Source organism: Plutella xylostella, chromosome 3 (genome assembly GCF_932276165.1).
Source record: "Plutella xylostella chromosome 3, ilPluXylo3.1, whole genome shotgun sequence".
In the NCBI taxonomy this organism is placed as follows: domain Eukaryota; kingdom Metazoa; phylum Arthropoda; class Insecta; order Lepidoptera; family Plutellidae; genus Plutella; species Plutella xylostella.
Window position 1 is genome coordinate 5,144,429 of NC_063983.1, and position 143,364 is coordinate 5,287,792.

Consider the following 143,364-nt stretch of genomic DNA (forward strand, 5'->3'; position numbering starts at 1 on the left):
TTCGCAAGTATACTGATCCTCCCGCCTTTTTAGTTCTTGCTGCATGCACGCATTGCGGCTCCCGTGTGCAATTTTATCTCGCTGTCCTTTCGCACAGGAAACTCCGTCGGATCGTTATGGACCAATGTATGTTGCGTGGACTGTAGGTTTGGCTGGCTGGTCTTCTTCATTAAAACCAAAGTTTCACAGTGAGACAGTATTTATTTTTATCACAACACAAGAGCACCGTACAGCAGTTTTATTGTAACAGTAATAGGATACGGAAGTAACCATAAACAATAAATTAAAAATATACCTGTGTTGCCATCAACAAAATCTTCACTGGATAAGAGGAGTTCACATTAATTCATTGGTGGAAGTGAACTCTGATGATAAGATAAATTAGACAAAACAATAAATTACACCTGATAACAAAGGTTGGAATGATAAACTATCACTTACAGATTAAAAAATATTTATAAAAGCTTAACTCTGAATACATGGAATGCAAAGTATTGAGTGATGATTATTGGTTTTACTAATAGAGAGGCCATTTATACAAGTTCTTATTTCAAGACATCAATCACAACCAATTTCTTAACATGAGTACTACATTGTGAAACCCTAAAACCCTTACAGTTAATGTATTATCGCCATTTGAACAGACTTACAGCAAACCCAACCTATTTTATCTACCCCAAACATACTTATAATTACAGAAGCGAATTTAATTTTTAGTAATGTTGTATTGCAAAGTAACATACTTATTTGGCTTTCTTCTTTCCTGATTTAACTGACTTCTCAATTTGACGGGACCAGAGAATTTTGTTGAGATTCTCACCAAGAGAATAGAATACACACACAAGCACTAAGTTGAAGATGTAGAATACAATTCTAAGTGGCCAATTAAGAACTGAAAGAATTGGGTAAACCCAGCTACCGGTGTTGAAGTAGATGACATGCACCCACACCACATAGCTCAACATGAAAACACTAAGAATTGACAAACCCACTTTCTTCTTTGGGTACATTCGGAATGATGTAAGCAGTTCAGTGAGAATAAAGGCAACAATGTTAGTATGCATGACATGATTCAGCCATGTTGGGAAGAACTCATCCATAGTGCGGGGTAGGATCAGCTCTCTGTCTACAGCATAGATGCCCCAGAATGTGGTTCCCACAAACATAGCCACAGGGAAGGCTAGAGAACAAAACAATGTGTCCTTGATGCGCCGAATCCATGGCTTATGACTAGGATTTGGTTCATTGGAGCCAATCAGATCATTCAGTAAGGCTAGTATGAAGTACACTGTCAGTATCATCTGAAATAAAAAGATCGAATTAATTTTCAACCTAACATAAGGTCATTGCCCTCATAATTACGAATAGAGTAGTTCATGTATCTTACCGCATCGAGATAGGTCAAGTATTTGAACTTTCCCCCAAAAGGGGTTGGCGATGTTTTAGTGACTGGAAACTTAACGTACACGAAGTCATAATAGCACCCGTAAAAGAAATGCACTGCAGCAACCAAGTGAAAAATTAATTTTAAACTCATTTTGATATAGTTTGGGTCTCTTGACTTGGGATTATTTTCCTGTACTGTTTAATATTGTTTCACTATATGAACAAATTAAATAAGAAGTCAATATTTTTCTTTAAATCATTAACAATATCCAATAGTAATACTTGTACGATTTAATTAAAATTAAAATTTTATACTCTTGACAAAATCTCGGCAAAATCGGAAAATGAAATGAATTCACAGATTACTCAGCAGTCACATAGTTGTCATTTGTCTCTGATCACAGATTAACACAGTAGTTATTATTCTGAGTTTGATAGGGACTGACTAGTAACGAATAAAGTCGTTATTATAAAAAATGATGTCCCAACGTAGCGTTGCATGTTGCGTATTCTGAGATTCAGTTTATAGGTTTGTAATCTGTGAATATGGCAACTGTCATCTTTCGTTTGTCATCCTGACATAATATCAAACAACAAAAAGAGCACTCTTTTTCAAAACAAATTAGGTTTTCACATTTAATTCCTATTAAGTTCTTTATTATTAACGTTTACAGGTAGTTATAAAATGGAACCGGATGATGTGCTAATTCTTAAGGATTACAAAACAGTTCCCGACATCGTACATGAATACGGGCCAACATTAAAGTATGGACATATTCCTTTGGTTATTGATAATGGTGAGTGGTTATCCTAATACAATACCTATACCGATTCTGGAATACATTCGGGGATATAAATAAGTATTTAATTGCAGGCTCATATCAATGTAGAGTTGGTTGGTCAATATCAGAAGACCCACACTTAATTTTCAAGAACCTGATTGCAAGGCCACGGAAGGATAGAAGCAAGAAAGACGCCGAACCACCGGTCACCCCCCCTATACAAATAGGAAACGATATCGTTAACATCGAAGCAGTAAGGTAAGCACGACATTTCCCTTTACTATACCTAAGTTTTTTTTATTATTATTATATTTTGTTACTGGAAGTTGAAAGTAAATTACATACTTCTTTTGATATGCAAAGTATGAGTACTTAATGGATAAAGTAAACACAAACGGCTACACATATCATATTTGTATGGAGAGTGACAACCTTGAGTACCTTACATTATACTTGCTGCTCTACTTCAATGCTATACAAACTCACATTTATTTCTCAATGCATGGCAGTCATAGAAGCAGCATGGAAGCAGAAACAACATGGTCAAACAACTACCAGTTACCCAAAAACTGGATAAGTACACAAATTATATGATGTATAATTAATTTATTTGTAGGCCTGTACCCTACAGTGGGTGGGGAAACTCTATGATTAAAGATTATAAAATGTGCTCTATGGTTTTCTGTAGATTTCAACTCAAGACACAGTTCGACAAGAATGTTGTGACACACTTTGAAGTTCAGGAGCAAGTGTGTGACTACATCTTCAGCCACCTCGGCATCGACAGTGAGGGCCGTGTGCCGCACCCCATTGTGATGACGGAGGCCTTTGTCACACCCAACTACAGCAGGCAATGTAAGGATACTTTAGGACACATTATGTACTTTAAAAATAATACCAGTAATACTGAGACTCCTTTTGCCATCCTATGGGAACATCCCAAAAATACCCAAGAACTAAAAATTACAGTATGTCTGCCCTACTAGGGTTTGGGCTGGGTTCTTATTGGTACAAAAATTAGAGCTTCTTTTGTAGGTATCTATTTTATTTATTTATAGACACTTTATTGTATACACAAAACAAAGACAAAAACATGAAGACAGAAAAAGTAATAAGTACACAAAGGCGGGCTTATTGCCAAGAAGCAATTTCTTCCAGCCAACCCTTGGTTGGTGGAAAACTAAAGAGATAATTCACACGAAACTCTTTTATACAATAATAAAAATAAAATAAAAAACAATTTAAACTAGACATAGAACTATACTAACGACTAACATGTCCAAAATATAACCATAAATTAGAATGACTAAATGCCTATTTATTTAACCTACTTAAATAATAATAATACATACAGATACACATATTTAAAAAAAAAACTAAAAGACAAAAAATACCTACTTAATATATACCGACTAACTATGTTAATACATACATATATAATATATTATATACATAAATAAATATAATTTACCAACCTAAGGTTTGATGATAATGATCCTTTACGCTCTTTTTAAAAGTAGCAAGCGAGGGTGATAGTCGCACGTTCACGGGCAAGGTGTTCCACAGGCACGCCGCCTTCACAGCGAACGAGTCGCTATATGAAGCAGCGTTGCGGTCAGGCACACTCAACATCTTGTTCTCTGTAGATCTCAACGCTCGGCCGTGGGAGCAGAGAAATGAAAACTTAGATTTAAGATATTGTGGGGAAGAAGGGTTATTCAAAACATTGAATAACATGTTAAGAATGTGAGTATTCCGGCGAAGGCGAATTGGGAGCCACTTCAATTGAGCACGATACTCTGAAATGTGATCATACTTACGTAATCCAAAAATGAATCGGATACATAAGTTCTGGAGACGTTCGAGTTTATTAAGTAGCTCTTCAGTGAGGTCAAGATAGCTTACGTCAGCGTAATCGAGAATTGGGAGCAGTAGAGACTGTGCCAACGTAATTTTAGTGTTAAACGGTAGGAAATACTGCAAGCGTTTAAGAGAGTGGAAAGATGCAAAAAGCTTCCTGCTCACAGCATCAACTTGGGGAACCCAAGAGAGAGTGCTGTCCATGATCACGCCGAGATTTTTGACTGAAGCCACATATTGTATGTCCGATTGGTCATACCTGACTCTCATCGCTGTTGCAAAGTCAATCTTGCGTAGCATTCTGGAGCTGCCAAAAACGATCGCTTGAGACTTTGTGGGGTTTAGCAGCAGACCAAAAGATTTCACCCACTTGGAGATAATCTCTAAGTTGGTGTTGATGAGACTAACAGCAGAGTTGAGATTTTCGGGAGGTGCACTAGTGTAGAGCTGGAGATCATCCGCGTATAGATGGTAGAGAGAAGTGAGTTTATTGGCTAAGATGTTAATGAACAAGGAAAAGAGCAAAGGAGAAAGAACGCCGCCTTGAGGGACGCCCGCAAGTACTGGACACCAAGTGGAACTCTCACTGTCGGTACGTACACACTGCTTGCGTCCCTTGAGGTAAGACTCGAACCAACTAGTGACTGCCGGAGATACGTTAAGAGTGTGTAAAATACCGAGGAGTAGATCAAAGTCGACCGTATTAAATGCGTTACTAAAGTCCAGCAACGCGAGGACAGTAACGTGTTGCTTGTCTATGTTACTACGAATATCATCGGTCACTTTGATTAGGGCGCTAACTGTACTGTGGCCTGGACGAAAGCCGGATTGGAGAGGGTTAAGGAGATCGTTGTTGGAAAGGAAACTGGAAAACTGTTCAAAGACGAGACGTTCGAGGACTTTGGAGAGGAAAGGTAAAATAGAAATTGGTCGAAATTGTGACAAAGACGTAGGATTTGGGACTTTTGGCAGTGGAAGAATAAATGCATTCTTCCATAAGCTAGGAAAGGATTTGGACAGGAGTGAAAGGTTCATCAGATTGGTTATGTGGGGCAAAATAACGTCCAATATTGGAATTACCATGGAGGCACTGATGTCATCAATGCCTACTGCTTTGCTGGTTATCGCCGAAATACATCTCTTAACGTCACGGCCAGAAACAAGTTTGAAGTTGAACGAAGGGCAGTCAGGGAAAGGCATAGCAGAAAGATGATTTAGAGTTGTGGCTTTAATGTGATCATTTAGAACCAGAGGGGGAGTTGAAAAATGCTTGTTGAGAGCAGAAAGGTCAGTATTGATGTTTGAAGTTGCCTTGGTTTTCCCTATGCCCAAAGATTTGAGGAAGTTCCATAACTGTGAATTATCACAGTTTTCTATAGTATTGTGGATATGTCGGCGTTTCGCATCCCTACACACTCTATTGCATCGATTTCTCAGCTCCTTGTACATCCGCTCGTGCTCCTCAGTGGGTTGCTTCTTGTAGCGAAATCTGGCGTGATCACGTTTGGACATGAGCCTCTTTATGTCATCTGTGAGCCAAGGGGCAGGCAGCTGTTTAACATGGACTGGACGGAGGGGTGCATGTTTATCGAAAAGATCGGTGAGGAGAGAGTTAAACAAAGCAACCCTCTCGTCAATGTCGTCTATGTCGTTCAGCTGTGCCCAGTCAATAGCCTTAGCATCTTCGCACAATTGCTGCTCGTCCACCTTTTTAAAGTTACGCTGGAGAATGGTACGCTTCTTGGGTTTCGGAGTACGAATCTTATATGAAAGATAAAGAAGATCGTGATAAGAAAAACAGTCAGCTGCTAACTGACCATGCTTAATGACGAGGTCTAATGAGGACACGATGATCAAATCCAACAAAGTCGGTTCTGAATTAGGCGGATGGTGAGTTGCAGCTAAGGGTAAGATGTGCAGATTTTTTGACGTAACGATAGAGTGCAGAGACTTGGATCGAGAATCGTTCTTTAAAAGACAAGTATTGAAATCGCCCATGACTATGGTATTGTCAAATAAAGGAGAGTAATCATCGAGAAGTTTTTCAAAAGAATCAAAGTAATTGACAGTCAATGAGGGGCTGTAGTAAACTCCGAGGAGAATCCTGCTATAGCCGAGACGTACTTCTATAAGAAGGTGTTCTGCCTTCCCAGAATACTCACTCGGAGATTTACTAATGATGGAATATGGTATGTGGCTACGAAGGTATATTGCAACTCCACCACCGCCTTTATTGACGCGATCATTCCGGATGAGCTGGAAGCCAGGTAGTGGATACAAAGAGGAGTCGAGTGAGGGTTTCAACCATGATTCTGAAACAAGAACGGCATGAATGTTGTTGTTATCGAAGGACGTAAGCATATCGGAATGGTGTGCGGGAATACTCTGAGCGTTGATGTGAACTACATTCAGAGATTTCCGACAGTTCGAAAATTCTGTATTGAGACCAGATGAGAGCTGAACGTACGACAAATCACAATTACTAATGGATCCAATAGAAGAGCAAGAAAGATAAGTATCATCATCACTATCGGCAGAATCATATATACTCATATTACAATATAATTAAAATAAATATATATATACCTACAATTAAGTATAAAAAAATAATATACCTACTAACTATGTATTTTACCTACAATATAAAAATAATATTATAAACCTACGAATTAATAATACAATACAATTAATGTTGATTGCACTAACTATACACCCCTAAGTGCAGCACAGTGATATTTTAGATAGCAATAATAAAATTGCCATCACTTTTAAAAATAAAATACAGAATCATGGCTTAAAAAGTTGTAGAAGTTTTCCTTTATCTCTTGTTAATGAATATTGTATTGTATTTCAGTGATGTCTGAGCTTCTATTTGAAGGCTATGGAGTGCCAGCAGTGAGTTACGGAGTAGACTCATTATTCAGCATGTACAAGAACAATATCGGGGAGAACACACTCATAGTTAACTGTGGCTACCACACCATTCACATAATACCTGTGCTTAGAGGAAAAGTTATCTTTGAACATGCCAGAAGAATAAATTTGGGTAACTTTTTCTAAATTACTTCTTACTTGTAAATTAAGCTATGATTTAGTTTCAGGCTCAGACCATCTGGGCCAAAAATACCTAGGTCTATGAATGATGTGTCTCTTGGCTGATTTAATCTCCCAATTTCAAATGTATGTATTATACTACTTTGTTATGGAACTGGTTCATTTTGCTATATGGCCAAATATTACGATACTAAACTACAATCAAAAAAGACAAAACAGAACCTTTTTCTACTTCAACCAAAGAATCTAATCCCACCTTTACAACAAACCACCAGGTGGTTCCGAAATGGTCTCCTATTTACACAAGCTGCTGCAACTGAAGTATCCGGTTCATGTGAACGCCATCACCATGTCGCGAGCTGAAGAGATCCTGACGCAGCACAGTGGTATAATATAATAATTCATTTATTTCATATAGTAAAAACAATAAAATGTGTTAGTTACAATGTGTCCTTACCCCCGAATTCATAGAGCCTTTTGATACCTTATAATAGGTTTAAAATTAACGTTGCGGTATCGCATTTCATATATATGAATTTCAACTTTTTGACTGACGTAAAGAGTCGAAACTCCTTTATGCAATTCAATGTCAATTTTAACCTTATTGTATATTTACAATGCGGTCTATGCATTTGAGGGTAAATCTATCCTAGTAAATTATATATTCACAATCATGCAGGCTATGACAAAAATAAATAAATAATTGAATTCAGGTATAGCCCTGGACTACCAAGAGGAGACCCGGCGCTGGGCCAGCGGCGAGTACTACGAGGCGCACGTGAAGAGGGTGCAGCTGCCGTTTGTGCAGCCCGCTACTGCTACACCACTGTCTGGTAAGGTTTTGGTAGAAATTTATGAAGATTGGAGATACTGCACACAAACACACATCAGTTATGTGTTCATCATCATTGCAGGGCAGATGTGCATGGCTACAGCCACTTTTCGACGCTTCTTCTTCTTCTTTCGTGTCAGTGAAATGCGATTTTTTATATTTGTCCAGACCAAAAAGAAGCAACTTTGATAGCATTCTGGTTGGCCTGGAGTAAGTCTTCCCGTGTGCAGGTGGAAGGGCACAGGGGACAGGAGAGTAAATGCTCCATAGTCTGGGGGGCGGTACCACAGTCGCATAGGTTGGTACCAACGGTATAGCCCCACTTACAGAGATTGTCCTTGCAGCAGCCTACCTCTGCTCGCAACCGATTTAGAGTCTTCCAGATTTGCCAGGGAAGACTGTTACCGGGAGCAAGTTTTTCCTCAAGAGGTAGGAAAGGATCCTGGGGCTGCTTTTCGACGCTGATGTATTTATAAATACGCGATTAACTAGAGCTCACTATTGTCCTTCTTTGGGCACAATCAAAACCAAAAAAGATATTTATGTGCATTTTAACTAACTCCCAACCACTGTGCCATGCAGTCGACAGTTGGAAGTAGGTATCGATATATTTTTTATGTCATTACACAGAAGCCATTTTTATAATTCTTGGAGAAACGAAAATTTAGGAGAAAAGCTTTTAGTAATTACCTAAATAAAATCGCCTTATTTAATAATTTTAAAGACTCAGCTACTTATCGTTGTTTGCATTTTCCCGTTTCAGTTGAAGCACAAAAGGAAAGAAAGAAAGAGATGGCGCGACGACTACTAGAGATAAATGCGAGGAAAAGAGAGGAAAGACTGGCTGAAGATGAGGAGCAATTAAATCAGCTACTTTCTATTAATGTATGTACACTAATATTTAACATTGTTCTTCTGTATCAATCAATCCAGTCGGGAATCTAGCCTGGGACTTACAGAACATTAGTCAGCAGTACTAACAGTCATCTATTCGGTCACCTTCTACATTAGTTTTCTAACATAAGTATTATCTTTATTTTCAGGACATGGTAGAAGATGGTGATGCTGACGAATTCAACGAAGCATTGAAAGGATTTGATATAAAAAGCTATGAAGATTTACAGGTGAGTCGATCATTATCTCATTTAGAAACTAATGATCAATAATGTTCGTATTTATTTACCGATGCACAACTATATAACACAAACTTCATAGCTATTTTTACCTACTTACAACAGTTCCTAGTTCAAAACTATACCTACTTACTTTATCTTAGTCTTAGAGCTGTTCTCTTCGCTTATGCAACAAGCTATAATACCCATTTTTTATCTTCTTGTAATACAAATTATCTTCCACAGCGTCAAATAGCCACGCTCCAAGCGCGCATAGAAAAGACCCGGCAGCGCGCGGCGGCGGCGGCGGCGGGGGCGGGGGCGGGGGCTACGGGGGAGGAGGCGGAAGCGCGGGGGGGCGAGGCGCGGGGGGGGCGCCTGCAGCCGCCGGCTGATCCCGCCGCCTTCCAGCAGTGGCTGCAGGATTTGAGAGATCAGGTTAGTGATAGGACAGTCGCCGTACTTATTGCTTTTTCCCTCGTATACCATACCTTGCTGGTACACAAGCAAAGAAGTTCGTCCAACCTACTAAAAAGTTACTCGAGCCATAAGTAGATAGATGCACTTCGTTAGGTTCGTCTATCAATATCAACATCCGCTTCCCATGGTGTGAAGAGTTTGTTCCGTCAAGATCCGTAGAATCGCAAATCCCGAAAATGGCTGACATATATATATAGCTCTTCAAATCTGGAAACTGAAGCAGCAGTGGTCCGGCCATATATGCTGAGGAACTGAAGACGATTTTTAAGTCCAAACAAAGCTCCCATAGCTACCACCGCTAGTAACAGAGAGTACCTAAACTACATTATAGTTTATTGATAGTAGTAGATAAAGAAATTGAATTAATGGATGGAATAGAAATTGTAATGCGGCATAATAATATAAAGGTGAGTATAGACTACAACATTTACTTGTAACAGAACAACGAGCCGCTCTTTGATATGTTCTAGTGTATCATCTTTTTACTAACTTTTTATCATGGTTTTGCCTGGATTGTACCATACGTAAGAATGTTACATTACACAGAAATGTTCGACAAAATGTTGTATACAAAATATACGCACCTTAAGGGTTACCCTATAAATATCATTAATCAACATTCTCCCCCCCAGTACAACGCGCTAGTCTCAGCGCGCGAGGCGCGGCGGGCGCGTCGCGCGGACATGGCGCGGCGGCGCACGGCGGCGGCGGCGGAGCGCATGCGCGTCATCTCGCACCTCGCCGCCGCCGGCGACGACTTCGGCACGAGGGACGAGGACTGGGACGCTTACAAGAGGTACTGATTAATCTATTCTATTCAGTGGGGTTGTAAGTACCGCGTGGCTCTCTTCCATGGGTACACTGGTTTCATGCAGCTATCCACATAACAAAAGGTAAATTTAACGCATGCTTAAATAGCGACCTAAAGGCATGAGCACCGCCGGCGACGAGTTCGGGACTAAGGACTCGGACTGGGACGCTTATAAGAGGTAATTATACTTATATTCTAGCCCCCTTATTCATAGAGAAGTTACAGAACGTTTTAACTAATAAACTGTTTTGTCCCTCTCTGACAAAGTACAATTTGTTCTTTGACAGAGAGGGACAAAACAGTTTATTAGTTAAAACGTATTGTAACTTTTCTATGAATAAGGGGGTAGGGATGTAAGTACTGACAAAATTTTCGAGACGATTGTAACCTTTAGGTATACCTATGTACATGTCCCCTGGGTCCACTGCGTGCTCACACAACTATACTCTATTTCATGTTACAAAAGGTAAAATTAAGGCATGCTTAAGCGACCTAAAGGTATGTGCACGGCGGCGGCGGAGCCCATGCGCGTCATCTCGCACCTCGCCGCGGCGGCGGGCGACGACTTCGGCACCAGGGACGAGGACTGGGACGCTTACAAGAGGTACACTACACTTCTCTTCACTGGGGATAAGTGTAAGGCAGAGAAGCATTGTTACTATGGGTGGGTGTATGAGAGGAAGGTCAGGTTTCTCTGCGCATGACCGTACCGTATGTATCTCTCGAATCGAATGTATATTGTGCAATAAAAGAATAAATAAATAAATAAGTAAATAAATGTAACCTTTATACCTACATATCCTCTAAGTCCACTGCGTACTGCGTATTCACACGCCTATACTCTATTTCATATAAGGTACATAAGGTAAAATGAAGGAATGCATCAGTAGCGACCTAAAGGCATGCGCACGGCGGAGGTAACGCATGTGACGACTTCGGCACTAAGGACTTGGACTGATACTTCTTCTTGGGATACCAAGACGAAGTACTTACCACCAATGGGGCAGAGGGCAGAAATAACATAACGTATTCACTTTTATAAAATATTATCTAGTTACTTGTTTCCTATAATTCTTCATCATCATGATCCGTATCGAATGGTTTATCTAAAATAAATAAAAAAATAAAATAAAATTTATTTGAGCAGTAAAATAGTAACATTACAATTAAATAGTGTCACTGTTACCCGTACTAGGTCATCCCTGTATTACAGGCAACAGTGCCCTCCGTAAGATAGCACAGTTTGTGAGTTTTACTTGTACAATTTGGTAGACTTAATATAAATTTAACATGCTTAAAATTAACATGCAGACATAACTAATAAATTGAAACGTGTATTACAAAAACTTTATCACAAATAAGGTAAAACAAATGTTGTAAAATTATCTCTAAAATATAGAACTAGTATGTATTTAATAACTAAATACCTACTACAATAGATTAAATAATTAATGAAAATCCAGTATTGACAATATCCATGAGTAATTAATTAATTAAAATTATTTATTTTATATAAAATTAATTGCTATTAAATTTATTTTATTTAAAATTTTCATATTTATAATTAGATAATGATATCGATTCTGAAGGCTGAAATTTTAAATTTAGCGATGTCAAAACCTTAATTTTTTTGTTTAAAATTCGACTCTATGATTGTTTCCGTAAATGTCATTTTATGCTAGCAAATTTTTTAGTTTGACAGCGTTAAAATTAGAATTTCTGCCTTCAGAATCAACATCATTAGGGGCCGTCCATTAATCACGTGAGGCTCAAAGGGGGGGGAGGGGGTACGAAAAACCTCACGAAACATCACGAGGGGGGAGGGGGGGTCTCGTTAGACATCACGTGTATTAATTTTTTGTTAAAAAGCGCTAGGTATTTCGGAATCGAAATTTTGAACAGCGCAAAATTTTGAACGATTTATAGTATAAATTTTATTGCAAATACACATAAATGTTGTTCAATTCAAAACGCAATTTTCGTTATATTTTTTCTACTCAAAAATAGCCTTTACATAGACTACGAAAAAAATACACGTGATCCAGGTGGGGGGAGGGGGGGTTGGTCCAAAACCTCACCAAATATCACCAGGGGGCAGGGGGGGTCAAAAAAATTAGAAAAACGACCTCACGTGATTAATGGACGGCCCCTTATTACAATAAAAATAAAAATAAGAATACGCATATTTGATTTTTAGATTATTATTAGGCAATTGTTATTAGTAAATTTTCTGTTTCTGCATATGTTAACGACATTAGAAAAGTGGTAGTCCATTTTTTTAATTCAAATTTTTTTAGAGTATACAATGTGTTGAGTTGACTTAATTTATTATATAAAAATTTACCAATGGCCGGTTTGAAACCTCTTGCAAACCCAGTTCTGCAAGTGTCTAAATCGAAGACTATGTCCTTACGCCTTTTATATCTAAAGTTAGTTTTACCATGTTGTAGTGTAATAGAGTGTGCGTCAAGAACACAGTTCAAGATGAATGATTTCCTGATAGACAATATGCATGAGGAGTTGTAGACAATAGTTGTTGGGGTTCTAATAGGCAGGAATAAACAGACTTTTAGAGCAGCTCGCTGACCACGCTCTAGTGGCAGCATGTGAGTCTTTGCTGTCCCACCCCAAACGCCAATACAATAAGTAACAATGCTGTGACACAGTGCAAGATAGATGGTCTTCATTGTGTGTGGGCCTGCTACGTGACGAATATTTTTAAAAACTGATAGAAGTTTTCGTACACGAACAGTGACTGATTTAATGTGTTCTTGAAAAGTTAAGCATTGGTCAAGAATGACTCCGAGGTATTTGATTGATTCAACTTTTTGAAGTTTATCACAAGGACATTTTGTTGGGAGAGAGTCATAACATGTCTCACTATGAACTTTAATGCCAAAAGAATCAGGGTTTGGTTGAGTAGAAGAGACAATTGTAAATGTCATGTATTTTGTTTTTTCAGCATTTAAACTGAGAAGATTATCTGCAAGCCATTTGCAAACCGTATCAAAACCAGCCTGCGCTCTATTGAATACAACCTCCCAACTTGCTCCCTTAAACAGTAACACTGTATCATCTGCAAAGGTTGTAATTTGTCCAAACGGTATTTTGATATTATCTACATCCATAAAGACGCCGTGCAACCCTGTCACACTCACACCTCCTCAACTAACCCCACTATCCTTTCAATTTCCAGTATAAGTCGCGAGGCGGACTCCGACTCGGAGTCTGAAGCGGAGCGCGTGTCGCTACTGCAGGACGCACTGAGAGAACACGAGCCCGCTCCCGAGGCGAGAACTAGGCACCAACTGCATCTCGCTATAGAGGCTATAAGGTAGTATGAGCAATAATATAGTTATTGTAAAGTATGAATAGATGGACTGTTGTTAGGTAGGTACTCTTTCACGGGAAATATGTAACTTATCTGTTTTGTGATCCTTAAATAAAAAAAAAAAAAAATAAAAAAATAACGACCGCTAATTTAGTAAGCTGTCATCCAGGATTAACACATAGGCTTTTTATCCCGCAATTCCCACGGGAAAATCTTTTAAGGCGAAGCGAGGCTGGCGGGAAAAGCTAGGTAGCTAATTTTAAAATTTCTAACTTTCACCTAGCTCATATCGATATCACTCTGTGTAAACCTACATTTGAAATGCCAATAATTATACTTCACCTTGTCCACTCCCCAGAGCGCCGGAGCTGATGTTCCAGCCGTCGATGCTGGGCAGCCACGAGGCGGGGCTGGCGGAGACCATGGAGTACGTGTTCAAACACTTCAGTGCCGAGGACCAGCTGTTGTTGGCCAACAACGTGTTCCTGACGGGAGGGTGCTCGCAGTTTCCAGGTACGAATGCTGGTGAATTAGGGTGAGGCCGCATTGGGGAGTTGCGTCGTGTAGTCCCAAGGGATGGTGTTAAAATTGGGTCCTCGCCCTTAGTTGTCACTGGTTAGTTAATACTGGTTTTATAGTGAAGCTGATCCAAGACTGAGTTTTGTTTAATGAATCGTCAGCGCCTAGCTATTGTGACTCGGGAACTATGGCTTTAGTTACATATATTTTGATCTGTCAGAGTCGCATTAGCGTTATTGTGCCACCTGCCAGCCTGAACTTCAACGACCGTTTTTCCAACGTTTCAAATCCCATTCCAGGTCTCAAAGAGCGTTTAGAAAGAGAGCTGCTAGAGATGCGTCCGTTCCAATCCACGCACCGCGTCGTAACGGCCAGTAACCCCAGCCTCGACGCGTGGTACGGCGCCCGGGACTTTGCCGGGAGCAACGAGTTCGAACACTGGTGCATCAGCAAGGAAGACTACTACGAAATGGGCGGAGAGTACCTGAGAGAACATCACGCTAGTAATAAGTACTATAAGAGTCCGGCGCCGCTAGATAACACGCTCGCTCCGGCTGGCGATGCGAATGTTGCTAAGGAGGAAATTGTAGTCGATTGCTAGTAATAAAGGTAATGTTTAAGATGTTTTTGTGTTTCGTATTATAAACTCCTTATGTGTAGGTCCTGAAAGAAGTGCGCAATGGTCGTTTTTACCACGAAATACTTGAAATCATTGAGAGAGGGCTTTCGCACAGTAATAAGGTGTAAGGTTTGTAAATAAAACGAAGTGTGTTTTAGTAGCCACAAATATCATGGCACGTTTATTTTTCTCCACTACATGGCTTCTAAACGAATCTGACTGATTTGTATTTCACATAATTATTTTTTCTGAATAGAGCTCAGCGATATGAGCAATAAAAGATAATTTTACAATGTATATTAAGTTCAGATTTATACATTTCTTTCATAAAATAAAATAAACTCTGTAATTTGATCTTTTCAATATAAATCGCTATGCACTGAAAAGAAATAATAATATTCGCTTTGTTAGTTTCGCTAATTAGATATTGATGATGAGACTATAATAAAGAGTACATTTAAAAAATCACATTAAAGCATATACATAATGCTGACTACATAAACACTCTTACAGCCTCGTTGTGCACACCAATGAAAGGACTACCTTCAAACAAACGATCAACAACAAACAATATAAATGAATGATTAAGTTGTTCAAACCCACATACACCGACCTAGACAATAACCGCACCCTACAAACAATATCACAATGACGTCAGACTAAAATAACCAACAATGCCAAGGAGGCCGTAAGAGCTGATTCCACGTGCAGTTAAATACACCACAGTTAACAAATCTAAACTTATGTAAAATATAAACTAGCCTAAAAATTTTAACAATAAAAAAGGTTTAAACTGATATATTGGTCATCAAAACTCTGAAGAGCTATAACTAAATGACGAACATACCAAAACCCAGCACATGCCATGATGTTTGCTTAGAGAAATTTTAGTAAAAAAAATCCAATTTAAGGATGTAAAATACGTCGAAACCTTTTTGGTTAAGGGAGTGGCTTAGAGCCATTAGTAAAAATTTTCTTAATAAGGTATAATATATTACTATAAATTGTAAAAAATCAGTGACTTAGAAATAGCTCTCAGTATAAAAAAAAGTTAAAATCCTTAGGCTGTACTCTCGTAAATGATTACAATGTAAGCAACGTAATAAGTTGGCGAAGCGGTAGTTGTAACTACAGATACAATAAAACTAAATAAGTATGTACCTTAGACATTAAGATTACACAAGGCTCACTGTTATTTGCTCATAAATCTACCACAATCAAGTCTACCGTCGCGCGGCGCTAGTGCTGCCTCGATACAAGGGAAGTATACATTACATTCACGGGATAGGATATGTACGTTTCCTCAACTGAAAGTTCAAACAGGATCTATGAAAAGCTGTTGGTCCTTCTCCACAACCGCTCGGATGGTAACGTCTGGCGATCTACTACTTGAGTATTCTAACGTTGTGGACTCTTTAACGAAAATCAGTCTTTTCTACGGTTCAAATTAAATAGAGATACGAGAAATATTAAATAATAGTTATACATTTTTATAATTACGTAAATTCAAAATGGATCATTCATGTTTTTTTTTTCTTAAAATATATAACTACCATCGTATGTAAAATAGACTGACAGCGAAGGCCCGCGTCACGGATCCACGGTGTACACCTATGTATTTTAAATAAATTGCTCTGATGGATTCCGTCCGCTGTTGGCCTGCACTGCCTCGGGCTCTATTCCTTTACGAGGAAATTGCCTGAGATTCCTCGACGACGGCCGCTGAGGTCTGTGGCAGCGAATACCTCGCAACGTGAATAGAACCTCATGTCCACGACTAGTACTAACTTGCGCAGAGTGACACCAGTCTCATAAACAAGAAACAAACGTTCAACGTAAATAAATGAAGTGAATAACAAATAAACTTCTAATTTCTATTAGACGAGAATCACCCTTGACAAATTATTAATAGAAGTTGATCACGATATACATAATGTTAACATATGTATGTATATGAAACTTTATATACCTAATTCACTAAGTTGGTGTTTCTATATCCATTAATATTAAGGTATCTATGGGTAATAAAACATTGAGAAGCACTTTCTAAAGCAGTGCTAACCAATGACATTAAGGTCTATTGTTATACTATGGTTTATATGTAAATTGAAAATGGTGGTTCCATCTACTCTCAGTAATGGTAGAAGAGCGGTTACATATTGTGTACTACTACTTGATTAACTCATACAAGTTCTAGTTTCCCTAAATAATACTGTTGTCAATGGCTTGGTAAGAAACTAACACTGATCTTTTAAAACTCGGTAAAACTTTTCAGATAATATAGTATTAATATATTCGAAATATAGGTATACTATCTACCTATTAGTAGCTCATTAAGGTCTCAACTAAATGCGATATATATATCTATATTATTATTATAGTTGTGTATTTCAATTGTTAATCTGAGAAATGATAATGAGATATTGGCCTATCCTCGTACATTCATTTAATTATGATTCAAATACAGAACTATCAAAATATAAAAAAATATTGAGGACTATCAAACGACTTTTTTATATTATGTATAATATTATGTACATCTACATGAATTTAGATTTTATCATACCCCAGTTAATAGTTTTGTTATAATATTTCTTAGTAGGTATAGTTCCAATTTTATTCAGTTCAACAATCAAATTAAATTTTCATTTCCATTTTTGATTAATTAATTCCTACCAATATTTACATTTTCATTTTCCGACCCAGCACATGGACACACACAACATGGAAATAAAATAATGTATGCAGTGTAGAAAACGTAACAGGAAATATAATACTTAAATAAAATAAGAAAAAAATTGTAACATTTAAAAATAACTAAGTAAATAAAGTATGCAGCCGTATTTTTGTACAAACATAGACATAAGCTTTCACAAACGAAATGAACCTTACAATATTTTATTTCCAACGCTACCCTGACCAGCAGACTTACCTAACTTACGCTACCACATCAGTTACATAGAAATGGCACCAATCTATCTTTGATATCATAATGGCAAACCATAAGGACCCCGCGGCGCACCGCAGCTGCTCGACGTAGCAGAGAGTTCATCTGTTAGTATTGGAAGACTACTGCACTATACTCTATATATAATTACTTGTACAAGAAAATACACATTCTCGATGACAATACAAAGATCATAAAGCAGTATTTCCATTCTACAACACTGTTTCATAAATATGTCGCCTTTAATATTACATACACTATTATATATTATTTATCGGAGATGAGAGGTAAATGAGGCGCTATTAATGGTGTTATTGGTAGATCCAACTTCATCAGCTATAATGATGAGTTGTGTGTCACTGTCGCTCATGAAGTTGGATATGAATTTGTATGTTAAAACCTATGATTGATATTGCCTAATGTCGCTATCCGCTAGAAGGCACACAAAGTTTAGTAAGAAGCTTCACCGCGCCGCCCGCGCCCCTCGCTCGCCCCGCGCGGGCCTGGGTCTACTCTGATCACATACATTGAACACCGAACAACATTTTATTCACTGAACGTAACACCATAAAAATATTGCCAAATTATGTTGCAACAGGCACTTCTCTGGATTACTCCAATATAGATCATATTAAAAGTTATTAATTTTGTGAAGCTATCAATATTGCCTCCATAGGACTCTGCAAGTTTAGCGTTTATTTTGTACTTATTGTTATTACTCATTATGACTTGTTTACCAACTCCTCGTAGCTATCTCAGTGATGAGGATGATCAGAGATATCCTAGGATCGGACTTTCAGAGTCCCCAACTTCCTTCATCAATATACCTTACTGGTAACAATACTATAAAATTATTGAATTCCATATACACTGACGATTTCTATAAAGTTAAAGCATTGCAATAAGATATTGTTACATTCTACACCTAATGAAGATGTGGTACATGATAATGGTGAACATTACAATTTAGAATTTCAAGTTGAAGATTTACCATTCCCGGTCCAAACTTTTACCACTATGCAAATTAGAATATGAGATCAAAATTTAGGCCTACAATCTATGATGAGACTAACGATTTATGAATGCCACCACTAAGCATATCATATGTGATGGTATCGATAAATCACAGCTTGGATATATAAATCACATGCGTGCCACCGCCTACAGCTACCGACTACGATGTCTCTGCGTCGCGCCGCTCGCCGAGGGATTCCTGAAGCGTAACGTAATAAATGCTCTCCACCTCCACACTCTTCCCATACAATATTACCGTTTACGTCATGGCGGAAGAACTTAACAGTGGGTAAATAAATAACTAGAAATAAAATATAAAAAAAACTTCTGTGCTTAGTCCATGCCAGCGAGCCCAGCGCCGAAGAGCTGTCCACCGCATTTGATTATATCAATTTTACTGCTTTGTTGATGGCTGCCATTGGGTTTTCATATTGCACATGTGGCCGCTTAGTCAACCAGCAGCTGTAAGAGAAACGTTAGTTGTTTACATCTGCTGTTGTTTAGATTGTATTGATGGATTTAGACGCGCATGCCAAGATTTGACGTTTTCCGTCGCTCTCGCTATCGAAGCCTCGCGACGTTAAACTTTTGTCTCGTCTTGGCGTGCGCGTCCTACACCCTGTGTTAGGCCTTCTACAGGGTGTTGCAAAAAGGGTATCCATAGTTACTAAGCCGAAACCTACGTGTGGAGCATGTTATACTTATCTAAACCCGAAAAATCAGAGTAATATTCTGAAATCAGAATAATATTAATTTTCCATAGAAACTTTGTTGGCCATGTGACTTTTTACTATGTAGAGAATGTTTTTTTTTGCGAATTTTGACATACTGATTCCGTTTTCGGGCATAGGTATAACATGCTGTACAAGTCGGTTTCGGCTTATAGAGAGAGAGATACCCTTTTTGCAACACTCTGTATAGTTAAGAGGGTACGTACCTCTGGCGATCAGTCGGCGAGGTGCATGGAGCCCGACATCTGCGGCTGCGGCGTGGGCGTGTGCGGCGGAGGGGGCGACGCTGGAACAAACGAATGGTTTACATTTCTATCAAGTTGAGATTAATATTTAAAATTGCATTTAATACACACGTCAAATAGAAAATGATTTGACATGGAAACTTTGTATTGTGACTTTTAACCATGAGGAGCTTTTTTATATATTATCCAAAAGTCGTGGAGCATAATTTCTTCAGAATGGCCTACTGAGGCCACTCCTTTCGTTTTACTATACCACTTTTGCACAATCATGTTAAGGTCGGCGCACTAAACTCTGCCAAATTCTCTTACCACCTATCCTGTTTGCCACCGACACGCTAAGCTTCTATAAGAAGAAGAGTAACAATAACACTCACAGATGGAGGCGATGGACTGCGGCGACATGGCGGACATCTTGCTGGAGTCCTGCATGGACACCTGCGTGCCCTGCGACGTCATGTAGCGGTTCACCATCGGGACGAAACTGGAAACAACAGTATTTATATACTAAAAAAAATCGCAAAGCCAAATTAAATTTGCTATGCTATGATTTTTGCTGCATCACTTGATCAAGTATATATAATTGAAATTTATGCATTATTACACCTAGGTAAATAGAGTACAAATTATTGCTATAGTGGCTTGGACATTCAAGTAGCCTATGGTTTTGATTTACTTACTATAACACATATTATGCGATAAGTCTACTTGTGTAGCTTTTCAGGAATGGCAAATATGAGATATATATTAATAGCTTCATGTGAAATGGATGGATGTATCCTGAGCTAGCTCTATACGACAGATGAAGCCCTAAATGAGTATCCAAGGAGAAAAGGCAACCTACTACTACTACTACCCCTTTTACCTTAAGTCACAAACGGCCGCGGAGTCGTAGTTCCCTCCTGCGTTGTTGGCGGCGACGCTGCCGAGGCCGCCGATGCTGTTGGCCGACACGTTGCTGTGCGTCTCGCCGCGGTGCACGCGGTTGTGGTGGCTGCGGGGGAATGGGGAGTTTATTGATACCGGGGTATGGTTGCGGTTGGGGTATGTTGTGTCATAAGAAAGAAGTAGCCCTTGCTGAACATATTAGGGGTTCTATTGTATTCTCTGTGGGGGTGTAAGTACCTGGCTCTCTCGAGTGGAACCTATCTGCATAATTATCCCGATGGTACTGCCTTCCAAAGTTTGGACCATTTTCCACCACGCTGGTCCACTGCGGATTGTTGGTGGGTTCACATTATCGAGGTTTCCTTACGATGTTTTCCTTCACCGTAAGAGTGATGGTATACATTGTATTAAATTCGAAGCACTCATTGGTACGTGTCAGCGCCGGGATGCGAACCCGCGTCTCTGGCTATTATTATTATTATTATACCACGTAAGGTAAATATAGTCCACTCACCGTATGAGATAGCTGTCCCTCACGAAGGTGCGTCCGCACACGCTGCACTCGTAGCACGAGCCGGCCGTGTGCGTGCGGATGTGAAGCGCGAACTGCGACTTGGACGTGAACGTCATCGAGCAGCGGTCGCAGTTGAGAGGCTTGTCGGCTACGTGCGACCATCTGACAACGGTATAAAGGTTATATTGTAATTCTATTCTGATTTATTTATTATAGATACACCAACAGCATATATATTATTACAGTTTTAAAAGATACGTTGAAAGTAGGTCTTAAATCTATTTCGGGATGTAGTATGGTCAGCCGCATAAATAGCTATACTTTGGTACCTTGTCAAACTCACAGACCTTCAATGTTCGAATGAATGAATATTTGAATATGCAGTTTGTGAATTACAAATAAATTGGTACTAATGAAGCTACTACCTGCATAGTAATAAAAAAATGTATTTCGGTGTAATTTAACATACCTGTGTGCTGTCACATAACTCTTCACTGCAAATCTTTTCTGGCATATATCACACGCGTATGGACGTTCACCTGAAAAAATAGGTACAGCGTATGAGTATGCATGCAAGTAAAGTATAAATAAGTATGATAGAACTACGAAACACTACCACTACTGAAAGGTATACATATTATTACATTAAATGAATGCGAGCTATGAATTATTAAGATAATGAATCTAAACTAATGAAATAAAGCAACTTATGTTAGAAAGACGGCAAGATGCAATTAGACAGGTAGTCTGAAATCATATAACAATTTTAATTTATTATATTTATAAAATGACAGTGAATGATGATGTAGCGAATGAGATATGGTGAGAACAAAATTGTCGGTGCCACATCATAGGTTTAGAATATCAAGAAATTCCAAAAAATGTTACCGAATGTTATACCTGCTAACGCAGATTGCCGTCTTCCAAAATCATCTTATATGCTTAGTTTAGCGTAGAACTGGAGCTTGATTAAGTACTTATTTACATTTACAATTATAAATCAAATTTCATCAAACATGCCTCTTAAAAACCAGCGTGCATTTAAAGTTTGTCTTGAAAGATTATATTTATATATTTTCCAATGTAGTATTCAGAGAGATGCCACTTTATAAATCCCGTGAAATCACAGAGACATGGAAAAGTTGCAACGTCATGCTCAAGAGAACAAAACCAAGCCCAGCCCCCGCCCGTACCGGTGTGTATGCGCTTGTGTATGTTGAGCGTGGACTTCTGCGTGAACCGCTTGTAACAGACGTCGCACTCGAAGGGGCGCTCGCCGGTGTGCGTTCGCATGTGGATCTCGAGGTACGGCTTGCAGGTGAACGCCGCCGGGCACTCCATGCACTGGTAGGGACGCCCTTGCACTGCCGTGCGCAGTTATGCATCAGTCACGAGTTGTGGGAGTTTTTTTTTGGTAAATGTAAAAGGGGGATGCTACTTTGGTATTATGTTGTAAGGACTTAAAACTAACGTGTGGCACCGACAACTTTAGCTGGGATGATTCGATCAGAAATAGTTATTGATGATATAGGCAATAACAGCAGAATAACACTATAGATACGTAATTTGATCATACTTATAAATTGAAATAAAACGCAAGCATTGCGACTGACCTGTGTGCGTTCGTTTGTGAATGTTGAGTGTAGACTTTTGCGCGAATCTCTTGAGACAGACGTCGCACTGGTAGGGGCGCTCGCCGGTGTGCGTGCGGTTGTGGATCTCCAGGTACTGCTTGCAGGTGAAGGCCGCGGGGCACTGCAGACACTGGAACGGCCGGCCCTGGACTGTGACGGAAGAGCGGTTAGTGCTTGCCGTGCCCTACCTCCCTCATCCACGCATCACTCAGTAGTAGCCCACATATCATCCGTCCCTGTCGCTCGCCACGTACCTGAGTGCGTCCGCTTGTGGATGTTGAGGCTGGACTTCTGCGTGAAGCGCTTGAGGCAGATGTCGCACTGGTAGGGGCGCTCGCCGGTGTGCGTGCGCGTGTGTATCTCCAGGTACTGCTTGCAGGTGAAGGCCGCGGGGCACGACAGGCACTGGAACGGTCTGCCCTGGACTGCCGCCCAACACACACATTATAGAGGCGGCGGACGCGCGGCGCTACTCGCCGGCTAGCGGCGGAGCGGGCGCCGACCCCCGCCCGCCGCTACACTAGTACAGGGCGACGGGGCGGGTCGCGAGGGGCGGGCGGGGGCGACGACCGCTCCGCGAGGAGACGACACCCACCTGTGTGCGTCCTCTTATGTATATTGAGGCTGGACTTCTGCGTGAAGCGCTTGAGGCACGCGTCGCATTGGTACGGCCGCTCGCCTGCGTGCGAGGGAGAGGGCGGTATGGGCGCTGCCACTGCGCCCAGTGCACACACAAAAGCGAGTAACGCACGTCGCCGACGCCCGCGTGCCAATCTCGCGACCCGCCCGAACGAACCCCAATTTAGACGCTCGAGGCCGGGCTGTCCCGGCCACGAGCCGCTAGGAAGCGTCATCATTACGGCGATTGCATTACCGCTTTTGTGAACACATTAATATTCACAAAGAAAATGATGAAGTATAAAATGACACAGATATAAAATGTTATGTAAACTTGGCAAAGATGAAAGATGGTCGCAACTATTCTCTTTTTAGTATCTAATGTTTAGTGCAGAAACTGATATAATATGTTAAAGCGCGAATGTTGAGTTAACGAAATGAGATGTTAGTCGGAAGCTACGAGTGGTGAAGCTTGAATCGAACCGAAGAATCGCAAAATGAACGGGTTAGGCGAGCAACGGAAAATGGGAGTGAAGCATGACGCTAAAAGAAAGAATGGCTAAGTGGCGTGAGGCGACGAGTCAGTAAAGATTGCACTAGACGAAGTCAAGGGGTACTCGGTAATAATATATGTGGGCTACTAACCCGTATGTATTTTTTCGTGCAAATTGAGCGCGCACTTCTGCGTGAAGGACTTGAGGCAGACGGTGCACTGGAAGGGCCGCTCGCCTGCCGGGACGGGGACAGAGAAACAAAACAAAACCACGATGGACAAATAATTCATTACACGCTAACACGCTAGCTAGCCACTACTCAACATCTCGCTAAATTCTTTATTTGTCCATCTAGAACGTTCCCTAAGTTACACTTAACGCAATCTCACAACGTACACATGCTTTAACGGTTTGTGAATAGTTTTTGAGCGCGTGCCACCTAGTAATGTTAGACTGGATCATTCTACAAGTTATTTTCTATTCGGTCTATAAAATCATAAGTAAACACCTCCCAATCGCTAACCGTATGTTACTGTCACACAAAGTGTTTGGGAGCCCTTAAAACTATTCACAAAACACAGGTATCAGAGTCACAAGTGAGTGTTATAGTTGAGGCTATAAGACTTGAGTTGTGGCTGAGAGACCGTAATGAGAGTAAGAAGCTATGTAAATGAGAGAGACCCACCAGTATGTATACGCTTATGAGTGCCAAGGCTGGACTTCTGCGTGAACCGCTTGTCACATATGTCGCACTGATAGGGGCGCACTTTGTTGATCAGCGATTGGATGTGCTCCTCTAGAAATACCAACAAAATTCAGCTACAACATAAGTTCTGATACAATCGTCCATAGTGCCTAGTATCGTGTGGACTAAAAAATAAAATAAATTAAAATCATAAATTGTCTACTTAAAGGAGTTTAGGGCAAAATGCCTACCAGTGTGTATTTTCCCATGTCGGCCCAGGCTGGACTTCTGAGTGAAGCGCATATAACAGATGTGGCACTGGTACGGCCGCACTTTCTCTAACAGGGCCCGTCTGTGCTCCTCTACAACGTATACAGTCAGATATAGCTCGCTGCGAGAGCGCACAACACTTAAACGATAAATCCTAGCCTCACTCTGCACTCACACACACATTCAGGGGGAGGTAGTAAGTACGTCCGGCTACACCGACACTTCTCATACGAGCTAGAAGGCAACTAGGGACCCACCGGTATGTATCTTGCCGTGTCGGCCCAAACTTGACTTCTGGGTGAATCGCACATAGCACACGTGGCACTGGTAGGGCCGTTCCTTAGCCAGCAACGCGCGCCTGTGCTCCTCTGAACGAAACCATCGGCATAGTCAGATTAGGGCTTTACAATACAGCTAATAGTGAATGGTGCCGGTCGGATAAGTAGAGTGAGTAAGAGTATTGGTGAAGAGGATGGGAGGTAGATGCGGCTTGGTGCTAGGAGTAGGACCCACCCGTGTGTGTTTTCTTGTGTCGGTTGAGGCTGGAGCTCTGCGTGAAGCGCATGAGGCAGAGCTCGCACTGGTAGGGGCGGTCCTTCACCATCAAGGCGCGCATGTGCTCATCTAGAAGCGACGTCGGTCCGGTTACTGCGGCTGAGGGCGCGCAGCGGACGCCGCCGCCTCCGCTGCGCGCCCCCCCCTCCCCCTGTTTCTACATCAACAACATTCCTCACGCCCTGACCGCTGCCTGACTGGCGCTTAGACACAACTCAAAAACTATTCACAATTTGGGTTAGGCATATGCATTGGTAACTCTATATTTGATTGAACGGAGCAGTGTCATGTACAAAATTCAAGTATGCACTACGGTGCACAGGTATTATGCACTCATAAAATAACATCTTTACTTGTTATAATCAATATATTTCTCATAATCCTACACTGTTTAAAAAAGGGGAGTGGGTTGCTTTTCTAAGTACCAGTAAATAATGAATAGAACAGTCGAAATTAAAATAACAGTAGGTACTTGTAATTTACACATTATACAATTCAGGAAAAAATAAAGGTTATATTTTGAACAAAAATGGTCAAAGGTTCAGGGCGTTAAAACAAGGCATATCTTTGGATGTAAGGCCTATGTTGATGTTTTTTTGCAAAGTAAAATGTGTAAATATGAAATTAAATTCTTCATTATTATTGTTTTTATAGAAAACAGGAGGAGGTTTTTGGTCGAGTTCAAATATAATCAAATGTATATAAGAAATCCCTAAAAATTCATTGCTTGATATCTCAATTAAAATGTAAGAATGTAACTTCCATATAAAACTAAACATAACTTTTTGAATGACTAAGAAACCTCCATCCTTGTAAAAGTAAAAAATAAAACAAAAAGGTTTGAATGATAATTTTTTAGTAGATATTTAGATTCTCTTAATGCTAGCCTAAAAAGCGGGGTCATATGGAAATTACATTAAAACAAAATCGTAGGATTGGCTCAATAGTACAAAATGTAAAATTAGAGATAAGAATAACACAGCACAGTATACTCTAATAAAAATCGGTTGGTATGAAATGGTTATTGAGAACAAGATAAAAATAAAACTGGGAATCGACGGAGCCTGTCTGATAACTGTGATAACATACTATTATTTTTTTAAATTAGTTAAAAGGTATAAAATATTTAAATAAATCAAACATAAAAATGCATACATAATGTATAACGCATTATATCAGAAAAATATACTTTGATTATACCTGAAGAGTATAAATATGTATAACATTAATTAAGAAAAAGTAGAACATTAATTAAGTGTAAGTAAAAAAATATATAAGGCTTGCAAACTCAACATTCATCTACAGGCCCGGTCTATTCCCGTCACACCACTCCACTTCATCCCAGCTGTGACTTACCAGTGTGTACGCGTTTGTGCGTGTTGAGGCTGGACTTCTGCGTGAAGCGCTTGAGGCAGAGGTCGCACTGGAACGGGCGCTCGCCGGTGTGCGTGCGCATGTGCACTTCGAGGTACGGCTTGCGACAGAACGCCGCGTCGCACACCTGAAGGTGAAAGGGTTGTGAGTAGGGACCAAAGATGAATGAACCGTGCAGTTGTGCGATTGGAGCAAACAGGAACGAATGGTGAGGTCGATGGTAAAATATGTAATTTAAAATTCGCATGGTTGGGTTGTGTTTGCGTAGTAGAAATTGAGTAGCATTACAAGATAAAATTTTGGAGTAAGTTTGAGTAGCCAAGTTGCAAGTCCTGAATTTGGGCAGTTCACTGATATAATGTAACCCTGAATGTATGTAGCAAGTAGGTAAAGTAGTCCATATTCGAAAATCGAGTTAGAATAAGAATTCTATAAGGATGAAGGCTAAGTTATAATTTATTAACAGTATTTATTACTTACAGTGCACTGAAATGGTTTGTTTCCAGAGTGTAGCTTCATATGGACGTAGTATGAAGAGGCTGATGAGAGGACTTTACCGCAAACCTGTGGGTGTAAAATTATACATTTTATTCTTTGTACTTAGATGTGTAATCTCAGTCAACTGTAAAGAAGAATTGCTAAGTCATCATCCATTGTCGGACTGAGGTTTCACCCAAGGAGTGCAAAATCCTCAGTCTTCCTCATCCATCCACTACCAGCTGCCTTTCTAAGCCCTTGTGGTATTGTCATTCATTTTGCACATCCAGTACCCGAGAATCAATTGCATAACCGTCAGAGTTACACCAGTTATTAAAATATCTTACCTTACAGGCTTGCGGCTTGGATCGCGGCGTGGATTGAGACCCGTTCGTGACCTCCATCTTTGTTTGTACTGAGCCCATGTCCACGCCCATGCCCTGATACAAAAAATAATATGTTATAAGTGCAATAAGTATACATCTAATTGGAAAAACTATTCTTATAAATTGTATAAGATGATAGATTATTTGAATGTTTTATCTTTGGGAAATATAGGCTACTTTATATCCCTGGAATAAATTGAAAAAACAAAAAAAAACTTTTGAGTTGAAATGGTAAAAGGACATACCTATTGATCTACTTTGCCATAAATATTTATTTATTTACCTGAGAGCATTGCCTGCCATCCATGTCCATATCAACCCCTTCGTCGTCCATTCCTTTGAAGCTCAGCTGCATAAAGAGAAATAAAAGTATATTAACAATACAAAAGAGTTGGTTATAATACTTGAGTCTATTAAATCTTTGTTGTCTAATTATAAGCAATAATAAAAATTGTTTCAGAAGAATAATGTCACTGAAAAACTTTAATGGCTATGATCTACTGAGGTATCAACACCCAGGTTAGAAAGAAACTCAGAAAACTTCACACTCAGTGCAGTGCTTCTACAAAGCAGTGAGAAAGTCCCAAATGATTTCCCGCACCTGTCAGGCATAAATGTAACCATTGCATACATCCCCTAAATCCCCTTACAGTCTAAACTCCTCACCTCATCATCATGCTGCATATCCTGTTGCTGGTGCAGCATGTCCTGGTGCGGGTGCGCGAGGCTGTCCTTGGAGTCCTCGGGGTGCTGGCCGAGCCCCAGCAGGTGCGACTCCGAGCGCACCAGCGAGCCGCCCCCGTGGACACCCCCATGGCTGTAGAAGCTGTGGAGTTGGAGGTGTAGGGTTATGTGGGGAGATTGGAGTGTACTTTTATTGGATAGGTAGTCAGGTGAAGTTGTAAATTACACAAATACATGGATGGATTGAGGATTATTGAATAAATAGATATAAAACTTTACTTATTTTTAGATTTCGCTAACATCTACCAACCATTGTTCAAAATATATAGGAAAAAGCTAGCTAGCAAGCTCATGGGTGTAGGGAATAACTTATAAATTTAAACGATAACGCATAGATGCACATTGAACATTATGGCTGAGTGTTAGTATTTGAGACACTTAGCACACATTTAACATTTTGTAGTTAGCATATTTTACACATCATATGTCTAGCCTTGAATTACTAATGAACTGTGATCTCTATGCTTAAAATTATTCTCTGTAAGAAAATGAAATTATTCAATGTGATGCATTACATCAGGAAGGCAGCTATGACAATTTAAATGACCTATTACTTTTGCAATGAATATGTAAATATATATTTTAATCAGTTTTTTTAGTTAGCAGATTTTACACTCGATAATTACAACTCATCAGCTGATCTATTAGACCTATTTCTAGTTGAATGATCAAATCAGCTACTGAATAACGCTAATCTTTGACTTAAATTTACTACACCTAAAAATAAATATCTTTGAGCTCCAAAGACAAGGTCTGACTGAGAGCGTATTCACATCACATCATAAAGATGGTGCAATGACCTACCTAAAGTAATGGGCACTTGTACATGAATGACATGTCCAATGTAAGGGTGCAATTTTATTGTACAGTATACTACATAAAGTATATCGTGAAATCTAAAAAAAATGCTGTATTCACTGCACAATTCACATCAATCTTATCTCCTGCAAATTTTAATGATTCCTCACCTTTTTCTCTTCTTAATTGTATCAGCAACAAACACTAGAGCTGAACTAGGGTCTATTATCATCATGGTAAAAGGATTACCCAGTCAGAATAGTTCTCAGTTACTGCCTGCCAACGGTTCTCGGAATACATCACTACGGCTGTCTCCCTATATGGTCCTCACCTCATGGGCTCGGCCTTGATCTGCTGCTCGAACATGGAGATGGTGGCGAGCAGGTCGCCGGGGGGCGGCACCGGGACTCCTACGCCCCGCGCCACACCCCCGACGCCCCAGTGCGCCGGGAAACTAATCGCGCCGCTCCAACGCACCCATTCTCAAGCCCCACCTGGGAAATACATTGTCTATGGTTTAAAGCTCGCAGAAGAGATCTCTTATAAATACAATACTATTTGGCTGCTAAGATTGTTTGTTATGTTAATACTATGTATGAGAAGGATAAGACTTGACTGATAGACAATACATTAAGATTTGATCAGGCAAGCCATGAGCATTGTCAGCTCACCTCATAGTACATAACTCTGCAGCTTAAAACCTTAACGGCTTATAAAGGTAATTATTTTATCAAGAAAATAGGGAAAACTAGATATGTGCATGATCGCTATTGCAGGTTACAAAAAACAAAAATATAACTTTTAAACACTATTATCAGGATGACCCATTCATACACCAGACATTATCGATTATTAGATGTGTCTGATTTGCCAGAATGTGTCAGGTTAATGTTGTCTTTATTCTTAATTAACAACAAAAGTTTGAGTGACCAAATATATAAATGCAATATTGATGTATACAATAATGAGTTAGGTTTTATTTATGAAACTTATAAGATTCCTTTTACCCATTTTCTTACTAGATTCAATGGATTATCAAAAGTAAGTATGTAAATATCTTATTCCCAATTTATGTGAAAACTACAACAAAAAATGGGATCTCAGCTGTTCCAACTGCTGATAATTACATGAAATTAATAGTTAAACATTAGTACAGAAATTTCAAATGCATAAATAGAAAGTTACATATAATACACTTGAATAAACAAAGAAAGCATTATTAATAGTGATGGAAGCAAAATTTTACATAATGCACATAAATCAATACTGATGTGCCATCTCCATAATCTCGTTACATATGCACTGTAAATGCATATGATTTCATTTTATGCATACAGGCCATTGACTGCTCACCCTGATTGAAGTCATAGCTTGCACATAATATATAACAATGTAGGTGCATACAGCCAGACTATACATTACACCTATGTACAGAACTACAAGCTTATCATATCAGTCTGCTTGATATATTATGTATTTGGTTATATCTAAATAAGAACTGTATATCTATGGATTTGTACATATTACTACAGTCAACATACAAAAGGCAAGGACAAACATAAACAAATGACGAAAAGTGAAATGCATTTTAGGAAATAATGGCGGAAGCTCACCCGAGTCTCCACCCAGCCTCCCCCTCGGCCGAGCCCATCAATAAAATGGCCAATTCGTTATTGAATTTTGTCCCCAAGTCTCGAGCAGAGGCTGCGCGGAGCCGGTCGCTCGTCAAATATCAATTAGGTGACCGCTAATATGATAATGTAAACAAAACACACACTAAAATACACTTTACCGCTTATTCTACAGAGTTATGTCACACACAATATCCTAAATACAGACGATAGATAGTTCGCGGTTTGATAGGTAATTTATGTCCGTAAACAAAAACAAAATTCTACTGACAATAGTATGCGGATTTAAGTAGCGATTCCGCAGAACTTATCAGAATTATTACTCTTTATTTCGCTTAGGAATTACTTAGAGATTTTATTAAGGTAATGTTTGATTCCAATTCGATAAAAATAATCAAGTTAGACCATCAAAAAAACACAATATTTACTCACATTAGTCAAGAAACACTTATTACACAACGCGTTTAGGGAATCACATAAATTAAAACACTAATTACACAATTTTGTTAAGATTGGCCATTCGAATTATGTTTTTCTTTAGACACCGACATAAAATGGCTGCTACCTCATTGTTCTGCGCGTTCGTTCGTGCGCATAGAAGCCGCGAACGCTTGGGACCGACTTCTCCACCAATTAAAATTATGGCGCGAAATTTAAGGCTGATTTGCCATAAAATTAATTACTTGTTAATAATTAACAAATTATTGGTCTCGTTTCTTTAAGTACTTTAGACCTCAAATAGACTGCTAAGGCCTTTAGTTTTTATTAAATTTTACTATGATAGGTAGGTAAATACATAAATAATAAATTAGATTCTAAAATAAAACGGTATTGACTATATTATTACTAAGTTACTTACTAATTTCATAATAAGCACTAATACTATGAGGACATTCAGTTTTTCATTAAATTATACTCTTTTCTCTGGGGTGGAAGTGCCTAGATCTGGCTAACTCGAATAGAGTCTTTGTTCATATCCAGTTAAGGTCTAAACTAGACCGTCTTTCAACCAATCCCATTTAAATGTACGGGTTCGAGTTTCCTCACGATGTTTTCCTTCACAGAGGAGCAATAGTAGACCTATGCACAAAGACTTTGTACACGCATTCCATACACTCCATAATATATCACAACCGGGATTTAAATATGCCGTGAGAAGCGGACGCTTGACCGAACTAGGATCACGGACCACGGCTCCGTAGGCTATGTTATTACTTATTCAGATTAATTTCTTTTAAATTTTGTATAGCTAACATAATAAACATAACAGCTACTTACCTACAGGTGAAAAAAAATATGTAAAGTTACCTCTTTTTCTTTTTAAATACATACATCATACATACCGGTCAAAATCATAACCCTCCCTTTTGCTTCGCCGTAGTCAGGTAAAAAAAGGAATATTTCCTGTTATGTAGTTAATGACTAGAAGATTTATAGGTAAGTACTTCCACTCCAGGGGCCATAATTAATAATGCCTGTATAGAAAATAAAGTTGTGCTACAAGCAAGAATAAACATAAGAAAAAATCTGGTACCTACTCTACTGATAGCAAAATACCGATAGGCGTTAGTCTACCTATAAGATGCACGGTAACGGATTGAGGTGGCGTTACTAGAACATCACTATTCTGCCACAGATTACAAAACACGAAATCGTTGACGTTGTCAAATTGACTTTTTAGTTTGAGATTTGTCTGTTGTCTATGGTTTCTTTTGAAAAGTTGTAGCCATGGCGGTGGGTGTTTTGTGATTTTGTGTAAAATAATCCAATGAAATCTGCTAAATAATCTATATTTGTGTTAAAAGAAACATTGCTAATGAACACGGGATACTTAAGTTATTCGATAATTGCCAAATTTATTTTCTCTGACCAAGATATCTCGTCTCAAAATAATATAACCTGACTTGCCGAATCTATTCATTCTTGAAATTTTAGTGAAACAGTGAACATGTGAAAGGAACTTCAGTAAAATAATGGAAACTCTTATTTTCAGCGTGTACCACCACCAGCGGTGAAGAAAGATAAGAAGAAGGAGAAGAAAGAAAAGAAGGCACCTAAAGACAACTCCAAAAATGTTATGCGAAACCTGCATATCAGGAAATTGTGCCTGAACATCTGTGTGGGAGAGTCTGGTGACAGGCTTACACGAGCGGCGAAGGTAAACTTAACTTTCAAAAGTGTAGCTTGTGTTGTTAATGTTGTTTTGTATGATGTGTTTATTGAGGTTATGTTAAGACAGCACAAATTGTTCGAGTTTCACATAACATTGTGTGTTTCTTTGTAAATTTGTGCAATAATAACATTTTGATTAGCAACTTCTAAGCACTTATTTTGTAGTACTCAGAATTTTATTCAAAATAACATATTAATTTCCCATACAAACAAACCTGACTTAAGACTCACAAGTACACACTTTCTTTAGTTTTATTTATTTGTTTTATTAAGACAAACAGTTACAATTACTTGTATCTATTATTTATGCTCATGTAAATTTCCTCAGGTGTTGGAACAGCTGACTGGCCAACAGCCCGTCTTCTCAAAGGCCCGCTACACTGTCAGGTCTTTCGGTATCCGTCGTAATGAGAAGATTGCTGTCCATTGCACAGTCCGTGGAGCCAAGGCTGAGGAAATCCTCGAGAGGGGTCTTAAAGTAAGCAAATCCTTTTTTTACTTATAAACTATGTGCATGTAAATGGCATGAATTCTTTTTAAGTTTCACATTATGTGTGTGATTACTTTCTGAATTTATGCTAGAGCAATATTTCTCAATTGCAACATTTAAACACTAATTATTTACTGTTTAGATTACTCGATGAAATTACATTTATTTCTATATTATTCACAAATGTTATCCTATTATTATCTTTTAACTTAAAAGTGGTCTACTAAAAAGTTCTTCCTAAACATCACAAACTCCTTCTATGTATAAGTTTGTTTCAAATTAGTGTGAACACACAAGCAAAAGCTTTCAATCCTTATTGAATTTAAACCTCTTATGAATGCAATTTATGCATAATTTTAGTGAACTTTTTTTGATTATTATTGTGATGGTTTCAGGTACGAGAATACGAGTTGAGGCGTGACAACTTCTCAGCCACCGGTAACTTTGGCTTTGGTATCCAGGAACACATTGACTTGGGTATCAAATACGACCCCGCCATCGGTATCTACGGTCTTGACTTCTACGTCGTACTTGGCAGGCCAGGTGAGATTTATGGCTTTCTCAAAATATTATTATAATCCCTGATCAAAACCAAATATCCATAGGATAAGGTATTATTTTAGTGGATTTTTTTTACAGTAAGTACAGATTAAATTATAGATTTTGTTATCAGTATCAATCTCATGAATATCCAAGTTACACAAAAACTTGTTAAGTATTTTAAATACCTGTATGTCAGAATACCACAATGTTGGATTCATAATGCCTGAATAATGTTTCTGCACATTTGTTCAAGGGTGTAGATTTTCAATAACCACACTCTGTAAATTATGTGCAACATTAAACTAATTCTAGAGAGAATTTACTTTATCATTGGCATATTCTCATACAGATTTAGGTACAAGTTATTAAATTACATCTCATTTAATGACAAAATAGACTATTGTGTTTCCATACATAATCACGATACGACTTCGTACCACTCTATCACTCTCCCCCATTGGAACACCTGCAACTCCTGCAAGTTAGAAAGAGACGTTTTTACGATGCCACGTCGAATCATGTTTATATGTGAGAGCCCTAAAGCATTGCGCGTCAATGTTATCATTTTTGCTTTGTATAAATTAATAATGGGTGTTAATATAAATTCCAGGTTTCAACGTAGCCCACAGAAGACGCAAGACTGGCAAGGTTGGGTTCCCCCACCGCCTGACCAAGGAGGATGCTATGAAGTGGTTCCAACAGAAATACGATGGTATCATCCTTAACAGCAAAGCCAAGTAAACATAAGTAAATATAAAACATCTTAACACATTGCAGAATTTTATTTATCGATCCTTTCTCTTTAGAATCCTCTAAGCATAATATAGTAGGGTAGTCTAGGCGACACTCTAGTCAAAGAAAGATAATGTGATTTGTGGCATATTGGTAACTCTGAATTTTCCACAACCACTGGATTTGATTTCCGGGTGGGGCAATAAAAGCTGTCCCCCTATTACATTAGGGTGTAAAAATAGAAATACACAATATAAGAGTTCATTTACCCCTGCTACACCGCAAGGGAGCATTGCAAACAAAAATACATTATTCTTACAAAGTTTATTATAATAATTGCATTGGAAATAAATTGATACTATGATGTCATTATTCTAACAATGGGTACAGTTCCCCAAAATTGATAATGCACATAGAAATCTTCGTCATTGTTCGGCAACGGTCGTATTCCCGAGCGTTAGAAAACTATTATGTATTTAGAGTGGTTAAGTGCATTTTCTTCATGAAATTTTAGTAGAATTATGTAATTGGTGCTAAAAGAGATAATTGATTTATCAGTAACGAAATTTGATTCGATAATTCATAATATTCCATAATATTAAAATTTACTTCGAAAATGTTACAGTAGGTACTTTTCAAGTGTCTTACTGAAGCTGATGTAAAGATGGATGAAAGAAGGTTTGAATAACACAAGGTTTATATTATAAGGAGAAATGGATTTCAAACACAGGTTTATATAAAAAAATTGAAATCTCAGTTCAAAAGTATTTACAGCACTGATTATTTCACATTAATAAAAATGTTTACATTAAAATCTCAGTTCAAAAGTATTTACAGCGCTGATCATTCACAATAATATTACAATTACAAACTTGGTCTTTTGGGTGTGGCTTTATTGGCAAAGTGAAGTCTATCAATGTGACGCATATTTTATTCTTAAATGTGCATCGTCAAAAATAATTATTAAAGTTGAAATTAAATTCACATTTGAAAAAAATAACAAGAACGATGTGTAATTGCAGCTCTTTATAATTCCACAAAAGTAATATTGATCTTGACCTTGAGACCCTTGACTGATCGGTGACAGCCACCGACTGCCCAAATTGTTTTCGATTATGTGTCACATGATATTGACTACTATTTCTTTCGAACAAGGATCAAAATGCAAGTGCTTTGTTTAAGGCACTGATTCGGGTGTTTCCGGGAATACGACAGTTTGCGAAGATTTGCATGCGCATTATTATAGTGCCACAATCTTATCTGTTCCGGTGGCGACATCGCTGTGATCGAATCCAGTGTTGCTTTCGATTAAATTTTGCCTATTTCTGGTTTAAACGACAATGCATTTCTGCTATTACCTATTGTAATAATTAGGTACATTCATAAGTATAGTACTGTAGATAAATCAAAATATAGGGTCGATAGTAAATGAAAGTGGATATATATCAAACGACATTTGTTTCAGTGTAGTTCTGATTATGTTCTGCTCCTGATATAGGAGATTAAATCTAGATTACAATGGTATAGGTAATATATGTGGGTCGTGGGAATAACGAGATAGATAGACTTAAAAAAAACAATTAATTAAGTATTATTATTATTATTATTATTGAACACTTTATTTTACATTTTCTAAAGTAACAAGAAACAATAGCATACAATTAAAATAAATTCAGACAGTGTGCAAAGGCTAATACATCATCATCATCATCTTGACCCATCACGTCCCCACTGCTGGGGCACGGGTCTCCTTCCAAAGGCTAATTGCCAAAAAGCAATTTCTTTCAGCCAACTCTTGATTGGTTGGGAAAACAATGACATGTCATAAATCATCATTATTTCGTCTAAAACGCTGCAGGTGCGCGAAATTCTTCTTGGTATACTGCCTAAGATTTAAAGTATCATGTCATGTCATCACACCTGTAATCAAAGAAAAATAAATATTATATACTTTTCATCACGAGTATCATCACGACTCATCCCGTCCCCACTGCTGGGGCACGGGCCTCTCTGGAAAATATTACATAAAATTACATGGAGTATATGGGTAAAATTATTCGTCATATTTGGCAACACTAACCTGTAGCCGCTGCAACTCGTTCTTCCAATTTTTCAAACGGAATTAAAGGCGCCTGAATACGTTATACTTCCTACATAAAAGCCAATATATAAAGTACTACTTTTCTTGCATTACATTCAGCGCTTTTGGTAGTATTTCACCCAGAAAATCACAAAACAAATTAAATAACAACAATTGAAATTGACAACTCAAATAACGCACACAGAGTATGAAATGACCTTTGACAATGACGTTTCGTTAGTTGCACATTTTGACCACCGGAACAGATAAGATTGTGGCACTATAATATGGGAGAACTGTACCTTCGTGTGAAGCACGTGCTATGATTATTTTGATAAACAATACGAACTGTTTATCAAAAGGAGAAGCATGCAGTATTCAAGCCAGGTGTTACTATTCTGAGGAATCCGGCTTTAGGTAGCCATGGCAATCGCTATACAGCAATAACAATACTTGGTTACCAAAATGATTAACGATTGACTGACAGCTTCATTAGATTAGCAAACAAAGTGCTTGGTTTCTACACAACTTACAAGAGTATATTTTTTATAAAATGAGTAATAGATTGTTGGTAGAAGAGGAGGAAGATGTGTTGGCACCGAAGGAACCTCAGGTTCTGTCGGAGGATCCTGCCGAAAGGAAGGAGGCCCGCGCTCTCAGGATCAAGAGGAGACAAGAGGCTATTAAAAGGCAAGTTTTACTATATTGTCAGTATTTAGATACTTCCTAATGTACTTGGACCTAACTAATGATACATTCGACTTGTATGTAGTGCAGGCAGGGGTAGTTAGTCATCTTGTAGCAGTATTGAATCTACAGGCATGTTTTTATACTTACAGAAGGTTATAGGAAATCTTTGTAAATACAAGCCTTTTTTTCAGTTAGGTAGATACTATAGTATGATTGATACTAAGTAAGTACATTATAAAACTCAATGTTGAAGTTTTGTGACCACAAATTAGTTATGGCCTAACATAATACCTATCTATCTTTCATAATACCTACTACACATTCGGCCTTACTCATTGCCTTACAACTCCAGAGCTGACCAGCCCCCAGAGGACGCGGCTGCGGATGAAGAGCCGAGCCTCATAGAGCAGGCGACGGCGGCGGCGGCCGAGGAGTTGCAGCGGCTGACGCTAGGGGGCGCTGGCAACGTCACCAACATCAAGGTCACCACGGACGAGCGCGAGGTCTTCCGACGGGCGATATTCAACAATCGCATGAGGAGTATGTTGGATTTTGATGATATTTTCGCTTCAACCGTTGAGCCTGAAAGAGTGCTATAGGCAGAAATAGGGTAGAGATACAGCGATGCGGTACTTAGGTAGGTACTCACATGCCTCTGCCTGCCCTAAAGTTTCTTTATATCCATCATAATTTCATAATATCCTTGCTACGTTTAGGTACTGGTAGTCTCTAGTTATTCCTCGGCGCCGCCGCCGCCGTCACTGTAGATACCTATAGTAGGTATACCTACTTACCATCTCTGATTTTAGAGGTAGGTATAATGAAACATGAATAAAATAGGTAGATATACACTTTTGTACCTTGTCAAACTCAATAATAACTACTTATGAAACTGACCGTACAGCAGACCTTTCCTTAGGCGGCTAAGAGCTGACTTCTGTACTGTTCTAAAGGTGCACTAGAGAGGATTGAGAACGAAGCGACGGAAGCGCAGGAACATTACGAAGCAGTGACCAGCCATTGGGGCGAGATGTCCGAGCTGAAAGACCCTCTAGACATCGACGCCGCCATGAAGGAACAGAAAGCCAAGTGCGATGACCTTCTGGAGAGGAAGAACCAAGTTATTAGTGATATAAAGGAGTTTCTGAAGGACATGGATGTGGGATATTATGAGGATTTGGATAAGCAGGTGATTTTCTATTGCTTAATATGTACTTGCATAGGCTACCTATACATAATGACAGCATTAGAGCAGTAGATAGGTACTTATAGTTAATCCTATTTATGTTGTTTACATAACATCTAGTGCCTACCTACAGCCGGTGCGTGATTGATATGTCCCGACTAGACGATAAATTGGTTTTGGAAAACCTCATCGTTTCGTATCTTCTGAGTTTAGACAGAATCCACTGACGTCATTTACTGTCGGTTCATACACACCTCTACTATTCTACCATGTACCTACACCTACCTATTTTATCTACAATAAGACCTCCGTAACGTTACAGGACCAAGACATAAAAGAGCTCTCGGAACGCATAGAGAAGCAGCTCTCTATGATGCAGAAGGCCTACGAACAGCAACTCGGCCTGATAGAGCAAGCTATAAGCATCGAGCGGGACGCCATGATGGATCATAATAACAAGCGGTGGGAGGCGCTTTATAAGCAGAGGGATAAGGAGGAAGTTGCGCATATGGAGTTTAAGGAGGAGCAGGTATGGATGTTACGCGTATTCAGCGCTGCACGAGTCCGTTATCGACGTAGATAATAATACTAGGTACATCCCGATTCGCTATAAATATATAGGGCACTGTTAATTAGTGGAATGCGCGAATTAAACTAGTTTATGAATGTCGATAACGGGCCCATGTCATGACCATCCTGGGGATTCCCATTTAGCGGTAGTTTATTATTTAATAAAGGTCCATATTAACTGAACAGATACCACTACCTATATTATAACAAGCAGTACACTATGACTTATTCCAGCTAGAACAACATAAAGAGGAGATTGAGAGGATAATGTGGGAACACCACGAGAAATATCGAGAAGCGAAAATACACCTGGAGCATTTGATACAAGAACTGCAGAAAGAGCTGGAGAAAATGAAGGCCACCTGCCTCATCAATACTGAGAAAATCGGCTATAACTATCAAGTTAGTATGTTTTTTATAAGTTTAACTACTTATTTTTAATAGTCATAAGGAAGTATTTACTAAATAGTTGAAATTAGTATTTACTATATACCTAGATTTATATCCACTCGTTTATGTTTACTAAACTGTTTTTTTTTGGTCTTGTTGTTTTGTATGTGTATATCTTTTCTTTAATTGTGTATTTTTCTTTTTGTTGTTGTTGCTGTATATGTGTCGAATAAATGTATCTTTATCTTTATATTTTTATACTTAGATATTGAAGAAACGCGAAGAAGAGAACGTTTTCGTGAGGTCCCAACAAAAGCGGAAGTTGAACAAGATGGCGGATGTGGCGAATGCTTTGCGCGCGAAAATACGCAAGGCGGCGCAAGATGGCGTCCAAGAGGAAATGCGGGCTGATGCTGAAATATCCAAGCTGATGCAGGCCATGGATGAATTGGAGAAGAAGTCTTATCATTTCTCTCAAGTGAGCAAATAAATACTTAAGTACTAGTTATACTAAATACTTTCCATGACCAAAACGTAAATCTAACGGTTGTTAACATTGTTTAAATTTCTATGTACGGCATATATATATGGACTCTGGATATCTAATGAACAGAAAATTAAATTAGCTTCGGGGTTTTTTTATTTTGCACCAAGCCAAAAACATGGGACAACCTGCGTGTGGTCAGTTATTAGGTTTTCAGCTATCGTCCATCAGATCCCACCAGCTGGGTACCAGTAAGGGGCAGATTAACCTGACCCCCCTCAGAAGCATTGTTAGTATGAGAGGGGGTTAGGTTTCTTTGCACCTGACCGTACCTAGATATATTCGCATCACGCCGCTTTTCAGTCTTTTGTAGGGCTCATAATAACTCACTTTATTCCAACCATTCCTCAGGTAAACGACTACAAGTTCAGCCAAGTGTGGCGCATGTCGGCCGCCCGCTGCTCGTCCTTAGCACGGCGGCTGCGGCAGGCCGAGGTGGCGATACACGCGCACGTGCTGGCTGAGCCCGCGCCGCCGCCGCCGCCGCCCCCGCCCGTCAGCCCGCTTAAAGTGAAGCATGGTATGTGGACTTGTAGAGCTGTAAACTTAGAACACCAACCCGCATTAGCCCACTGTGGTGGACTAGGCCTAAAACCCTCGACCCGAGCCCCAGCAGTGGGGACGTGATGGGTTGTAGGTTGTAGGTTATGATTTCCAATGTGAGTAAATCTGTGTGAACGGACCCTAATCCATCAGTCATCAGACCCGTAATGATCCGCTGATCAAAGGCTGATGGACAATTGGACATAGGCCTCTACCAAGGCGTGCAACAACACTCTGTCTCCGGACTACCTCATCCAGCCGATTCCAGCCAGTAGGTACCGGCTAGTTTTCTAAGGTCGTCGCAGCGTGATGGAATAATCCTTAGACGTTTTAGTAACCCGTCATGCCGAAATCCTCTAGCACTTCATAATTTGACCACCTCTACATGTACCTAAGTATCTACAAGTCAAATTCTTAGGTAGAATAGGGAGCTACTTTCAATAGAAGTCTTTCAATAAAAGTTGACAAAATATTGCTGAACTTCCCCTACTTGTGGAATCGCCATTGAATAATATTTTTAAAAACTACCTACATTACCTAACCTGTCAATTCATTCCGTTTCAGATGCTGAGTCAGAAAAGAAAGCTTCCAATATCTCGCAAGCAATTTCGAATCCTGAAGCAAATTTTGGACCCATTCCCGATCCTAACAATGCTTTAGAGAACGAATGTAAGGACAGACTGGTAAGTAAAATAACACATCGTTTGTAGCGACCGCCATTTTCATACAGCTTCTTTATCTGATAGTGTTATATCTAAATTGGTGACATAATAATTTCAGGTTCGGCACATATTGGGATTGGTGGCAGACAACACAGGGTTCTTGATAGAAGATCGGCTATTTACACTGATCGAGAAATACAATCAGTGCTCTAGAAACCTGTGCACCTTGGATGCTATATTTATGGTAATATGTTTTACGTTTTAACTTAAACCATAATCTAAAGTTAAGTACCAGTATTTATTCGTATGTAGGACTACATGTTTTGACTTCACTTCATGGCAATGTAGGTACCAGCATAGAATACTACTAGTACTCGTTAGAATATACTAGTACTAGTACTCGTTATTCTATGGTACCTACCAGAGAATATATTTTGTCACCACATTGTCTGCTGCACGGCACCGTTATCGATGTAGCAAAGATACCATGCAATAAGGTCGGGTACCTACAACATTGACATTTCCAGCACCAATGAAACTTTTCAGCGCTTTCGTTGTTAATTTTTTTGTTTTTATTTCTAAAATACTTTAAATTTGGGAGAGGCCTACATCCAGCAGTGGACTGCTATAGGCTGATGATGATGACGCTTTAAATTCCCAGGCGTTAGAGATACGAAGTGAGGAGGACATACGCCTGCTGTGCCGCACTTTCATCAAGTACGCGTTTTGCCCCGCGTGCTCCGGCGCCGACAGTAGTGAGGAACTGATTGAGTCAACTGCTGCGGTAAGTGTTGTGGTTATGAATACAATATGGATAGGTACAAAAAAAAGTATCTATAGTTAGGTAGTACACATCGATCTCTAGTTACCTATATCTAAATAAGGCCTAATTAAATCACCTGGTGCGTTTTAAAGGAGCGTTTCTGGTTATGCTATAAATAAGGCCTCATTAAATCTCCGCTAGCAGGATCTCTTTAGGGTTAGATAAATTCTAAAATTTCATCAACCTTTGTTACAGTACGTTGTTGTTCTACAGTACGCTACGATAAACCCTATGTACTTACCAATAATAATACTTACCTATCTATCTTACTTTTCCTACAGACAAGTGACCAAGATCTGCCTTCTATGAAGCATTCTAGAGGTGAGTCGTTACGGAATTTAAATGCCTGATAGGTAGGTACTAATAGATGTTCAAGCTTATTACTATTAACAATTAATTTCAGGTGATAAGTCCTCTTTACGCTCTCGCGGCCACGGGCCCGGGAGTGCCTCCGCCAGTCACTCAAGATCTATGCATGCCATAAATCGGTATGATTTAAATTAAATTTATCCACCTAAAGTAAGGTATAGGTAGGTACTTTTTATTACGTCATCGCGTATCTTATTATTATTTAACTCTTTATTGTACAAATATTACAATAAAAGTACAAAGGGTGGACTTAACGCTAAAAGCATTTTCTGCCAGTCAACCCGCAGGAGGTACAGGTTATCCTATAGTAGACGGACTAGGTTTGAATCCCAGGTAGGATATAGTTACGCGAAGAAAAATTGGTATTATGTTCTTGGCTCTCTTGAATAAAATATAGTGGTTGTGCGTTTGTACGTTTTAAGACGCTATATAAGTACATTCTTAGACTTTTGTATATTTCAGGTCAGACTTGACGCACTCGGATCAAGAGCTCTTGTTGGAAGCGGATGAGATCTTGCAGAAGGTTGGCGACTGTAACGGTAAACCTCCATCATCGAAAGAATCTTATTCAAGTCAATGATCTCTAGATCATTTCCGCCATCTTTGTTACGTCACAAAAGACAAACTCTTTCGCGAATTTTGACATTCTGACTTTATTTTCGGGCTTAGTATACCCTTTTTGCAACAACCTGTATATATTTTTATTTTTGTAACAAATCCATGTTTTCTACCCCCAACAGTGGACCAGTACCTTCAGTCGCCGTCGCTGGGCTCGCTGGGCGCGCGGCGCCGCGGCGTCACCGTCGCCGCTGCCCCCGTCGCCGACGACTACACCAGCCCCTACATGTGTCCTAGTATGTATTATTAAGTGTCTCAGTATGTTGTTATCACTTTTGTAATTTTTTAATGGTACCTATCTGTAAAATTATTTTAGTTATCATAGGTTTGTAAAGATCACATTGAGGCAAACATAATCTTGAAAGTCCTGAAGCAAGAAGAATAATATAGCATTATGAAATTATTTAATACTGAGCTACGGAAAATACTAAACTAAACTGGTACCCAAGGGACAACCCAAGATCACGGGGTCGACAGAAGAGACGATGGGTCGACGACATTATCAGAGTAGCAGGCAACACTTGGCAAAGGCAAGCAAGGCAACGGGGACACTGGAAAGACATGGCGGAGGCCTTTACCCAGCAATGGGTGACCAAATTATTTTTCAATAAATAACAATTATTTAATTAAATATTCAAAATATATAAAGTAAAGTGCATGTATAAAATTATAGAGTTTATAACATTAATTATTTAAGAGGATCCCTAAAGCTAAAATGCTAAAGTCGGCTTGATATACTTGATTAGATTGGAAAAACGGTAGCTTCTATCACATTGATAAAAATATATATTGTAGCAGAGGGTATACTGAACATGTTAGTTGCTTAGAAATTGGTGCAGGATTATAATAAGTATGTTAAAAAAAAATGCAAACACACCATGTCTCTTGCCATTTTTCGACTTATTATGAAAAAACCCTCGAAATCAGAGAGCTCATTTTCATGGAATCTTATATGTATGTGTAGGTAATTAAATTCTTTACAAAGTTACCTTAAAGAGTTGGATTTAATGGACCAGAAGTCAACTTTTTTTACAAAAAACTAATAAATTCCGGTTTAAAAATGATGAAACCGTGACAGATTTCAGATTTCTTCAGTCGTCGCCCTGGTGGCGGCCTGTTAGGAGCGATACCCACGCCATTTTATTTTTTATCAAATATTTCACAAAAACTGATTAAATCAACAAATGATGACTACAAATATTATAATACATATGCATTTGCTATGAAAAGTATATTTTCTGGTCATTTTAGATGGAGAAAAGCCGAAAATTCTTAGAAAACATTTCGGCTTTTGGATTTGTTTACATTTTTTACTATAGAGTTACAGATGCATAGATAAAGGTAAGCAATATTAATAATGACAATGACACTTATTAGCTTCTCCGAATAAGATCTATGAGGTCAATGCAGTATACCAAAGCGCGAGCCTGTTAATATGGGTTCCGCTCATCTCGCATAATCTTTATTGACCAAAACTCATTTCGCATAACTCGTATGGTCTAAACTTTTTTGGCCGAACCATCACTTTGCCAAGACTTATGTGGCATAAGGCTCGTTTCGTCTAAAACTCTTTAGGCACAATCTTTAAACACCTAAGTTTCGTTTGCTCAAATTTATGTTCGTCTATACCTATGTATAATCTTGTTTCTCGTAATGTTATCTTAATAAATAATATATTAAGTATGTAGTAAATGTACAAATTGTGGTATTTTTCTCCTACATCCCGAAAATCACGATATTGTATGATCAAAAAATCGAAAGTTAACGACCAATATAATTATTACAAACCCCATGAGATCGAAACCTAAAAATAGGTGCGACGACGAGCAAAGCGAGGAGGAGCGTGTTAGGTGCACATGTTCATCAAAACCAAAGCGGAGCGCAGCGAAGCGGAGCGGAGCGTTTTCCAAACAGCGGAAACAATACAAGGCACCAGTTTGCGCTATGTAGGGAGACGCTCCGTCAAAGTTAAAGCCAAACGAATATTATTACTTTGTATAAACCTAATAAACCTATGCCATAGCATTATTAGGCTATTCAAGATTTGGCCATACCATTATTAGGCTAAACAATGTTATGCGAAATAACTTTTTACTAAACGAGATTTATGCCATACGATTTTCGGCGTAACGAGACTTTGACCAAACGTTACTATGCAATACGAGATTAGGCAAATAAATCTTATGCCAAAAAAGGTAGAACCTGTTAATATTCTGAGGGCTATATCTACGTACGTAATATTCAAAGGAGGTTAGGTCGCGTTCGCCCCGGCTGCCGCGACCCCTTCATACCACGGTGATCATTATCGCTTCGTGCTTAGGAGTTAATTTTCTGTTGATATTAATATAGGTATATTTTAAATAAAAAATGCACTGAACTATGTAATGTCAAACTTTTATTGGATAATTGCAATTTAATTATGTAGGTATAGGTGTTATCGGTTAATGCAAATAATTGAAGTTTATTTTACTTAAATGTTTGTGTGTGCTAAACAATACAGGGTGTTGAAAAGTAAGTAAGTACATAATATATCTGAAATACAAAATGTATTGTATAAGAAAAAAAAATGAAATTTTGTCAAACTTTTATTTTAAGACCTGGTAAGTACTCTGTACAATACAGGATGTTGAAAAATAATTTACTACGGCTAAAAATTTAAGAAAAAAATATTATATAAAAAACAAAACGATTAAACAAGCTTTGCAAAAAAACGCTTAAGTGCAACTTAGGGCAAGCAATTAATAAAAAAATCTAGCTATCCATACAAGCACAACCCCTTCAATATGTAAATATAATGAACAAAAAAACTCTTGAACTGTTAGCGACAAAAAAGGCATTAACAATTAGGAAAGAAATAGAAAATGGTAATTAAATTTAAAATAAGTAAAAAATAAATTGTATAAGTAAATAAATAAAGTCTCCTTCAAGTCAAATGCGTTATCTGTATTTACCCGACTGCCGAAGGAGGAGGGTAATGTTTTTCGATTGTATGTTTGTATGTATGTATGTTTGTGTGTTTCTTTGTTCCCTCCTGTAGCCTAAACGACTTGATAGATTTTGATGTATGAGGTATCGTTAGAAGCGTATTGATTGCGCGATGGTTATAGGCTATGTGACGTTACATTAAAATGTATATAGCGCCCTCTAGAGGACATAAAGTGATGATCGAAAAAGAAAAAAAAATCCAACTATGCCTTGTGTGGTATCAAATGAAAGGGCTTGATTAGCACATTACAAAAATATGCATATTGTAGGTATTTAAATCACAACACCAAAATTATTGAAATAAAAAATGTTCACAAACTAAAATCCGACTACTGACATAAAATTTCATAAAATAAAAACAACTAAAAAGTTACAAATAAAAAAATATAATTGTAAACAAACAAAAAACCCGACTGCACGCTAAAAAGATGAAAACAAGCCCTAATGTTAATGGAAAGTATCGCAGGCGGGGACCAACTTGACCACAACACAAGGCATGAAAAAACTTGTATGAATTACAGCCTCAATCATTTTAGTTTTTCTTGTGCAATCCGTTTTACGAAGTCTAACTTTCATGATGGCCCACTTATTTTCAATGGGATTAAGTGCCGGTGAGTTCTCTGGCCATCCAAAGGCATGATATCTTGTTGTCCTTGAAATATTTGAGCATAATCGTGGACACGTAGAATGGAGCCGAATTTTGTTGAAAAACTTATTGACCGTTAGCATCAACTTTTCTTAGTTTGGGGCTGTTTTTATTATATAGGTACCGAATGACTTGTGCCCATCGAAAGGATGATGGACTCGCTAAAATACAGTGACTTTCTAGAACGGAGATTAAAAGTTCAACTAAGAAAATTTGATGATAACGGTCAATACGTTTTTCAACAAAATTCGGCTCCATTCCACGTGTCCACGATTATGCTTAAATATTTCAGAGACAACAAGATATCATGCCTTTGGATGGCCAGAGAACTCATCGGCACTTAATCCCATTGAAAATAAGTGGGCCATCATGAAAGTTAGACTTCGTAAAACGGATTGCACAAGAAAAACTAAAATGATTGAGGCTGTAATTCATACAAGTTTTTTAGACCGGTAAATATCAGAAAACTGTTAAAACCTTGTCGATTCTATGCCAAAACGTGTTGATGAAGTTATAAAAACCAGGGAGGACACATTTTCTATTAAAACAACTTAAATTGTATTAATATAACTCGGTTTTTTTATTTTAGAACTAATAAATGTATTTTTTTCAAATTTTCACTCGTGTTCACATTAATTTGCACAATACTGTAGGTAGTTAGTTTGTATTTTTCGTTTTTATCTTAGATATGTTTTAGTTTAGGTTCTTTCCACATTGTTTTTGTATAGCTCTTTATTGTATTAAAGGAGTTTAAAAACTTTAGTTTTCCACCAAACAAAGGTTGGTTGGAAGAAATTGCTTCTTGGCAATAAGCCCGCCTCTGTATATACTTACTACTTTTAAGTCCATTTTTGTAACTGTTTTTATTATTATACAATAAAGTGTTTATAAATAAATAAAATAAATAACGCCTTGTACTAATGTACGCCCATGCGGGGTAGGCAGAGGTGCATTGCTGCACCCACTTTTCGCCAGTGTTGTTTTAAGTCCCAATGTAATAGGGGGCGAGCCTATTGCCATTTTACGGGCACATCCAAGACCCGAGAACAAATATCTGTGTTTAAACAAATATCTGCCCCAGCCGGGAATCGAACCCGGGACCTTCGGCTCAGTAGTCAGGGTCACTAACCACTACGCCATTCAGTCAGTTAAAAATATACACAAAGATTGTTTACCTTTTGTGCCAAATATGAATGAATGCAGTATACAAGGTGTTGCAAAAAGGGTATACTAAGCCGAAACCTACATGTACAGCATGGTATATCTAAGCCCGAAACTGAAATCAGAATTTCAAAATTCGCGAAAAAAAATATTAAATTTTCATAGAAACTTTGTTGGTCACGTTTTTTTTTGTGAATTTCCAAATTCTGATTTTAGTTTCGGGCTTAGATATACCATGCTGCACATGTAGTTTCGGCATCATGGTTGATATATTAAATATTAAATGCCTCTCTATCTTCCTTGATTTGGCCAAGGCGTTTGACACAGTCTCTATCCCGCTCTTACTAAACAAGTTGGAGTCACTCGGTGTAAGGGGTACCCAGCTCTTTTTATTACGCGACTACCTCTCTCATCGATCTCAATGTGTGAAAATAGGCAATTTCATCAGTAGCGCCCTCCCCGTATCCTACGGTATACCCCAGGGGAGTATTTTAGGTCCTACCCTATTTTTGGTGTACATAAATGACCTCAGCCGACTTAAATTGTACAAAGGCAGAGTCTCATCTTTTGCGGATGATACAGTTTTAAGTTTTAACTCTGACACCTGGGAGGAGGTTTTTCATCTGGCCCAAACCGGTTTTAATATAGTCTGTAACTGGTTAAATGAAAATGTGCTGACACTAAATGCGGACAAGACTAAGTACATCACCTTCTCCATCTCTGGTCTTACCCAACCAGATCGTGGAGAACTGATAGCGCACTCTTGCAAAAACAATAATAATGATATTGTATGCCACTGTAAATCTCTATTGAGAACGGACAATATCAAGTACCTGGGCGTAATTATTGATAAACACCTCAACTTTAAAGACCATGTACAGTTTTTGACTTCCAAAGTGCGCAAACTTATTTACATTTTCAAAAACTTGCGTCACGTTGCTAAGTTTACTGTCATTAAAACCGTATACTACGCACTATGTCAGTCTTTAATTTTATATTGTATAACAACATGGGGTGGTACATATAAGACTACTCTTTTAAATCTTGAGAGAGCTGTTAGAGCTATACTGAAGGTTAGTACATTTCGTCCATTTACTTTCCCAACGATTGAACTCTACAAATCCTGCAAAGTATTGAGCGTTCGACAACTATTTATCTCTCAAACTATTCTTAGGAAACACTCACTCATATGCTATAATAAAGATTTGACCCAACACAGGAGAAGACCTTTTTTATTTCCTTACCCTGAATCACGTAAAACCAGTTTTGCCAATAGATTTTTCCCTTTTATGGGTACATTCCTTTATAACAAAATTAATCTCGTGCTGAAAATACACGACCTTACGAGAAGAGAATGTAAAAAAACTTTGTTTGCATGGTTGAATGACTTAAATTATGACAGTACTGAGAATATTCTGGTTATAGTCAAATAAAACTTTTTACCAACGTAAACCTCTTATAATATTATATAATACTTATACCTATACTATAATTTGCACCTACTATGCTTTGATGATTACTTGCTGTCCTTTTCCTTGTCAACTTAATTACAAAAACATATTATCATTTATAAATTTGTAATTGGTAGCTTCTGTTTATGCACCTGTTGGAAGAAACCTGGTGCCTGAGATACAGGTTAACACCTAGTTCAGGTATCAGGGGTGAGTAGTTATTATTATAAATTTTAAGTCCTGTTAACATACAAATGATAACTTGTATAAGTAAGATAATTACTTTAACTACCTAGATATTAAAACTTAGTTTTAAGTGACTGTAACTAGGCTTAAAATCTGTGTTTTTTAATTCATTAAATAAATTATTATTAAATAAATTATTATTATTATATTACACTTATACAGCGTTTCAGAAATATAAATATAGTAAGTAGGGCGTGCAAAACCGGAAGGTTTTCAAAACCGGTTTTGAATTTTCGGTTTTCAGCCTCAAAACCGGTTAACCGGTTTTTCACCGGTTTTGATATTACTTATATATTTTTTGTCATACAGTACTAATTAAACAAGGGACCCATATTCTTAGATAGAGATATCCACAAAACATACGAATAAAACATTTTTTATGATATACTCATCTGTTTTTAATCAACCATATGACAAATTAATAATTTAGTGAACAGGAAAAAAGTTAAATAAGAATTATCATAGTACTTACTGTTATCACATCTACAAAAAGTGTGTGGCACCTTAATGGTGTTTTTATATCGTTCTGTTATCATCAATAATTGTATATTTTAAACATACAGGCAGATTTTGAAAAAAAAAACATTTATCGTCTGATTCTTACGACCACTCTATAGTAGCAGTAAGATGATGAATGTTTTTTTGATGTATTACAGATTTGTTCATATCAACGCAACGAAAGAAAGCCTAACTCATTGATGGACACGACTGCATTTGATTTGAAGTCCTCAACACTTCATGAAAAAAGTCCATAACGTCGAATGCAGTCCCCGCACTTGGCCTAAATATATTTTCAACAACGGTCAATGCAGTCCTGTTTTACCTAGAGTTTGTATGAAGACCACCTTGTTGTGCTTTATTGGGCAAGATTTCAACGTTATAATTATGTGCACCCAGAGTACCTTTTTTTCACACAGCAATAAGTTTTCATACAGCAAAAAGTGTGAACTCACACGCACACATCGGTCACTGACGTCGTGTTTGCTTTACTGCGCCTAGGCAGAGTGCCGGCATGTGCACCAGAAAATCGTCACTCAATTTCCATACAATATTTTAGTGCTTTTTTATGAGTTTCACCATGAATCTAGTGTCCATCAGTGTGCCAACCGATATACAAATTCTTTTATTTTTAGAGTTTATGGGTTCAGCTTCTAATGTATGTAAAAAAGTATATAAAAATACGATCAAAACCGGTGAAAACCCGGTTTTCGGTTTCCGGTTTTGAACTCTCAAAACCGGTTATGAAAAACCGTGAAATATTGTCCGGTTAACCGGTTTTCGGAAAAACCGGTTAACCGGTTTTGCACGCCCTAATAGTAAGCCCAAATGAGTTTGGGGGTCAGTCATAACAATATTGAAATTAACGGAAAAAGGTGCGTTTCCATACAAACTTTGTTGGTCACGTGGCTTTTTTTCATTAAGAGTTATTTTGTAATTCACTTATTTACAAATTACGTAGAACAAAACTTTGTTAAGAATGACACTTTTGCAACACCCTGTTGTACCTACAACATTTAAAATCATAAAAATATTTTTTTTACCAGTAACATATTATTTTCTTCATTTGTAGAGCCTTCTAATAATTGACTCGGTGACTTCGAATGCCTGTGAAAAATGCCTCCATGATAAATTGTTAGATAATCCTACTAATATTATTTGGCGAAAGTTGGTGAGTATGTGTGTGTGTACGTACGTATGTGTGTATGTTTGTTACTTCTTCACGTCGAAACGGCTTAACCGATTTAAATGAAATTTGGTATGGAGTTAGCTGACACCCTGGATTAACACATAGGGTACTTTTTATCGCGGAATTCCCACGGGATAACTTTTTAAGGCAGCTAGTTTATTGATAATTAGGTATGTAAATAAATTTATAACTTACGCGTTTTTAATACTCACTTAACATTTTCATGCTCTTCGTGCTTTGATGGAAAGGTTGAACACGTTGCTGTAATTTGAATACGTCTCCTCTTCGACCTTAAAATGAAATAAAATATTCAATGTTTGCCATAAAAAATGCTGTTTGTATCTGTCAAAAATTACGAAAGATGTTCTTTTTTGTCCTAAAATAATTGCTTACTCTTATTTATTGCACAGGCTTATCTTCTTGTTAGAGAAATAGGTAAAGTAAAAATAAAAAAAAGTCTCTTGCCATAAATCATTGCATATAGGTATGTACAGTGACACAAATTTATCTGTTCCGGTGAGAGCGAACTAAATTTATCTATTTCTCATTACTGACCAATTAATTGTATATTGATATAGATTAGAAGGATTTATTAAAACCGCAAGGGCAAATTAGCACTATGGGCAAACTTTAAATCTATAATAGAAATAAGAAATATAAGAGATTTACATGAACTGTCACCGGAACAGATAAGTTTGTGGCCCTATATACAAGACGCGTCTATCACTTATTTGTCAGAATTTTATTAAAGTTATATGTATTTTTGAAGTAATGTCAAACACATTTTATTATAACCTTGTCGCAGTCAGCGACTAATAGGGTGACAGATAATCAGACTGGATTAAGTAACAATTTACCTAACCAGTAACCACCGTGAAGAACCCAAGTCCAGCTGTAGTGTTTTTCACCGACACGCTACGAAAAATTGAATCGCTTTTTTTTCTATATTTATAGTAAGTAAGTTTATATTAGTTTCAGAGTTCATACTGAGTTGTAGGTCAACAGTATGAATTTTGATGTCGGTAACCTACCTAAGTGGGTGCCTGGGCTATCTACCAACTTGAGAACGTCAAAATACATAATGCATGGTTTGCGACCTAAACATAAAATAAGTAGTAACATACTCATCATTTTCATCTTCTGATTGGCGAGGCGCTACCGCCACAGTAGATGGGCAGCCATGTTTTTTCTCCATCCTTAAAATAATAAAATTAATTAAATGGAGGACGTCACTAACATTATATTTGTCTTTTGATGTTATATTTGCCTTTAATTACTATATCTCAGAGGTAAACTCTGGACTTCATCATCAGTTTCACCGATCATCATAATCACGGAGGAACAGGCAAACGTAGCGTGGGTCGCCCTCCGGCTCGCTGGCCGGTAGTGGCTGGGTGAGGATGGCCGAGGACTGGCTGTTGTAGCGCTCCTTGGGAAAGGCCTATGCCCAGCAGTGGTCGATTACGGGCTGATGATTGAAAAACTTAACTGACAAAAACCGTAACTGATACAAAGAGAGAAGATGTACAAACTTACAATTGTTTTCCTTGCTTCATTCTTGTTTTACTTTTGCGTTTTGGCATTTTATATTTTGTTCTTGTATTTTTTTATTTACAATTAGTACTTAGGGACCTAATAAACACAAACTAAACTAACTCAATAAGAAAAAAAATATTTACAGAATATACTTTGAAATAAGACAAAAAACTATAATTTATACTATCTTAATTAAGTACTTTTAATTTACAAAGGAAAATATCCAGTTTTAAAGAATTATTTTCGAAAACAAATAGGTAGGATTAGTGATGAAAATTTTAAAATTATAAACCATAGGTGCAATAAGTGTTTTTTTTTTTCATTTTAGCGCGCGCCGCGCGTTGCCGCGGGGGGTGTGTTGCGAAATTAGTTTTTCCTTGGAATAAGGAATCCGAGCATAGAAATAATTAATAATAATAATATTTTTTTATTAATGGTATTACTTAATTATCTCACTAACACGCTTTATTTTCTTGTATACTATACCATTTTCCAGAACCAATGATATGGGTGACACTTTAAAATTTTCCATTTAACGCATGAATACTATTGCAAAATCTGTCATTTTATTGACAACGACCACTGATAATATATATTTCTTGAGTACATACTTTGGTAAAATGGAACGTACTAGAGACGGGACACATCAAAGTCGACGTTCTGAAATCGATAAAATATTATAATTTTTTACATTGTAGGTATTATAGTAAGTAGGTATTTAGTATTTCTTACTTACTTTCTCATCAACAGCTTTAAAACAAACTATGATGTTTTTAATCAGAGTGCATATCTCTCTCATGCTGCCTCTCAGAATAATAACAATTTTAATATATTTTATTAATAATCTACCTTCATGTAGTTCATATCCTTCGTATAATTTGAGTAAAGTTTAATTTATGGTTTTATTATCCTATTGTTGTTTTTCGAAATTTCGGTCTGTTTTTCGTCATTTTGTTTGTTATTTTTGTCAAAATGCCGAGAAAGGCTGTTTTAAACTCGGAATGTCGTAAGTTTGTAATTCATTTGAGTTTGGTTGATAGAACAAAAAGAATTATATTACAGGACTGTGACTATTTGGCTCGGATAGATTGTTTGCAAGATGAACAACTGATCATCAATGTTGGTGTTTAATCTGACACATACAAATAGACCCGTACAAATATCGATAGGTACAAATCGATAGAATTTTACTCTCGGACATCTCTAAAATTGCCAAACTCAAAACGTCATGAAAACGTCCCCCATATCATTGGTTCTGGAAAATGGTATACATACATTTATGATTTTGATATGTATTTTGTTAGGTACGTTTGTACTTTGACAGCAATAAAATATTCTTGACTTGTTTTTTTTTTTTTTTTCCAAAAGTCGTAGAAGTAAAGTTGTTCAGAATGAAGCGAAGCGGGACTGTATCATACGCTTGAATTATAATAATATGTTGATTATTTGTTTTAACTGCACTTTTATTAATTGCTAGACGATTAACAATGCACACTACAGAGGCCCTGTACAATTTAAACTCAGCTCCCATGTCAGCTATAATAATAATAATAAAGCCTTTATTCAATCATAAGTTTTACATACATTGACATTAGTTTAAAGAATTATTGCCAAACAATTAATCATAATCATGCAAATATTTACAATGCAAACAGCTCAGTCATGTCAGCTATACTTACATATAATTGATTAGGTAGGTAAGTAAGTATATTAAATATTAAAAGTACTTTCAATTAAAAATTAATGTTCTCGTATCACGTACAAAACAATAGGATATTAGTACCATCGAAGTTCCACTTCGAAGATTAGTACTTAGTATATTTTTAACAAAGTGGCATGTCTTCACTTTTATGTTTTCGAGTACTATGTTGAAATTTCATGTCATTGTCCGTAGAACGCCCCGCATACCTCAACCTCCCCTCACTAGATTTGACAGATTCTGATTTTATTTATTTATTTATTTGATACTTTATTGCACAAATATGAAATATAAGTGTACAAAAGGTGGACTTAATGCTAAAAGCATTTTCTACCAGCCAACCTACAGGAGGTACAGAAAAACTAGTAGAAAGGTGCAAAAAAAAGAAAGTAGTTACTAAATTGAAAAAGCAAAAACAAAATAAAGTCACTTGATAATTAACTTAATAGATATACATAAAATATACATTCTATAAATTACTAATAATACTATAAAATAAATATATATATACAATAATACATACAAAATTATAATATTCAAAGAGGTACAAGAAAATGCTACTTATCTAAGGGGAATTATAAAACGAGCGAACAAAAAAAAACTTTGCGACTGATGATGACATACTGTTTTAATAACTTGAGCGGTATGAATTTGAGTAAGCGAAAAATTAACTAAACTGACGACGAATATTGATTTATAATAAAATCCAGAACGAGCTTACAAAAAGTGGACTGTGATAAATCCATTTCAGATATTAAAATTTTATCCGAGCGACTTAATTACTAAGTGAGCGACTGAAAATACAGAGAGGGCAACTTCAATATTAGGATATATTCGATTTTTCTAAGTGAGGTTATACTTAGCGAACTACTAAAAAGTTCACTTTGAGCAAAGTTTTGTATGCTGCTTTATTAATGATTATTGGTTACTGATATTCTATTTGAGGCCTTATGTTTTTTATTTTGATACGCTTTTTAATGAAAACTACAGATTTTTAAATGCACTGGCAAAAAGGATCGTGCAACTGTCCCGAATTTTTCAATAGATATGTATGCAAACACGTTTTGGGGCTAGCAATTCGGCTCAAACTAACAACACCACCACTGGTAGCAAAAATGATACCCATTGGACAAAAAAGAAAACGAGGCCGCCCAATAAGTCCAAGCCCGCACTTATTTACCAGTGACGATGAGTAGTAGGGCTCCTCATACCTATCAATGTTTCTTAGCATTAATAAGAAGTTTTTTTTTAGTTGACTAAAGCGTCTTATTTTAATTTTTGTTCATTTTATTGAAATAAATGCATGCATATTACTTTATTTTTATGGAGTACATTGTTTTATTTAATTACCCTTATATTTCAATAATAAAATTTCTCAACTAATAGAATAGTGTTTCTTCAAATAGTTATTTCATATTATTTTTATTTTTTAAACGTGAGCTCATTATACTCTGCTCATTAGTGTATTTTTCAAAGTGGTTTTTGTATTCGAAACACTTCATTTAAGATAAAATGCCGCTCAGTATAAAAAATACATTTGCCAAATATTGAAAAAAATGCAGGACGTAACGTTGACACTCAAACAAATATTAGGTCGCTCAAATATTATGAAGCTGCTCATTTTGTATTTTAAGTAACTCAAATTAATGTTTGTAAGTTGCTGTTCTGTTGATTTCTCGTCACTCGCAGTCAGTCGCTCACTTAGTAATTCTATAACCCAAATTAATTAATTTTGACACTTAGAACTGTAATTTACAGTCACTCGTTTTATTGCTACCCCTTATCTAACTTGCTGAGATAATGAGCACGGGTTAGTCGCTTGAAGACATTGCGGGAAGGAGCTTTCCTAATGTTCTCGGGAAGATTATTCCATAGGCGCACAGCGGTGACAGCGAAAGAGTCTGACATGAAACCAGAATGGAAAGAGGGTAGTGCTAATAGATGATTATGGGAGGAACGGAGATGACGAGTGTGAGTGTCAGAAAGAAAGTTGAACATGGACTTAAGGTAAGGGGGAGTATTTGGCTCGTGGAGGACAGAAAAGAGGAGACATAGAATCCGTAGATTTCTACGATCTCGGATGGGGAGCCATTTTAGCTGTGCGCGGTATTGGGACACGTGATCATATTTACGTAGCCCAAAAACGAAACGGATACAGGTGTTCAATAAGCGTTCAAGCTTATTGAGAAGTGCCTCGGTCAAATCCAAATAACACACATCCGCGTAGTCCAGGATCGGTAGGAGCAGTGAGTTGACTAATGCTAATTTCGTGTGTTGAGGAAGAAAGTTTTTAAGGCGAAGCATGGAGTGGAGAGAAGCATACACTTTGCGAGACACCTTGTCCAACTGTTGCTCCCAACTCAGGTGTTGATCGATAGTCAGTCCTAGGTCAATAACAGTTGGTGAGTAAGGTACCACACGCCCGTCAAATTTAACTGGAGGTACAGTGGTATAGTCCAGACAGGATAAAAGTCTAGAACTACCTACAATTATGGACTGACACTTTTTGGGGTTGACGGAAATGCCAAAGTTCTGTGACCACCTAAGTATCTCGTCGAGATCACCATTCACCCCAGCAATGCCAGCATCTAATTCGTCAATTTTAACATGGCTGTAAATTTGCAATTTTCTTCTGGCTTGAGTGACAGCCTTAAGTAAAATGCATGTTAATTTAATATTATGATTTGCAAACTATGTTATTGAAGAATAACTGTAGATAATTTGGAAATAAATGGCTATATTATTATTATTATACGGAAAATAAGGCAGTTGCTGAGGATAGTACCTAACCTACAGCTAAGAGAACGCTTGTGAGGGTACAGATGTATCTATCACTGGGCTAGGACATTACAGGACAATCAAACTATACTTTCTAATGTACATAATTATTATAATGTTTTGTTACAGTGGGTCATTGTTTGGAGATAGAGCCCATGCAAGTACTGACGGCGCTGGGCGAATTCGTCACTGTGTTCATGCCTCCAGAGAAACAAGAACTTAACAATATGATGTAAGTTAAATATCAATATCAACTAAGAATACAGCCGTCTATGGTATAGATATAGAGGTTAGGGTGCATCCGCAATAGCTCCATTGCATTACTGCATTGCATTTGTGTCAATAATTACAGGGAAGACCTAAAGCCCCCAGACTTCAGCTCTCCATCCCGTAAGCTGAAGAAGGATGAGATAGAGCAGTACTGGGCACAGTGGAGGAACTTGGTTCCACCTGAGAAGGACCGCTTCTGGGACGGCATGCTCAGCGGACTTAATAACTACCTGGGGATATTGCAAGGTACCTAGCCCGCAAGTAATAAAAGGTAGGCTAGCTACTCCGAAGTACAAGGACTGCTATAACACTTCCCACGGCACGATCCGCTATTATAGTGCGGCCGCAAGTAAAATGCGTTTATTCTCTATGCAAGGTCATAGCATGGTATGCCGTAGATTAATTGATTTTAACACCACGTGCCGTTTGTGACGAAACGCGATATACCTAGTTACGTTTATTTATATGTCGTGACAGAGCCATGCTGCGGCGACAGGTGCCAAGTCAATCCGCCCGGGTTTCACACCATGTCCCGTGCATATGTAGTAATACGACTCAATACCTAAAATTGAAGAGATAATTTTTGAAAATGCGTCCTTAAATATCTTCCCAGATCGCGACCGTCTCCACGATGAAGTAGTGCTTCTGCGGCAGCGCAACGCAGCCCTCCGACGACTAGTCCGCGGCACCCTGCCTGATTTACCCGGGGTGCTGCCCAAGTACATGACAGCTGGGGGTGATAGATTTGTAGCCCCGTGCGAGGAGGTCAAGAAACTACCGCCTATTTGAGTGTTTTATATATGTATATTAAATCAATATTTATTATGTGCTTTATTCCAAGATTTGTTTTCTTTGGGGGAGGGTATTTTTTAGGTTTAAGTAGTTCAGAATAAGTATATTCAACAAACCCATGTACCTAACGGCGCGGCGGCAGAAAAGGTTTTAGAGTAGTTCTCAGCAAAAACCTCCCTCTGACGACTAGTCAGAGGCACACCATGGTTTTAATTAGGGGAAAATAATAAGCAAGTTTTGTACACTATTTATGGACTTTATTTTCAATACTGATGTAGCTGTTAAATCTCAATCGCCTACAATTTCGCTACGTTCAATTAGTAAATATATTTTTATAATAATTTATTCATTTCATATGGCCATTACAATTTCAACAACATTATAGAATATCTTTTTATAGGAATGTGGCTATTAAATAGAGCAAAACCTCTGTTTTGAACTTTAGTGTCGACACCAAAGAGCTTACGTAATATTGCAGTATCGTTAAATCCAATATAACCATAACATGTCATAGTATCGAGCAACAAAATATAATAAAGATTTTATTTACACTAATCACATTCATTGATTTAAATAGATAAAAACTGGCAAACTTAACCTTGTGGCATGTTTCATACACGTAGACAAAGCGAGAAAACTTTTATAATTTAAAAAGGGCACATTGGAAACATTCGAAACCAATGGGCAAAATTGGGAGGTAAATTGTGTATGTACATTGGAGGAGTAAGGTCGTGACCACCGATGCTTAAGCCAGTAGATTCTAGACAATAACAATAATATTAACAAGTAAATAAGGTTGTTTATGCCTTGGCGCCGATCGCCTGGCCGCCCTCCTGCTTGCCGACATCCTTCTCCAGTTGTTTGCCGAGGTACTCCCTAGAAAGATAGAATAGTGTGAATGAGGGATACAGATAAACTAGAATTACTGCCTACATAGTCCGCAATGAAATAGGATAAGCTCCAATTTCACAATAGTCGGTTAAATAGTAACCAGGGAAAGGTTGACCAATTATACGTCATCTCCATATTAAATTCTTGACAGATGTGTCAAAAGTCAAGCAATAATCCCTGGTTATGCTCTAACCCACTATGGAGAAATTGGCACTAAGGATTGCATTAATAAGTATTTTTTAAGTTCACTTCAAAATACAAAAATGTCGGCTGTCTAAATGGTACACTTATAAAAAAGTCCAGGCTCACAGAAAAGTTTGCATGTAATTCCGCAATCCGCCGCACTTAGGAACAGCTAATGCTCCAGTCTTTAACTAAACTGGCGGTATACTGCAGTCCACGCGAGTTGACCACCACATACCAGTTGTGCACCATGAGTTTCTGCACGGCGAGCAGCGCCTCGTAGCGCACGTTGGGGTCGTCGTGCGACAGCAGGTACATCACGCGCTGCTTGCCGCCCAGCTGCTCGATGATGCTGTGGGGGAAACAAATAATTAATGTAGATGTTTTAGGGGGGAAATTAGGAAAAGAAATGAGGTTTTAGCAGATTTCTATGATGCTGTAAGGGAAACAAACTAATATGTACTTATACAGGTTTAAGGGGGCAAATCAGTTAAAGAAATGAGGTCGTAGAAGATTTCTATGGATAGGTTGCCGATCGTCAAATCGTTATTCACTAGCCGCTAACTGCCAGTTTCTATAACTCTATCTATCCCTGAGATCTATCCATAACTGGTAGTTACTTTCATACGATTTTGACATAATGAAAAGTTACAATTTGTCAAAATCGTTTGAAAGTAACTACCAGTTATCGATAGATAGAGTTATAGAAACTGGCAGTAAATGACTTGATTAAATGAGGATTAAATAAATAGAAAGCACTATAGATTGGCAAGTTGCTTGGCAACCCTCCTTGCGGGGTGAAAGACGCGGAGGGGACGAGGTACCCAAGACGACAGCGGGTAGCGGGAGGGGTAGGGTGGAGGGGAACGCGTGCACTGCATGTCATTGTTACGGCAGTCTCGGCCGCGCAGCCGAGGCGGCCACATGTCTTATATAGTCTGTCATAATTTGAGTGCGACCCACATGAGATCATTGATCCTGAGACCATTAGTCTTAGGATGAGTGTTGAGGCCTTTTTAATATTATCATTATATTATAATTAGGTATCTATAATTCGTCAACAAAATAACGTTAAAAACAACAAATCGTATAATATCTCAATATAGGGGCTTCTTGTAGAACAGCGTACCGGATCAGTCAAGCTACGCGGCTAAAGGTTGGTACTGCGCAGTCAGATACGAAAAAGTAAACAACAAAGACAAAGAGTCCATATGACAGTGCGTCAGTTGTCAGTTCTTGTAACTAGGAAAGCAACCAAAATTTATGTGATTTAATGAAAGTAATTAATGAGCAAAACACAGAGACAAATTACAAAATTGATGAAATTTTGAAAGAAAATGGTCATATCGTGCTTCGCCTACCCCCATACCACCCGGAATTAAATCCTATTGAACTTGTGTGGCTCGCAAGAACGTCGATTGACTCTAACTTAGATAAAGAGATAAAAGACTTAGAGTTGCTTTTCTCTAATTATTCGCCTGAAAAGTGGAGAAATTGTGACGACCATGTCATAAAAAATTAAGACGAATATTATAAATCTGATAGAGTATTTGACAATGTATTGGACAGGTATGTTATTGTTTATTTATAATTTAATGTAAATTAAACATAAAATATTATATGTGTACACTGAACTAATATGACTGGCGTACTCTAGTACATTATACTTCAAAGTAGGTATAATGTTTTTTGGTTTTTGTCTTAGATTTATAATTGAAGTTAATGAAAACGATGATGAAGATGAGGATGACGACGGCGATGAACAAGTTAAAACAGAGAGTGAACATGAAAGTGACATGGAAATTGATTTATAAAATAAAACACTTTTACATAAATAAATTCAAATTGGTAGATATTCTGAAGGTAAACATCCAAATTTTAATGCTGTCAAACTATAAATTTTAAGCTAAATATGACATTTACGGGAACACTCATAGAATAAAATTTTACTTACGTCAGAAATAGTTATAAGCTATCGCGAGATTAATCCGGGCACACTTTTCTACGTGTGTAGCATGTCGTGCTACCTCGCCCCCGCCACTTCTTTCACCCCGCAAGGAGGGTCGCCAAGTAACTTGCCACATTATAGTGCAGTTGCAATGCAACATGTAAATCGCCGCCACTTTGTTATTGATCGCTGACTGTCCAGTTGTAAGGCCGGGTACGAAACTTGCGAGGGATGTAGCGACGGCGTTAAATTTAATGAATTAAAGACATAGCATTGTGTACGAAACGCAGTCGCTCAGCCCGTCGTAAGTTTCGTACCCGCAGTCTAATAGCCACTTGACACGTCGACGTCATAATTACACTCTGACTACGGGTAACACTTACTGCTTGCCGCGCGGGTAGTGGCGCACGTACTCGCCCACGTCGTAGCAGGCCACGGCCAGCACCACGGGGTCGGCGCTGCGCTCCAGCAGGTGCACCAGCGTGCGCAGCAGCTCCTGCCCGCGCTCGTTGAGGCGCGCCGCGTTCTCGCGCCAGAATTTCGCGGACTTGTGTACGGGGGACCATTCGAGGCTGTAAGGGAGTAACAGGTTTTAGAGCAGGGAGTATACAGACAGTGAAAAGAAAGGAAAGAAGGCGGATTTGTGCACGGGAGACCATTCCAGGCTAGAAGGAGGTTAACAGTAAACATCTCTAATGCAATAAGCCCCTGCCCTTAACGTTACCAGATGAGTTGAAGGGGTTACTAGTATTCTGCAGGACACCACAACATAACTTTTACGTATTTATGCCATCTACCGGTATATCGCGGACCCACTACCCTCTTAAGTGCGTCCCTCTGAATGAAGTCATACAAAACGCAACACACCAATGGTTATTAACGCATTCACGCCATCTAGCGGCATAACACCGAACTACCACAAACACTAGTTCACTGACCGTCCGCTCTTGATCTCGGTGGCGTACTGGTCGAAGGAGGACAGGTCCTGCACGGACGCCTGCAGCCGCTCGTTGAGGAAGTCCACGTCGTTCATTATGTCCTCATCATCTGAACGCTTCTGCTCCGGGATCGAGTACCTACTCTGAACGCTAGATCTGAACGACACCCAGAAAACGCAACAAAACACGCATTCACGCCATCTAGCGGCAAACCGCGGAACTATCACAAAACTTTAGTTCACTGACCGTCCGCTCTTGATCTCGGTGGCGTACTGGTCGAAGGAGGACAGGTCCTGCACGGACGCCTGCAGCCGCTCGTTCAGGAAGTCCACGTCGTTCATTATGTCCTCATCGTCGCTTCTGCTCCAGGATCTATTTATTACCTACTCTGAACAAAACCAAAACAACGAAACACAACTATCACTCGTCCAGGATCCAGTAGGTACCTACCTACTAACACATAGACAACGCAACACAACAATCACGAATTCACGCCATCTACCAGTATATCGCGGAACTATCAGTAGACCCACTGGTCGCTCTTGGATAGCTCCCTCTGAAGGAAATCATACAGAACGCAACCCACCAATGACTATTAACGCATTCACGCCATCTAGCGGCAAACCGTAGAACTATCACAAAACTTTAGTTCACTGACCGTCCGCTCTTGATCTCGGTGGCGTACTGGTCGAAGGAGGACAGGTCCTGCACGGACGCCTGCAGCCGCTCGTTCAGGAAGTCCACGTCGTTCATTATGTCCTCATCGTCCGAGCGCTTCTGCTCTAAGATCGACAGCTGTTTGAGGACCTTGCACTGGACCATCGCGATGCAGTGCTCCTTGGATACCTGGGGGGATAGATAGATGTATAGTTGGTAGAAGGTACCTATATACGAAATAACGAGCAGTGTGCCAAGGTTGGGTTCGGATAGTTACAGGAAACTATGATAGGCTGCTTTGTTATATAAAAAGTGACCGTGGAGGTTTATCGAGTAACATAAATTAACAACGAAAATACTGATATTGATAGACCCACAAGGATGGTGCACCTCTGATCGTGGAATATAAAGGAAAGCAGGAGCTTTCCTTTATATCTGCACATAACCGGAGCTCATAGCCACTAGTGACGATACAGTATCGTATCGGAACATAATTATTACTATTCAACTACTGTGTTTGTTTTTTGTCGAAAGGGTAAGAAGAGTTTAAACCCACCTGCTTGTCCTCAGGCTTCTCAATCAAGTTCCTCAGCACAGCCAGCACTATGCGGGTGACCTTCTCTTTCACAGAGTCGCTCAGGATGTCAGCTAGGATCGGGATGGCGTTGAACTTGTTCATCTTCTCCGCTAACAGCGGGTTGAACGTCAGCACCCACAGGCAGAAGACCAGCTGGTATTGGACCTGGGGGTTGGGAGATGAGATTGTGACGTGATTATGTTTTTACTACAAGAAACCTATATTTATTTATTTCAGAAGATGTGTAAAATACAAAGATTTATAGTTGGTCTACTATTAAGGTATAATAAACGGTTGAATCCGTTTTCAAGTAAATAGTTTTATTAAATTCTTGCGTCCAACATTGACGCTGCTTTCGTTGCTCACGCTTTAGACTGCTGACGAAAACGCAGCAGCATAGACAAAAATTTTACTAAGGTTGCCTCAACATAGTCCATCCATGCCACTGCGGCAAAACGAGGCATTGCCGTAATCTGTATATTGCGGCTGGATCATAGTTACGAAGGCGAGGGCAGCTAGTGACTACTACACGACGGTATAAAAGTAGCCGTTGGCAAGTGTTCTAAGGACCATAATAAGGAGTCCTACCTGCATATACTCAAAACCGCCACAGAGCTTCATGTGCGATAGATCTAATCAGAACACGTCTGTTAAAAAAAATAGTACAGTGACTGCATCACGACAGTATAAAAGTAGCCGTGGCCAAGTGTTCTAAGTTCCAGTGGCACATACCTGGAAGTTGACCCTGGAGGCCAATATGCTGAGCAGCGTGGAGATGCCGTCCACGGACAGGAAGGCGAACCGGTACTCGTCCACGCGGAGCATCATCTGCAGGCAGCGCGCCACCGACTGGATGTAGTCGTTCGTCTGTAGGGGGAGGCATGTTGGTGTAAGATGGTTTGTTCAGGTAGGTAGTGGTTATAAAACCTGAAGGGCTAGTGACAAAAGTTCTCCGATGCGCTCGCTTTTGATGCTGCGCGATGTGAATGAGCGCGGTGCAAAACCTTCCGTCTAAAATGCGTCCCGTGCTAACCCTTCTGGTCGTAGAAGACATACGGAAAATAACAAAATTTTTGCAATCTAGAATCTAATTGACTGACATAGAGATCACATCCTTGTTTCCTGCTGATAATTCCAGTGAAAATCACCCTCCGACAGGAACTAGCAGATCAAATTCAAAGAAGTGCTTCGTCGAACGCTACGAATAATTGGGCAACTGACGATGAATTTTAGCCTCATCTCATGGCATGAATATTTATTTTGTTCGTGCAGTAATGTATTAATGTAGGTATAGTTGTGACGAGGTGTTCGGCTTGTGCCTTATAACGCGCTAACGTCGAAAACTAAAAAATACAGTAAGTACACCATAGCCATCGAAGTGGGAAAAAATTAATATATTTTTTTTATTTATTTTAGTTTAAAAACTACTTCGATGACCATAGTATATGAAAATCATATTTTTTATAAGTATAATTTTGTTCCTTGATGCCTGACTACACCTTTCTATTCTATTCTCTGTGGGAGTGTAAGTACCTGCACCTGGCTCTCTCGAGTGGAACCTTTGTGCATATCCCCAAGGTCTAAACTGCCTTCCTAAGCTTGGACCATTTCCCACCACGCTGGTCCACTGCGGGTTGGTGGGTTCACATATCTAGATGAGCTAAATCTAGATATGCAGGTTTCCTCACGATGTTTTCCTTCACCGTAAGAGCGATGGTATACATTGTACTTAAGTTAAAAGAACTCATTGGTACATGTCAGCGCCGGGATCGAACCCGCATCTCTTGCGTGAGAAGCGGGCGCTTACCCGACTGAGCTACCACCGCCTGACTACACCATTACATTATAGATTATGAAATAACAGCTGGTAATATCTAATACATATAGATTATGAAATAAGAGCTGGTATATAATATCTAATACAAATACAAACATATCAAGAAATAATCAGTATTACGTGTCTGTTTACCTAACTTAGAAGTATCTGTTAACCTAACTTACTAGTGTCTGTTTCCATAACTTAACAAAAGATAACGTAACTTATTCTATTTTAATACATTCATTCATAAGCGAAAGCTATTGAGTTAAATCAGCAAATATTAGTCCGCCCTGACCTTAAAACTAATATTATTCACAAGTTTACAACATGCATTCATGCCAATACACAATACACATATTGACACGTCATACTTACATTTGCACTAACAGTCAAATTAGTACTTACAACACAGAGTTAGTTCGTTACCTACCTGCCTAGGTTTCAACGTTTAGTGACATCGAGGGGGCTCGCTAGTCTAGATCTATACCTTGTTGGAGCCCGGGGGCAGCTGTTCATGCAGCTTTAGCTCGTCGAACTCGGTGCAGAGACTCGAGTACTTCTGGTTGGGGTCTTCGGGCTGCTTCTTATGATTGTGTTTGTCGTCGAACAGCTGACGCCGGTGACGCTCGGCGTTCGGCTTCTCATGAGCGAGCATGACCTCCTGCGCGTGCGCTAGCTCCACTGTCATTACCTCCGCCTTGCGAAAAACAACCAATCAATGCCGTCCTTTTATCTTCTCTCTTTTTCTGTCGCTCCCGATGCTTGATGCTCGCATGATGATAAGCGTACACATTGTTCAGTACGTTTAGATACAGGTGTTATTTACTCTCTCGTCTCGGCAAGCTTGTGCGCGAAGCGTTCGTTCAGGTTTAGAGAATAACGATTTTGTGAACATAGAGGTGGCGCTAGGGCTACTGGAAGCTGAGTAGTGAACAAGAGTACTTACCCGGAGATATGTGCAAGAGTTTGAATACATTTGTTTAAGCTATTTTCGATTACAGGAGTGCCGCGATTTAAGAAGTTTCTAACTAAAATGTCTCATGATTGATCTTCCTTACTTACGTGATTTAGGTACTTAACATTATATATTACCTCACACCTTTTTCACGCCGTATTAGTGGAGTTATTTGTTTTAGTGCACTCAACAAAAAACAATTAACATTATGATTATGAAAACACATGATCTACTGCATAGGACACACCAACATTGTTATTTACATGCAGAAGCGGAATGATGTTAAAATGTATGTATGTTGATAAATAAAACGAATAAATAAGAATTTAAGTGATACTATAAAAGTCAACCACAATCTCAGAAAACGGAATCAAAAACTCATGCAATGGATTACATCGGGGACTGTACACAGGAGTTCCATTTAACCCTTAAACTGACTTACGTTCATCTTGAGCTGGTCCATGAGCCAGGACAGGTAGAAGTTGAGGTCGCTGCGCTCCATGAGCACGGGGTGCCAGCAGGCGAGCTTGGCGATGATGCGGGCCGTCATGTGCTGGATGAACTCGTCCTGGCGGTTCAGCAGGTTGAGGAACGGCTTCCAGTTGCCGCCCTTGTCGCGGAAGATCTTCACACGGGACTTGTCCTCCTGGAGTATAAGGTTTTTTTGATTGGTTAAAATATTTCATAGTATAAGCTTCATTGTTAGGTAATAATGATGTTAAGCTGAGAGAACATGAAAAGCATAATAAAATAAAGTTTGGATTAGTACTAACAGATAATAATATCAATCATATTCAAACCACAAACAATGCCTTTGTTTGGTTTGAGAGACTTTATAAAATGTAATCACAAAGGAATAACAGTTTGTAATAATATCTGCTTTAAAATTTCTAACACAAATGAAGTACAAGTCAATCTCTACTACCCACAACAAACACAGAGGTACCCACAAATGCCAAAACAAAAATCAACCACTTCAACAAAAAAGAACCTGACTCTGCTGCTACAAAAATCTAATAAAATAGAAGTAGAGAAAGAGATTTCATATTATAGCACACAGCTACAGATTGCTGATGATTAGAAAAAAAAACACTACACACTTACAGAGAGGATGTCATCGATCAACACCAGTATGTACTGGATGGTGTTATCCTTGCTGATGTGAGTCAGCAGGTTGAGGAACACGGCGGCGCAGACCTCGGGCTGGCGGTCCGGCAGGTCCTTCTGCCCCTTGTTCACCAGTGCCTGGATGAAGTCATGGTCGTGCTGCGTGATCATCTGCGACCTGCGAATATGGGTGAAGGTAGGTTGACTAAAGTGTATGTTTTAGTTTCTTTGTTTAGTAGCATAGGTATAGAGCTTAATTTTTAGGATCTGTACTTATGCCAAAACTATATTTAAGTAATATTTTGTTACCACTGGATTGTGAATTGTGATAACATGTAGAATGATGTGTGATTTTAGAGTAAAATTTGTTAAAGCTTAATAATAATTGTCATCAAGTCAGGTGATTTTGGGAGTAGGCAATCAATACTTACTGGAGATAAGACTGCCAGTTCATGGGAGTTTGGCGGATTTCACTAGCCCTAATTTGTAGTACGCTGGTTGCCGCAATCATATCTGCAATCCATTATAAAGTTTAATGTAAAATAGATATCCCAAATCTACAACCATTATTTTCTGTCTCCAAATGGCGCATTTACTTACCGATTTTATCGTCATCCAGCTTGGGTATTAGTTTGCTCACATTTTCGTCATGAATGTTAGCCATGGTGGCTATTTGTTAACAAACAGGACACTTTGTAAAATAGGGATAAAATCCAGAGAAATTTCCAAATCAGAAAAATTCTACCAACACAACCTCAGCTGAGAGGTCTTGTGACTATTGAAAGTGAAGTTAGGCGTAATAACAAATTCACGATAGCTCTTACCTTCTCTGATGTACACCTTTCTCGCTAGAAAAAAAGAGACAACAAATTATATCGTCAGGTTGTCGTTACTTGCAAAAATTTACAGTAATGCAACTTTAGGAAAAAATATGGATGTCATTGAATAAAATTCGTTTTGAAACTTATTATAAAGTGAAAAGATAATAAAATAAATTAATGAAATCATAAATATAAAACCAACGAAAATACATTTATATTTTTAACAAGGCTTTAGTTGAAAGGAATATTGATGAAAAAAAATTGAAATATTCATCATCAAATGAAAAATAAATAAAAATGTTGGTATTCTATGTTTTTGACATTTTTATTTTATTAAAGAAAAAAAAGCAAAGTTGTAAACAATAAAAATAATAAATTTTAATTTGCAATAATTAGGTAAAAAAGGTAAAACTAATTAATTGTGGAACAGGACTAACTAACCTGTAGATTAACATATCGCGGAGTGGATGAAAAATTGAATATAATCTGTAAGTATATCTTTAATTTGCATGCATTATAATTAGATTTTATGAATACACTTTTATTCAATTTATTCTTTAAATCTTTACTATACTACTCTATGCTTATATACACAATGAAACGTAACACTTACGATTAAATTCGTCTGCGTTTTCTCTGATATTCATTATAATACAAAAATATTTTAGATAAATTTTGTAGGATTTGGTTAATTAATATAAACTGTTTGAAATGTTGTGAATAAAAACTTGCATTTTGTTTTGTAGGTTTAGAAGTGTCACATGTGAGAACCTGCCAGTTCATTTGTCATGACTACTTCACAAACAGGACATGACTGTCAGCCTAATTACCCAAATAACCTATTTCCAACTTCAATTGAATCAAACTTACGATTACCAGTAGATAACTCAATGCATATCCTTTTCACTGGAATTTTCAATGGATATGGTGTGGAAATGCATTCAGCTGAAGAATTTGCTCTCCTTTATCACATTGGATGCTTTGGTAAAGGTTCAGCATCAAGATCAAGGCCACGGGCAGAAACCAATGAGGGTCCAAGTATTATGAGGAAGCGGCAGTTCCTCAAGAGAGCTTACTGGCATAAAAAGTTTGGTAGTGCTAGAGATTCAGCTCAGTCTGATGATTTCCTTAAAGATGTGGACGCCTTGACATCTAAGATAGTATCTGATGGTATAAAGGAAGCCAACAAAGATGTTATAGATCTAGTGTCCAGTGAAGATGAGGTACCAGAGTCTGATGATGATGCCCTAGATATTCCACCACTGGACCAAATGGATGGACAAGATGGAGACATGGTGGTGATTGTTCCTAACAGTGACTCAGAAGGAGAAAATTACTTTGAAAACTTTAAACCTAAAGTCAGTGTGAATAGAGTAAAATTGCAAGAGAAGCTAATGCTTACATTGCAAGAAGCCTTTTTCCTTGTATATGGATTGGGATGTTTGCAAGTTGTAGATAGTGAAAGCAAGTTTCTGAATGTGGACCAATGCTGGTCTTTGTTTTGTGAGACTGATAAACACTTTGTCCCTAAGTATGTGGCTTATCATTACTTTAGATCCAAAGGATATATTGTGAAGCCTGGACTTAAATTTGGTGGAGACTATTGTAAGTTTAATCATTAGTATGCTAAATGAAACTGATCTATTTTTGATTTATAATAATGAAAATATTTAATTCATTTCAGTGCTTTATAAAGAAGGCCCTGGCATAACACATGCAGATTATATAGTAGTTATAAAAAATATTGCTGAAAAAGATGTCAACAACTGGACATCTACACTTGGGCATGTAAGAATGGCATCCACCACTGTCAAGGTACACATTTGCACGAAATGTCTATGGAAATATGTACCTGTATTTGCTTTAATTAATAATTATTTTTTTGTTTTACAGGAAATATTAATTGTTGAAATAATACAAAAGAAGAATATGAAAGATTTAAAAATGCCTGAAGGATTGTGTGACTACAGTGTACGGGAACTATTGCTGACTAGAAATATCCCAGTCACAATAAACAATGATATAGATCAATAATTAACACATTTTATTCTACACATCTAAATCAAACAATTAAAGTTAAGCCCTTTTTATTGGCTTCCTGACACCACTTCTTCTGTATTCACTCCTTTCCTTTAAATACTGTTCAGTGCATAGCTGTCTGAATTCATCATTTTGATACCATTCGGTTAAACATCCTTTAAGAGCAGAGTTTTGTTTTCTGCAGCTAAATATCATGAACAAGGACGACTCCTTGCAACACTTCTCAAATTCCTGAACTTGTTGGGGACACTTCTCAATCTTAGCTTTTTCTCTCATCAGTTTTGGTATCATTACTTCAATTTCAACTCTTCTCAGGCTTCTGTCATTAGGATCACCTAAAAGTTAACAGAAACAGGGTAGATACAAATGAATATTTCAAACCACGAGATTCTTTTGATAAAAAACACTCATTACCTAATCCTACAGGTCCTGCAGAGAAATTAGGGGCCAATACAGTTTTTTCCGCAGCCGCAGCCATAGTGGTAAATAAGTTAGATAGTTAGAGAACAATTGTTATAAAAGGTAAGTCGTCACTCGTCTTAATGACTGCAAGTAGGTAAATAAAAATGGTTTTCTTTATAACTTCGCCTCGCTCGCAGGCTGTTTTCAATTTTAAGCTTTGACAGTTAAGACTGGATTTGACACCCAATCTGTCAAAAAAACAATTTTTATCTGTAATTTATAATCGATCGATTTAGAAATTCTTTATTCCTTAAAAGTGGTGGCCGTACACGCTATGCTTCCTATGGAATGTCTGCGCAGCTTTTTTTTTTTTATTGTTCATTTAGGTATTTATAATATTTCTGTGTAACAAGTGTAATAGGTGGATATCTGTCCGTGCCAGTGATCAATGGTAAATGGGGACCACCCCACACACTACGAAAAACGGTATACCGGCGCCCGGTAAACCTTAGCTTGTATGGTCTACTTAATAAAGGACATTGTTCGGGCTAGTAATTTAGTTTTTTTTTCATCTGGCAATTATTGCATGAGGTGAGCTTGCATATTCGACATACGAAGTTGTCAAGTTGTCATTTTATTCAACTCATTTTGGGTTAGAAAAACGGGAATTATTTCATTAAAATTTGTTAAACTAAATGAATTAGGTTTATAATAGTTTAGTGTAAGTGAAGTTGACGGATACAAGTCTATTTCATTTTGATTTTGCCAGTAAATAACAGTTATTAACGCGGAGACAAAATCGGCTTTGCTGACTGGTGATTTTGTATTGTTTTAGATAAATACAAGCTAACAATAAATAATGGATCGTTTACTTCGTTTGGGTGGCGGCATGACCGGGTTGTCGCAAGCACCTCCGCCTACAGATGCCCCCGCGGTGGACACCGCTGAGCAAGTTTACATATCGTCCTTAGCTCTCTTGAAGATGCTGAAACACGGTCGCGCTGGAGTACCCATGGAAGTCATGGGGCTTATGTTAGGTAAATATACTGTAACGAATGCTAATCATTATGAAAATATCTTTACACATTCTATTTATCATAATACAAGAAATGGTCATCAGGCATACTAACATTATCACATTGTATTTTCCAGGCGAGTTTGTGGATGACTACACGGTGCGCGTGATCGACGTGTTCGCGATGCCGCAGACAGGGACGGGCGTGTCGGTGGAGGCCGTGGACCCTGTGTTCCAGGCCAAGATGTTGGACATGCTGAAGCAGACTGGCCGCCCGGAGATGGTGGTGGGCTGGTAAGTGTTCTGTTCTGGCTCTCTCAAATAGATCCTTTGTGCATATCCCCAAGGTCTTAACTGCCTTCTTAAGCTTGGGCCACTTTCCACCATGCTGGCTGGTAAGCTAGTTTGTTAGAGAGGATGACTTGCAATTAACTTTATTTTCAGCTGCAAGTTGATTGAAGTTGATTATTATTGTGTTACTTTTGACCATTGAAACTGCACAGTGAATTGATGAATTATTGAAATACTCGTGTACTATGGAACTAAATTGAACTAATCCATGTTCTATTATATGTCAGGTACCATTCACACCCTGGGTTTGGCTGCTGGCTGTCAGGTGTAGACATCAACACTCAGCAATCATTTGAAGCCCTGTCCGAGCGAGCAGTGGCAGTTGTGGTGGACCCCATCCAGTCAGTGAAGGGCAAAGTAGTGATAGATGCATTCCGCCTCATCAACCCCAACATGATGGTGCTGGGACAGGAGCCCCGGCAGACCACCTCCAACCTCGGACATCTGCAGAAGCCCTCAGTGCAAGCCTTGATCCACGGCCTAAACCGTCACTACTATTCCATCAGTATAAACTATAGAAAGAATGAGTTGGAGCAAAAGATGCTGTTAAATCTACACAAGAAGTCCTGGATGGACGGCCTCACTCTCTCTAACTACAAGGACCATTGCTCCATCAACGACACCACCGTCACTGATATGCTGGAGCTGGCCAAGAACTACAACAAGGCACTAGAGGACGAGGAGAAGATGACTCCCGAGCAGTTAGCTATAAAGAATGTCGGCAAACAAGACCCCAAGAGGCATTTAGAAGAGAAAGTGGATGTATTGATGTCAAACAACATAGTCCAGTGTCTAGGAGCCATGCTCGACACGATGGTGTTCAAATGATGCCTGTGACTGACTATTTGTATCAATTTTTATTTAAGGCTATAGAAAAGTGGCAAATAAAGCAAATCCCGTCTAACAGATCTATTCTTGTAATCTTGTCTTGTCCACTCAATGTATTATACCTATGTACTAATTTACTTAATTGTATTACAAAAATAAAACAACAGTTTCTTTTATAATAATTTATAAGTTTTAATGACATAAACTTAATTTTGTTGCTCTCACTAATAGTCCATTGGTATGGCTGATTTTTGCAGATTAATTCTAGACTTTAAAATGTGATGTACTCGTACATTACCCTATTACTTTATTATCATTGGTGTAGGAATGCTTAAAGATTAAATTTTTCAGGTCATATATTCATTGGCGCCGTGGCTTAGTTGGTTAAAGCGCCTGTCTAGTAAACAGGAGATCACGAGTTCGAATCTCGTCGGGGCCTTCGTTGTGGAAATAACATTTTGTTCGGGCTTTACATAAATACCTTGAGTTTTCCGGATACCGAGTTTATATTTTTAGATAGTTGGGGTAGTTATAGTAACGAGTAAACGCGAATTTATATGGCACGGGAGAGTCGCCACCTAGCGGTACTCGCGCTGTACTAGTTCCGCGTTATACAAATTTGCGTCGATTTTTAATACTCTATCGGTTTCGAAAAACCTACAATAGGCCCTCTGAATTACTTTATATTAATAATTTTTTATTTATACTTAATTTATAATGGTTTCCGGAGTTTTTTGGTAGGTAATTATATTAAGGTCAAGGAACAGTAGTACTTCTCTAACGAGAAGATTGAGGTATTGAGGTGAGTTGAGGTGTATACTATCATAGAGAAAAGAACACTACGCATGTAATACATAGGCTGTCTAATCTGTGGTGTATACTTACTAAACATAAACTTAGGAAACTTATGTACTTACAACTAGTACAACCCAATGCAAGATTTATTTTTGCTGATTATTTATCTTTATGAATGTAATCGTCGGAACATCTATCTATCCTTATATTACAAAACCAATCGATAACTCTGTCACTTTATCAAATGCTTAGATAAATGTTGGTAGTATACCTAATGTGCTTCATAAGTCAAGCAGGGGAACCCCGGCATAACAAATAACGTCTATTCATCATAGCCCAGTGGACGTGACCTATCAAATAGACATTATTTACAGTTATATTCAGAATACTTACTAAATAAATATTTTCAACAATAGTTGTCTTCGCGTTGTATCACATTTTAGGATCTCGTGTTTGGTTTATTGTCTTGTTGAAGCAAATTCATCAACTTTTAGCATTTTTGCTTAATTCACTCTCTGTAATAACTAATTTTGGATTGTTGGATGAATTCATAAAATAGATGATTCGATCTCTAGGCTTTGATTATAAAGTCTGTAGGGTTAATCAGTCTTGAAAAACCCAATGTCCGCCATGGATTATAACGGGCTGTGTGATGTGTTTTGTGATATGTTTTATAGGTACACATTGTAGCATTTACATGGATAGTAGAGTTGTTCCGGCTCGCCTTTGTTCCCATCATGAAACGCCGATGCAATGCAACAGCTACAAATGTGTGCCTAGCTAACTAGCTATCAAGTTCTATACTAACTGTTGCTTAACATATTGATCGCTAGTTAACAGTTGTTATCAAAACATCCGAGATCCAGCGCGGTCTCAAGGAACTCCCAGGGAGAACCCGAGCCCGCGTTGTTATATGGCATTCAATGAGGAACTCCATGGTCTATTATTATATACTTACATACAGTGAAACTATAAAGTCCTGAAATTAAATGAGGGCACTGCTATCTTTCATGTAGCAACCCTATATAGCGAAACATAACTGACTTTGATACTTGAAATTTTGCCTGTGAACTTCCTACCTATTTATGTATTTTAAAAACAACTTACCATCCACAAAAATAGCTCTTATACAAGCTAGAAGGTGTTAATATGAAGGCTATAATAGTGAAACCAAAACCAATAAATATTTATTTAGATAACGTTATTACAACTGTATAAAAAAACTGGATCTGTTGACATAGTAAAGACATCAATTTCTCTATTTGGACGGCCAGTTCTGTTTCTTCCAGGAGTTAGAAATATTCCATATTTTGCCCTCTTTGGCACGCTGGTCCGATATAACTATAAAATAAAATTAAAAAATCTTTTTGAGTTACACAATGCCCCCCAAATTCACACAATGTGAATTTAGTAAGTAAACAAAAAATATATCTTCAAGTATCAAAATGTTAAGGTTTGACTCAACTGAAACCAGATGAAACCTACAATCAGTGGTATGTAAACAATGTTCGACTTGGGCTCTAAACCTAGGTTTATCGATAAATGAAGCGTTGGTACTAATAAAAAATGAGTTATAACAATTTGTACAATGCTACATACCCGTCATACACGCTGTACGAGCGTAAACATCGTCCAAATTCGACAAAATGTGTCCAGATTGATGTTCCGCTAAACATTGTATAAAAACTCGATGAATAACTTCACTAGCTTGACTACGAATATTTTTCTTCATCTTCCTAATTGCAACCAAGCGTAAATTGTTGCTTTTATCTCGATTATTCTTATAATTAATAAGAAAATTAAAAAAAACAGCTAACCGCCTATTGACATAAACAATTGTTATGACTTTTATGTTTCTTTTCTAATGGTGCCAGGCCCCTGAAAATTTTAGTTCCTCAAACATTAATTTCAGGACTTTATAGTTTCACTGTACTTACCATTGATTAAACTGTCATTCGCACAGGAATCGACAGTTCGACAAAATAAACACTGAAGAAAAAAAACACTTGAAAATAAAGTTAAAGGAAGTTGTACAAGATAGCCTATAATCTCCAATGGAAAGTCTACAGCAAGTAACATCATCGGGCACCAACCTGGCGATGCCCGAGGATGGCGCGGGTCAGGGGTCGTCAAACGAGGGCCGCGGGCGCATCCGCTCGGGCACGGGCACCCCGCTCGGCCTCCGCATCGGCAGTCTCTTCTTGTCCTGGGCGGAAGTTTCAGACATCAACTTCTTGTCGGACTCGCAGATACAACAAATATGTCAGTAACTATATCTTATGTATATTTTACATAATGCCGCTAGGTTGAGCGGAGCGGACATCCACCCGTATCAAATATCTTTCAGGTTCCGTCTGGAATACAGACTCGTCTGGATGTTAGGGCTGGTAGTTACAATCTTCTGACTCAGTCAGGTAAGCGCGCGCTTCTCACGCCACAGATGCGCGTTCGAATCCCGGCGCTGACATAATATTGTATACCAATGCGTTCTTTGGAATTTAAGTAGGTACAATGAATACCATCGCTCTTACGGTGAAGGGAAACATCGTGAGGAAACCAAGATTGCTCATCTAGATTCGATCAGAAGCTTCAGCGTTTCTTCCAGGCATCCCCATCATACCCACGATCGCCTGTAACCAACGATGACAGCTGTATAGCATTTTCATTGACCCCAGTAGTCACTAGCAGCGATGCATAGATTCATGCCCACCTATGTTTCAGGCTTGGCGACGAAGTCCCGGCGCACCTCGCAGCGAGGCCTGTCGATATCGTTCGTACCCTCGCAGCTACTGACGGAGCTGGACGACAAGATGTTGACCGAAGTGGTGCGTGCATGAATATGTAGAGAGTGAAATTTTATCAGTGTACTGTACTGTACAGGCAGCCAGTCAATAAACAACACTAAAATGTTGAGTAGGTCATTTTTTAAGTTTAAGTACCTACTTATGCTAAGAAACAGTTTTTCCAAATGTTGTCATCATCATCATCAGGTCCTGGGGTCCCTAATCAGGGACATAGGGCTCGAAGTGTAGATTTCCACTCTGACCGGTCCTGTGCCACGCCTTCGACTTCGTGCCAGCTCATGCCGAGGGCGGCTGCCTCCTGCACGACAGTGCGACGCCACGTGGTTTTTGGCCGTCCCCTCTTTCGCTTGCCAGATGCAGCCCACTTTGTCAGGGAGATTTTGGGTGGATGGTCTTCGGATCTCCGCAGCGTATGGCCAATCCAGCTCCACTTCTTAAGCCGGATTTCCGAGTCAATTCTCCTCTGGTTGGTCAGTCTCCATAACTCCGTATTCGAGATGGTTCGCGGCCAGAATACCTTTAGTATCTGTCTAAGGCATTTGTTGACAAACACTTGTAGCCTTCTTGTTAGGTCATCTCTTACGAATCACGTTTCGCAACCATATAATAGTACTGACTTGACGTTTGACTCGAAAATCGGAACTTTAGTGCGGCGAGCGATGACGGAGGAGTCCCAGACGGGCTTGAGCTGCGCAAAGGCTGACCGGGCCTTGTTGATGCGGGCGTCGATGTCGGCCTCGGTTCCGCCGTGTGGGTCCACGACGCTGCCGAGGTACGTGAATTTGTTCACTCTCTCCACGGCCTCCCCGTTTACATGCACGGCGCAATCATCCGACGTGTTGAGACGCATCTCTTTAGTTTTGGAGCAGTTTATGCGTAGTCCATCCTTTTCTGCTTCTCTGGCGAGGTCGTCAATTTTGGACTGCAGGTGTTGGCGTTTAGTCGATAGCAGACAAAGATCGTCTGCAAAGTCGATGTCCTCTAATTGCTGTTCTACGCATTACGTCGTCTAGAACCGTTATAAAGAGGAGGGGTGATAGTAAACAGCCTTGTTTGACGCCCGCGGTGACAGGTATAGATTCAATGAGCTCGCCACAGTGCAGAACTCTGCATGAGGAACCTATGTATAGGCATCGTATCATCGATATGATTTTCTCCGATTGATTGACCACTGTGGTGGTCTAGCATCTGGAAAATCTTAAAGAAGAAAGGTATCCCGGAGAAAATCATATCCAAATGTTGTTGGTGCAAATATTTTTTTAGTCCTGCCCATGTTAAATACACTCATACATAGGTAAATCTGATAATATTCAGCCTTATGTTCACACGTTCATACACACTTAGTTACTATCCACTTACATACCTACGTTTTACGTTTGTCGTTTTCGCGCATTTATAAAAGAGTGGTGCTGCACAGTGCACAGCACGTTCGAGTTAGATGGGGTAGCTAGAATGCCTAGGTATATTGAATTTAATATGCAGCTAATATCAAAGCCATCTGGTCTCATAAACTTTGTGTAAGTCCCAAAATTTCAGGCCGGTTATTAAATGCCTCAGAAAGTTGTCAAAGTTTATGCAAGGTAAACAGAAAATCGAGGCACGGCATAACTTAGTCATATTATAACATATTTTGCTATTCGGGATTTCGATATAGCCTGCTTGAGTAAGTACCGCTGAACAGGAGTAGATAGGTACTTATACATAGGTATTTTAATATGACTCTGATTGTAAAAGCCGTAAGGGGTCAAACTTATTAAATTAATTTCATTCAGTTCCACGAAAACGTGACAACCCTAATGAACGAAGAGCAATACTGGGGTTGTTTCTACATATTCCCCGAGTTATACAAGGACCAGTACTCCCCGACGGTGAAGATCAGGGGTCGCGGCGACATCCCGGCGCTGGTCGACGGGGTGCTGACGGTGGACATGGTCTCCATACACCTGAGCTACTTGAAGCGGACTCCGATTTTGAAAGACTTTGTGTATATCAAGCTGAATTTAGCTTCGTTGGTTAGTTTTAATGGCGATTTTTCTATTTGTGTAATCCTGTACGATTTTTTGGGTTCCGTTCCTTAAAAATCCTAAAATTTATAAACGGAACCCTTATAGGAATACTTTGTTGTCCGTCTTATTGCCTGTGAAGATTCTTTTCCGTTAAAATTTTTGTAACAGTTATTAAAGGTAAGACTTTTTGGAATACTTCTCAAATACATCTTAACATTTTGATCATCTAGTCTTAGTGCGTTGTTTCCAGCACTTAGTAAACATAGACGTGTTGAAGAACTTTCGCTACATCGTGTGGCTGGACCTCTCCTCCAATTATCTGACGGACGTCACTGTCCTCGCCCACATGCCGTGCCTCCAGCATCTGTCAGTGAGCTATAATAGACTTAGCAGCGTCCTGGAGTATAGCCCTGGTGAGTTACTAGAAGTACCTACTTAGTTTTATGAATAAAACACAAACGTAATCTGCAGTTCGAAGGAAAATCTCGCTCATAAAAGAAAATTTACTTAACTCGGCTGAATGGCTGAATGCAAAACATATTGGACCTTATAGGCAGCCCTTTTCTACCGAACCGTGTCCACATGGGACTGTTTATTAGTTTTCATAAACTGGGTTTGTAAGTACCTACCACCTAGTATTTATAGATTTTCATTCCAGCCCAGCATTATTTGACTGAAGTCTACTACAAATACAACGCGTTGAAAATCATACGTGATCTCACAGACTTTTGGTCGATAACGGTTCTTGATTTGAGTCATAATAATATTAAAAGTATAAGTGGATTGGAAAACCTGCAGTGAGTAATAAGATCGTTAGAATATCCGTAAAATAAGTCTTAGGCTGCCTTTCCACCAGAGATGTGCTATGCAGCTATGCTGCGAAGATGTGATATCTACGCTACGAAAATATGTGACCGTTTCCACCAATACTACGCTAGGTAGCTGTGCGAGGAAGATGCGCTACGAAGATGCGCCGCCGCAAAGTAGCTGTGCGAGAAAGATGCGCATCTCGAGCTATGCTATGTATCGATAGTATGGAAACGACGGGCATACTGTAGGTCTGCTCTGCACATACATAGCTAAATCACTCGCGATGGTCCATAGCACATATCCATAGCACGCATCCATAGCACGCATCATTCCATACAAAAAACATATCTTAGTTGAATCCGTTTCCACCAGTGCTAAGCTATGTGCACCAATAATTATGATTGGTGGATATCAAACGCATCCATAGCATCGTAGCATAGCACATCTCTGGTGGAAAAGCACCCTTAGGTACATACAGATCTTACGACAGAAACCGTAGGAAATTGTGTTTTTTAATCACATTTTCATTTCAGTTTTCTACGACACCTGGACTTAGCCTTTAATCACATCAAGACACTGGAAAACTTAAATAATCTGCGTTTGCTATGGTTGGATTTGTCGTACAATAACATCTCCTTATTCGAGATATCCGACACTATGGGTTTATGGACGCTACTGCACCTGGAGTATCTCAATCTAAATGAAAATAACTTGACATCCATGAGGCTTTTTTCTGGATGTTGCAGGTACAGTAAGGTGCAGAGAAACCTGACCCCCCTCAGAAACATTGTTACTATGAGAGGGGGGTCAGGTTTTTCTGCACCTGACCGTACCTAATTATTTCCTATGATTCCGTTTCATATATAAATTATTTAGGGTATTACTCTTTAAAGTCACTGATCATTCTGATCAATGCCATGCCATGCACCCAGTTTACTAGTTATTTCCGCACAAAATACAACGACTATAACTTCGAAATAAATAAACCCCAAAATCGCCAAACCATCCGCAGACTTCGGGCAGCTTGAAAACATCTGATAGTCGCGTTGCCCACTTACCAGACAACTCTCTCAGCACAAGCTTGCTTGTGTTGTGGTCCACCAACCCGCACTAGGCCAGCGCGGTGGACTAGGCCTTAAATCCTTGGAAGGAGACCCGTGCCTAAGGAGTGGGGACGTGATGGGTCGTGATGATGATGATGATCCGCAGGCTGCGTGAGCTCCACGCTCGCAACAACCGCTTCCACCAACTCCTGGAGCTGGCGGTCTACACGCGGCAGCTGCAGCGGCTCCAGGTCCTGGACCTGCGAGGGAACCCTGTCTGCGCCATCCCTGGATACAGCGACGTGGTGCTGAACACCTTCAGCTTGCTGCTGCGCTTGGATGACGCTCTGCTTGATCCCGAGCTTGTGGTTGGTGGTATAGAATGTTTGTTGGATGTGGTCCGATGGTAATTGGGACAGTTTTGCTTCGAGCTATGCAGTTTGGGTGTCTATAGTTTCTTACGAGTAAAAGTAAAGGAGCCTGCTCAGTGCTCTGTGACATATCACTTGTTCTTGTAATGCCTTTGGTGCACCCTGGGCAGACAACGACTGACGTTTATCTCAATGGATAATCGTTTCACTACGGTGACAAAACCTATAGTCTAGCTTTTGTGTTTGTCACTGAAACGATTAGAAACGAAGGCATGAACCTCTACTGCAAAATGCTAATCATATAACATCCGTATACGTAGCTTCTTCGTACTATTGCCTACCAGCGTACCACACCCATCTATCCCCAATGCCATCACCTTCTTCTTTACCCACCAGCGTCAATCCCGCATGGACATGAACCCTGACGTCACAACGCTGGCGACGCGGCGCCTGCTCCGTCTCCTGTACGTGGAACAACTCTCCCGCGCGCAGGTGTCTCCGCACACGCCGCCCGCGGACTGCACCGAGGTGCCGCTCATTGTGCTGGTCGGGTATGAAGGGGTCGGGAAAGGTACCAATCGCTATTACCTATAACTTCTTCTTAAAATGAAGAGCCTTGCTTTTACTAGCGTGCTTGATTGCTATGTAATAGCGTGAAAATCTTTATCTTCTTCTGCTTTCTTGTAAGATTTAAAAGTTGTCAGAAGAAGTAAATAGTTTGATGATGGTCGAAAAGAATTTAAAGACCGTTCTAAGCTAACCTTTGTATAAACAACGCCAGCATCAGTTTAATTAAAACCTGATTCATGATCATGACACTCTTGCTTTATTTTACGCCAATATTTTACAAAAATAGCCTTGGACTGAAAGGTCCGGTATCAAAGTGTAAATTAAATACTTACCTACTATTGTTTCTGTGCATTTACCACAGACGTCGTTAAACTTTCTACCCGCTTGTGTGACGCTTGTACACTAAGCAACCACTCTGCGTTCAAAGTGCCCCATGAACCAATAACTCTGAAGGTCATTCATCAGGTAGTCTCGCCAGTCGCCTGCTGTCCGACTACCCTGACCGGGTGCAGCTGGGCCGCCTCCACACGACGGCGCCGGAGCAGGTCTCACGCGGAGACATCTGCGTCTCGCGCGCACAGTTCGATCAGATGATACTGGACGGACAGTTCCTGACGTACTGCGAGCTGCACGGGGAGTCGTATGGCCTTAGTTAGTATCTTAGGGTTAATATGTCTATTGGCTATTTTTTATAAAATACTATACCGTATGATTAGCTTGATACCCCTATACATTTATTTTATACTAAGTAGGTATATAGGTATGTAGCGACACATGTTTTAGTCACATTTTACAATGTAAGCTTTCTAGTAACGTCCAGTAGCGAACAATGCGCAGACGCTAGTCGTCTCGCACCCGCCACTTAGATAACACACTTGAGAAATGTAATTTGGTTATCATGTCAGTAAATAGTTTGGCCTTAAGAAATCCTGCATTCGTCATTTACCTTCAACCCCATAGCCACCTCTTTATACCCTAAAGGTAGTTATAATCTGGTGAAAATTTTTCATTGGGTATTTTAATCATCAGAAGGATACTAAATAGAAATCTTATTGGTTAATTAAGACATTATCCTAAAACATTTTCTTATTTTCAGGTCGGGAACAAGCATTTATAGAAGGTGGAAAAGCGAAAATAGTATGTTTGGACCTCATAAGTGCCTTGATGTTGAAGCTGCGCGGGCGCCGCCCGTATTTGATCTATGTGTCTTGTGAAGACAAAGCTGCTTTGATAAGAAAGCAAAAAGAACTCAAAATGTGTGTGATTATTACATATTTCTCATTAATTAAGTACTTCTCATCGTGTCGGTGATAAACGCAAGAGCTAGGCTAGGTTTAGTCATTCTGGTGAAGAAAGTAGCGTCCGTCAACTACGTCACTGATTGGCCAGGGTGCGCCGAACGTATTTATAAGAGAGGTTCTTTTCGTGCACCCCTTCTTCATTACTGAGACATATGTATCCCACAGAGCGCGTCATTTCGCTCATCACCCGGGGTCCATGGACGGCTCTGCCGACAGGACCATGTTGCAGACTCTCCTCTCCGGACGCATCATCATCACCGGCATTATCAATGAGATACTCATGGCAAGTGAACGTTTTTATATTTATATCATCACGTATTACGTAAATATCTTACCTAGATATTTGCCAGCCAAACATGTCACTTTTCTAAGGGTAGTTTAAGAACCTTTTAGATAAAAACTGCATAAAGTTGTTATATTTACGCAATGATTAAAAAAGTAAATATATTAGTAGATAGATATTAGTAGATATATTAGTAGATTTGACGGCTGAATGGCGTAGTGGTTAGTGACCCTGACTACTGAGCCGAAGGTCCCGGGTTCGATTCCCGGCTGGGGCAGATATTTGTTTAAACACAGATATTTGTTCTCGGGTCTTAGGTGTTGATATTTATATTTAGTATCTATCTATCTATGTATTTGTGTAGATATATCAGCTGTCCGACACCCATAACACAGGTTCTGCCTAGCTTGGGGTCGGATGGCCGTGTGTGAGATGTCCCCACATATTATTATTATAGCCTATAGAAGTGCTATAATAATATGCTATCACAGCTCTTCGTCATCCAGCCTCTACACCGGCTACATTATAATGAATCCCGTAAGTACATAAATGTCAATGTATGTACTTACGGGATGACCAGCAGGGGAGGAATCTTAGTAACGTGTTGGATGCAGGAAACTTGGGAAAAGTAGCCTTGATTTTCATTAGGCTGTGGATAGTAGGTACCTAACTAGGTAGTGTATGTCTAGTTGTATACTAACACTGAGTTGCACAAAGGAACTTTAAGCAATTTAATGGCGGCATTAAATCTATTGCTGTCTTGCTTTGATAGTTTACGGGCAGAAAAAGACAGAATAGAATAGAATAGAATAGAATACTACTTTATTGACTTAAAAACAATTAGGCAGACGTAGATTTAATACCAACATTAGCTTAATGTTCCTTTCTGCAACTCGGCATTTCGACGAGTTATTTGCCCCAACAGAAGCTTCCAGAAGACAAGGACCGGAGTGAGTTCCAGCTGGCGGCGGACTGCTCGCTGCTCGACGACAGTGACGAGCGCACCCGCGAGTATGTGCAGGGGGCTCATGTGTTGAGCCGTCTGAGCAATGTATGAACTTTGTTTATTATGCATAGGATAGAAGTTAACTAAAGTACTTATATCTAGTTAAATCTAGGTGTATAGTCTCATGTAAATCTGGCTCGTCTCGATCGCCTAACAATTACTAGAGTTGCATTAACTGCAATGTGCGTGCAATGCGTGACTTTTGCTTTAGAGGCTATCTATGCCCTACATTAGTCAGGACATGGGTAGCAGCTTTGAGCTAAGCAATCATTTCTACTACTGCAGGGCTGCTATAACTATGTACTAGGTACCTGTCGTAAATGCACGGATTGCCCAAAGACGCCCGATATCTTCTGGGACACGCCAGTGGCCAAATATGCATTCGTTTCTTAGTAAGCACACCGCTGCTGCCGCTACACGAGTTCGTTATCGACGTAGATAAACGTCACTATATCGCGATTGGCCATAAATACGACACTGAGATTTGTGGAACACGCATAAAACGAGCTTATCGATGTCGATGGCGAATCCGTGTAGCGGCCGCTGAAATAGAATAGAATAGAATATTTATTCAGAAAATACTTAATGCTAAATGTGATTTACAATAATAGGTCAACTCTTAATGCTAAAGGTAGTTTAAAATGCTGATCTGAACTAGGAAACAACAGAGTTTTTCCTGTATTTCAGATGGAAAAGCTCTAAATTAAACAATTTTAGAATCTAAATTAAATAATCTTAGAACAGAAAATATTAAGTAATCTTACTTTCTAAATGTTTTATGTTAGATTTATTATAAACAAGGCAATTTATGTTAGGTGTAGGTAATTATATAAGTTAAAATGAGAATAATCATAATGTTTCTCTGTAAAGAGCGTCGTGGCCGAGCCCGGGCCAGCGGCGGCGTCGTCGCTGCAGCGCGCGACAACTCGCGACACGAGCCTGCTGTCGCTGTTCAAGGACTCGCAGGACGGAAGCGACTACGTCAGCGTCATGGCCGACAGCTTCGGGAGGAAGTTAGTTTTTAAATATAGTTTATGGGTGGGTCTGACAACGATAACTTTGCAACTGGTAAAAGATGGAAGGTCATTGTTTTCTTTGACTGGTAGCCCTAAATTAAGAAAGAAGAGTAACATGTACCACGTCAGGTCAAAAATTACAAAGATTGACGATTACGAAGAAGAAGAAAGCCCAATTATGTATTTTTGTGCGTTGGCACTTGTTTATGTTGTAAAGTGAAATTTGGTACAATTTATTTTTACTGTAATATAATAATAATAATAATATAATAATATGTGGGGACATCTCACACACGGCCATTCGACCCCAAGCTAGGCGGAACCTGTGTTATGGGTGTCGGACAGCTGATATATCTACACAAATACATTGATAGATAAGTACATATTAAATATAAATATCAACACCCAAGACCCGAGTACAAATATCTGTCTTTAAACAAATATCTGCCCCATCGCAGTCAGGGTCACTAACCACTACACCATTCAGCCGTCTATAGGTCCGTTTCCCCCGCAGCGTTGAATCCCATCCTGAAGTAAGAACTTAAGAAGTGGTATTTATTGCACGTTTTTCGATATTTTTAAATTATATAACTTATAATTAAATTTCATTATCATGACCTCAGTGTCGCCAAGGTGAGAAGCACGCCGTCCGAGCACTCGCAACCGCTGAGAGACCAACCTGTAGATACCAGTCAGTATCAATCTTCATTAAAAGGTGAGTCTTGTCTATTTATTACCTCTATTATAAGAACTTGCCTAATATTGAGGAGCCAAAGAATGGAATATTTAGAAAAAGTTGTTATCTGAGAACGTCAAGACGCTATTCATAAGAACTTGAGTATGCAATTCAGTTTGTGATTGGCTGTTGAGTAGGATGAGTAGTAGCTCAAACTTAGGTATAATTAGGTAATTGACTAATTATTATAATAATGTAACTAATAGACCTTTATGTTTCCGTTGTGGCTGTAGGTAGGCATATATCCTATAAGTATACTTAACCTTATCTTCTTGTTAAATCCTACCTTCAGTCACTATATCTTTTTTTTTATTATATGCGGGGACCTATTAATGGCATCAAGTAATTATTAAGTTGTATTATTTTTAGTAAATGCTGTTGGTTCTCCATGAAAATGTAAAAAAAAATATTAAATTTTAATCAAGTTAGAAACTGGGCCTTTGTGTTTTATTAAATTTGTCATATTTTAGGCTAGAAATAATAGGGGTACTTACTAAATTATGATAATATACTGTAATAACAGATTTGTATTATAGATTTGCCGTTCGACGGCGCTAAGTCGTCGAAATCTGTGACATTTTGCACCAAGGACAACCAAGAAATGGAACTGCATCCGGCAATCCCTATAGACGTCGTGGACATTGATAAAAATGGTAATTAGAAAAGTTGAAATCTAATTGTATCCACGGAAACTTTATTGATCCCGTGACTTTACTATTTTAACAGGTTTTTTTTTCAACCAAAGTTTTTCAGAACGAGCCCCAGAATCATCCCATTTTGATTTACTGTACCATTTTCGCAAAAAGAGCCAAAACATGGAATCTGGGACTCGACTCGTAGATGCAGCTAATATAATATATGCTGCTAAGTCGCTTGCGACGTCGCGGCAAAACTTAGATACATGCCAACACAGGTTCTGCGTCAATTTGTCGCCTAGTGAATTCCAGGCTATCCAAGTCCCTATCTATCCGGACTGGGTAGACACAGCGACACCCGCACCCCTCACGATGTTTTCCTTCACCGTAAGAGCGACGGTATACATTGTACTTAAATTCAAAGAACTCATTGGTACATGTCAGCTCCGGGATTCGAACCCGTATCTCTGACGTGCATGAATAGCGGGCGCTTACCCGACCACCGCTCTTCCTTGTTATGATCTAACCGAGTATGATGTAACTGGGGCTTACTATCCCAGTGTAAAGTACAAGCCAAGCCCCTGTCCATCCAGATCCAGAGATCGGTCGCGCGAGCTCGCTGCGCTCCGTCAGCGCGCGGCTGCGCGAGGGCGCGCCGGCCGACCACGAGCTGTGGTACGCATTCCTCGAGGAGGCGGGGCTGCTGCGGCACAGCGACACCTACACACCCGCGCCTAGATGTGAGTGGGGCTTTAGGGTGCCTGTCCACCAGTGCGGAGAGGTGTGGTGGAGCGGTGTGCAAGGCAAAAATCATCTAATGAGCTGAGCGCAAATTGCGTGGGCAGAGTTTTTATGCAATCTCATTGGTAATTTTTTACCTCGCACACCGATCCGCTCCTTCGCTCCACACTAGTGAAAAGCAGCCTTATACATTAGGGTGTCCCGTCAGACCTTTTTTTTATTTCCCTTACACAAGACCTCTTAAAAGTTGCGTATTGGGTCATACACATACATCATCAAAATAGTTTTTTAAATTAAAAAAAATATATATCTTCAGGGCTCTACCGATGTCTAAACTTTCAAAATTTTGTATTTTTTTTAAATATTTTACCATCCATAATTTTGACTCCTGAATCCTGAATGTGCTTTTGTGTGGATGTAATAACAAATGTCAAGATCATCGATATTTGTATCAGAACTTAAATTCCAATCGTGACTTCAGAGCGAATTATTCAATTACTGAAGTTTAGCTCGAAAAATACCTAAAATTGAAAAGATACCGCTAAATAAAATACATAATTTTTTTTTATGGCTATTTCATGAAACTGAAATGTTTTATCGAGTATCCTGGAAAAAAAAATGACTTTTGTGTCCGTATTTTTTTTTCTTTTGTATGAAAGTTACAAAAATTCAAAATGAGGTAGAGCCCCCAACATATCATGAATTTTTATATTTTTTTGTTATTTCGTGATCAGTGTAATATTACGCAAGTTTTGGTGCCTCTTGTCATACATGAGTAAAAATTGTAGGCTACTTGATATGACGGAGTTGTTACATGGTCTAGCTTTATTGCTAGTTAGGTATAATCATTTCTTAAGATTTTGGGTAGCCGCCCATCCGAAAACCCGCCGATAATGGGTGGCGACCCTTAGCCACCTGCGCAGAACTAGTTAATAATATAGTGACTATGAAGGTAGACAAGATAATTGCTTTCAGTTTCACTTTTATCATACCTAATATCCCGCAATGGGGCCCGCAATGAGACAGATTCCGACGGATGACAGACATGACTGGCAGTGACTGGCACGCTTGGTTTCGTAGTAAATTTTCAACCTCGGATCCTCATTTGAGAGATTTAGGCCTTGTTTCACAAGGTCTGGTTAGTGGCTACCTGTGAGATAAAATACATGCTGACACTCTCTGTTATTATTTTTTGACAGTGACAGCATGCATTTTATCTCACAGGTAGCCACTAACCAGACATTGTGAAAGAAGGCCTTACTTACTAACTTATACATATACCTACTATTTCCTGTGTCCTGTCGATATTCGGGGATGATAATGGTAATACTGGGCTTTATCAATATAGTTTTTTTTTTGTAATTGCAGCTTTTTCTAGCGTGTCTCTGTCGGCGGGGCCGGCGCATAAAAGTTCTTTTCTCAGGCATATGGAGAACTATTCGTCTGTAAGTTTCAAAAATACGCACATTATTTGTTATTTAGTCTTTGATATGCAAAAGTTTCGGAATGACTTGTAACCAAGTTACAGCAATCTTTAGGAGAGGCCTATGTCCAACAGTGGACTATAGGCTGAGAGAGAGATTACAAGTTACAAGCAATACTTACCTCGGATTACATTATTATTTTCTAGGATAAGTTATTATATTTAGGTATAAGTAGATAACGTCGACGGCGACGACGGCTGACGGCCGAATGGCGTAGTGGTTAGTGACCCTGACTACTGAGCCGATGGTCCCGGGTTCGATTCCCGGCTGGGGCAGATATTTGTTTAAACACAGATATTTGTTCTCGGGTCTTGGATGTGCCCGTTAAATGGCAATAAGCCCGCCCCCTACTACATTGGGATTAACATAACACTCTGGCGAAAAGTGGGTGCAGCAATGCACCTCTGCCTACCCCGCAAGGGAGTACATTAGTACAAGGCGTGAGTGCGTGTTTTTTGTTTTTTTTTGTTAGATAACGTAGTTTGAGATAAGGCTAAACCTAAATTGAAGTTAATTAGAGTATTGATAAAATAATATTGTTTGAAAACACTTTGAAATATGATTTCAGAGTGGCGCCGACGCGCAAACTACAAATGTGAGGGATGATTACGACAGCATCCATCGGAACTCACCCGGATTATTCTGGGAGACGGTTAGATCTTTAATATCTTATGTTTTTTGTTATCTACACTGATAATTTAAATTGATATTTTGGCATTTTGTTTAATGACCAAAGTAAAATATAAATATATTATTAGATTGATATAAATAACACCTGTCCTGAGTACATTATCTTACGACAGCCCATATCAGCTTCATGAGTAGAGCCTGGCAAGGAAGAATAGGAAGGTATAGGTTCGCCACTACTCTAATAGACTTTCCCATAGGAGTTTCTACACTAACTTGCCAGGCTGTAATGTTGTACACAAAAAAAACGAACATTGTTTCTTTGGCTACGGGGCTACGAATGCCTACGACGTAGTCGCTACGACGTAGCCGCTCGTAGGCTCTCGTAGCGATCTTGTAGCGAATAGACACGTATTAATTTGTTTCTGTGTTTATTAATGTGTGAAAAATAATATAGAAGTATGTTAAATAAATGAACTTAAATATTGTGTAAAAGTAGTATATTTGTTCCACAGATTATGACTGACGACGTTGATAAAGCCTACGAAAAGTTAAAGAGAATAGTGAGAGATATTGTGAGATCGCAGGCAACACTGAAACCTATGTTTGACATAGATTTCGTAAATCTTGAAGAATACCCTTCAGTTCAAAGAAAGTTGGAAAAAATACGATGTGATATAGCTCCCCACAGGAATTTCTATTAAAATAAAAACATTATCATAAAGTACCTAATTTTCATGTTCTATAATTTCAATGTTGATTAAGTATAAAAAAGTAGGGAATGGGATATTCTAAGTAATAATGTAATTGCTTTGACTCAGCTTTACAGTTCAAGTAAATGCCATTCCTTTTGCATGTTATGCAGAGCCCCTGATCAGCGTTTTCTTTGAAAGGTACAGACTAAATACGTGACGTAAAAAAACTAAACAATCTCACGAGTGCCTCTCTTCCAAAAGGGTTTAAAAAATTCAATACAACAACGGGAACTTCAGAAATAAGAGTCTAAAGGTAAACATGGTGAATGAAAACCATTGTTTAGTTTTTTTATGTTACGTATTTAGTCTAAAGGTAAACATTAACCTATCAGTATCGAACACACTTCACGGGCATGCCGACGCCGCGCGCCGTTTGTCCACATTTATGACAATTCGTTTGGTGCGTACCGTATGATTTGGACTAGTGGACGCTTACCTTTAGGAAGAAAGTGAAACATAGTAAGAAGAAGAAGTTGTTAGAATTTTCTACCACTCCCACTTTAGTACTAACTGGGTGTCGTGGCCCGGGCAGCTGGCAGCCGGCAGCTCGGTGCGGGACACATTTTTATTGCAGCTCGTTTCACCGAAGAGAAAGCTTAGCTCGGAATCCGGATAAAACTGTACTTTCAACTTTAACAAGCTGTAGCTGTCCGGTTCTAAATTATGATGTTCACTATACATAGATACAACCTAAATCCTGTGTAGAACCAGAAATTATAGTCTTATACTCAGGTACTTAGTAAAGTGGCCCTAAATGTGCCAAATACCAGTGTGCCAAATGCGTGTGTGTATAAAAACTCCTGCAATAAGAATGCTATGCATAAAACATAGCAGAACATGGCTGAATGCAGTCGCCGAATTGAATTAATATCAAACTGATTTCGTCTAAAAACCAAAATGTAAACAACAATATGAGAATAAATAACACATGTTCACTTATTATTGTCCGAAAACACAAAGAGTTCCAGGAATGTGTTCATATTTTACCGATCACAAAGCGCCCCGGCCGCCCCGGGCTATGCGATGGAAATATATTTTTTCTCTCACAATCGGATAAAAGGTTTTCACTCCTTTCTTCTTGTTTTATTTTTATTTACAAAGGACCTATCCATCATAAACTTTACTTACCTACCTAGTGTAGTGTAAATATCATTCTATCGTAGTAAGATTATTTACAGCCAGATTTTCAACCTTTACACGCATACTTAGATACAATATTTGAATATACATATTATTATATATTATGTAAGTTAAGTACCTAAATATTTCTGCATTTACCTAACGCAATATTCACAAAAATTCATAAAATCTTTATTATAATTAGCTTGTTTCCTAGATAGTCAATAAATGACTAAAACAAATGAATGAAACATGTGAAATATCCATTTCCATCATGAATTTTAGTCAAAAGGAATAAATACGTCATCCAGGAACACAAAAAGTCGTTGCATGTTAAGCTGCAGCTAATGAGCCTCATTAACTCGCATTGGGATCAACCATGAATAAACTGATCCAATAGGTATTAGCTACTTTACTTGTATTTGAGGCTATACAGGGTGATATTCAGGATAACCCTCTCTCGGATTATTATACCTACCACTTTTTCGACACCCTGTATAACTCTGCGCGCAAATTATGCAGGGTTTAATTTCATCAGTGACCCAAAACACCTATCAATAAACAAATAAAAACGGTAAATTTTCGAAGAAAAACTGTTTTTTTTTTACGATTATGAAATCTATGAAGATGACACCACGTTTTATCTCAGAATTTGCACGGGAAAACCTTTAAAGGCGATGTAAAACTCTGCATCTCTATAACGTTCTCATAAATGAACGTAACAGTAGGTAATTAGGGGCAAACATTTTATAAAACAAATGCGGAGTGCACGGATGCGGGTCTCCGGTGCATATTTTATCAACACAAGAGTCGGCCGCGTCCCTGCGGTCTCACTGTAGCCACCAACTATTTATGCTAAATTATGGAATTATAATGTCGGATGCTTAGCGCAGGTCAAAAATTGTTTTGTTTGAATGTTTATATCATACAATTATCTTTACATGTACACCAATTCATGAAAAAAAAGTACCTACCTAACTATTAACTTTATAAAAAATACATGACTAAAATGTACCTACCTAACTAAAAATAAAACAGCTGAGTAAAAAAACCTGCCTTGTACCTACTACCATAGCAAATTTTTACCAAACCTTGAGATGGAAGAAAGTGAGTTTATTTACAGCTTTTCTGTAAACCGCTGAAAATAGTTTAGTTCTGTAGGTCTCTTCAATTACGCTGGTCGATGGCGCGTGGAACAAAGACAGTTGGTTTGTCTGCAGTTCCGCTATCGGTAGTGGCCACGGCAGCACCCGCTCAAGCGAATAATCATAAGACACAATCACTTATTGTAACGGGCTGTAGTTTATTTAGCACCAGAAAGCATACGAGATTTTTTCGTGAAATAGGAAGTTTGCTCTCCACTAATCACATTTTCAGGTTTGCCATGTAGCAATTACCTAAGCTGACACCCTGGATACAAATAGACTATTATTTATCCCGGAATTCCCACAAGATTTTTTTTTAATACAATGCAAAGCTGGCGGAAACATCTAGTGTGTGAATTAACGTTTGTGCGAAATAAGAACAACATAAATGTGCGACAAACGACAAATGGTCGTTACTCAGAACTCCGATACTACGATAAAGCGAAATTATAATAATTTTCGTTTGGTTGGGTTTCAAGAAAGTGACAAAGTTTGTATAAACCTTCTATTTCCCGCATATACATGGCCTCAATTTTCTTCCCGTAATGCTAGTTGCTGCACTCGACGCACAATCACATACCTGATTGAATATACAATTATCTATACTATTTTATGTAATAGAACTTTCTTAATCTGTTAAGGAAAAAGAAAGTTTATTGAATATGCATATGAATACTTATAGGTAAAGCGATGAGATAAAAAGGTTTGATGACATACTTCTTGTTTAATGTCTTGTCGGGAAACTTGGATTACCTCTTCGGGGATTATCATATATCATATATGTATCCATGAGTATGTACAAGCCTAGTATAAGCAATCTCTGTTTTGAATTAAACATAAATCGATAGAGCTTGAAACTAATTACCTTTTAACGAATTCACGAGAGAAGCTTTTGTTTATCAAACTATAATGCATGTAGAATGGAGCATCGAGAAAATCGATACATTTCACTGCGATGAATTCGAAGAAATACAAGATGGTAGCACATTCGGTTGATGGCTACGAACAATATGTGCTTGTTAGAACTTCGTCCGCCACTTCGAAGTAATAGTTCCTCTTTTCCATTTTTTTCAGTATCAATTCAGATTCAGCTGCAGATCGAAAAACTTTGTCTCCATTTAACCTTTTTCCTCTCATTCTTTCAGGACTCATTTACCTCCGTCTTGAAATCACTTTTAAATGAGAATTATGCACATTTTTTCTCTTTTACTTCGTGATTCAGCTTTAACTTGAGTGTCGAATAAGAGCCAAGGATTCAGTAGGTAAACTATTCATTAGTACTGTATTCCATTTATATTAATACTCGTAATGTTTTAACGCAAGCTGAAATAAAAATAAACAAATGAAGAGAAGATAAACAATAATAAATAGATGCAATATCGCCGACACTGCAGTTAAACCGTGTGAGTTGTCAAATCAACAAGTAGAACTAATAGCCGCCGCCGCCGCCTCCACAGCTCGCCGTCGTCGTTAATCACCGTGAGCTAAGCGCCTCGGTTGCGCTAAGCATACAGTTTCTAATTTGTGTTCAGCAAGTACCTACACGTGATGTTTGGCAACTGCCGAACTTCATCCCTTATTAAATTTAAGTGATTGTCGCCCCGTAATGGCAGCTTGGGGCCGGCTCGTGTACGGTTAGGCGGTACTCACACTGCCCCGCATCCCGCTAAATGTTGCGTAAATAGCATGAAGGCACGTAGATGCGTTTTTTGGCTGTTGGATTGTGCGTGTTGTTTTATACAAACGGAGGTAACTACAAGCAACGATCGGACATGCATTCATGTACCGTGATGCGTAGCAGTGTGCGGGCAGCCTTAGCATGCCATGCACGGCCGCTCGCTCGCACAACTTTGACGGAAACTTTCAATAAGTTAACCGGACAAGTGAATCTGCGCTGGACATTTGCAATTAAGTTTTCTGCTAAAATTCGTATTCATTATCATGAAGCAGTTTTGACTAGTTGCCGGTAATTTATGGATGAGGAGGTTCCTTGTGGTCCTTAGCAAAGCAAACCAGACGATGGTTTTCCTGTTCCCCCTGTAGGTCGGCTGGTAGATAATGCTTTTAGCATCAAGTTCTTGTAGCTTTTTGTACTTATAAGTTATATTTGTCCAATAAAATACCTATAAATAAATAATGGCAAAGTCATACTTCACAGCAAAGCTGACTAGCAATAGGCCAAATCCAAAACCATTCATCCGCCAAACATTTGCAAACGAATGCAAAGCATACTATAAAATAAGTCGTCACTGGACAAATCCGGTACGTTTTTGCTCGCTGGATGGAGTTGAATGGAATCGTTTACGGACGCGGCGCTTATCGGCGACCGGGGCGTCCGGCGGAACCCGCAGTGTGGCGGGAGGGGTCCTCTAGCTATACAAAAAACCCAAGTAGGTAGGTAAGTGTAATGCAATGAGCTTCGGGCAGCTTGAAAAACATCTGACAGTCGGTGTGCCAACTCGACAACTCTCCCAGCACAAACTTGTTTGTGTTGGAGTCCACCAACCCGCACTAGGCCAGCATGGTGGACTAGATCTTAAACCCTCCCTTTATTGGAAGGAGACCCGTGCCCTATCAGTGGGGACGTGATGCATCGTGATGAATGCAATGAGATAGAGTCGTGGTTTGCGCAGCGCTTGGAAAGTCCGATGTTCGTATGCTAAAGTGACCCTCCAGGAATGAGCCTGCGGAATAAGGATGGTACAACCACGTCGCGGCTGCAGCAGCATAGTGCACATCCATAGAGGAACCCTATTCTGAGACCCTCGGGGTGTCCAAAGCGATTACGAATATTTAGTCAGTTTCTTAGGGCAAAAATTATTTGGATAGAATTTATGCGCTATGATTCCCCCTGTGGCTAGGTTTATAATTTTTCATTCATAATGCGAGTAGGTAATTGTGAAGTGATTAGTATTAGCACGTATAGCTGATCCAAACAATAAGTATGTACCTATGAGATTGGGCAAATAAATCCTTGGCCAAAAAAGGTAGAACCACCTATATTATTACGTATACATTTATATATACTCGCCATAGCACAAAATTATTGAAGATACGTAATTTGCCCATGTGTGTACAAAATTTTCCATTATAACTCTATCATCAGATAATTATCATTACGCAGCACCTTCACTACCATCTTTAAACAGTAAATCTCCCGCACCACTATCCATTACTTAATGTGCTCCAAATTAAATTGTTTTCGAAGATCTTTCACTGAATTTGTATTTAAGATCAAAGGGACCGCCGAACTGAGATACGGAACTTGGCCCAGTTCTCGACTTGTATCAGTCGAGTCTCAACTCTATATTACAATTAGTAGGTACCTACACTTTCAATTTTCTGGAAACTTTTTCAGTTGGGAACTTGCATAATGGATTTTATAGATTTAAAATATAAATTGATCTTTGAATATTGCTTTCGTAATTTTTTTTTAATATTAAATTTGTACGTTTTATACCCAAACAATCACTTGCATTTTTGCCTAGGTGTATTAAAAACTACCTATTACTTGTGATACATATTATGGGTCTAAAGCTTTAAATGAATATTATATACAGTAACCTATATTTTGGATATTAATAAAACTATTTCTTTCAGGCAATAAACCCATAATTAAACACAATTTAGGTACATAATGTGAATACATCGAAGACGACTACTTACACCCGAATTTAATAAATATTGGGTAGGCACAGGCAATAGGTTTAGGCTTCCCAGTAAATAAATAAAAGTAAACCCTAACTAACTATCTCAAATAAATACGTAAAGCAAGTTACTAAACAACTTTCTACATAATTCTAACATCGGATCGGAGTTGAGAACACTAAAAGGTTCAGTTGTTTGTTTTAAACACAATTTGCTGTTCATCAAAAAGTTAAAAGGTACTCGTAGTTCGAATGGGAACTGAAAGAGATTTCTCTTTTATAAGTACTTTTTAAACATGTGGCTTCGCTAAGCGTGCTTAAAGAATTAATAGGATCGAGGTTTAAGTAGGTTCGCTTTAAGTTAAGAACCTTTTTTTGCATTAGATTGAATTAAGGATAATGTGGTACACATAGACCGCTGAAAGTCGTTTAGAATTCCACCAAAATTGACTTCATAATATTAGCATTTTAATTTGAATAATGTAGTCTTATGAAAGCCGCGGCGGGCGAAGAGAATAATCTCCTTAATTTCGCAGGTTTCAGCCGCCATGACGAATATTACAAGACAAAATCCTGTGTTGTCATGAAACTAATTTGATTTGAACGAAACAAACCAAGTTTTTTGTATTCCTAAGTACTTAGGATCCGAGGTGTAACAAATGAAAATTTGTAACACGATTTAATAGCATAAAAAATCTAAACAACAACCTTGATTGTTTGAATCATTTTCAAAATCGTAGGAAAGATTATTGCATCGGAATGATGAAGGTTTATCGCATCAATCTAAAAGTATTTTCCTTCCAAAGCAGCTCTCGCCTGCCTGCGACCCTCCCGTCATCAAGCCTACAATTACAGTAAAAGGAATGATAATTGAACGCTTTATCTGAAATGGAAAAGGAGATTTTCCGAATTGCGTAAAACATTCTGGAATCTAAAACTATGTTGGTGAAGTGTACGCGCCTGCTGAAGGCCGCTGCCTGAAGGAAGCCGGAAGTATCCCGCCGAGTCCTGTCACGTGGCGAACTAGTAACTGTACCATTAGGAAATAAATAGAAATGAAGTAAAGGAAGAATAGACCGGTGTGTCTAATTAAAAAGTAAGTGAAAACGAAGTAACATTTACGGAATAATTATACGTGGGTGTAGTGTCAAATTCAATTCAATTTGAAACTGAAAGTCATTGCCAAAACAAGTTGGTGGGTGGATTCGAAACCAGCATTGGCTCCCTGAGCTTCGCCACCGCGGCACGGCGCGGCACGGCCCTAGTTGCGGCACTGTTTGACGACGTGGATATTAGTAATACCTTCCACCTACGTGATCCCTTTAGCATAATTAGATGATTCTGCCAAAACTAGACGATTATATAGATGTGTTCACAATATAATCATGAGATGATCTGTGAGATAACGCGATATGACTGTGTATTATGCTGTTAGTATATTTAACTTTCAGTCTTATGAATATTCATTTTCGACAGAAAACACATTTAGTTTTTCCTATATAATAATCGAAATATAAGAAAACACGTGTAAGTACGTAATAAAGGGTCGTCTTTGTCAAGTTTAGGTTACTTCATATCGTGCATGTCATCGGTAAAGGGTCGATTTTAGATGAGAGTATTTTCGAGGTTACGACGAAATATAAAATGTGGGTTGTAAAATAGTAATATAAATTTATATTTATGTAGGTTGCATCAGTCGTATCTTTACAACTTGGCTTCAGGGCTTGTTTCATAAAAGTACCTTTGAAAAGATTTTCAGGACGAATTTCAATTTATAGATATTCTTCATATAGTAGGAAGATTTATGATCTACTAAAAATATATGATCCTTTTGGTATTCTATAAAAAGTTATAGAACTATATATTTTTTAACTGAATCCAGCTATTTAAATGTTCGTTTAAGTTTTTATTAGATAGATTATAGACTTGAATAATGTTGTCAAATAAATAAATACAAATAATGCTGTCTGTTAAATCTTTGTTATTTTCATAATGGCTAAGCCTGCGACATTCGAATTTATCCTCGTCATACCCGACCCGAAGTTAACGCATACTGAGTCGACAAAAACGTGACAAGAAACCTCAAGTTGAATAGTGAATCTATTTCTGTTTATTTCATTAAGCCATGTTTGGTCTCCGGAAAATCCCACAAGATGAAATGTTAGAGGCATATGACTTTGCTTTGTTATTTATTTTTATGATTTGTTTTTAGCATAGAACAGTTTAAAACCATTTGACCTTAATAATGGTAGGTAAACATAGACATTGTGTTCATAGACTGTCAACCTGTAATGATCTGTACCTACTTTGTATGTTTCTATGTGTATGCAATAAAGAGTTTAAATAAATAAACGTGTTTACCTACCATTACAAAGGCCGCGACTAGGCAAACGTAGTGTGGGACGCCCTCCGGCTAGATGGGGTGACGACTTGCGAAAGGTGGCTGGTTATGATTGTATGCGGAAAGCTAAAGATCGCATCCAGTGGCGTGCTTTGGGAGAGGCCTACGTCCAGCAGTGGACTGCTATAGGCTAATGAATGATAAATGATGAATGTTGAATGGTAGGTATCAACTACCAAGTAACAAATAACTTCCATAATGATTTCCTTACTTTACACAAATAATAAAAAGTAGACTTAAAAAAACACAATGCAGCATAAGAAAAATACAGAGCACCGTAAAAATAAAAGCTTATTTTTCAGTGCACGCATCAGTCTTCCAGTAATAAACTTTTTAATTTGATTCCATTTACCAACGAGAGCTCTAGAGCACGAGAATAAATAAAACATTTCAATTTAACCGAGAACTACAAGGTCGTATTGTTGAATGTAGTTCGAGCCCAACTTCATCCAACTACAAAGCTTCGCAATATCATGCGTGAACTTTTTAGCTATCTCACAAAGGCTTACAACTTTTATAGCTTTTTGCTAGCCCTACGTTGGGCTTTTGGAAAACAATAGTTATACTTAGTACTTTAGTTTAATGAAAAAAATCCCACAACTTTAGCTATTTAATCATAAAAATGCGATGCTTCCATTTTTTTAATATGAGCATCAAAGACATCAAAACATTTTAACTTTTTGCTTCAGTAAGCTGGTTGGTAAAGTGGATGACGAACCTACAGTTGTGAAATAACGAAGTGTTTGTTTTCCTGTCTGGTTGTGGAACATTGCGGGCTCTTTGGCTCGACTAGGCTCTTTGGCTCTGCCAGGCTCTTTGGTGGGCGCCTTCACGTCTTATGTATTGTGTGTGTAGTAAAAACATAAGACGCCTTCGCCTTTGTGTCAGTTTTCAGCATTCACAGAGGCAGCGTGAGTTTAAGTTTAAACTACTAGCAGAAAATTAATGCAACTACATCATAGACCACACTCCTTGCGATAAAGCAGTTTATTTAACATTGCTTCACTATTTAAGCATATTTTTGAAAGAATTAATTTGTGTTATGTTTAGTCAGGGTTTTTAAAAAAACCGTAATAAAGATGTGCTATGCGGCTTTGCTACGAAGATGTGAAAAATGCCATTTCCACCAGTGCTACATTATGTGCACCAATGAATATGATTCGTAGCATTTTTATGTAAACGCTCCTTGCTGTGCGCGATCGGACCGCGTTTGGCGTGGATTACGGATAATAAAAAACATTATTGTAGTATTTTAAAGCACAGAAAATGTTAATTACAAAAAAATATGAGCACCTATTAACTACGTGTAAAACGCAACATGACCCGTTTATTAAGAGATCGCATATAAACATTTCATAATAAGGTCGTAAAGGTGCGCTATTGCCGACATAAATCAACAAGCAAGTGCCATAAACTGCGAGGATTGTGGATTTATACGCTCAAGCTGCCCGTAGCGCCTTCAATGGAGGAAAAACTGAATATCCCTGTTAGCCCTCATATATACTAGTGTAGTCATAAACAATAAGAGAAATAAGGAAGGTTACTTATAACTTACGATTTGGTTGTACAATGTACATTTTAAGTAATTTAAGTTTATACATTTAGTAATAGTAGAGCAAGTTTCAAGAAATTTAAGAAAATGGGCAATGGAAAAACATATACTTACTGAAACAACTCATTTCCGTAAATACACAAAATATTTGTATGTGTGAAAACGAATACAGTTATTTAAAATGAAGAACAAAAAAAAAACTACATTTTATAGCTGGAAATTTGCCTGAATCAGTCCAGATGGTGTCCTCGTAAAACTCGTGCTCAGCATTCACTTAACAGTGAAGTGACCCCCCCCCACGCCCCTGACACTCCCCGCACCCCGCGCCCCGCGCCCCATAGCCCGCCTAGTCGTGAACTCGTGACACGTCAAAATACTACGAGCATTTTAAAATTCGAACTCTTTCGTCATCTTGTTTTTTTTTCCTTCCATTTCCTGAAAACGCGAGCGTTGAGGGAAATACTGTTATTTAAATCATAGAAAACGCAAGAACAAGTAGAAAAATATACAATAACATAGATTCACCTTCCTTCACTGATAAAATATTACCCTACATATTGTACACGAACGTTAACACTGACTGGGCTACAATCACCAGGGGCGTTCGCTAGTGTCTATAGCTCAGGATTTATCCTATTTTAGGCGCTAGCACTTTACTTGTATACTTTGATTAGCCAATCTATTGTATATTATCGTTGCAACAACCTTACATTGTTTCATTTTATAACTTTAGTTTATATCCAGCTCTGCATGTTAGTTATAAGTTATTCTAAGTTTTGTGAAAATGTTTGTAATATGGCTATTGGAAAAACAATAAACATTATTATTATTATTATTATTACTACCCTATGTAGGTAAATGAACTGTTCATACCTGTCTGTCGCATTGCAACTCTGAAACGGAGGATTTTGTAGCATTAGATCTTATACAGGGTTAAGTTTTCATTGGGAGTACTTATCTCAAGTAAAACTACACACAACATTTTTGTAAAGTTACGATAAAAGTTGACAGAGTATTAAATTTTAACAGTGTTTTAAAAGGTTGTGTTACACAACACACACACACACACTGTGAAAATAAATGGATAAAGCCGGGATCAGCGACAGAGAAAAAGGATAAGTGCGTCAAAGAATATCAAAAAACTTTCTTTAAGAAAGTGTCCACTTAGACCGTGTGAAACCTTTATACCTTATTTATTTCAGGAAAAAATATGTTTTACCACAGGCCTGGTGATGAAGTTTTCTCCATTTTATATTTGTCAGTTTAGAAAAATGATATCAGAAACGTCGAAGATTGCGAGATAAGTGTTCGGAGGCGGTCGTTGTTAAAATGGCTGTCATTTATCATTGAGACCGACACTTTTATGTTCAACCAAATAATATTGGACCTCTGCGGGCGTGGATCGTGGATGCACTTTGATTTTACTGAATGTAACTTATACATTCACGAGCAAAGAAAAAGATCCAGTAACATAGGGAACGTCAATGGCAGTTGGAACTTTTGCATTGCTCGAGTGTATAAACGTAGGGGTAAGGGGTAAAGTTAATTGCAATTGATGAAAATATAGTACTTCGGATGTTTTATAAGATGCTTACAGTAATTAACCATAATACTCCTTAATCGTAGCACGGCGTAGCACGTCGTAGCGCTCTCTACGTTCTCCATACAAATACTGTAGCAGGCGTAGCGGGCCATTTCCAAGAATATAATCCAAGAGGATACTTCCAAGAATAAATCTTAAAATGAAAAACCCATTGAATGCGTAATTTAAAGACGTGTAATTTCAAGAAAAGGCTTGACAACTTTTCCATAGCAATAAATATATTCTTAGAAATGTGTCGTATTTTCAAAGGAATTTCTAAGAATACACTTTACCACAAATTACTTTCTATAAACATGTTCAGTTATAAATTGTTGATAGGTATTCACTGCTCCTACAACCAATGAGGTTTCTACAGCTATCGTTTTCTAAAGTTGCTTAGCATAATTGGATGACATCCTGTACCGCGTCCGCCACCCTGCGCCGATATTCCCGACCTCGTCGCGATGTCGAAGCGACGTGCGACCACGCTATGAACACACTTCTCCAAATATAAATTTCAGCAAAATCTCAGCACTCAGCCAAATGAGGAAACTTACTCGCGGCCGGTTCCGCTAATCGGTAACGTTTAATGGTTAAACTGCAACTGTGTCATTTGGCACCAGCACTTGTGCATAAAGTAGCATTCGCGTTCAGTTTGAAACGCCATAAATTAACATGGTTGAATAAATTAACATGGTTGAATGAATGCACACTAAAAAAGAATTCAGCTCATAAAAGATGGGGAGGTATAATCACATAGCGGACACATTAAGAGTAGCGAGTCTATAAAGCAACAGCGAGCAGGCAAATGGCAGACGACCGCAATTTAATTAAAAAGCACTAAATTTAAAACCGTGTGGCTCTGCAATACTCTGCATTCCATTACGCTCGCACCGCCCGTATTCGTGGCATGTTGCTGTTTTTGTAATAAACAAAACAATGCAAAAAATAGATTTTGGAATCAGGAAAGGGATTAACTTTACATACGTACAATGGTAAACAGTTTTTTGTCAAAACTTTCTTAGACGATATTGAATTAAGCTCACTCGCAAGACAAATAATGCAATTATAAATTAACTGTAATTGTTTACAACTAACCTAAACCTACATATCACGGACAGAGGAAGACAAATTCTGTATTTAATTTATTTAACAGTAGTTTAGCAGTTGAATTGTTATTTGCAATAGAATAGGGCCTCGGTGGCTGTGCGCTGTGTGTGCCGCTCGCGTGCCTGTAACTTGTTAGTAAATGTTTACCAAAGAAAATATACTCTCTCCGGAGCGACGAAGTGAATTACAAATATAAAATAGTACGCTACGCTGGTAAAATTACGTCCGTGTTAAGAAAGACTTAGGATATATTATATTTATTTTCCAAATATCCTGGCTTCTTTATTAATTAAGTGCAATATGCGATTACTAAGTTTTATATATCTATGTATAATCTAATATTTTCTGAACCAATTTATTTTAAAACCATCCATTCATAATTTTGTAGCCAATCTCAAAAAAGTAGATTTATAGATACAAGTACACGTTTAAACAAAACCCGTCATTATCGGTCTGAAAAATATAACAATAAGCCAGTAATAACAATAACCTACTCTACTCGGTATTAATCTGGCTACAAACGTAAATTTTGTTTGATGTACACTGCTTGCGGTCATCGAGAATTCCGTCCGCACTGTGAGACTCAACGTAGTTACTCGGCAATGTAACGCAAAGCTGCAGGATCTCTGCGTCGGCACACTTCTCGTCTGCAATGAAATTACTCAGTGATTCAGTTACGTACTACTCAGTTGCCTAAATGCATATTCTTGACATTGATGGCGAAAACGTAGAAAATATAACATGGATATGGTTTTTTTTTTATAAATAATGCATAATGTATATAGATCACGTACATATTTACGGACATTGTATTATATTTTGCGTGCCCGTTTATTAAAATATTCCTAGGTACTTATATAACAATTTCCTTTATTAGATGTATACATAACGTGACCATTTATTTTTTTTGTCAAAGCGGGACACCTGCGGAATTTCATATCCCTCAAAGATACATATATTATCTTTCTTTCTTATCTTCTTATCTTTTCGCTCAGTTTGCTCAGTGCATCAATTGAAAAATCAATCCCTACGATGAAATAGTGAAATTTGAAAGATATGCATGAATGGTGAATGACCATTTTTTATATTTATCTAATAATCTTGTAAAGTTGGTATATTTAGGATACCTAAGTACTTACTTATTAAGTGTGTTTTTATAAATATACCAGACGGGTACACTACATAAATCCGAATAACTTTTTTACGAATATGAAAATATCGATTTTTTAAATTATGAATTTCATAGTTCTAGTAAATTTTAAGTTTTCAAATAACGAAAATTACGAATAGTTGATTATAAAAATTTCAAACAACAGATTTATTAAAATGACCAAAGTAAATTTTTCAAATGTTATAATTTCGATGTTTTAAATGTACGATTTTTATTATATCGAATTGTTTAAATAACGAATCCTGAAGTTTTAATATTCCGAAAACACAAATTCCCGAATGTAACTTAGTTAACAATTTTTTTTTGCTTCGCTCCGCTTTGTTTTTCGACATATATTTATTTCTCATACCAGACGGTACAAAATTCTTAAACATCATAAGTACTTTGAATTTTTAATACGTTCACGGGCAATGAAAAAGTTCCACTCACAAAATGCCGACACCAAACGACCCCAATTTTTTCAAACATTTAATTTAAAATTTGAACATATTTATTACTGTTTTAAGTAGGTAGGTAATATCCTAATGCTCTGTTAAATGTACTTCAATGTTTCAGAAGGCGTTATTAGGCTAGCCTTTTCAGTTTAGGAGTAATTTGGTGCTTTTCTCAGTGAAACCTTTTCATTGCCCGTGAGTGTAATTTGAGTAGTTTTATTTAAAGTTCTTATCTGTGCATCTTATCTTATTTTCACATTCATGAAAGTTGATACAAATTACTTTTTTGGAAAACATGACTCCCACGCATTTCATCTTTGTTAGGAATCGGTAGGTGAAAGAGTTAAATTTATATACACGATAGAGCAAGAGCGAGTCAATGCTCGTCACTGAACGAAGTTACTCGCGAAGTCTCGGTGGAACTCGGTGCCTATAGTCTATGTGAGTAAGTGATAAGAAGATAAATAGTTGTCTCAAGTGATTAAAAGAAAGAAAGGAAATATGGGATGAAGTTACAAAATGTAGGTAATTTAAATTATTGTTTGGTCTGTGAATCTGAAAGCGGGACATTTTTGCCCTCGCGGGGGACAGCGGGACGCACAGCTTGAAAGCGGGACTGTCCCGCCCAAAGCGGGACGTATGGTCACGTTATGTATACACCGACGTACTCTTATATAGCTATGTGTAGGTACCTAGACATTACCATCACCGAGTGTAACTAATTACCTACTTAGTTAAACATGTGTGAAATAAGTAACAAAATACTTATTATACCAATATCGATAATTTTTGAAATAAACACAAAACTAAAAAAAAAACTCTTGGATTGTTTCAGGAATCCGAACAAAGCGAACCTTTCAAACCGTATTAAATATAATTTCATTCGAGACGAGTAAAAATATTGAATTAAAAATAGCCGGTCGCTGAGCAAACGATTGAAATATTCAAAGCGAAACCACTTCAGGAAACCTGAAAATAAATACATGGAGGGTCCCCCCTCATTACAAAATAATAAAACAAGATTGTACTCTTTAGGAAACAACTGTTTCTTTTAAGCTTGTTTATTATGAGTTCGCTGATGAATGTATGTAAAGGAATGTTAGAGAGAAGTATGAAAGTGAGTGCTATATGTTAAATTAATATTGTAACGATTTGGGTTTTGTGTTCCTGTTATGTTACAATGTATGTGTGTAAATAAATAAATAAATAAATAAATTAAACAGTCGATTCGAAGAATACAACGTAAAATTTGTGTAAGTATTCGACGCCGTATAATAAAGTTAGCAGTTCACTGTACTTTAAGACAAAAAAATATGAAAAGACCGTGATATTTATAAGTAAATACAAAATTTTCCAAACCAAAAGTTACACATAATTATTATTAATTAACTAATCATAAATTTATGATTAGTTAATTAATAATAAGGTTCCACTTAAAAAAAATATAATTGAAGATTTGAAAATATTTACTTACGATTTTAGTTGGTCATATTCTGAATGTACTTCAATATTGCAAACGGCATCTTAAGTTCAATATTGCAGACGACATCATTAAGCCAGCCTTTTCCGTTTAGGAGTAATTTGGTGCTATTGTCACTGGAACTTTTTCATTGCTCTTGAGCTGTGTATTAGGCAATCATACTCGTGTTCTCCAGTGAGCCTCACGGATCTCTAAGCCCGGTTCAGGGGTTAATTGGCGCGTCCTCCGACTGCTCTTTGATCGTCGATTACCTCCCACGTGTGTATCGTAAATCGATAACACTCTTTTGATTCGCCATTTTACAAGCAAATTGCCGGCAAGATCAAAACCGGGCCTTTGGTGGGAAAAGGTAAAATATAATCATAATTATTATCGTAATATTCCGATAAGATCGTGCCCGTTTTTGCTAACGGTTATGGTAAGGGTTTAAGTCATGATGGAACGATACTCTGAATACAGTTAGTAAATAACATACAGAAAAGCCTACTTTCAAATTCTTCATACTTTTGCCAAATCCAATATTTAAATATGAAATAAAAGGATTTGTAAAATAGAAATGTTACCGTGTTGTCTAAATATCGTCACTTTAAAAAAATAAAAGTAAGATAAACCTTTTTTCGTTCGAATAAGGGTTGTCCACATAGCCAGCCAGTATTATTCCGTAAAGCTGGGCGGTAAATCGAATATGTAGATGGTTTGCAAGTTTGCAGATGAAATTCATAATGTAATTGCTTCGGGTAGGCTCTGTTTTGCGTCAACCTGAATCTACAATGACCGTCGGTTTGTGTGTAGGAACTATATCTGGTAGCAATCTTTGGCTTTCTGACTTGACTTTGTACGCTAGCCTCGTTTACAGAGATGTTACAGCTATGGTAAATTCTCGACTTTCAAGAAATAGCCAGGGTTAATCATAGATGAACCCTGGCTCCGGTTAATCTTAAATCTTCACATTAGTCGTAACATATAAATGTCCAGCTCACGTCTCCGTTATCAACCTGTATATAGGCTACTTTAATGTGCTGCAATTACAATTTCGTGAAGTGAGAGTTGCCCGGGGCCTCCTGGCAGCTGCTCACTCTCAGTGGCGCGCTATCGCATGCAGACGCCATCTTTAATTCATCGACAGACGAGAGGAATTAGCGCGCATAGCTCGCTGCACGCGGCGATTCTGGGCTTAGTGGATGTTTTTTTAACCGTTTGAGCAGTCAAAATCAATGCCAATTTTTATGGCGCGGAGGTAGTGAAGCGGGTACCACTGAATGGCAACTCTATCGCGCTATATAAATTCGCGTTTATTCGCCCCTACTCGAACACTGTATAAACTCAAACACTACATGTTGTACCTACACTTAGTACAGAAGCCTTCAATTTCAGGATTATAACGTAGTAGGTACTACTTAAGGGTCACATTCCACGAATGCGGAGATGTCTAAAGCGGAGAAGTGTTTATCACCTTGGGTGAACTGAAGTAGAATAATTGTTGTCTATTATGCTCTATAATCCTGATTCGTTTGAGCTTGAGCCACCTGTATATACGTGGTACGTATTGACGGTGAAGTTATAGAAGATCGCATGAAGCATCGGCGAATTTATATATTTTATTATTAAGTATCTATCTGTACCTTTTTCTTCTTGTATGAAAATAGGTAATTTTATTTCTTTACGTACATTTAAAGATGTATTTTAAGAATCATCTTGCTGATACAAACTATTTATTTTACTGAAATAAACTTGGTGGATATTGGTTCTCGTAAAATCTATGATAATTAGGTATTCAAAGTCTAGTCAAGTAAAGCATCTGGTTTCTATGGTTTCGCACTCCTAAGGAATCATTATCTTAAGCGTATTTCAAGAAGATTATTATATTGCAATAAACTAGATGGAATGAAAGTTGTGTATTGTCTATTTCGAAACTAAAGCGTATGATTATATTTTAAAGGTGGATTTTAACCTGTGCTCTTTTCGATGGCAGATTTTCTTGATTTAAAGTGAATTTAAACTTTAATCAACTTAGTACGAAAAGTAGTTAAAGATACAATACATCGCAAAATAGATTTGAATTCAATTTAATAATAAATCTAATACAACTATACGAGTGAAGAGTGAAGTCTGAATCCACAGACAAACCAGTAAACTGGTTTTGTGAGTCATTATTAATTGTACTTTGTTTTTTTTAAACACACACTCACGCCTTGTACTAATGTACTCCCTTGCGGGGTAGGCAGAGGTGCATTGCTGCACCCACTTTTCGCCAGAGTGTTATGTTAGTCCCAATGTAATAGGGGGCGGGCCTATTGCCATTTTACGGGCACATGCAAGACCCGAGAACAAATATCTGTGTTTAAACAAATATCTGCCCCAGCCGGGAATCGAACCCGGGACCTTCGGCTCAGTAGTCAGGGTCACTAACCACTACCTAATTCGGTCGTCTTTTTTATGATTAATAAATAAATTGAAACAACAAACAAACAAGTAGTATGAATAAGTGGCCAAATTTAAAATACCCCAAGCAAAGCACCGGATGAGTTTAAATTATGCGGCAGGAGAAGCGGAGAGGTGGGAAAGGCTAGATAAAATTGGGAACCGCACAACCAAGTGGTAGTTTAAATTATAGCGCTATAAAGCTTTTAACCGTATTCCAGACAGAGCGTTTCAAGATTTTACAAGAATAGACAATGGAACTTACCCATGAGATATGGCACGATTAAGTAATCTTTTAGCGTGTCGGTGACAACGAGGGGTTACCACTAAGTCAAAGCCAAGTAATATTTTACTATAAGTAATTAAAATGAAATTCAATACAGAATCCGAAAATCGTTGTGAAAACAAGTTCGCGATAGGGTAGGTCGGCAGGTTCGGGACTTTTCGAAAAAATGCGCCAGTCACTGACTGATTGCTAGTCTGACGTTTGACAGGCTACTAAATACGTTTGGCGTTTGGTGGGTAGCGTCCAGTAATGTCTCATATTTATTATCAAATGAAAATGAAGCATTTAGGTACTCTGCTCAGCCGTTTTAATTAACTTCAAAAAAAGGAGATAGCTCTCAATTTGTGTACATGGAAGTAACACATTACCTACATATGTAACTACTAATGCTAAAAAATAGTCAAAATATATTTACTAAAAAACGACTAAAAAGTATTAATAATTGTAGAATTCGCTAGAGTGGCCACATACAGGCAGTTTCAGCGAAGCACTAAACAAGATCGTTTCGGAACGTACGAATCGTGTCTCGAAAAGTTACTGAGCAACCTGTTGAACTCACTCCTCTGGTGGTGTAATATGAATGCTTATTTATTGGTTTAAAACAGTTTAATGCGGTGATATTCGTGTCCATTTATCCCAGTACCTACATCGTAACGCAGCGATCCCAAGGCGATGTTCAAAATTTTACTTAATAAATGTACGTGGAATCGCTGACTTATCCAGAATTAGGCACCAGGTTACAAGTTATGTAACAAATAATGTATGCTTTAAATCTGCGGACTCTTATCATCTGGGCACACTGATCAATCTATGCGATTAAATTAATTTAGTGTTTTATCCAGTTGTATCTAGGCAATTTTTTTATTCATTTAACATTTTGTGACACAAACTCGAAAATCAAAATGTAAGTACAGGCCTCAATCACGCCACTTCGCAAATTCAGGTTTTTCCAAAAGACACATCCGTTCAACTATACTTTGCTTCAATTCAATTCAATCTTTGTTTGTGGCTGTATGTCGTGTGTGACTAACACAACAAATCCGGCCAATTACGATAGTGTTACTTTGCTTCAAGTCAAAAATAACAAAGGCCGTGCAAACTTGAAACCTAAAGAGTAAACAAAAGAAAGTCGAACAAAAATGTAAATGAAATTTCAATTTAGCGGCGACAAAATCTCCTGGTCCGTAATTACGTAGTGGGAAATCAGGGCGAGAGACAATGAGAGACTATTTAGTGGAGCTCGGAATTATTCTGCTAATTTGTATTCAGAGGCCGCACTGCCGGGGCGAGGGCACGAGCTGTTTCATACAAACTACTGACTGTATTTCACTCTCAAGATTACTACATTATCGACCTATTTGCGGGAAAACTTCATACTCAATAACAGAGTATAACAAACAATCACGCCTGGTAAGGTAGGTATTAGGTTTAGTACCCTCTACCTTGACTTACTTGACTTAGTATCCTATGTCCCCTGGATGGGGCAGAGGGCGTCCTCAGTGTCTCTCCATCGCAACCTCTACCTTACGGTGCGGTGAAGCTAGGTAAGGCGGCTATACATTGTGCATACGGTGCATACCATATAATAAATTTATGGTGCAGGAATTTGTGTTCTTAGCATGTCGGTGACAAACACGAGACACTTGAGAGGACTGGGTAGTCAGAATGGTAGCAGTAGCTGACTGCCTAGGGGCCGGACGTATACAGGTAGTGCCGTAAATAGGGGACCAACCGCAAATGAAAGCCCGTGTCACCGTTGGTCCACTATTTACGGGACACCCTATACAAATTATAGTTTACTAGCTGTTACAGCGAGCTTCGCTTCGCCTTAAAAAGTTTTCCCGTGGGAATTCCGCGATAAAAAGCCTATGTGTTAGTTCAAGGTGTCAGCTAACTCCATACCAAATTTAATTAAAAAGATTAGTATTTATCCCTTTATTAAAATAAATTAGAACTAAAATGAACCCTCCATTTTTGGCTGATAACTAAAATAGAGCCTCCATTCTTACCTGTAGTTTTGGTTCAAAATTTATTTACCTACCTAAATGTCTCGCCTATGTGAGGTTCAAATTATTGATGGTCCGTTTGTAAGGCTCTCAGAAGCATCAGCTCCGGCCCCAGGTAGTGATGACAAATGCGCATTGCGTGTAAGCCACGCCATTGTCCGCCCGCGGACAGCCGGCCGCTCCCGGGTCACAATGCCCGCACATTACGGAGGGTTTGTGCTATCACCCAACCCTGTTATATTAATGTTTATAGTAAGTATATTGTATAATAGAACCTGGCTAAAGGCCCGTCAGTCATTCTAAGTTATGTAGGTACTTCACTGCATTGTGGATGATATGTTCTAGTTTGACATAATAACTGCAAAGCTGCGTTATTTTTAACGATTTCTTACGAGGTAGCTACCTACACAGCAGCGGTGGTAGCTCAGTCGGGTAAGCGCCCGCTTCTCACGCCAGAGATGCGGGTTCGAATCCCGGCGCTGACATGTACTAATGAGTTCTTTTCGGAATTTAAGTACAATGTATACCATCGCTCTTACGGTGAAGGAAAACATCGTGAGGAAACCTGCATATCTAGATTTAGCACATCTAGATATGTGAACCCACCAACCCGCAGTGGACCAGCGTGGTGGGAAATGGTCCAATCTTAGGAAGGCAGTTTAGACCTTGGGGATATGCACAAAGGTTCCATTCGAGAGAGCCAGGTGCAGGTACTGACCCCCCCTACAGAGAATAGAATAGAATAGAATACCTATATATATACATAATAATATGACTTCAAATCGGGTAATATACAGACACACATTCACACACATCCTGTAATAAACTACCTACTGCAAGTCAGGAGCCTCCCCCAACAAAGCAGTTTATTGCGATATTTTTTTACAGTCGTAACGTGAGTGAGAGAGTAAAAAAAAATACTTACTCAATGAACAATTTGTAACAAGTTTTTCTGTTGGCAAAGGTTGCACAATGTAATGCAGTGTACATCTAAATTATTCCATCGGCGGCAGTGAGGGCGTGAGTTGAGCGACAGCTGCAGCGGCGGCGACGAGCCACACGTCGCGCGACGCCAGGCGACGCGCCGCGACCGCGACGGCTGCAACGGAAGTTATTTGAATATTGAACACATTGCACCCAGCCACCCGTGAACGATGCGCGATGTGCTGGCGGCCGCGACACAGAGCGATCTGTCGCCCCGATCCGTCGACAGGGACATCGTGACGACCACACACACACACAGCATAATATGTATATATTTTCTACTTATCTATAATTTTTTAGGCTTATGTTATCTTAAAATACATGGCTTCGGTACACTGAATTATTAATGGTATTGGTATGTTTTGTGGAAAATTTTCATGTAAGTATAAGAATCAATTAATATTATAGGTTAGCATCGCCAAATTTACTAATGAGTACAGTAGGTAAATATCAGGAAGAAAGAAATAATATTATTACATACAGTTCCTATGTATGTGCCTGCCGTGAAAATACAGAAGCGTAATAGGTACTCGCAAGGAGAGTATAACTGATCGAGTGACTGAGTGTGTTCACTGTTCGTCAAGAGGATTTTATGCTGTTTGATAGGGCACAGACCGATTCCCCGATAGTACAATAATACATTATGAAAGTGCTTTTAAGTTAAGGAAATAAGGGAAACTTCACATTAACCACAGTTCGACATGCCTCCGCCAGCTGTGCTAGTGAACTCGCTGGTGTTTGTCCAGGACGAACACTACCTGGACAACATATCCAGGACAGTGATCCATATTCTCGCACTCCTTGGTGTGAACAGGATTCCCTTGCTGCCTAAATGTTATAACCAAAATACCAAAAACATCGCGATTATATGTAGTTTTTTTGTGATGTTTTATTTTATTACTAATTCATTTTTAGCGTCTGGTGGACTCCTGACTGATATGTCCGAGTACATCGCCGTCACTACTCTTGGTTTCCTAACGTGTAAAAGATTGCGATTATTTTTTAACGACATCGCGAACTTTGATCGTCTCGTTAATTTAAGACCTCGAAATAAATATGTTTTAAGGTGCACTAAACTTGGACTCGTAATAACTACACATACGATATTTTGCATAATTTATATCTTTTGGACAAGGTCCTGGAGGATGAGGTTTGATCAGTGGATCATTTACATTATTCGCATTATCCGACTATTCGAATTTTATTTCTATGGCCATCTGGTTAGTCTGTTACATGCAAGAATGAAACTAATTAATCATTACATAGGTCTCAGTTTAAAAGATCATGATAATGAGAACAGTCATGTGATGCAGAGAATTGAGTACGATTACGAAGCTATAAGTGGGCCACCACATAATGTTAGCGACTTTTCATTTTTGATGGACTTGTACAGAGTAATTATCGCAGGTTGCGATCACCTCACCAATGCCATTCTATACCAGGTACTTTTGTAGGTTTGCACCAACTATTATTGACGAATTTTATACACACTGGGCTGCAAACATAAGTGTTATACTTTAATATTTCAATAACTTTATAAATACCGGCCTAGCTTTAAAATTATCTAAGCATACATACAGTCATAAACATTTGTTTTATACTAAGGGAGTTTAAAAATGTATTATAAACTTATTTTTAAGGCCTAATGTATTTAAATGTACTGGATGGAACATACCTATATACATATATTTTAAATTTTTTTCGACATTAACATAATGATATTATTTTTCAGTATGTGTTCATATTAACAGCATCTATTATAAATAATATTCAAATTGCGGCATTTTTTATAATCACATTTCATAAGGTGCGTTTTTTATATAGGAGAGAGCGTAGATTATTTTATACGTAGTTGTTTATGGTCAAGTAAAGGTTTTATTATAAGTTTTGTAGTTGGGCTGAGGTATAAGTAATGATCCCCTGATTCAATATTTATATACTACCCTTTTTGACGCCCTGTTGAACTTATTTCCAAACAATATACTTATTAGTTAATATCCCTTTACACTTTTTTGATTTTTATACACCAGTAAGTATGTACAAAATATCGGGATAGAATAATATATGTACAGTGTGGCAATTACGGTAAATACTTTTTTTTAAAAGTGATATGAATGTCTGTAATAAGTAGGTCATATTGTACAGTTACACAAATCTAAATGTTTTACCTATATACAATACTTCTTTCTATTTCAGCATGAGCACCTATATTTAGCCTATGTTTTCATGGGTGGCGTGGCCGTGGCTTCGTTCGTACCGTGCGTATACTGTGAAGATCTTAAGACGGAAGTCCAGGTGCTCAGAAAACAATTAGCTTCTGTTTTGTTTCGAATTAGATTGGGTTAGTAAGTACAATTTATAGCAGTTAATATATTGTAAATTAATCTAAGAATTCAGCACATGTCAGAAGAATCATAAGATTAAATATTTATTCATATACTTTCACCCCTTTAGTAAAAAAATACTTTATTTTTTTAAAGCCTATTTATTTCCCACTTCTGTGCAAAGGCCTCCCCTTTTTCCTTCCACACCGTTCGATCCTGTGCACTCTCAGCCCAGTTATTATTAAATTTGTCAAGGTCGTCCCGCCATCTCCGTCTCGGCCTGAAAAAAATACTAATAGGTACTTATATTTTCCGTTAGACAAGCGCAGCCGCGTGAGTGCGCGCGCGCTGCTGGCGCTGACTCACGAGCGCGACCTGTCGGTGTCGCTGCTGGGCATGCTGCGCGTGGACATCTCCCTGCCGCTGCACTACGTCAGCCTGCTCGTCACCTACCTCATCATACTGCTGCAGTTCCAGAAGGTCCGAGGGTACAATTGGGTTTTGTTTTGAAATCAATGTTATTCAACTGATATTGAAGTGGGACTATCATGGTACCTATCAAGCAATGGGTTAGTTCAGTTTAATATGTAGCATATAGCCGTATGGGCAAAGGCCTCCTTATAATCTGACCACCGTCGTTCAGTTCAGTCACGTTATATTATTAGAAAAAATACATCACGTTTTAGATGACCTATATTACTTGGTTTCTGGTTTGTCTGTGGATTCTGACTTTATACTTAATTTACCTTTTAGTTACGAAAGAAAATAAAAAATTTGAAAATATTTTTGTTGTATACAAATTTTAATCCAAATGACAATAACTACATTTATCAAATAAATGCTTATTTAACAGTCTTCATAATCAAGTTTTATTTTTTTCATCTGTAATAAATACGGTTGTAAGTAGATAAACATAATTGTGTATTTAATGATAATTATTTAAGAACTTATTTGGTGATTGTGAATTATGACTAGTAAGTAGTGATCTATGCCATTTTTTAATTATAATTATAATTAAATATTTCAGAAATCTATGTTAAGAAAAGTGAGTACTTTGGAAGTATTTATTTCTTGGTTATTGTTAAACAAATTTTGTTCCGGAAATGATTTAACAGGATTATTAATAAGTAACTACCCATAAATGAACATCGGCAAGTCTGCCAAGAGCAGCCTGCTCGCTCGGCCGACTTAGCTAACAGCTCTGGCTTTAAGTTTGCAAGTTACTCAGCGGCTTAGCTTACTATGTAAAGGTGAATATTTGCAACCACTTCCTAGATATTTGATCGGGACTCGTACTTCGCAGGTCACTCAACTCAGTGCTTCGAAAATCCTGGCTTCATCTACAAGGTGTTATTTCCGGGCTTAGATATAACATGCTGCACATTTAGGTTTCGGCTTAGTATACCCTTTTTGCAACACCTGTATATTATATACTTACCCCGTATTTGAATAAAACCATAGCAAATAATAACCGACCAGGCAATAAGGGACATGTGTTTCTGTTTGTGTTCACGAAGATGGATCCAGACTTCCGTGACTGATGATGGGCAGCCGCACAGCACCACTTCAATCACAATATTCACTATTTCATTGTAGGCTTACAATTTACCTATGTACAGTCCGTGTAGGACATAGTATAAATACAATGTGTTAGTTTACTTTTAAATTATAGCCATGTAGATGTTGTTACATAATTACACCCTATTCCGATTGTAAAATAGGTAGGTATTAAACAATAAAATATTATACAGATCTAATGGTATATTCTTAAAATCATATAAAAATACATACAAGAAGTGGGTTAGATAGGTATATTGTAATCACAATTCTATAGGTTCTTAACACCAGGTTAACTCATTCCTTCCAGAAAGTCCTATTTCGTCTGCAAATAGTTCATGGTACAGTCTACTCCATACACTTGGATAAACAATAAATAAATATGTCTATCTTGTCAACTACCATACTTATGTTTAGTGGTTGGTGTTGCAAAAAGGGTATTAAGCCGAAACCTACAGAGTAAAAAAGCCACGTGACCAACAAAGTTTCTATGGATTTTTTTTCATTCGCAATTTTTTACATTCCGATTTTATTTCCTGGCTTAGATATAACATGCTGCACACGTAGGTTTCGGCTTAGTATACTGCGTAGAGTCAACTTCTGTATTTGGGGGCACGGCATTGCCCCCACCAAGTCGACAAAAAAAGCGGCACGGCCGTACCATCCTTTTCTCGAAGCAATTCTAGCCATTTTCGACCCCCTGTAACTTTGTTGTGGATAAAACTAGAATAATGAATTTTCACTAACCATGCAGGCATTGTAAAGACATGGTATATTTCAAATTTCATTAAATTTGAAACAGTAGTTTAAGAATTATAACGGGTCAAAGTTTCTTAATTTTGTCACTCACTGACTGACTCACTCACCGATCATAAAAATTCTAAGGCACTTCTAGCAGACCTAGAAGCTTCAAATTTGGAATATAAGTAGTGTTTGGTGTATGAATCAAGGAAAAACTAAAATATTGTCCCACCAACTCAAGTAAAAATTTTCAATTTTGGTCCCGTTTTCTAGATAGGTTCATACGTGGTGGGGATTAGGCTCGACACAGTGCCGGGTGAAAACAGACCTTGTGAGAACGCCAAGCGAAACTCCTTAAATAATGCTTTAGTTAGGGAAAAATTAGGTTCAGTGAACTGGTCGGAACTTTTATCCATTGAGTGCCCACTGGTTTTGTATGATAAGCTATGCCTTGTGTTCAGCGGTATTTACGAAGAGTGTAAGATTATAGTTACCCAAACTAACAAAAGAACAACGCAACCCTGGGTAAGTAAACATTTAAACCAGTTAATGGAACAAAGAGACGAGTTATTTAGAACTTGGAAATCTGCTCCTAATAATATGAATAATAGGTTAACATATACAAAGTTTAGAAATAAAGTAAATAAATTAATTAATGCCGCAAGAAACAAGTTTAGGCAAAATGAGATAGTGAAGTGCGAAGGGGACTTTAGAAAAATATGGGCGAATATAAATAAGTGGCTCGGGCGAAATAAAACTAATTTAGACAATGTTATAATGAAATACCTAGGAAAATCTGATAGTTTACATAATATAAGCGATAAGTTTTCTAATACGTTTACCCAAGAGATAAATAATATTAAGCACAACTGTAATAAAAAATTTTTAGACAGAGATTGTTATGTAAAAAGCAGTGATGTGTCGTTCCGCTATAAAAAAGTTTGTGCCAGACAGGTAGCTAGAATAATAGATAATTTACAGTGTGAAAAAGCTCCTGGCTCTGACAAAATAAGGGTACAGGATTTAAAATATGTGAAATTCGATATAAGTAAAATCTTAGCTAAGTTTATCAATTTATGTATATCTAATAGCATTTATCCTAATGAACTCAAGAGGGCACTGATAAGACCCATCTATAAGCAGGGGAGTCACATGGATTATACCAATTATAGACCAATAGCTATATTATCAGTGGTCAATAAGATCATGGAGAAGGTTGTCGTAGGTCAGGTAAGCTCATTTCTTGAGCAGCATGGCATAATATCGGACTCGCAGCACGGCTTCAGGCGCGGGCGCAGCACGGCCACCGCACTGGCCCGGTTCACCGACAGTGTCAACACAAGTCTGAACAGTGGTCAGCAGGTGCTCGCTGTTTTTATAGATTTTAAAAAGGCGTTTGACACCCTTGACCACTGCCAATTGTTACAAGCAATGGAGGAGTGCGGCATCAGTGGTCCCACAAACCAGTGGTTCCGTAATTACCTCACAGACAGAACACTTCGGACAGCGGTGGGCGGGGCGGTGGGGTCCGAGGTGCGCGTCGATCTGGGCGTGCCCACTGGCTCAGTGTACGGTCCCGTCGGCTACATAATGCATGTAAATAGCGTTCCTAACGTAGTTAAAAAATGTAATGTTTTTATGTACGCTGACGATATGTGTTTGTTGCTCTCCGGAAGGGATTTGGATACAATACAAAACAATATGCAAACAGACTTTGATATGATTACCAAATGGGCCCACGATAATGGCATAATATTAAATATAAATAAAACAAAATGTATGCACATATATTCGCCATATAATAAAAAAGCAAAAGCAAGTAAATCAGTTAACATCATTGGCCACACGTACGAATGTTTGCACGCTGACTATCAGAACTGTCAATGTAAAAAGTTAGAAACTGTTAACCAGTTCAAATACCTAGGCCTATTGATAGATAGTAACTTTAATTGGAAACCACACATTAACGAAATATGTAATAGACTACGATCAGTTCTAGGCAAGTTCTATCATCTTAGCAAAATATTAAATAGACGCACCCTGTATATCGTGTATCACGCCCTTGCAGATACAATGTTTAGTTATGGTTTGAGTTGCTATGGCCTCACGTTTAAAACATATTTAGATAAAATTAAACAACTACAAATAAGATTAATAAAATATTTAGCGGATAAGAAAACAAAAGATAGTTGTGATGGAGACTATGACAAACTGTTCGCCTCATGCCGAATACTCCCAGTTCATTGTAAGGTTAAGTATCTGATTGCCATTGAAACATATTACTCCGATGACCATAAGACCCTGGTAAATCACCGCTATGTTACAAGATCAGCCAATAATAGAAAATTTATACAGCCAAAGGCAAATAATTACTACGGACAAAGGACAAGAAGATACTTAACCCCTAAAATATGTAATAATATCCCCCTATTGCGATCTACCGACAAATTTTGTAAAACTACATTAAAACTTAAATTAAAAAATATTTTTTTAAATTCTGAAACTTAACATCTAAATTATACCATAAAATTCATTCATATTATATATCAACTGTACCATTAGTTTAATTATTTATAAATTAAATTTAATATAATAAGTGTCAGTACTTAGTTTTTAGATTAGAACTAAGAGCGTCTGCCAACAAACTGTTACGCAGTTTGGCAGAAAAAAAATTGTATTAGCCTAAGTTTTTATTATAAATAAATGTCTTTAAAAAAAAAAAAAAAAAAAAAACGTTACATAACTTACTGTTTAAATAATTTCATAATCACATATCTGGGGGCACGGCAGTGCCCCTAACTGCCGCCCCTGTAACCTACCAAACTAAGTTAACGCACCTACGTACCTAGAAGGTACCGAAAAGAAAAAAAAGTAGAACTGTCTACAAAATACAAAAAGAAATGAGATCCCATCAAAAACAATACTTGTCAAAAAAAACAAGTCTCGTAACTCAGTTGTTCTACGGTAAAAAGTTGTGAGATCCATGTATGGCCGAGTCAGTCAATATATTTATATAAAACATTAAAGATTTTGTTTGATTGACAATTGTTTATTTTTTCTCTATGGATCCATGTAACATGTAATACCAAGTCTTATCCACGCACGCATCTCAATCTTTAAAATATTTAATGTTTTATATAAATATATTGACTTGGTCATCGCACTAAATAATTTAATTAACACGTGTTTCCATGCGATGGCCGAGTCAATATATTGTTTTTATATAAAACATATGAGAAGGGTCCTATCGTGGGTGGTAGGGAATAACACAATCTCAGGGTATACAAACGTTCACTGTATTTAAAGGTTCTACAGACACGTAATAATGCAAGTGAGGTAATCTTGTTGTAAAACTAATAATGTCCGCAAGGAGCGCGAGCGAGCGTGTAGCCGGGAAACGGGTTGGCGCCGACTGACTGCGCGGGCTTCGCTGGCCGGTGGCGCGAGCGCGGGGTGCGCGCGGGTGAAGGGGAGGACGCGGGACGCGGTCTGCGCAGTAGAGCTGCGCAGGAAAACGGCGCGGCGGCGTGGGACGCTAACCGTTTTCGGCGCGCGATTTGTTTTCGCGGGAAAACGGTTAGCAGTCTTGTTACATCCTCCCCCTCTAGTCCGAACTAAGCGCCCTCGCGTTCGGAGTAGCATGTTGACAGCCCTGGTCCTCCCCCTAAACTGTTCGTCGTCCTCGAGAACACTGATGGTCGGACGGTGGGGAGGTCTGCGCAGGGGTTCTGCGCGCGCGGGGGTACTGCGCGCCGCGCGCTGCGTGCTGGTAGAAGGCACCGGGCGGGCCAGCTCTGCCTGCCTGTCGTGCGTGGCAGGGGAGGCGGCGGGAGCGCGCGCCGCGGGCACACTGGGCGCGCCGGGGCGGGTCATCACCATCCTCTGCATAAAGACGCGGTTGGTCTTGGCGGCCTTGGCGACGGTGTCCAGCAGCACGCAGGCGAACGCGTCGAGTGTAGCGGCGGAAGCGGCGGAATTTGCGCGCCGCGGGGGCTGCACGCCGCTTACTCGTAGGGCGTGTCGTGCGTGGCAGGCGCGTCGTGCGTGGCAGGGGAGGCGGCGGGAGCGCGCGCCGCGGGCACACTGGGCGCGCCGGGGCGGGTCATCACCGTCCTCTTCATAAAGACGCGGTTGGTCTTGGCGGCCTTGGCGACGGTGTCCAGCAGCACGCAGGCGAACGCGTCGAGTGTAGCGGGGGGGCTGCGCGCCGCGTACTCGTATAGCGCGTCGTGCGTGGCGGGCGCATCAGGCGCGGCGGGGGAGGCGGCGGGAGCGCGCGCCGCGGGCACGCTGGGCGCGCCGGGGCGGGTCATCACCGTCCTCTCCATAAAGACGCGGTTGGTCTTACAAACATTAAATATTTTTAAGATTGATGTTAATGCAGCTGACTGTACCTACTACCTACCAACCGCAACTTTGCAATCTCGCCACATGTGAGCACTTCGTAGGAAGAAACTTAACAGAAACTACATTTGAAAGTGCTAACTGCGTGTGTAAAGTCTTCAAAACTCTTTACAAATTCTACACTCCTGGTAGTTTCACCTCCCTTTGTTCAACTGAGGTTCAAGTGTTACCTCGTCCTCACACTTGGCTTGTGTGAATTTGCATGTGTTCTATTACTATTTAAATTCAAGTAAGTAGTTATTATCGGAAGTAAACGAAAATACCTACATATCTGTGTTATAAACTTTGTGATGTACACAGAATAAAGATTTATGTTGTACTTATACCTAACTACTCGAATAAGTATGCTAGTTAAACATCATGGCTGCTAGGTGTAATAAGCTTATGGGTTTCATGTCTAACGGTCGGTGAAAACGACACATAAAAGTAAATGCATTTTTTCTTCTCGCGCAGTAATTGCTGTATATTGCCTATTACTTAGCGTAATTACTAATTACAATTACACTTAGCCTGCGTTCCCAGTAGATATCTAAGTATCCGCCGCTCTATTTTTTACAAAGATAATTGTAAATTTAGTTTAGTTGGGAAATGATTCTACAAATATTCCTGCTTATGGATTGGCCAGTACCTACAACTAGAGTCCTTTCTGGCCTGTCTCTACCTTCCAGTATTGTAGATAACAATACCGCGTAGTTACATAAATAAGCGCGGTGGACGTTTATCATTTGCAGGAAGTCCCGGGACACAATAAGGTGATGAACGACGACGTCTTACTGCGACCATTACCGCTCACTATTCCACGCTGTATTTGGGTTTTGGGAAAAACACTCACGCCGCCGCCGGCCAATGAAAAAGTTCCAGTGAGAAAAGCACCAAATTATTTCAAAACGGAACAATCTAGCTTAATGAAGTCTTCTGCAACATTTAAGTACATTTTACGGAGCATTACGATATTAACGATAAAAAACGTAAATATTTGGTTCAAATTTTAAATGAAATGTAAAAAAAAATGATTGTTTTGTGTCGGTATTTTGTGAGTGGAATGTTTTCATTGCCCGTTAGTGTTTATTATTGAAATGAAAAAAATACAACTCATAAAATCGTTGTCTATAATCTTAGCGGGATTATCTGGTTAGAAGGGCTTTATAAATCAATACAAATGCGGGTAGATTCGGTCGTGAAATAGCAATAAATATCTGAATAAATACCAACGATGGCTCAGCGAAACCACTAATGACGCATCATCACGAGCCGGAATACTTCCGAGGGTGATTGAGCTCGTTATAATGTATTTCCGTAAATAGGTTAAATCGCCACGAAGGTTGGATCGCAATAATTATTGCCTACAATCAAAGATTTTCATCGTTTCCATCAATTTTGTGTTTATAGGGTTCCATAACCCAAAATTAAAACACTTCAATGTTGAAAGAACGTTTTGTTATGTTGTCCATGTCCATGTGATGGTCAACATGTGAGTTTAAATTATTTATATTTAGTTCTATGAAGCTGTAATAAAGAATAGCGTCAAATATAACGTAGAACCTTCTACCAGCAAGCCCAAGGAGGATATCTTAGTAGAATACGCAAATCAGAGAGTCAGAGGGATCAATAAATGAGGTTGATTCAGAAGAGGACTTATGACGTCATCACGACGGAATCGCAACTCGCGAGCACGTACGAAACTACGTGTCGTTCAGTATCTTTCAGAATACTAATATAACTATTGAATTACTAATACCCGTATAACTATAGAATGCGATTGGAACATAATTATATATGACAGAACTATCTTACGCCGAGCTGCAGAAAGGAACATTAAGCTAATGTCGGCAATTAAATCTGTGTCGGTCTCTGTCTGTCCATATATTGTCAAAAAAGGCAGCAATACATTGCCGACATTAGCTTAAAGTTCCATTGTGCAAACATACCTAACTAAATAAGACAGACACAAAAAGTATGGGATGCACGTTACTGGCAAATCCTTTTATGAGCAGAGAGGCTTATATACCTACTCAACAAGCGAAGGATCGTTCCAGCGTCAACAAACAACAAAGTGTCATTAATTCAGCGCTATCTGGAAACTCACGGGATGAAAAGATGAGGGAGTGTCAGGTGAGGGATGGCTAAGGAAGCCTACAGGAAAAATGTGACACAATTTTTAAAGCAAAAACTCAGCGCTGGAATTGGGATAATGGTGCGGGGACACGATATTGAGGCCCACTTTCTTACTGTACGGTCATGTGCAGAGAAAGCTGACCCCCCTCTCATAGTAACAATGTTTCTGAGAGGGGTCAGGTTTCTCTGCACATGACCGTACAATATTTCCCTTAGCATGAATTCAAATCCTGTTCAAAGAGTTACAAAAACAGAAGTTAGAGAAAGAATTATTTATTTTTTAAAAGGCCCTCCAGAACCCATAATTGTTTTCCGGCCTGTATATTATAATATTTAGATTAGGTAATAATATTGTAATTTAGTATGATCAATATAGTTCGCGTTTATTAGGTATAGCATTCTAGTCCCCCCATTTGTCTCACTGGTAACTTATATTTTAAAGACTACCTACGAGACTTAATTTATTTTAATTAGCAACAATTTTATTACTAAGAATGTTTGAGAACAAGAAGTTGTTGTACAGTTCAGATTAATTACTTAATTAATAAATTAAAACTTGGCATAGTTACTTGTTCCCGGCGTAGGAGAAATGAGAATAAATTTATACATAAATACATATTTAAATAACATTATTATTAGGTACATATTTAATAAATTAATGTCATGTCATGACGACCGAATGGCGCAGTGGTTAGTGACCCTGACTACTGAGCCGAAGGTCCCGGGTTCGATTCCCGGCTGGGGCAGATATTTGTTTAAACACAGATATTTGTACTCGGGTCTTGGGTGTTGATATTTATATTAAGTATCTATCTATCTATGTATTTGTGTAGATATATCAGCTGTCCGACACCCATAACACAGGTTCTGCCTAGCTTGGGGTCGGATAGCCGTGTGTGAGATGTCCCCACATATTTATTGAATATACTTATTTATGTTTCTTTGTAAATATGGCTATGCATTTTTAACTCCTAACTAGGTACTAGGTACTCATATTAATTGAAGTAGGTATGGAAGAGTAGAAATATACAGGGTGTCCCAAAAGTCAACGATATGCCTTGGAGGGCTGATAGACCAGCTCATGAGTGGCCAAAATATCATAATATGACCTTAGTAAAAATTCCATAATTTTCGAGATATTGACACTTTTTAGGGTTCCGTAGCCAAAATGGCAAAAACGGAACCCTTATAGTTTCGTCATGTCCGTCTGTCCGTCTGTCCGTCTGTCCGTCTGTCACAGCCGATTTACTCGGAAACTATAAGTACTACAGTGATGAAATTTGATGGGAATATGTGTTGTATGAACCGCTACAAAAATATGACACTAAATAGTAAAAAAAAGAATTGGGGGTGGGGCCCCCCATACATGTAACTGAGGGATGAAATTTTTTTTTTCGATGTACATACCCGTGTGGGGTATCAATGGAAAGGTCTTTTAAAATGATATAAAGTTTTTTAAAAAACATTTTTCTTAAAGTGAACGGTTTTTGAGATATCAGCTCTCAAAGTCGTAAAAAGTATGTCCCCCCCCCTCTATTTTTATAACTACGGGGTATAAAATTCTAAAAAAAATAGAGGTGATGCATGCTAATTAACTCTTTCAACGATTTTTGGTTTGATCAAAGTATCTCTTATAGTTTTTGAGATAGGTTGATTTAACTGTGCTACGGAACCCTTTGTGCGCGAGCCCGACTCGCACTTGGCCGGTTTTATAAATTTGCTGAAAATCGACACCTTGGATCAGGTTTTTTGCGTGCCGCCGGTACAAAAATCCATATTGTTAGTATTTGTTTGATGTTGCATCACGTTGTATAGCTCTCCTATTGATGGCAGTAAAAAAAATATCGAGTAATGCTGTATGTTTAAAAAAAACACGGTTTTCAAAGTCATAAAAGGTAATCGTTTTTTTTTATAAACCACTTTGACTCTACATACTGTATAAAAAATATACCATGCAAACCTGGCACCTTATTCAAAAAGATTGCTCATTTAATGCAGTTTCCAATTTGTACCGGCGGCACGCAAAAAACTGATCCAAGGTGTCGATTTTCAGCAAATTTATAAAAGTGTCAATATCTCGAAAATTATCGATTTTTTACTAAGGCCGTATTCACTGATAAAAAAACATTAATATCAGAGAAACAATCTTTCGGTGAACCAATTCGATAAACCCTGCAGTCAGAGAAGAATGGTTTCCATGAACCATGCGTCGCCATCTTTGCTCAGTGCTTACGAGGAACCTTTATGGTATCCGACAAGCATTCGTTGAAAATACAGTCAAATAATAGTTGCATTACTTAATAATTATTTGACTCCTAATATTTTACCCCAACTCTAATGTCTCCCGATATCGACATTTGATTAATGTAACACTACAGAAAGTCAATAAAGTTGATTACTTAGTTATGCCTAGGTGTGTGATTAAAATATAAGATAACAAACCTATACGTATACAGAAATACATACTATTCCAATATGATTTTGTTAGGTACTAACGCACAGACAGTAACTAGAAGCCAGCTATGGCACCGGTAGTAGTAAAAGTAAACACTTACATTACTAAGAAACAAAATGCAGTGGATTCCCTTACAAAGATATTAGTAGCATCAGGCACTATAGTTGGCCTGAACAGGACCCAACTGCTCGGGAGTGCTTATTCTAAAACAATATACGTGGCATCACTCGTTTGGAGTATCGTCCTCACTATAGTGGGATATGTGGCACTCCGAAATATCGGCTTCTTCTATTTGTCTCTAATTTTTTCCGAGTATATATTTTGTGTAGTGATGTGTTACGTAACACGGAAACAGCTTCATTTATTTTTCCTACATTTAAACAAATTTGATGCAAAAGTACGATGTTGCCCCAAAACTGGCCATATCCTGAGACTGAACAAAGCGCTTTATTTGGTAATAGTGTTGAGCGTGGTCAGCACAACACTGTTCTTGTACTGCCTGAGTTATTACGCAGGTAGAATCGCAGCCTCCTTCGCTCCTCTTCGTTTCCTGCATATAATTGAACATGTGTTATTTGCACATTCACTGAGCAATTTATACCCCAGATTAAAACTTATCAGTCACTGCATGGAGTTGTCACTATCGAAATGTAAGAATTTGGATTTAGCGGCGTTTCAACGAGGTTTCGAGAACTACGACTTGGCTGTATTCGGGAACCTCAGCAAAAATGTGGATGAACTCATGGACTTGTACAACACATTATATACAGCGTATGTTCATTTGATTCAGGCAACTAAATGGCAGGTGGGTACAGCTTTATAATAAAGAGTTATCTGCTAAAGCTAGCGGTAGCGGACTACTGCGGTGTCACTATTGCCATAAGTACGCAATCACCCACGGCTGCGGCGGATTACTCTACTCCTACCTTCATACTGACTAAAACAACAAACTGTTACGCAGTTTGGCAGAAAAAAAATTGTATTAGCCTAAGTTTTTATTATAAATAAATGTCTTTAAAAAAAAAAAAAAAAAAAAAACGTTACATAACTTACTGTTTAAATAATTTCATAATCACATATCTGGGGGCACGGCAGTGCCCCTAACTGCCGCCCCTGTAACCTACCAAACTAAGTTAACGCACCTACGTACCTAGAAGGTACCGAAAAGAAAAAAAAGTAGAACTGTCTACAAAATACAAAAAGAAATGAGATCCCATCAAAAACAATACTTGTCAAAAAAAACAAGTCTCGTAACTCAGTTGTTCTACGGTAAAAAGTTGTGAGATCCATGTATGGCCGAGTCAGTCAATATATTTATATAAAACATTAAAGATTTTGTTTGATTGACAATTGTTTATTTTTTCTCTATGGATCCATGTAACATGTAATACCAAGTCTTATCCACGCACGCATCTCAATCTTTAAAATATTTAATGTTTTATATAAATATATTGACTTGGTCATCGCACTAAATAATTTAATTAACACGTGTTTCCATGCGATGGCCGAGTCAATATATTGTTTTTATATAAAACATATGAGAAGGGTCCTATCGTGGGTGGTAGGGAATAACACAATCTCAGGGTATACAAACGTTCACTGTATTTAAAGGTTCTACAGACACGTAATAATGCAAGTGAGGTAATCTTGTTGTAAAACTAATAATGTCCGCAAGGAGCGCGAGCGAGCGTGTAGCCGGGAAACGGGTTGGCGCCGACTGACTGCGCGGGCTTCGCTGGCCGGTGGCGCGAGCGCGGGGTGCGCGCGGGTGAAGGGGAGGACGCGGGACGCGGTCTGCGCAGTAGAGCTGCGCAGGAAAACGGCGCGGCGGCGTGGGACGCTAACCGTTTTCGGCGCGCGATTTGTTTTCGCGGGAAAACGGTTAGCAGTCTTGTTACATCCTCCCCCTCTAGTCCGAACTAAGCGCCCTCGCGTTCGGAGTAGCATGTTGACAGCCCTGGTCCTCCCCCTAAACTGTTCGTCGTCCTCGAGAACACTGATGGTCGGACGGTGGGGAGGTCTGCGCAGGGGTTCTGCGCGCGCGGGGGTACTGCGCGCCGCGCGCTGCGTGCTGGTAGAAGGCACCGGGCGGGCCAGCTCTGCCTGCCTGTCGTGCGTGGCAGGGGAGGCGGCGGGAGCGCGCGCCGCGGGCACACTGGGCGCGCCGGGGCGGGTCATCACCATCCTCTGCATAAAGACGCGGTTGGTCTTGGCGGCCTTGGCGACGGTGTCCAGCAGCACGCAGGCGAACGCGTCGAGTGTAGCGGCGGAAGCGGCGGAATTTGCGCGCCGCGGGGGCTGCACGCCGCTTACTCGTAGGGCGTGTCGTGCGTGGCAGGCGCGTCGTGCGTGGCAGGGGAGGCGGCGGGAGCGCGCGCCGCGGGCACACTGGGCGCGCCGGGGCGGGTCATCACCGTCCTCTTCATAAAGACGCGGTTGGTCTTGGCGGCCTTGGCGACGGTGTCCAGCAGCACGCAGGCGAACGCGTCGAGTGTAGCGGGGGGGCTGCGCGCCGCGTACTCGTATAGCGCGTCGTGCGTGGCGGGCGCATCAGGCGCGGCGGGGGAGGCGGCGGGAGCGCGCGCCGCGGGCACGCTGGGCGCGCCGGGGCGGGTCATCACCGTCCTCTCCATAAAGACGCGGTTGGTCTTACAAACATTAAATATTTTTAAGATTGATGTTAATGCAGCTGACTGTACCTACTACCTACCAACCGCAACTTTGCAATCTCGCCACATGTGAGCACTTCGTAGGAAGAAACTTAACAGAAACTACATTTGAAAGTGCTAACTGCGTGTGTAAAGTCTTCAAAACTCTTTACAAATTCTACACTCCTGGTAGTTTCACCTCCCTTTGTTCAACTGAGGTTCAAGTGTTACCTCGTCCTCACACTTGGCTTGTGTGAATTTGCATGTGTTCTATTACTATTTAAATTCAAGTAAGTAGTTATTATCGGAAGTAAACGAAAATACCTACATATCTGTGTTATAAACTTTGTGATGTACACAGAATAAAGATTTATGTTGTACTTATACCTAACTACTCGAATAAGTATGCTAGTTAAACATCATGGCTGCTAGGTGTAATAAGCTTATGGGTTTCATGTCTAACGGTCGGTGAAAACGACACATAAAAGTAAATGCATTTTTTCTTCTCGCGCAGTAATTGCTGTATATTGCCTATTACTTAGCGTAATTACTAATTACAATTACACTTAGCCTGCGTTCCCAGTAGATATCTAAGTATCCGCCGCTCTATTTTTTACAAAGATAATTGTAAATTTAGTTTAGTTGGGAAATGATTCTACAAATATTCCTGCTTATGGATTGGCCAGTACCTACAACTAGAGTCCTTTCTGGCCTGTCTCTACCTTCCAGTATTGTAGATAACAATACCGCGTAGTTACATAAATAAGCGCGGTGGACGTTTATCATTTGCAGGAAGTCCCGGGACACAATAAGGTGATGAACGACGACGTCTTACTGCGACCATTACCGCTCACTATTCCACGCTGTATTTGGGTTTTGGGAAAAACACTCACGCCGCCGCCGGCCAATGAAAAAGTTCCAGTGAGAAAAGCACCAAATTATTTCAAAACGGAACAATCTAGCTTAATGAAGTCTTCTGCAACATTTAAGTACATTTTACGGAGCATTACGATATTAACGATAAAAAACGTAAATATTTGGTTCAAATTTTAAATGAAATGTAAAAAAAAATGATTGTTTTGTGTCGGTATTTTGTGAGTGGAATGTTTTCATTGCCCGTTAGTGTTTATTATTGAAATGAAAAAAATACAACTCATAAAATCGTTGTCTATAATCTTAGCGGGATTATCTGGTTAGAAGGGCTTTATAAATCAATACAAATGCGGGTAGATTCGGTCGTGAAATAGCAATAAATATCTGAATAAATACCAACGATGGCTCAGCGAAACCACTAATGACGCATCATCACGAGCCGGAATACTTCCGAGGGTGATTGAGCTCGTTATAATGTATTTCCGTAAATAGGTTAAATCGCCACGAAGGTTGGATCGCAATAATTATTGCCTACAATCAAAGATTTTCATCGTTTCCATCAATTTTGTGTTTATAGGGTTCCATAACCCAAAATTAAAACACTTCAATGTTGAAAGAACGTTTTGTTATGTTGTCCATGTCCATGTGATGGTCAACATGTGAGTTTAAATTATTTATATTTAGTTCTATGAAGCTGTAATAAAGAATAGCGTCAAATATAACGTAGAACCTTCTACCAGCAAGCCCAAGGAGGATATCTTAGTAGAATACGCAAATCAGAGAGTCAGAGGGATCAATAAATGAGGTTGATTCAGAAGAGGACTTATGACGTCATCACGACGGAATCGCAACTCGCGAGCACGTACGAAACTACGTGTCGTTCAGTATCTTTCAGAATACTAATATAACTATTGAATTACTAATACCCGTATAACTATAGAATGCGATTGGAACATAATTATATATGACAGAACTATCTTACGCCGAGCTGCAGAAAGGAACATTAAGCTAATGTCGGCAATTAAATCTGTGTCGGTCTCTGTCTGTCCATATATTGTCAAAAAAGGCAGCAATACATTGCCGACATTAGCTTAAAGTTCCATTGTGCAAACATACCTAACTAAATAAGACAGACACAAAAAGTATGGGATGCACGTTACTGGCAAATCCTTTTATGAGCAGAGAGGCTTATATACCTACTCAACAAGCGAAGGATCGTTCCAGCGTCAACAAACAACAAAGTGTCATTAATTCAGCGCTATCTGGAAACTCACGGGATGAAAAGATGAGGGAGTGTCAGGTGAGGGATGGCTAAGGAAGCCTACAGGAAAAATGTGACACAATTTTTAAAGCAAAAACTCAGCGCTGGAATTGGGATAATGGTGCGGGGACACGATATTGAGGCCCACTTTCTTACTGTACGGTCATGTGCAGAGAAAGCTGACCCCCCTCTCATAGTAACAATGTTTCTGAGAGGGGTCAGGTTTCTCTGCACATGACCGTACAATATTTCCCTTAGCATGAATTCAAATCCTGTTCAAAGAGTTACAAAAACAGAAGTTAGAGAAAGAATTATTTATTTTTTAAAAGGCCCTCCAGAACCCATAATTGTTTTCCGGCCTGTATATTATAATATTTAGATTAGGTAATAATATTGTAATTTAGTATGATCAATATAGTTCGCGTTTATTAGGTATAGCATTCTAGTCCCCCCATTTGTCTCACTGGTAACTTATATTTTAAAGACTACCTACGAGACTTAATTTATTTTAATTAGCAACAATTTTATTACTAAGAATGTTTGAGAACAAGAAGTTGTTGTACAGTTCAGATTAATTACTTAATTAATAAATTAAAACTTGGCATAGTTACTTGTTCCCGGCGTAGGAGAAATGAGAATAAATTTATACATAAATACATATTTAAATAACATTATTATTAGGTACATATTTAATAAATTAATGTCATGTCATGACGACCGAATGGCGCAGTGGTTAGTGACCCTGACTACTGAGCCGAAGGTCCCGGGTTCGATTCCCGGCTGGGGCAGATATTTGTTTAAACACAGATATTTGTACTCGGGTCTTGGGTGTTGATATTTATATTAAGTATCTATCTATCTATGTATTTGTGTAGATATATCAGCTGTCCGACACCCATAACACAGGTTCTGCCTAGCTTGGGGTCGGATAGCCGTGTGTGAGATGTCCCCACATATTTATTGAATATACTTATTTATGTTTCTTTGTAAATATGGCTATGCATTTTTAACTCCTAACTAGGTACTAGGTACTCATATTAATTGAAGTAGGTATGGAAGAGTAGAAATATACAGGGTGTCCCAAAAGTCAACGATATGCCTTGGAGGGCTGATAGACCAGCTCATGAGTGGCCAAAATATCATAATATGACCTTAGTAAAAATTCCATAATTTTCGAGATATTGACACTTTTTAGGGTTCCGTAGCCAAAATGGCAAAAACGGAACCCTTATAGTTTCGTCATGTCCGTCTGTCCGTCTGTCCGTCTGTCCGTCTGTCACAGCCGATTTACTCGGAAACTATAAGTACTACAGTGATGAAATTTGATGGGAATATGTGTTGTATGAACCGCTACAAAAATATGACACTAAATAGTAAAAAAAAGAATTGGGGGTGGGGCCCCCCATACATGTAACTGAGGGATGAAATTTTTTTTTTCGATGTACATACCCGTGTGGGGTATCAATGGAAAGGTCTTTTAAAATGATATAAAGTTTTTTAAAAAACATTTTTCTTAAAGTGAACGGTTTTTGAGATATCAGCTCTCAAAGTCGTAAAAAGTATGTCCCCCCCCCTCTATTTTTATAACTACGGGGTATAAAATTCTAAAAAAAATAGAGGTGATGCATGCTAATTAACTCTTTCAACGATTTTTGGTTTGATCAAAGTATCTCTTATAGTTTTTGAGATAGGTTGATTTAACTGTGCTACGGAACCCTTTGTGCGCGAGCCCGACTCGCACTTGGCCGGTTTTATAAATTTGCTGAAAATCGACACCTTGGATCAGGTTTTTTGCGTGCCGCCGGTACAAAAATCCATATTGTTAGTATTTGTTTGATGTTGCATCACGTTGTATAGCTCTCCTATTGATGGCAGTAAAAAAAATATCGAGTAATGCTGTATGTTTAAAAAAAACACGGTTTTCAAAGTCATAAAAGGTAATCGTTTTTTTTTATAAACCACTTTGACTCTACATACTGTATAAAAAATATACCATGCAAACCTGGCACCTTATTCAAAAAGATTGCTCATTTAATGCAGTTTCCAATTTGTACCGGCGGCACGCAAAAAACTGATCCAAGGTGTCGATTTTCAGCAAATTTATAAAAGTGTCAATATCTCGAAAATTATCGATTTTTTACTAAGGCCGTATTCACTGATAAAAAAACATTAATATCAGAGAAACAATCTTTCGGTGAACCAATTCGATAAACCCTGCAGTCAGAGAAGAATGGTTTCCATGAACCATGCGTCGCCATCTTTGCTCAGTGCTTACGAGGAACCTTTATGGTATCCGACAAGCATTCGTTGAAAATACAGTCAAATAATAGTTGCATTACTTAATAATTATTTGACTCCTAATATTTTACCCCAACTCTAATGTCTCCCGATATCGACATTTGATTAATGTAACACTACAGAAAGTCAATAAAGTTGATTACTTAGTTATGCCTAGGTGTGTGATTAAAATATAAGATAACAAACCTATACGTATACAGAAATACATACTATTCCAATATGATTTTGTTAGGTACTAACGCACAGACAGTAACTAGAAGCCAGCTATGGCACCGGTAGTAGTAAAAGTAAACACTTACATTACTAAGAAACAAAATGCAGTGGATTCCCTTACAAAGATATTAGTAGCATCAGGCACTATAGTTGGCCTGAACAGGACCCAACTGCTCGGGAGTGCTTATTCTAAAACAATATACGTGGCATCACTCGTTTGGAGTATCGTCCTCACTATAGTGGGATATGTGGCACTCCGAAATATCGGCTTCTTCTATTTGTCTCTAATTTTTTCCGAGTATATATTTTGTGTAGTGATGTGTTACGTAACACGGAAACAGCTTCATTTATTTTTCCTACATTTAAACAAATTTGATGCAAAAGTACGATGTTGCCCCAAAACTGGCCATATCCTGAGACTGAACAAAGCGCTTTATTTGGTAATAGTGTTGAGCGTGGTCAGCACAACACTGTTCTTGTACTGCCTGAGTTATTACGCAGGTAGAATCGCAGCCTCCTTCGCTCCTCTTCGTTTCCTGCATATAATTGAACATGTGTTATTTGCACATTCACTGAGCAATTTATACCCCAGATTAAAACTTATCAGTCACTGCATGGAGTTGTCACTATCGAAATGTAAGAATTTGGATTTAGCGGCGTTTCAACGAGGTTTCGAGAACTACGACTTGGCTGTATTCGGGAACCTCAGCAAAAATGTGGATGAACTCATGGACTTGTACAACACATTATATACAGCGTATGTTCATTTGATTCAGGCAACTAAATGGCAGGTGGGTACAGCTTTATAATAAAGAGTTATCTGCTAAAGCTAGCGGTAGCGGACTACTGCGGTGTCACTATTGCCATAAGTACGCAATCACCCACGGCTGCGGCGGATTACTCTACTCCTACCTTCATACTGACTAAAACTCTACCTTAACCCTTCCAGTTCCTGATGTTGCTGGCTTTGTCCCTATTCTCGAACATCCTAGTCCTGTTCATGTTCATCTCGGAGCTGCTCCGCAACTCGGCGGACTCGCTGCCCGTGCCGCCACTGCCGCAGAGCGCGTCCCACGCGTGCTTCGTCCTGGGCAACGTGCTCGTGCTGTGCGGCCCCTGCCTCGCCGGAGACCAGCTGCTGCATGAACTGGCTGTTTTAAAACGGCTGCTGGCGTCAAGGATTTATGAGAATAAAATGGGTAAGATGAGTTTTGCGTACGGTGTGAAGTGGTAAAAGATTTGGGTTGCGCTCGCTTTCATCACGTGGCGTGGCATCGCAACGGTATTTAGTATTGTGTGGCGCCCCTTACGCCCCTTTATAGGTATGCTGTGCCTTGTAGGTATATAAATTCTGCATGAGATAACCACTAGTGTAATCGTTTTTATAATGTTTGCAGATAAGCGTAGTCGTGTGAGTGCGCGCGCGCTGCTGGCGCTGACCGGCGCGCACGGGCTGGGCGTGTCGCTGCTGGGCATGCTGCGCGTGGACATCTCCCTGCCGCTGCACTACGTCAGCCTGCTCGTCACCTACCTCATCATACTGCTGCAGTTTAACAAGGTCTACTTCCGTTCTGATTGGGGGATGTGAAGGCGATGTCGTTGGTACCATTTATGATGGTTTTTCATAATGATTAAATGTATAATTTAATTTGTATGTGTCTTTAAATTTTACAAATTATATATAAAATATACTTCAAAAATTATATATAAAATTTACTTCATACCTACCTACATGAAAATGAAAAAATGAAAATATATTTATTTAAATTTAAGATAATGATACAAAAAATACAGGTTGCAGTGTTTGGTAACAATTTAAAGGTTGTGATATAGCAAGGGCTACCACACTAGGCTAGGCCTGTGTCGTAAACAGGTTTTTAACAATTTGTTTAAATATAGTCAGGTGGCGTAGTTTAACAATTTGAAATTTAAATTTAAAATTATACAAAAACAAAATTTACATTAAATATAAATATATTGTAGACTATAATATTAATCGAAGACGATTGCAATCCATGGGAAGTAAAGAGGGCTTTGCAAAAGATGTCGAATAAGAAAGCAGTAGGTCCCGACGGAATACCCGTAGAAGCATGGAAGTGCCTTAGTGACCACGGCATTATTCTACTCACAAACTTTTTCAATCGCATGATGGAGACATCGAAAATGCCATCTGCATGGGGATTAAGCACAATCGTACCCATCTACAAAGGGAAAGGAAGTAAACTTGAGTGTAATAATTACCGTGGAGTCAAACTTATGTGCCATACAATGAAGTTGTACGAAAGAGTGATTGATAGCCGACTGAGGCAGGAGTGCTCACTCTCAAAAAACCACTACGGCTTTGTTCCCGGCGTATCCACTACGGATCCCATGTTCGCTCTAAATACTATTGCCGAAGAATACCGTGCTAAGAACTGTCCCCTGTACATCGCATTTTTGGACATGGAAAAAGCGTTTGATCGCATACCGAGAGATGCTATCTGGTGGAGCTTACGCAGAAAAAGCGTCCCTGAGAAGTATGTCAGTATCATTGCGGACATGTATAAAAATGCAAGGTCTGTTGTGAGGACGGTTGTAGGTGCTACTCGGCCCATTGCTGTAGCAGAAGGGGTACACCAAGGTTCAGTCCTAAGCCCTTTCCTGTTTTGCTTGGTCCTGGATGCGCTGACGGAAACAGCACAGAGTACGGCTGCGTGGACGTTTATATACGCGGACGATGTAGCAATCTGCACGGAGAGCAGAACCTCCCTACAAAAGGCCCTTCTGGAGTGGAAACATCAGTTGCAAAAAGGCGGCCTAAAGCTAAGTGTTACTAAAACCCAATACATGGCATGCAACGAACCAGACCCAGATGACAGCCCCATCATCATCGACGGCCAACAAGTCATCAAGTGCGACCAATATAAGTATTTGGGAAACATGATGCACAGTTCTGGTAAAGTGGAATACAACATCCAACACAGAATAGCTGCCGCCTGGCTAAAATGGCGCGAAGTAACTGGTGTTACTTGTGACAGAAGAATGCCGGTAAGGTTGAAAGGTCTTGTGTACAAAACCATCATACGCCCGGTCCTAATGTATGGCAGTGAGACCTGGGCAGCGACGCAAACGCATGTCAGAGCGGTCCAAGCGGCTGAAATGAAGATGTTGAGGTGGATGTGCGGGGTCACAAGGCTTGACAGAATCCGCAATGAGTACGTTCGCGGCAGCCTGGGAGTACGCGACATCGCCGACAAACTCCAAGAAAACCGCTTACGATGGTTCGGACATGTCAAGAGAAAACCACCTGACTATGTTGGAAACGAAGCACTGCGCCTGTCCGCCCCCGGTCGGAGATCCCGAGGAAGACCTAAAACCAGATGGATAGACGTAGTGCAAAAAGACCTACGACACTGCCAAGTCTCTGAAGACGACGTTGGAGACAGGGCGAAGTGGAGAGAGAAAACGAGGAAGGCAGACCCCACCACCATATGGGACACATAGCCTGAAAGAGAGAGAGAGAGATTGCAACTTGCAACGTTGCTGTTTGGAGTGGTCAAGCGCGAAACCCCGAAATATTTGTCTGAAAAACCGCTTGTCCGTGCCACCGCATCGATCGGCCGCCTTTCGACGCAGTTTCAGATATGCGGCGTCCAAGTGCTGGAATGACCTCCCCCCTCCTTTGGAACGACTGCATGGCAGATACATCAACCTTTAAGTGCCAACTTGAGTACCGTGAGTCACGTAAAAGGTCTATGTCGGTAGACATAGCCGTCAAAATATGCAAGCTGAAGTGGCAGTGGGCTGGTCATATCTGCTGAAGAACCAATAGCCGTTGGGGTAGACGAGTTCTCGAGTGGAGACCACGAACAGGCAAACGCAGCGTGGGGCGCCTCCTGCCCGCTGGACCTACGACCTTAGGCGGGTAGCCGGTAGTGGTTGGTTGAGGAAGGCCGAGTACCGAGTGTTGTGGCGCTCCTTGGGAGAGGCCTACTGTCCAGCAGTGGATGATTATTGGCTGATGACGATATTTGATTTCCTTTTTTGTATAATATGTATATCGGATTTATTTTCTGTTCAAATCATTTTTTCTTTTACTATGCTGTGGTAAAAAGTGATCTATAGCTATAGGGGACTATCTTGATAGTTTGCTTGTTTTGAGATACCTATTCAAAAACGTAAATGGCATGTAGTGACATGGGTTGTCATTTCCTAAAACTTTTCAAGTTATATGGTATGTCCGTAACCAGCAATAAAATGCTAAAAAAAAAGAAATTGATAGAACAACGAAGGCCCCGACGAGATTCGAACTCGTGATCTCCTGTTTACTAGACAGGCGCTTTAACCAACTAAGCCACGGCGCCGGTGATAAGTCTAAAGAAAAAATTGATAATATGTATTATAATCTACTTACTTACTATAGTAGAGTAGGTATAATAAAAGTCATAAATTACACGATATCACCTGTTGTTATCTACAATACTATCCAGTATGACTTTATTGATCATGCAATACATAAATTTATACTAAAATTTAATACAGTTGGAATTGTATTGGCTTTGATATTTTTATGAAGATTTGTCGTTTTTTCACACTTTACTATTGACTTTTTCGAACTGCAGTAGTATGATGAGGTAGGTGACGAGCAGGCTGACGTAGTGCAGCGGCAGGGAGATGTCCACGCGCAGCATGCCCAGCAGCGACACGCCCAAACCGTGCGCGCCGGTCAGCGCCAGCAGCGCGCGCGCACTCACGCGACTACGCTCGTCTGAGGACACATATTACTTTGCTTAGCGCCTAGCGCCTAGCAAGTCACCAAACGAGTAGCTCAGTAAAACGAACGTTCTAGAATCTTCGTCATCAGCTGCATAGCGCGCTTGGCGTGTATCAATATTCTAGAACGTTCGTTTTACTCAGCTAATCACTTGGTGACTCGCTAAGCAAACCTCCTGCTTGTGCGGACTTAATCTAACGGTATCTGTAGTACGATAAAAGGCTACGTTTCAGAGACGATATTATATAAGTGTGCTGCAAGCTCTAATGTGTATTGATTTGACCAATGGAATAAAAAGTGAACCTGAACCTCCAGCAGGTTGACTGGTAGACAATGCTTTAATCATTCAGTTTACCTGTTTTGTAAATTGTGTAATAAAAGTACTTATAAAAATCCATAAAAAAACTTCTCGTACACTTTTTTTTCATGGCCGTTTGGCTTACCTAGATATTTAACAAAATGTAATGTTTGAATGAATAAATGTACAAGTTACAAAAGCTACTTATCAAGCTAACCGTACCCAACTTGTCCTCATAGATCCTCGTCGCCAGCATCATGCGCAGGTCGTTGACCCGGCGCTGCAGGCGGTCTGCGCAGGCGCAGGGGCACGCCAGCGCCAGCACGCTGCCCAGCGCGTAGCACATGCTGCTCATGTGATCCCAGTACTGGGTCGATAGGCGGTCTGGGTCCTGGGGGTACAAGTGTAGGGGGTTACTCTATACTGATGAAAAAGGAGCGAGAGCTGTCATGCACTCGGCACGTTTAATATAACCAAGATAGAGTCGTGGCTTAGTTTTTCGTCATAATAGAGTGACGCACCTGAATCGGTGCAATGGGTGCAACTAAAAGGCTAATTTTAATACTTTGCGAGGACAAAAGCCATATACTTAGCTACTTAGACATCTCGTGGCCCACGGGCAAGGGTTGGCAAACGTCACTAACCGTAATAAGTGCATTTATAAACTTTGCATAAACGCTACATTATTGCTTAACATAAACGTTACATTGTAGTGATTTTTGTCACACTTGTCAGTTATATCCAGACATTGTGAAACAGGAGTGTATATCGATCCATGGATTAACTATTACTCAATTATTATTAAGTATCTACGGGGAAAATACTACAATACTCGTAACTTACATCTTTTTGTAGCATATCTGAAATAAATTTATAGGTAACGTGGATGTTGTGCGCCATAGAAAGAGATATTAGCAGCGTGAACTGAAACGAAGAAAAAATATGAGTGATTGATGCTGAAGGTCAGTGTTTCAATAGATACTTTTCAGCTTCAGATGAAACCCTTAACTTTAACTAACCTGCCATTTTATTGCGTCTGTCAAATGTTCATTAGCTGTTATAAGTTTCTCATAAAGGTCCATTAGAAGCTCAGTATTTGGAATTTCATTTTCACGACCCTCAGTTACTGTGTACTTAAAACCAAAGCGGATCTGTTTGTACTGCTTTCTTTGGTTGCCTGACTGTGACATTTGCATAAAATGAATGATCAGTTGTATCCTCGTATACAGAAGACCCAATAAATGTCCATAAAATATGAATTCAGTGGCAAGTATCAATCGAAAAGGGAGATCGCACATTGCATGGAATAGCCCATCATTTTTGCTGTAGGCAAAAATAACCAAGCATAGGCAAATTATAACCATAACTATCAAAATATACAGTATTGCATTTTTCCGAACGATATAACTAGTTCTTGGTGTACAACCTGCATCTCTGTCAAACTCATTAATTGCAACGAAAAACTGACGAAGTGTCTTACATTTTGTAAAACTTAAAATGATACAGGTTATAAATACCGAACGTACGATCCAAACCCCTAAAAAGTTCCTTATTTGAATAAGTAAACAAAAGCAATTGATCACGTAGATTGACAGTAGCGAAATCAATATTTTCTTCTTTTTGCTGTAGTCGTCTATTAAACGCACTCTATTCAACCCTAACACAACTTGACTGTTAATAAATATCTTTGTGATGAAATCCAAAGTAATTGTGACTTCCTTGTGTTGTGCAGGCACTAAAGAATTTTCAGGTAAGCGGGACGACATGTCACAAGATTCAGGGTCTGTGCTGACATGGAAACAAAGCCTAGGCGTAGTGTTCCATAAAATAATAATATTGAGAACTACGTAAAGTGTATTGGTAGGTGATTGATGAAGGTACGTTAGGTATGCTTTCTACACATGATATATTTAGTTGATTAACTAGACAAATAAATGTATTGGCCTTAAAAAAATATGTATATGCGGGCGCCGTCTACTCGAACTACCCAATTAAGTTCAGTGCTGTAAAGTTCAAAGTAATATAATCGAAGCATAATTAATATTATAGTAGATATGAACAAGCTTCATGTTCAGCAGTCATGTCACGGCCGCCGCCAGTGCTAGTAAACACAATACTGGAAACTGAAAATGAATATTTTATAGATACAATCTCGTCAATTGCGATCCACCTGCAGGCACTGATTGGGTTGAACAGGATTCCCTTGCTGCACAACTATTTCAACATTTATAACAAAACAATTGAACGTGCTGCACTTATTTACAGTATTACATCAGTAGTGACTGTTTTTTCGGTAACAGCATATTTTACAGATCAGCTAGTGGCGGACGTGTTCGAGTATGTGGTCACCGCCGCCGCCGGCTTCATCACTTACAAAAGACTACGATTATTCTACATTACTATAGCACATTTTGACCGTCAAGTTAACTGTAGACCGAAAACTAAATACATTTTAAAGAATAATAAATTGTTATACATAACATTCTTCGTCACGACATTTTCAGTTATTTATCGAACTTGGGAATTGGGACTGACTTTGGATAGTGGCATTTATACCATATTTCGTTTGATGCACAAAAGTGAGCTATTTATGTACGGCCATTTATTTAGTTTGCTCTGTCCAAGAATAAAATTGATTAATCAATTAATGACGCAGACTTTGTCCGATGACGGCAGTAGTAGTGGTGATCATGTTATGCAAATCAATAAAGATGATTTTGAACAGTTACATGGACCACCATGCTCCTTGGGCAAGATCTGCTTGTTTGTGGATTTGTACAAAACTCTGATTAATGCTTGCAATAATCTAGTTAATGCCATCAAATACCAGGTACCTCTATGTTCTTGAAAACCCTGAATTTCGCAAGTATGATAGTATATTCATTGCTTAACAACGTTAATCTTTTTCAGTTTCTGTTTATATTGATTACGTCTCTTTTGAGCAACATTCAGCTGGGATATGGAGTAGTTACCAATCATATATGGAACTCAAAGTTAAGTACCAACATTCATGTTAGTTAGTTGTAGTTTAGTTAACTTTCTTTCATATTTAATTAAATTTTAATCAGAAAATTAAATAATTAATGGTTGGTTGGCAATGCCAAGGTTGCGGGAAATCAGTACAACGTTAGCATTCACGAGGTCCACGACATTCTTGAAAACCCCTTTTAAACTTCGTTTTGCTGGTTAATTCACTCTCCATGTCCCTCCAGGTGTCAGTAGAAGACCGTCCGCTGCACGTGGTCCGGTTCGCGGTGTTCCTGGGCGGCAACGTGGCGTCGCTGCTGGGCCCCTGCGCGTGCTGTGAGCGGCTGCGCGCCGGCGCACGCGCATTGAGGAAACAACTCGCTTCAGCGCTTGTGGGGAATAGACTGGGTGAGTATGAGAAGGGTTGCTTTGGTTGGCCGTAAGATGTCAGCGACGGCTGAGCGTCACTAATGATAACTTAATAGTCGCATCGATCTTTATTTGATTTATCTTTTTTTTCCATAGACAAGCGCAGTCGTGTGAGTGCGCGCGCGCTGCTGGCGCTGACCGGCGCGCACGGGCTGGGCGTGTCGCTGCTGGGCATGCTGCGCGTGGACATCTCCCTGCCGCTGCACTACGTCAGCCTGCTCGTCACCTACCTCATCATACTGCTGCAGTTCCAGAAAGTTATAGGCAATAATATACACGTTTAAAACAGCAATTTATAATTATTTAAACGTTACACAGTGCGAAACCCCTCTTTTTCTCTCCTAGTGGAAAGATCCAAGAATAACGAAAGACAAAGTAATGCCTGCTGTTACCTTCAAGAGCACGTCCTTTGAATACAAATTAGTAGAATAATTCCTCTCAACGAATAAATACAACGAGGCCCTCGATTGCTCACGGTGATCACGATGCCGGGGATTTTGGCAGAGACAAATTGAAATTTCAATTAAGTTTTAGTCGCTTCTTTGTTTTAAGTTAACGATGATTTCGAGTTTCTATTTTTTATGTCGAATGTAGTTAAATTTGGGAAGGATAGTTTACCTCGAGGCTCTAGGCTAGAGGTAGTAAGTAAGTCGTATCTTTCTACATACTCATCCTACCAAAATCACATTAATTGAAAGTGTATTGACGCTCTCAAGCGTTGAGTTGCGAGGAGACTTCCTGAACAGCAAACCTCTACAAATTCGGTAACACTTTGGAATTGGTGAGTTTGCCCCAAATATGGCACTAGGTTATGATTAAAAAAACTTCGTTGAAAATACACTGAAGGCAATATATCAAATTTTGAAACAGCCGCTTGGAGGCTCGATAGCCGCAGTTTATAGCGAGTCTGCGGCCTTAGTATTAATGCTCTATTTTTGACTACAAACTTAGCTTTTCGGGTATTGGTTAGCATAAACTGTTTTTTTTATAGAAGTTGTATGAAGCACAGAGTAAAAAAAATGCACTTTGTATAGCACAAAACAAATATGGTTGTACTTCGATAGTTCAGTACATTAGAAATTATATTTTTAACTTACGATGAGTTAAGATTACGAAATGCTTGCCGTTACATTCTTAACACTTCGCTAGCTGTATTGTATTTTCGGGTAGTAAATAGTTACAGTAATTAGTCACAAAATATTTATGCAACGGACAGTAGCCATTATTTAAACGAAACAAGTGGGTATTCAGTTGTGTAAGTAATAAAAAATATTGTTCCAGATTTGGCGAGCCGCCAGCCTGAGTTTCATATTGTTTTCATAATATTATTTATTTATCCGTATTTGGCACGTTGTCCAATTTAATCAATTGTTCTTAACACCGACTACATTCTATTATATAACACCTAAATAATAATACCAGCGAACATAACTGAACAAATTGGTCTTTATTCCACACAAAATGAATCACAGGTACTTATAGACAATTATCAGCTCTGACCCGGATTAGAACCCGGGACCTCCACCACTGCAATACTGATGATGACCAACAACCCCGTCTGGCGATGTACCAGGGTCGCAGAGAGCGCTGAGAGCTCACGTGGCTCGCTCCACTAGCGGAGCGGTGCTCGACGAGATCGATCTGCTGTCAAGTGCTGACACGACGTCACTGTGTGGGTCAAGCACCACAGCCAATCGGATGTAACCTTGTTCAAAGAGCCTTCATGGCGATGAGTTAATACTTAGGTATTTTGTTTAGGTTATACGGCGTATGACTCGTTACGTCGTTTAGAGCCATTGACAACGCTAATTCTGCAATAGAAACAATAAAGTACCAGTACCAAAATGGGCCAAAAATTTAATAATTGGTAACTTATAGGTAACTTACGACGCTGATGTGAAGACGTACATCCGGGCTACCAGTTGAAAAAAAAAAACTGTCATCTTTTACCCGTTGCAAAGTTTGCGTTGTTAGACTATACTCTTAGATTCCCGTACGTTTGTATATTTTGAGAAGTACCTATAGAATAGTATAGAACAAAGAGTTATTAAATTGCTTTTGCGTGATGGAAGGTGCCCTTCAATCCCGTATTCTCTCTCATTACACGCATAACTGAAAATAAATGGGAGTGTTAAAATGTCGTCGAGAATAGCCTTTAAAGAAGGGGAAACAAGTTGCCGCCGTAACTTTTAATGTATTCTTTACTTTGTATCAACAGATTGAGTTACGTAACAATCTCAGTCTCGTTTATATGTGAAAAGTTAGAAAATACTTAAGTATACATTTTGCAAATTGTATTTTTTTCGTATATTTTATGGACTCTCAAAGTATTACACGTTTAAAATGCTAACGTAGCTTTCAAATTATAATAAGTTGGTATAATTTAAATAAAACGTACCTAAGTAGAGTTTAATAGTCTTTTTGGAGCTATACCTACTGTACATTGCCCCAAAAAAACACACGTCACGCTAAAACAAAATCCTTTCTGTTTTATTCCGGAACCCCGGACCCAACATAAAATTGATTAACCTGCCTTCTCTCTATATTAATTGGGATTGTCTCTCTGTAGGTTTTATCTGACCTGAAGCACACACGAGCCTTCATTAGTCGGCGCTGGGCGGAATGTTGGCGGATGTTTGGCCGGCCGACCGCCCGCCCACCGGCCTTTGATAGGCGTGATTGATAAGAGTATTACCAACAACGGCTACCAACAGTTTGTCCCGG

The 143,364-nt window shown here is 38.9% G+C and overlaps 10 protein-coding genes, 1 long non-coding RNA gene and 2 other non-coding genes across 39 annotated transcripts; 7 read left to right on the forward strand and 6 right to left on the reverse strand.

Annotated features, from left to right (window-relative positions):
• Positions 1-437: 437 nt before the first annotated feature.
• LOC105394922 (androgen-induced gene 1 protein) lies at positions 438-1,741 on the reverse strand. The gene is made up of 2 exons (XM_011566843.3): positions 1,388-1,741; positions 438-1,301 (listed from the first exon to the last, which is right to left on the reverse strand). Exons 1-2 carry the CDS (start codon positions 1,535-1,537, stop codon positions 744-746), a joined length of 708 nt encoding a protein of 235 aa, XP_011565145.1. The 5' UTR covers positions 1,538-1,741; the 3' UTR covers positions 438-743.
• A 216-nt stretch (positions 1,742-1,957) lies between these two features.
• Positions 1,958-14,791, forward strand: LOC105380149 (actin-related protein 5). The gene is made up of 13 exons (XM_048624852.1): positions 1,958-2,183; positions 2,261-2,426; positions 2,857-3,023; positions 6,883-7,074; positions 7,358-7,468; positions 7,796-7,915; positions 8,678-8,799; positions 8,958-9,038; positions 9,273-9,464; positions 10,139-10,302; positions 13,514-13,651; positions 14,007-14,161; positions 14,467-14,791. The coding sequence occupies exons 1-13, from the start codon at positions 2,072-2,074 to the stop codon at positions 14,766-14,768; spliced, it is 2,022 nt and encodes a 673-aa protein (XP_048480809.1). The 5' UTR covers positions 1,958-2,071; the 3' UTR covers positions 14,769-14,791.
• A 145-nt stretch (positions 14,792-14,936) lies between these two features.
• On the reverse strand, positions 14,937-31,388 carry LOC105394928 (zinc finger protein OZF). 23 transcript variants are annotated; one of them, XM_038116792.2, is made up of 22 exons: positions 31,221-31,388; positions 29,489-29,651; positions 28,282-28,441; positions 27,899-27,964; positions 27,577-27,669; positions 27,233-27,316; positions 26,735-26,879; positions 25,337-25,447; positions 25,081-25,191; positions 24,805-24,915; positions 24,554-24,664; positions 24,020-24,103; positions 23,352-23,435; positions 23,011-23,181; positions 22,736-22,906; positions 22,316-22,486; positions 21,592-21,661; positions 21,123-21,284; positions 20,586-20,714; positions 20,098-20,204; positions 19,685-19,764; positions 14,937-19,209 (listed from the first exon to the last, which is right to left on the reverse strand). In XM_038116792.2, the coding sequence occupies exons 2-21, from the start codon at positions 29,521-29,523 to the stop codon at positions 19,694-19,696; spliced, it is 2,247 nt and encodes a 748-aa protein (XP_037972720.1). In that variant the 5' UTR covers positions 29,524-29,651; positions 31,221-31,388; the 3' UTR covers positions 14,937-19,209; positions 19,685-19,693. The 23 variants fall into 23 exon arrangements, with proteins under 23 accessions (XP_037972720.1, XP_048478314.1, XP_037972724.1 ...); XM_048622357.1 differs by lacking the exon at positions 31,221-31,388 and adding an exon at positions 30,771-31,145; XM_038116796.2 differs by lacking the exon at positions 25,337-25,447.
• Positions 31,389-32,382: 994 nt separating this feature from the next.
• On the forward strand, positions 32,383-34,764 carry LOC105380107 (60S ribosomal protein L11). The gene is made up of 5 exons (XM_038117171.2): positions 32,383-32,522; positions 32,782-32,946; positions 33,289-33,438; positions 33,846-33,993; positions 34,604-34,764. The coding sequence occupies exons 1-5, from the start codon at positions 32,517-32,519 to the stop codon at positions 34,732-34,734; spliced, it is 600 nt and encodes a 199-aa protein (XP_037973099.1). The 5' UTR covers positions 32,383-32,516; the 3' UTR covers positions 34,735-34,764.
• Positions 34,765-37,109: 2,345 nt separating this feature from the next.
• Positions 37,110-57,625, forward strand: LOC105380151 (dynein regulatory complex protein 1). Its single transcript, XM_048625658.1, has 15 exons — positions 37,110-37,495; positions 37,848-38,035; positions 38,449-38,684; positions 39,004-39,210; positions 39,486-39,653; positions 39,907-40,119; positions 40,537-40,705; positions 41,293-41,411; positions 41,509-41,634; positions 42,052-42,174; positions 42,495-42,534; positions 42,617-42,701; positions 43,045-43,121; positions 43,323-43,436; positions 57,519-57,625. Exons 1-15 carry the CDS (start codon positions 37,359-37,361, stop codon positions 57,623-57,625), a joined length of 2,109 nt encoding a protein of 702 aa, XP_048481615.1. The 5' UTR covers positions 37,110-37,358.
• LOC119692604 lies at positions 51,157-52,791 on the reverse strand. Its single transcript, XR_007266599.1, has 3 exons — positions 52,501-52,791; positions 51,589-51,666; positions 51,157-51,294 (listed from the first exon to the last, which is right to left on the reverse strand). It is a non-coding gene; the product is annotated as an uncharacterized LOC119692604 (long non-coding RNA).
• Positions 57,626-58,691: 1,066 nt separating the features above from the next.
• LOC105380108 (V-type proton ATPase subunit H) lies at positions 58,692-68,314 on the reverse strand. 4 transcript variants are annotated; one of them, XM_048622867.1, is made up of 12 exons: positions 68,127-68,314; positions 67,958-68,039; positions 67,524-67,704; positions 66,862-67,065; positions 65,952-66,161; positions 64,378-64,512; positions 63,625-63,810; positions 63,168-63,257; positions 62,412-62,509; positions 61,857-62,045; positions 59,764-59,877; positions 58,692-59,327 (listed from the first exon to the last, which is right to left on the reverse strand). In XM_048622867.1, exons 1-12 carry the CDS (start codon positions 68,188-68,190, stop codon positions 59,252-59,254), a joined length of 1,629 nt encoding a protein of 542 aa, XP_048478824.1. In that variant the 5' UTR covers positions 68,191-68,314; the 3' UTR covers positions 58,692-59,251. The 4 variants fall into 4 exon arrangements, with proteins under 4 accessions (XP_048478824.1, XP_048478830.1, XP_037972916.1 ...); XM_048622873.1 differs by lacking the exon at positions 62,412-62,509 and adding an exon at positions 62,658-62,755; XM_038116988.2 differs by lacking the exon at positions 62,412-62,509 and having other exon boundaries at positions 63,070-63,257.
• A 362-nt stretch (positions 68,315-68,676) lies between these two features.
• On the forward strand, positions 68,677-70,454 carry LOC105380109 (tRNA-splicing endonuclease subunit SEN2). 2 transcript variants are annotated; one of them, XM_011549607.3, is made up of 4 exons: positions 68,677-68,835; positions 69,094-69,952; positions 70,032-70,162; positions 70,241-70,454. In XM_011549607.3, the coding sequence occupies exons 2-4, from the start codon at positions 69,136-69,138 to the stop codon at positions 70,379-70,381; spliced, it is 1,089 nt and encodes a 362-aa protein (XP_011547909.3). In that variant the 5' UTR covers positions 68,677-68,835; positions 69,094-69,135; the 3' UTR covers positions 70,382-70,454. The 2 variants fall into 2 exon arrangements, with proteins under 2 accessions (XP_011547909.3, XP_048478837.1); XM_048622880.1 differs by having other exon boundaries at positions 70,032-70,454.
• LOC105380110 (COX assembly mitochondrial protein homolog) lies at positions 70,371-70,989 on the reverse strand. Its single transcript, XM_011549608.3, has 2 exons — positions 70,802-70,989; positions 70,371-70,722 (listed from the first exon to the last, which is right to left on the reverse strand). The coding sequence occupies exons 1-2, from the start codon at positions 70,863-70,865 to the stop codon at positions 70,424-70,426; spliced, it is 363 nt and encodes a 120-aa protein (XP_011547910.1). The 5' UTR covers positions 70,866-70,989; the 3' UTR covers positions 70,371-70,423.
• Positions 70,990-71,360: 371 nt separating this feature from the next.
• Positions 71,361-73,063, forward strand: LOC105380111 (26S proteasome non-ATPase regulatory subunit 14). The gene is made up of 4 exons (XM_011549609.3): positions 71,361-71,510; positions 71,625-71,826; positions 71,942-72,098; positions 72,383-73,063. Exons 2-4 carry the CDS (start codon positions 71,649-71,651, stop codon positions 72,981-72,983), a joined length of 936 nt encoding a protein of 311 aa, XP_011547911.1. The 5' UTR covers positions 71,361-71,510; positions 71,625-71,648; the 3' UTR covers positions 72,984-73,063.
• Positions 73,064-73,348: 285 nt separating this feature from the next.
• Positions 73,349-73,422, forward strand: Trnat-agu. The gene has a single exon. It is a non-coding gene; the product is annotated as a tRNA-Thr (tRNA).
• Positions 73,423-75,740: 2,318 nt separating this feature from the next.
• On the forward strand, positions 75,741-89,938 carry LOC105380112. The gene is made up of 19 exons (XM_048625674.1): positions 75,741-76,040; positions 76,500-76,603; positions 78,349-78,594; positions 78,839-79,001; positions 79,247-79,385; positions 79,932-80,144; positions 80,608-80,809; positions 81,209-81,383; positions 81,848-82,033; positions 82,479-82,638; positions 82,849-82,966; positions 83,892-84,017; positions 84,843-84,985; positions 85,612-85,703; positions 86,261-86,377; positions 86,953-87,099; positions 88,469-88,545; positions 89,153-89,236; positions 89,727-89,938. The coding sequence occupies exons 1-19, from the start codon at positions 75,833-75,835 to the stop codon at positions 89,913-89,915; spliced, it is 2,889 nt and encodes a 962-aa protein (XP_048481631.1). The 5' UTR covers positions 75,741-75,832; the 3' UTR covers positions 89,916-89,938.
• Positions 89,939-136,462: 46,524 nt separating this feature from the next.
• On the reverse strand, positions 136,463-136,536 carry Trnat-agu. Its single transcript has one exon. It is a non-coding gene; the product is annotated as a tRNA-Thr (tRNA).
• Positions 136,537-143,364: the final 6,828 nt, after the last annotated feature.

What these genes read in the sequence shown, in the direction of transcription:
- LOC105380112 (XM_048625674.1), top strand. Translation starts at nt 75,833, where the DNA reads ATGGAAAGTCTACAGCAAGTAACATCATCGGGCACCAACCTGGCGATG. An exon ending in CGTCCTGGAGTATAGCCCTG is followed by an intron (nt 79,002 to 79,246) that starts GTGAGTTACTAG and finishes TTTTCATTCCAG; the next exon opens with CCCAGCATTATTTGACTGAA. An exon ending in CTTTTTTCTGGATGTTGCAG is followed by an intron (nt 80,145 to 80,607) that starts GTACAGTAAGGT and finishes GATGATCCGCAG; the next exon opens with GCTGCGTGAGCTCCACGCTC.
- LOC105380107 (XM_038117171.2), top strand. An exon ending in TCCTCGAGAGGGGTCTTAAA is followed by an intron (nt 33,439 to 33,845) that starts GTAAGCAAATCC and finishes TGATGGTTTCAG; the next exon opens with GTACGAGAATACGAGTTGAG. An exon ending in CGTCGTACTTGGCAGGCCAG is followed by an intron (nt 33,994 to 34,603) that starts GTGAGATTTATG and finishes TATAAATTCCAG; the next exon opens with GTTTCAACGTAGCCCACAGA.
- LOC105380151 (XM_048625658.1), top strand. Translation starts at nt 37,359, where the DNA reads ATGAGTAATAGATTGTTGGTAGAAGAGGAGGAAGATGTGTTGGCACCG. An exon ending in TGGAGTTTAAGGAGGAGCAG is followed by an intron (nt 39,211 to 39,485) that starts GTATGGATGTTA and finishes GACTTATTCCAG; the next exon opens with CTAGAACAACATAAAGAGGA. An exon ending in CCCGCTTAAAGTGAAGCATG is followed by an intron (nt 40,706 to 41,292) that starts GTATGTGGACTT and finishes ATTCCGTTTCAG; the next exon opens with ATGCTGAGTCAGAAAAGAAA.
- LOC105380108 (XM_048622867.1), bottom strand. Translation starts at nt 68,190, where the DNA reads ATGGCTAACATTCATGACGAAAATGTGAGCAAACTAATACCCAAGCTG. An exon ending in GCTGGATGACGATAAAATCG is followed by an intron (nt 68,040 to 68,126) that starts GTAAGTAAATGC and finishes AATGGATTGCAG; the next exon opens with ATATGATTGCGGCAACCAGC. An exon ending in AGAAGCCTGAGGACAAGCAG is followed by an intron (nt 63,258 to 63,624) that starts GTGGGTTTAAAC and finishes CTATCCCCCCAG; the next exon opens with GTATCCAAGGAGCACTGCAT.
- LOC105394922 (XM_011566843.3), bottom strand. Translation starts at nt 1,537, where the DNA reads ATGAGTTTAAAATTAATTTTTCACTTGGTTGCTGCAGTGCATTTCTTT. An exon ending in ACTTGACCTATCTCGATGCG is followed by an intron (nt 1,302 to 1,387) that starts GTAAGATACATG and finishes TTTTTATTTCAG; the next exon opens with ATGATACTGACAGTGTACTT.
- LOC105394928 (XM_038116792.2), bottom strand. Translation starts at nt 29,523, where the DNA reads ATGTTCGAGCAGCAGATCAAGGCCGAGCCCATGAG. An exon ending in ATGGCAGGCAATGCTCTCAG is followed by an intron (nt 27,670 to 27,898) that starts GTAAATAAATAA and finishes TTTTTGTATCAG; the next exon opens with GGCATGGGCGTGGACATGGG. An exon ending in ACATGGGAAAATACACACTG is followed by an intron (nt 24,665 to 24,804) that starts GTAGGCATTTTG and finishes TGGTATTTCTAG; the next exon opens with AGGAGCACATCCAATCGCTG.
- LOC105380149 (XM_048624852.1), top strand. Translation starts at nt 2,072, where the DNA reads ATGGAACCGGATGATGTGCTAATTCTTAAGGATTACAAAACAGTTCCC. An exon ending in GTTAACATCGAAGCAGTAAG is followed by an intron (nt 2,427 to 2,856) that starts GTAAGCACGACA and finishes GGTTTTCTGTAG; the next exon opens with ATTTCAACTCAAGACACAGT. An exon ending in TGCCAGAAGAATAAATTTGG is followed by an intron (nt 7,075 to 7,357) that starts GTAACTTTTTCT and finishes ACAAACCACCAG; the next exon opens with GTGGTTCCGAAATGGTCTCC.
- LOC105380109 (XM_048622880.1), top strand. Translation starts at nt 69,136, where the DNA reads ATGACTACTTCACAAACAGGACATGACTGTCAGCCTAATTACCCAAAT. An exon ending in TAAATTTGGTGGAGACTATT is followed by an intron (nt 69,953 to 70,031) that starts GTAAGTTTAATC and finishes AATTCATTTCAG; the next exon opens with TGCTTTATAAAGAAGGCCCT.
- LOC105380110 (XM_011549608.3), bottom strand. Translation starts at nt 70,865, where the DNA reads ATGGCTGCGGCTGCGGAAAAAACTGTATTGGCCCCTAATTTCTCTGCA. An exon ending in TGCAGGACCTGTAGGATTAG is followed by an intron (nt 70,723 to 70,801) that starts GTAATGAGTGTT and finishes GTTAACTTTTAG; the next exon opens with GTGATCCTAATGACAGAAGC.
- LOC105380111 (XM_011549609.3), top strand. Translation starts at nt 71,649, where the DNA reads ATGGATCGTTTACTTCGTTTGGGTGGCGGCATGACCGGGTTGTCGCAA. An exon ending in AGTCATGGGGCTTATGTTAG is followed by an intron (nt 71,827 to 71,941) that starts GTAAATATACTG and finishes TGTATTTTCCAG; the next exon opens with GCGAGTTTGTGGATGACTAC. An exon ending in CCGGAGATGGTGGTGGGCTG is followed by an intron (nt 72,099 to 72,382) that starts GTAAGTGTTCTG and finishes ATTATATGTCAG; the next exon opens with GTACCATTCACACCCTGGGT.